This window comes from Buteo buteo, chromosome 9 (genome assembly GCF_964188355.1).
Source record: "Buteo buteo chromosome 9, bButBut1.hap1.1, whole genome shotgun sequence".
NCBI classification, from domain to species: Eukaryota; Metazoa; Chordata; class Aves; order Accipitriformes; family Accipitridae; genus Buteo; species Buteo buteo.
Genome location: NC_134179.1, coordinates 934098 through 1078276, shown reverse-complemented (window position 1 = coordinate 1078276; position 144179 = coordinate 934098). Strand labels below are relative to the sequence as shown.

Sequence of the window (144179 nt, the reverse complement as noted above, 5' to 3'; positions counted from 1 at the left end):
GGATTTTCAGTGCAGCATGTCTTCTGTTAAAATGATAGTGCATCGGCATTTCACTCCCCTTCACCGGACTTCATTCAGGCAGTGGGTAGAGGCTGTCCTGCTGGCTGTAATGGGAGCTTAGCAGCACTCACCAGGTCCAGTTCTTTCTTAAGGTCTTCTGCCTTCTTTTTTTTATTGTTGCCTTTTAAGTCTTTGTACTTCTCCTCTTCATCTCCAGTCTCTGTTTTTTCTAGATCTTTTGTCCCATAGATCTCAACCGAGTAAACATTGGACTTTTTCTGTAAAAGAAATAAGGTTTTGGCATTGCTGAGAACATCTGCTGGGACTTGAAGGAAGCAGTAAAAAAATGCCACAAACAAGTCAAACTCTGACAAATCTACTTTTTTTAGACAAGCTACAAATTGCTACTGTCTCTTTCTCCTGGCATCTTAGAGTGCTAGTTCCTGTCTTACCCTGAGATCTCTCCAGCGTGTGTTACAGTAATCATGGTCAGGTCTTCAGCAAATGTAAATTACAGTGATTCCTTTAGAGATGTGCAACACTTTTAGTAGTTTATGGTCTAATACAAAGTGTAGGAATACTGCCCTGGATCTCAGCACTGATAGTGAAAAGCATTAAGTCATTTATCAGCTCCAAGAAGAGATCAGTGTAAAAGCAAAAGATTTTTAAAAGGAAAGGGGAGGGGAAAAAATATTCATTGATAACTTGGCTGTTCCTGGAGCTTTTTAGATACATGACTTCAAGATGTCAATTTTAATTGAAAAAGAAATTTACACATTTATATTTATGCATTTACACTTGATCACGTAGTGAGAAATGGAGGCAAACACCATACTGGCAGCCAAGGAGAAGCAAGTCTGTCTTTCCACATAGAGCTCAGAACTGGCAGGGAGTTACCAAACTCTTCACTCTTTTTTGCCTATCTACTATCAGATACAGGAAACTGTTAACATAGGGAGGCTGCCAAACCTCTGACAGTGTTTTGCTTTTATTGATAACTTGGGGGTTGTGCTGTTTCCTAACTTTAAGTTAATACTGTAGTCTGAAGGGCAAACTTCCTGTGTTGCTAATTTACCAGCTTCTATAATCATAACGTTCCAGATACTAATTATCTTGTAAACTATGTGCCATGCCTTGGAAGAGCTATTGGTTGACCCCATTTCACAGGCTTCCTTACAGATTAACCATCAGAGCTTTATGAGAGTCATACTGGATCTTATCTGATGGTGTGCTTTACTAGTGGGCCAGACGAACTTGGCTGCTGCTGCTGCTGTCTGTCTAATGAGTACATACATACTCTGCAGGGCATTTGTCAGTGTTTGGCCTCCTGCAGAGGTAATATTTCAGATGAGTTGAGAGTAGAGATCTTAATTACATACAGACTAAACCAGAGAGCTCAAGTAATGGAAACAAGGGAAAAAAAAAAAAAAAGATTGGAACATTTTATTACTTAATATTTTTCTGAACTCAAAAGTGGCATCTTATCCTCAGATGCCCTTTAATTAGAGGAATGTTGAAGTCTTGACATTGTATCTTGACAAAGGGAAAAGCTAAGAGCTGGCGAGTAGTTTGGGGGGAGCTAAAAGTCTGAAATCCTTTTCCTAAAGCACTTGAATTTCCTTGGTGATACATATCCCAGATAAAGGACGTGTCTGTTACAAGAAGTTCTATTTTTTCTACCTTGCCAAAGATGCACAATCTGGTTTATTGGGATTTTTCCTTCACTTTCCTCCTTCTCCTCCTCCTCCTGTCTTTAACTATCCCACTCAAAAATCTGTTCAGCTTCTCAAATCCCCAAAAAGTAGAGAGACAAGGAGAGAAAGAAAACTGCTATCTATTGTGAGAACTTAGCAGATGGAGGAGAATAATGAAGAAAATTAATGAAGTTAGTAAAATCTGTTGGTCACTTCTATTATCATCTATGTTTACCCTTTAACCTGCAAATTTTCATAAAATCTCAGATTTTGGCATTTGCAAAAGGGATAGTGTTCATGAAACTGTTGATTATGAAGCTGGCCAGTCCTAGAAGTCTTCCCTATCCAACCTGATCTCTTTGCTTTTTAGGATTAGAGGTGCGTACCTATCTACATAGTGAAAATTTTAGTTATTACACTGGATGCCCAACAGTGTCTAGTATTAGTTCCCTTTTTCACTTAGCTCATATTTATAATCTATATATGCATATTAAAACTTAAATTAATGCTTGTTCTTAAGAAGAAACACGTACATCAGCAATTCCACAAACAGTGTACTCACCTTTACCATCTTGGTGAGTTTATTCTTTTCCTGATGGAGTGAAACAGCCAAGCTAAAGTCTCTGGATGAAAAGCAAAAGCCCAACTGGAGAATGAAGTGGCTCAGAGCAGTTTTGGCTGTTGGAGTGCCAAAGCTCACAGAGGTAGTTCCCTCTCAGCTGGCAAGCAGACATTAGCTGGAACCCTGCTTGCACTTTGGCATCCTTCAGGCAGGATGAGTTTGTTGTCCAAAGCCTGTGGAGAAGGAGGACTGTTTGCCAGTGCTTTATAAATCAGCATCTTGTGCTGCTACTCCACCCCTCCCCTTCCAGGTCCAGCCCATCTTCTGTTTCACCTGTAGTAGGTGGAAAAATACCACAGTAATGGGCATGTGGGTTTCAGGTCAGATAGTTTCTAATTATTCCTTTGTAGTGTTTGCTCACAACTAGGGAACAGGTATATTACTCATCTTGCTGCAAGCAAAGAGTTTCTTTCAGAGACTTTCCAGCACTCAACTCCCCTTATAATTTCCAGCTCTTGTGGGGCAACGTACAGTGTGGTAGAGGAAGTCTGTGCACATTTTGTCTTGCCCGTTTACATGATGTTCTGTTTGCCTGCCTAGGGTCCCTAAAAGTCAGATTCCTGCCCTGTTTAGGTATTAATAGGGATTTAGTGGAGTGGTGCTCCTTCAAGGCTCTTAGCTTGGACTTCACTTTCAATTCTTGCATTGCATTTGTTGTGTTTCTAACCTTCAATTCCTGGTGCATTTTCAGCAAGAGCACTTAGCTGAACATCCAAAAAACTAAGTCAAATGTGGTGAAAGATTTTTCTAAACTTTAACATTATTGGGGGGAAGACCGTCTTTCATCTGTCTGACAGAACTGGTCTCACTGAACAACATAGCGTTTCAGCAGTTGGTTTTCTACATTATATAATTCGTGAGCTTCAAATTGCATCATTTGAGGTGCTGTGAGGTACCAGAGTCGCTAGCAGATGACTCAAATTGTGGTGAGAGATACAACATGTTAATGGAGATAACTAATGGTAAGCGTTTCAAGCCATATGTATAAGCTCTTACTGTAGGGAAGACAACCAAGAAACATCCTTTACTACTTCAACAGGAGCACGAATAAATTCATGTTCAAATCACAGACAGATTTTGAGCGATTCGAGTAGCATAGCTCTTAAACTATACCTATATTAAAAAGCGAAGCTGTTTCCACTTCTCAGTTTATGTGTATTGGTCTTTTTCCATGGTATTCTTTAATCTTAGAATATTATGCAAGATACAGAAGTGTATCTGGAAAGGTTTCATGTTCAGTTTCTGCTCTTGGTTGTATTGAGAACTGCGTTGTGTCCTGGGGCTTGAATATAAACCTTTTTGTATGTATATAATTATTGGAGATTTCACACTATGTGTCATGTGCAAGAGCAGTAATATATTGACTGTATGTGTCAAGTGAATCTGCCTGTGTCATGTGTTGCCCATTACTTTCTGTTGCTGGAAAGGATACGAGAGCAAGACAATCAAGAGGTACAGTGAGCGTACTCGACATGAAACTAGACTGCTGAGGCTGGAAGTGGGGGGATATGTGAAAGGAAACATGGACTTGGAAATAGGGAAATGCCTTCCAGGAATGCAGTTGCATTGTCCATCAGATCTGTTGGTAGAGACAGTGAGCTGCAAAATGTGAAAACAGGGCTAGCGTACCTTATCTTGTTCATTTACAGTTTTTAACTGAGAACTGAGATTTCTAATCCAGTAGCAAGGAGTAGCTGGTAGATGGAAAACAGGAATGTGTATCATTATATCCTGCTATTCACAGATTTGTAAAAACGACTACCTGTACTTTTTAGTTATGGTTTGTGATTTAGAATGTTAGCTGGGTCATTTGGGCAGTTCTTGCGTTTGTCTTCTGTAAATCATGGCTACTATTGCCTGGGGACAAATGTTAGAAATGCAAATTAGAAAAGTGTTTGGCAACAAAGTACCCCATACACCCTGGTTTACATGCAGTATTTACACTGACACATCTGTCGTCTTAGGGGTATGTTTTGTAGCAAATTAATTAAACTGGGAAAGCCCTATAGACAGTAAATATAACATTTGTAATATTTACAAATTATTGAGCCGGTTTCACTGCTGGCAAACAATGTGTATTGAGCTGCCAAGTTCAAAGTGCAAAATTGATGGTTAAAAAGTTCTGTGGTAGAAATTTCATTAATTTTGTCCACCGGACAGATTGTTTTCCTGTGACTTACAAAGGAAAGATAAGCTGCAGTTCTGGACAAGTGCTTGTACACAACTGAATCTTGCCAGTGAAGCACTTGTGCCTTGGTTTGGCAAGACACGGCGTGTATAGAGAGGAATATACTTGAGTCTGTGCCAGAGAGCTGTAATTGTCACATGTGTTTCCAGCATGTCTCAACAGCCAGAGCTGAGCCCTGTTTAGAAGGTAACATGAATGAATATTGTTCTGATTTCTGAATATCAGTCTAGAAAAATAACGTGCCCCTTCTGAATCCTATTCTAAGTTTCTATGTCTGTATGCAAGGCCTGTAAAAAGACAGCCAGGAGAATGCTTTGCTGTTATTTAACACATAGAGACCACATTTCTTAACTTGTAGTGTGTGAAGACTGCAGGTTGCTGATACGTGTGCTTGGATTCTCCAATTCATTCAGGTTGTGGAGCAAAGGTGTAAATTTTTGTAAGGGCTTTTGGAGTAAGGAGAACATAATGCATTTGCCTGCAACTTGTCTGTTGAACTTTGCTGTGTTATTTATAGGCCTCCTATCTTGTATGAAGTGGAGCCTGCATTAGCAAAAATGGCAGCATACAGCTTTAGAAGTACCTGCAGACACAGGAGTGGGTGGTAGATCTATACTTAAATTTGCTTTTACGAGGCATGGTGCAGGCTTGCTGTCTTTCCTCAGGGAGAGTCCAGCAGAGGGAGCACAGCAGCCTCTGTGCTCAGCACTTTTCTTGTTCATTCATTGCTTTCACACCAGCAAAAATAAGATTTCAGAGAACAGAGTGTGTGTCTGTCTTGGTGTCCTAGTACAGGCCTGTCTCCAGTGACAGAGAAGTGTTTTGGTTTTTTTTCCTTCAAGGCCAAGGGTAAAACAAAACCTGAACTTCAGTTGATAGTTTTGTGGTGCTGAAATCATCTTTCAAAGGTGGGATAGAACTGCGGATGAGCTAGACATGTACTGGCAGGTATGTACATAAGCTGTGTGATTTCCTTGTCCTTTAAGTAGCCTTTAAAACATGGCTTTGCAGCCAGCTATCTCCAGTAGCAGGCAACCTGTTAGGAAGGCAAGTAAAAGCAGCTGAGAATGTACTCTGGGTCCATCCATTAGCAAAGGTAGGAATTTTTGAGGATTCCTTGTTTCCTTATGCAGTGGAGAGAAGAAACTCCTCTCTCAGCAGAGGAAAAAGCTAGTGCTAAGTCTTACCTATTTTTCCTTCTTAATTTAACCCAAAGATGTTAAACTGCAATTCACAGGCCATAAGTGATGAACTTCTATAGAGCTCTCAGGAGCCAAATTAAAACAAAAGCTTAGGTGGTATTTTGACACTGATAATTTAGGCATTGGTTGTAAACCACTCCTTGTCTGAGTGTCTACAGCATTCATCTTCCTGTGATGGGGAATTGCACATTCTGTTTTACATAGTACTATACAGAGTTCATGGAAAGGTATATTTCTGTGCTTTTTTTTCTAATTTTCCTTTCTTATTAATCAAAGATGCGTAGGAAATTGTGAGGAGCAATAGGCTTAATTCCCAGCTTTTAAGATGGCATTTTAAATGGTGAACTATAGTGTGCCTCACTATAAATACTATGCTGACTTGATATCCTTAGGGACTTGGCACAGCCACCACAGCTGTAATCTGTTTCAGGGAAAGTTTTATCTCAATTTTACAACAGTATTTGGCCTACCCTCACCCTTTTGAAGCTAGTATACTGCTGAGGTGAGTTTCATATATCCACAAAGAGATAGATGAAATGTATCATTTCATATATATATATTTTTCAATATATCATTTATTTCTTCACATCATCTGAAGAAGAGCTAGTTAGGCGTGGGGAAGTGACTGGTCTTTTCATCTCTAGTCCTTGTTTACAGAGTTTCTACTTAGATTTCTACAACAATACAGTCATTTGTATTCTGTCACTTTCTGATATAGAGAACTGCTCATTCAAAACATTTTTACATGGGTCATCAAGAAGCTGTGTTTGTCTCTCATATATCTAAAGTAATCCTGGGTTACTTGAAGTAGCGAGCTACAGAAGTGTGTCTGTCAGAGCATACTATCAACTGCTGTGCTAGCTGCTCCCTGCCTAAAGAAAGTTCAAGAACGTAAGAAGTAAAAATTGCACATTTCTTGTGAAAGGGATGGGGGGTGAGGGGATGGTACTTAGAAGCAATTTTCTGTTGAAATTTTCTGTCTCTGAGAAAGAAAATAGAAGCCACAAGTGAGTCACAGTATCTAGGACTTTCTTATCCTTCTTGATATTTTATCTTCCTGCTTCCTAGTGCTATTAATATGAACTATTACTGAATTCATATTGAATGTGGTATAAAAACAGTAGGGAAAATTGATCTTCTTCCTCTTTGCAACTTCCTGGGGCTGTGCAAAGGTCTGGACGTTGGTGTGGATACACAGTATAACTTTCTTCTTCGAACGTGGTGATATTTTCAACATTTCATTTGCAATCATAAATGATTTATAGGGATTTGTAAATTCTAGTCTTTCTTTCAAAAACCTGCTGTCTTGATGCTTTCATCATTCTCAGGCAAAACAATATATTTTTCTTTTTAAAATGTGATCTGATGTGCTTGTTAATGTGCCAAACCTTGCATCTAAACTTGCAGAGCCCACCTGTAGTTTGCAGTCTGAATCTACTCCTCTAGAGCAACACACCCAACCTCATTCCTGACAGATATAACAGCCTGTCAAGTGGCAGAGGCAAGCTAACTCTTCAGGATGAAGATGGGGTGAAAAAGGGACAGTTAAGAGAGGGATGCGAGTATGGGCCTATGTGTAGCTAAAGCTGGACACATGGGAAGAGAAAATGGATAGTAATGTAGAGGTATGTTTACCCCAAAGCACCTATGCAAATGTAGGTAAGGAAACTTTGGAGTAGACTCGCTTGTAAAATACATGGTATGTACACTATATGTTTGTAAGTAATGCTGTCTAGAAACAGCAGTCTGTGGTCACCAAAGGTTTCCATATACAGCCTCTGGAAGGGTGTTGTCCATTATTTGTCAAAAGTCACTTTGAATGGGCAAGAATTATTTCCTAATTTCATGTGGAAACAAAGTAAGTGTTATTTGGCAAAGATGCCCTTTTGCTTAGAAAATTTTGGTCCTATGGCTTTGGTTTGTTGTTGTTTTTTTTTAAGATGAAAAGCAGGTCATTGCACTAATGTGACTGCACAAGTAATTGATAACTGATACAACGGGACAAGATGTTGACTGGCAAGATAATTCTCATTGGAAGATGGCTGAGGTGCCACAGCCAGATGTTTACTGTCTGGATGACCTCTATTGGAAAGTGATTAAAAATGAGTCAGTTGGTTGAATGTGGGTCGTTCAAACAGATGATCCTTTTTTTTACCCTGTGATGTCCTTGCATTGCTGCCATGTCACCCAAGAGTTCTGCTAACTGAAAATGACAGTTTGTGAGCACAGGAGTGGTGAGTGTTTCAACTGAGAATGCCAAGATGCTGGCTCACAGCTTGCAACAGCTGCTAGCAGAGCAAGTCAGGATCTTTAGTCACAGCTTGCAAAGCCGAAGGCTGAGACTGACAAAGTGATGGCTCATGGCTTACAAGAGCTGACAGCCAGCGACCATTGCTCTGATACAGATTGACCTCTCCGGTATTCCCATCTGTAACAATGCTAGCAGATTTGCAGGCAGGAAGAGAAGTTTAAATGGCCAATAGTTGAAAAGGATACTGAAAACTGCGGGCTTCAGTGGCTTAGTGGACGAAAAGAGTAAACCATGTTTAAAAATGACTGGTTTTAAACTATTTTTTCTTTTTGCCTTTGTGTTTTTGCATTCCCAGAAAAGTGGATGGATTGTATAGAGCTGCTACCAGAGCAGGCAAGGTGATAAACATCTGTTGAAGCGTTTAATAGAGAATGCTGCGTCCACCTCTTCCTCCATTTTTCTTTTATTTCATTAACATGCAATATCATTGTGGTGGAATTCTGTTGGCTGCTTTAAAAGGTGGGGAGGGAGGGAGAGTATTCTCTACTCAATTCGTCATACCTTCTGAGATATTTCAGAGAATCTGTATGTATTTTGTTTTTCATTTGTATTTCCTTCTGAAACTCTGTCCTCTAGCAATAATGGTCACGTTTGTGTCCTTGAGTAAAATTCAGAGAAGGCTTTCTGGGGTGAGAGAGAGAAAATGGTCTTGAAATAGTTCAGGGCGTTACACAACTGGGATGCTTGACCTGTGATATGAAGTTGCAAACAGCATTTTACCTGTGGAATTTGGAAATCACATGGGTTTGTACGCAGCCCAGAGCAGTGTGAAATCTTACCCATACAGACCTTGCACTCAGCCTTGTACGGAAAATATTTAGGGTCAAGAAAAACTTGTTTCATATTTGTCAAAGTCACGTGAAAGGGCTTGGCCAAGTCTCCATGCCCTTACCACCAGTGCCTCTGCTCTGGTCCCACAGCATCCTTTGTACGTGTAACCCAGTGTCTGACTTCAAGGTCATGCAGGCAGTCTGAGGTGTTGCAGGTGGGAGATGAGCAACTTGAAAGGTGAAGTGCAGAACTAGAGAAACTGTTGGTGCCGTGATGTAGGGCCTTTGCATGACGAGCAAAAGAAATTCAGTGCCAATTCTCACCAGTTTCTAAAAGGCCAGCTATTTCGGTTGTGCACTGCTAATGTAAGTTACTTGTGCTTCTGCTGTGATACAGAAAATCTCGATGAAAAAAATTCCCTGCCACTGAGCTCTGTCTAGAGAAAGGGGAAGTTTTACATGCTGTAGGTCTGTACGTGTGGAGTGGTGGCCTTGAAGGGAGCAATGGCCGTAAAGAGAGGAAGGAGCCTTTGTGCTCTCTTCAGAGCCTTCCACGAAGCTGGCCTGAGCGAGGCACTCTGCCTCTGCCTGCACCGTTGCCGTCACCTCCCCATACACCAACGCTGAGCGTGTCCCTGTACGTGGGCAGAGTTTCACCTTGCGCTTTCAGTCTTGGGGCAGTAAATGCTGTAGGAAAATCCAGCCTTACCTTTCACCTACTTTCCTCTTGGGAAAATGCCCTTGACTTTGATTTACACTGGATATTGTTTGACTGCTGCTGAGAACCAGTCCAACCGCTCGTTCAATGCAAATTAGAATAAAATCAGTTAAGAAAGAAATATAGAAAGTTATAGGATTGGGGCTTGGCTAGCAATGAGTTCACTCATTTTCACAGTCTGTTTGACTTTGGAAGTGGCTCAGGATAGCATGGTTAATGTTTTGAAAAGCTATTCTATCCACAAAGAATGCAAAGTTTTGTTAGACGCAAGATGTACTTAAGTGTTTTATAGTCTTGTTTTAGTGAGGCATTTGTATTTAACAGTTCTGAAATGTTATCTCAAATAGAAAATGTTAGTTGAGTTTAGATTTTTCCCTGTAGGTCTTTTCCTTTATAACTTTTATAAGTTGTTGTCTGTGGTATCTGTTTTTTCTGTGCTTAGCTTGAGGAATGTCTCAGGACTGGGTCTTTTTAGTATCATACTTAAGGGCATTTGTAAAATGCCCCTAGTTAGTGAGTAGTAACACCTATGTGCTAGGGTTGAAATTTTTCATCAGTAGATCTAATAATAATTGGCAAAGGAGGTCAGGAGCATCATCTCCACTTTACAGATGGAGAAACTGAGTCACGGAGAGGCGGTGACTTGTATAAGATTAACCAGTGAACCTGGGGTCCTAGCTGAGTATCGTGTCAACTTGGTACGGTGTCACAGCCCCCTGCCAAGTGTTTTTGCCTAGTCTGTTTTCTGACTGCCACCTCAAGCACTGATGGAATAGGGTGGACTCGTAGCATTATTATGTGGAGTAGAGAGGACCACTGATTGCTGGGGGTATCAGGGCTTTTACAGCTGGCAGTCCCCACAATCTGGATGCTTCCATAGTAAAATCAATAGCAGTAGTAGGGTCCCAGTGAAGGGATGAGACCTGAGTTTTCTGCTCACTTGATTTGTGTGTGTCCCTTCGCCAATATATAATTTGCCTTGATAGCTGCAAAACATAATAAGATCTCCTAGTACAAAATTGCCTGGGATGAGATACAGCTCACCTAATTTAACTCTGAGGCTACACTAGTCACTCAGGTTGTCTTCATAGCCAAAAGGAAGAAAGAAGCACCTCCAGACAGCAATTCGTCTCATTTGTGTTAGGCGTATACGAGATAATAATTACCCTGTAGAGGCATGCTGTTCTCTGCCTGAATAAAGGAGCAGCCTTGAAGAATACTTCAGATGAAATACCTAGCTTTTAGGGGAGATTAATTCTGTCCTTAGGAACAAATGCATATAGATGAGTCCAGATGACGTGGTTTAAATATTAAAACAAGCATTTCCTAAGCTTGCACTGTTTGGATTTGGCTTTTGTGTACAGATATGTCTGAACTAGTCACAGATGTGAGCGTGCATAGTCCTTGGGCTCTCTTTTAACACATTTTGCTAGGAGTTGGGCTTCAGTCGGTTGCATGGATTTGCCACGGAGAAATATTTGCTGCTAATGCTGATTTTTTACCAAAAGAGGATCTTGCAAGTCCCATCAAGTTCTGCTTCAAGAGTCAATTATTTTGAATGTGTCTGGGGTGAGATGATGTGCAAAAAAGCTAACTATGAATGAAAGGCTCCCTATGTCACCAAATCCGTGTTCGCTTATCCAAAGTTTTGTGATGAGTAAGTAGGTGGTGACTGAGGTCTGTTGTGAATTACAAGCAGGTAAGCACAATTTTAGTATAAGCAAGCAAATAAGCCAAAATAGAACACAGTTATAGGAGATGCTCTGAATTTAATAAAGCAAAGGACTGTGAAGTGCAACATATGCTCGTGTTCTTGATAAGCCTGTGAAAAGATGGACAAAGCAGGGGATAACTGGGACATCCTGTCAAATGAGCTTTATTACTTCTTCCTTGCTGCTGTGTGGCCTGCCTGCAGAGCTGTCCTTCCAGCACAAGTATCCGGGGCATGCGAACTGTTGAACCTGAACTTCGTGCTTTGGAAGACAATTTTGATTTACTGTGATACTCATTCCAGGCACTTTCCAGGACAGTGTGAGGGAGATGGGGGTGTCAGAGCATAACTACACCCTGCAACAGGAGGCAGGCAGGGCAGAGACCGCTGGACTGCTGGCAAATGAGCTAACTCCGGAGCTGGAAGCAGCATAATCACATCAGCACTGTGCTTGTGTTAATAAGCTCTGCTGCATCATGGCAGTAATTGGTATTTGCATAGCGCTTTGCAAATACGAAAGCATTGCTTAAATGCAAATGATAAACAGGTTGGCTTCCAGCCTGCCTGTATAGCTTGCCCTCTCAGCTAATTAGGCAGTTAGGCACTTGATATGAATGTAAAATAAAGGATTGAATCAAATATCTCTTTTACAGTTTGGTTCTGACTAGACAGGCTTATTCCTCTTCAAATGTGTAGATGGGCTATGAAACCATCTGAGCTTAGAGAACTGTTAGTAAAGGAATGTGCAGCATTTTGGGATCTTGATTCCACAAGGTGCCCTAAAAGCCATGAAAACAGCCACGCTCTGGTTTATTTAATGTGAGCCACTGTGTGATGAGATTTACTGCACTTAGCGCCATAACGTTAACTTTACTTGGAAGTTTTCATCCTTCCTGGTGTTGATGTGAATTTAGATTTGGGATTGTGCGTAGCTTAGTTACTGGCTCGGGGTTTTATTGGATGCTAGCCATGTGCTTTTTAGCAATAGTAAACTCCGTCTTTGTCTTTTCACGTAATTGTTTTAAATTGTAGTGCAATTTGGGCAGGCAGCACAGTATACACAGATAATGTATTCAGGATGACTAGAAAAGTTCCAAAACATGTATTCTTCCTCTCTCCTATGGAAACTGTAATCATGGCAACTTAAAATACATTAATTTGTATTTTCTTCCTTGGCAGTGAAGTCGGATACTTTGATATTTCACATGCACATGATAATACTTCCTTTTTAGATATTTCAGAACCCTGAAAATGTACACCACTTAGCAAAACGGGGCTTTGTATTCATAGCGTGTAGGAGTTTAAGCTACTGCATCGTTTGGCAATAGCTTACTCTAACATAATGTATTTTAAGATTAATAATTTCAGAAGTTTCTGAGCATCCATTCAAGAGAGCAGCTCCTTGAAACAATGCCTATTTTTATTGGGTTGTTGCACAAAATCAGCATTGTATTCAAGTATTACTGTCTTGCAGTATCGTCATAAAGTGTATTATTGAGCTGCTGAAGTGATACTGCAAAGTGAGTATCATTTTATCACAAAGTGAATGCATGTGAAACCAAACATCAGAAGGAAGGAATTATATGCTGTGCTAGTAGGAAACAAGGACTAAAATACAATAGTGAAACAGTTTTGTAAAGGCCACCAAAGTTCAGAAGGGGAAAACAGCATCATAAAGAAAATCAGTTCTAATAAATTACCAGTCCTGTGGGAATTGTCTTGTACTCTGAAAAGTAGTTCTGTGGTTTCCTTCTCACCAGAATGATTAATGGACTGATTCTGCCAAAGGTAGCATGCTTAAGCAAAACGTAAGCACTAAAAATGAAAGCTTAGTGTTTTTGCAGATGCCCATTGTGAAATTGGGTTCTCTAAGGAAGAGGCAAAAATTAGAATACTTGCAAAGGAAGCTGGACCAATGAAATAAAGCAGTTTAATTTTGATCCATCAGAGGAAACTGAAAGCACATCAGAAACATATACTACCCCCAGATAAGCTCCTTGCTTATGCCCTCTCCCCCCAAATCATCTCGGCTGCCTTAGTCACTTGACTGTGGAATTAAAATTAGGAGCCTTAGCTGCCGTAGGTTTTCCCTCTAAGCAGAGATTTGACCTACTGGACTCAGTCTCCTGCTCTGAATTGCCCTGTCAGTTTTTGTCTTTCTCCATGGGCTCTATGAAACCTAGTATACCAACAAGTAAGGTTCTCTCTCATGGTGGCTTGAAGGTGCTGCTGGTGAGTACCCATTTCCCATTCCTTCTGACAGAAATACTGTCTTTGGACACATCCCTGTTCACTATCAGCTGCCTCACGTGCTTCCATGACAACTTGCTGTATGATTGTGTGCATTGCAAAAAAACCTTTAATCTAGTATAACATCTAGTTTGCCAGCTGGAAACAATTTGTCTTACCCAATATTTGGACATACCGTTTGCCAGTTAAAAATTCTAAAGGCCAATTCCCCTTCGGCATACGTTGGAGCAGCACCGCTAAAATGTTCAGCGTATGAGAGAGGAAAGCCAGGCGTGTGTCCAGAGTTTCTAGGTGAATCAACCCAATTCCCATTAGCTTTGCTGTAGGTAGTGCTTTTAAGTCACAGAGATGCTTTTCAGCACTCCAGCCTCCTGCAGGATGTGTCAGTGATGGCCTTTTGATTTACGCAAGCCCTACTACCCAGGAAGAGCAAGTTGTAAATCAGTACTTGAGAATTACGGAATGAATTAATCCCATTTCTGTTGAAGCAGGTGGCACATAAAGGTCTATCAGGTATATTGTTCTGGATCAACATATGACTTACATGTGCTTGTCTTCCTCACGGAGATGAGTCAGAGGCTAAAGAGTTTCAGTCCAGTGAGGAACTGAGTATCTATTTTAAGTTGCTATACATTCTTGATTTCTCTGAGAGGGAGAGAGCAGGGACTGAACATCTTACCTGATATTACTGATATCTCAAATGATGATCTGTGGGATGGAGAGTATCAGGAGAGTAAAAATCACAAGCCTAAACTGCAGCAAGCCAACCGGATAACAGCTAAACATTGCCCAGTTGCTGGGGGTAGATAGGCTCCGCTTCCCCTGCGCCTGGCACTGTTCCCATCCCTTTGGCGTTCTCTGTACTGCACTCCTGATGTCGTTGCTCTTTTTATATTTCTAGCCTATTAAACACTCTTTAGCTGGAGGTTTTGCTTTGTAAAGTGCTCTGTTCGATCAATGCAATATATTGGTCTATCAGTAGTTATTTACAATCTGAATCTTTGAAACTGCCCATGGTGTGATTTGATTGTCAAAACCGTGGAAGTACTGGCTGTGTAAAACATGTTGCTTGTATATCTGCCTTGGACACGTGAGTGCTGTGACCATACAAAGTTTATTAGGTGGACAGAGATCCTTTTGCAGTCATAGTAAGGATGAGATCCATTTTTCCTGGATTTTTTCCTTTAAGAAAAAACCTGGCTGTAATACTAGCATATTGGGCAGGAGAAGGAGCTTTCACTTTGGGATGTCACATCATTGGTTGTGATTAATTCCTTTGGTTTTGTGAGAGAGTGGGGTGTCATTGCATTAGAAAGCATGTTTATGGAGATAATCCACTTATCAGGCCAAGAACACATTCTCTCTCTACTAGACAACAAACGAGTTCTTTCCTTACCAAGAGAGATAATAAAGGATATCCTAACCCAGAGGAACAGGGGAGGGCATGGCATGAAGCTGACAAGATCAGAAACAAAAGTTGGAAGCCGAAGATGAAAAATACATATATTGAAGAATGGCTGCAAAATACAAGTGATCTACTGCAGCAACTCATTCATCAAGGGAATTTGGCCTTGCCTCACTGTAATCTAAATTGAATCTAATTTAGATTCCAAGCAAGGGATGGGAATCCTTTCCTGAACCAAAACAAGCCTTGCCACCTCCTACCTTTTCATTACTCATTCCTTAATTTGTTTGGGTTTGTTATGTAGGACACTCAGGAAGAATAGCTTAAAGCTGTGTGTGCCTGTGCTAAATCTGATGTTATAATCAGTGCTTTGCTGTACATTGAGTTGATTTTTGATGCAGTTATAGCACCCAGAGCTGGTAGTGTGCCTCTGCCTGGGGCCCCCAGGAACTTAGGCGTGAACATCTTTCTCTTCTTTCCTGACGGCTGAAATACTTGCACTGCTGTTTGACTTAGGCTGGGAGAGTCCACTACAGCCTTGGGCTGGGCTCAAGCAGTTTCTCTGGTTTTTTGTTCTAAAAATCAGCTCTGCTCATGCCTACCTACATGGATCAAAACTGTCCTGGAACAAGAGACTGGAAGATAGTTTTCTTCATTTTTGAGATGTTATGCTTGCTGACCTACTTTTCGTTTTTGCATTCTAAGCTGATAAACAGCAAAACTTGGCCTCCTAGTCTGTGCATGTCTGGGAAGACTAAATGGCATAATTCCTTCCCTGAGGCTTGTCAGGACTCCCAACACCCAAACCGAGGTTCAGACTGTGCTCAGGGCCATGGCAGCAAACAGTCTTTATTCAGTACTCTATTGCTGATTCCCTCTTAAAATGTGCGCTGTATTTTTTTCTGAGACTATTTCCTGAGGAGTGAAAGGAGATGAGATTTGGGCATTGATTCCAGCAGAGACTTCTGTAACGTGGGGCATGTCAGGACGCTGCCTTGTAGTATGTCCCAAACCATCACGCTACCTCATAATTTTCAAATTCCCTGCCTGATTCTTTGACATGTGCTCCTCGGTGTCTCGCCTCCCTTGCTCCCGGAAACCCATCCCAGTTCTGAGGTGTTTGCTTCCCTATGAATATCCTGCTGCCTTACAGAAATCTCCTGTGATCCTGTGGGTGCGTGCTCCATAGTCTGGTCACTCTCTCAGTGTCATAAATCTTGTCATACCTACATATATAGATCCTATACAACTCATTTGTCTCCTACTGATTCTGAACAACATGCCTAGATCTGAAGAAAATGGTGGGTTGAGCAGCTTGTTACTCCCCAAGTGTAAAGAGGTTAGTTGCAAGTTCAGGACATGGACAAAACCTGCCTGCAAGCAGGGGATTTGGGGAATGGGAAAATTGAGTGGCTAAACAGGGATGGTAACGGTGGCTTTGAAGAACTTTGGAGAGAAAGAGAATCAAATGATGCACTTGGCGGGGGGGGGGGGGCGGTATCAGGATGCCTCATGAGAATTTGCTGGCAGAAAAAGCAAGTTATTAATTTCCCTGCAGAACTGAAGGTATGAAAAGGGTTAAACGTTTACACTGAACCAGAGCATATGTAGTTTATATATCTGAGGTCCTAACTGACAGCAAGTTTTCTGCCATCTCTATCTTAATGCTCATCAGGACTGCGCGCCCTATTTTAGTATTGTTTGCCAGTTTGTACTTGCCGGCCTCCTTATGGAAAGTATTCTAAGCCACGTGAGATAGGTGGGTGATAAAATGCTTAGTAGCAGCCAGCTGGTAATGGGAGTAAGGATTGTGGGAATGCTGCTTCCTTCCCACTTCCAAGAACTGCACCAAAAAACAAGAACCTTTATCACATGCGAACTGCACTCTAGACCGCTTCAGGCAAGGGCTGGGAAGCTTTGTTCTGGTTGCAGTAGGAAATTCCAGTCGAAACCAAGACTGGGTTGGCCTCGTTAGAGCAGGACACAGGCAGTAAAACATCTCCTTTCCCAAGATTCCTTTCTCATTGCTGAGGTGAGTATTGGGGTCTGCTATTTAATGCATCCAGCCACTTTTTGTGATCCAATAATTGTGCTATCTTCTCCTACAACCTGCTTTACTGATGCCTTGTACTCTCTTCTGATTTTTCTCTCTGAAGTTTTCTCTCAACTGCTGCTTAGCACTTTGATGCAGTTTAGCACATGCATATCTGATGATACTACTATTTTATTACATTCTGAGCTGAAAAGAATTTGCAGTTTGCTTTTCAGGGAGATTTTTCGGGAATGTAGAGACACCCTGTGAAATACTAGTTGGTGGAATCAAAACTGACTGTTTTTTTCAAATTCTTAATAATTACACTGGGGGGAGACAGCATAAATTTTTATTATTTTTTTAACAAAGTGTTTTAAAAAATAATTTTAACGCAGCTGAAAATAAGAAATTAGCAACTGACAGTCTTAACATGCAGCTGATGAGTTTTTCTGCCTGCTCTGATAAACGGCAGGTAGTGCTTTCCATTGCTAAACTGGGGTTCTGCTTGAGTAGACTGGGCCAGAGAAGGTTGCTGTCTGAGACTGTGTGGGCTCTTCGAAGTGTAAGCTCTTTCATTTTCTGTGATTGTGTTTCCACATGGCTAGGAAATGCTGCTACTCTTAGCGTAAGTAGATCCCTTTGGTGACAATGCCAATACTCAGATCAAAACTAGAACAAGTCAAGGAGATAGCTCTGTCTCGCAGTGGGGCATTTGTCTGTGTTGTATTTTCCAAATGTAATCAGAAGACTTGAACCTTCCAAGCCAGTGTTTTGGCTTTGAGACTAAAATAACACACAAGAAAATTTATATGCTGCTGGAAATGTTCCTGGCTGCATTAGATCTTCCTTATCAATCTAAGCCTGCATTTGGAATTGTGCCATGGATTCCCCGACCTGTGTTCAGTGTTGCTCCATTTCATGCTTGTTTTGAGTGTGGGGCAAGGGATGTCTATCAAGCTGGCTGATGACTATTTTCACCAGAAAACAGTAAATTAGAAGAACATGGAGTCAGTTTCTAGAGAACTGTAGCTATTTGCATAATTAATAATTGCAGATCATTAAATGCAAATGACTTAATGCCCTAAGAAGAAAAAAACATGAAGCATTTCATTCTGAGACATCACCAAGAGGAAAGGTGATTTTGGTTTTTTTAACTGGATTTCAGTCAGTGAAGGACCATCTGAAGTTAAAAGATAAAGGCAAAGGCTTTCAGTACTTCAAACTACTAAAGTGCTTCCTGCTTGCGTGTTGGCACCCATATGTTCCAAAAGCGTGACACAAGATGGGGAAAAGAAGAGGCTGTAAAGCTTTGCCAAGAAAGGGAAATGAGGTGAGAAGGTTTTGCTGAGCAAGATGCATAAGGGAAGGAGAAAGACTGATGTTGCTTAACAAGCCCATGTGCGATCATGGGACAGCAATGAAGGTATGGGGGTCAGTGGTGGGGCGGAGGCTCTGTAACCTGGTCATTAAAAGAGGAAACAGGAAGGTAAGGGCCCTCACCTCAACCCCAGATTTAATCCATAGCCTTGAGCAAATCACTTCACCTTGATCTACCTCTGTTTCCAGTCTTCCTCATGGGAGGGAGGGTTTGACACCTCATGGGTTCAGATGTTAAAAGGCTTAGTTGGTTTATGGATGGACATGTATGCAGCACCCACTGAAATCGGAACTAGGTGCAGAACTGACCCTATTTGTCTTTATTGTCTTTCAAATTCTACATTTACAGACCCCATGGTAGTTGGGAAAAGAATCATACTTAACACTCTGTTACAATTCAGGAGCACTCTGGCATTTTAGAGAAAGCACATTTCTTTCTAAATTGAAACAAGCTTTCAGCTTTTGTTGAGGATGTGTGAAATTTCATTTCTGCCTCAGAAATAGCTTCATGCTTGTGCCTTCAGTACATTGCACTGATGTGCTTTATTTCTTCATTTGTTAGAGAAACAACCAGTGTTGATACTTGTTTGTGTGTTGTTGCTCTTAGATGCTGGGAAAGGGTGGTAATGTCTGTAGTATGTGAGAAAAAAAACTATTTATAGAACAAACATCTCCTTTGTTAGGAAGTGTCATGCCTTGTATGGTTTACATCAGGATGGGTGTAGGAGGAGGAAAGACTATTGTCAAAGCATGGGGAGTTGCCCTCTGAAGTGAGCAATCCAAACCCCACTGAGCACCTTGCACCATGGCTGCCCAGGAGCTTGGAGTAGCTGCAGAGGGAGAACAGTTACATGCAGGAGATGAGAACATAATCCTTGCCAGGCAAATGGAGCACATTTAAGTGCAGCTGACTGAGAACATCTGTCAGGGCTGTTTTATAGTGCACAGCTTGGTTTCTCATGTAATGAAATTTCTGGCATAAAGCTTATGTATTTTATAGAAAAAGTTAATTTTGTCTCTCCCCAAAAGGCTTTGTTCAAAGGCACTTTTGACAAAAAGTGGACACCCCATCATTGTTTGCTCACTATGCGTGAGGGTTCAGAGTGGTCTCTGCTTCCCTCAGCCTCCCAGATGTTGCTCTCCTGATCCTGTACAGAAAAGCCTGTAGACAGACTTGGTAATATAAAATGTCTTGGGGTTTTAGAATGAAAACTGTACTTCCAAAAATGTTTTTAATCAAGGAGTGTTTACGTTGCATGACAAAAGTATTAACTAGCTGCTCTAGATGTACTGTGAGCATCCTGAGTGCATGAATGATCAGAATTTAGTAACTCATGTACTGTTAGGGGCTAGTGGCTGTGTGTAGTGCCATTGGAATGGAAATGATCACGCCGCTGCTTAGTGGGTCACACAAGTAGCCTTTCACCTCATTCTTACTGGGCACTTGTGACCATGCAGATGGCTTCCAACATAACCACTTTTATAAAGAGGAACATATATGTGTCTCTTTAAGTGGAATATATGTGCATAGTGTTCTTTCATACAGTGTTCTCTCTCTGATATGATCAGCGTGACTCCTTATCAAAAATCAATTCTTATCGCTGGATAATTGTACCTGGACAAGGATCCCACGATGCTGAATCTATACAAATATGAAAGAAAAAGAGAGTATAGCCTAAGTGGTTTTCTGTTTTGATTATTCAAATGTATGCATAAGAATAACAAGAAGGAAAATGTTATGTAAGTTGCAGATAAAACTTAGTTCTCTTCAGAACAGCAAGCTTCTCCCTCAAGTATGAGTAATAACAAATACTTTTTTTTTTTTTTTTATATATAGGAAGTGGTACTCATAATAATGGCCTTCTGGAAGCATTGTGCCAACGTTCTATATTTCTGCATGTGTGAGAGTGATCGGGGAGTGTACATAACTTGTTCTTGAGTTCGACAGCCCCATCTCCAGCGCTAGAAGGAAACTGTTTCTATTTCCAAATTAAGTACCATCCAAAAAGTTGGGTTTGGTTTTGTTTAGTTTTGATGGTGGACAGGTGATAATGGCATCTGACCCTTAGGACCAAGAACGCTCTAGGACTCGATTCATCCTCCATACGTTGCTGGCAGTTGGCACTAATTTTTAGTCCTTGTCAAAACACAGACTGGAGCTGATGACCTAGTTTCAGCTGACCTTGAAATAAGCAACCTCTGTGACGTTCAAGCAATTACATCACTTAGGTAGCCGGCTATCCTGTCTGCTGGCTGCGAAGCTAAGGGTGCTTTTGTTATGCTCTGTTCAAGGGCTGCTGGTGGAATTGAATTATTCCCTGTGTCTTCTAGCTTGTCCAATCTCACAGACTTTGTTTGATTTCTTATTTATCTTTAGGAACTGGCTGATACCTGGCAGGAACTCACTAAGATCTGTACCTGATATCAACATGTACAGATTCATTCTTCTCAAAGCACTGGGTTTTTTAATTTTGGCCAAAGCCACTGTTTTATATAGTCTGTAGTTCCTTGTTAAAAGTAGTGACTTGCTGTAATTGGTTACTGCATGCAATACAGTCTATTTTTGTGTAGTGTTCTCTCTGCTCAATGTAAACCACCTGATCTTTAGAGGCACCATGGAGCAAAGACTAAGTGCTCATCAACTGGGCAGTGAGAGGGGACAAGGGCAGGTAAAGCTTGCAGATAATGGTACACAAGTTGGCAAGGCAGAGGCAAAGCAGAATGTAAAGGCTTCTGTGGGAGGGGCGGGAGTTGGGCAGGGCAAAGTGGGCAGTAAGAGGTGAAGAAGGAGGAGTGAGGGAGAGGAGGAAAGCAAGGCAAGCATGTGGAATGGAGCAGAGTCGCTACTGTATTCCAAGGTTCAGTCTGCAGAGGAATTTCTGCATCCCTCTTGCTTTTATCGTGTCACAGAAATCTAATTCTAAAACCAGTATAGAGATTGTGCATCGCTGAAGTCCTTTATGGCCAAATGCTTTTAGAATTTGACAGGCACCAACAGAAGAGCTATTCTGTTGCAGGGATTTCATGGTTTTGCTAAATCCAGAACTTCAGATCTTTGAGGTGAAAGGGGACTATTTGCACTTGCATGCAAAGCGTTAAGTATTGCAGCCGATTCAGTTAGCATGTGTGACTTTTAATGTAGGTTTGTACCCGCATTTTTTCTAAGAGAATTGATGTATTTCTGTAGAGTTTCACAGTAACTGGGGAAAAGGTGTAAGTGATGCAGGCACATCGCCTATTTGTGGATAAATTAAAGAGAGTTTTCATAGAGAAATTATTTTAATCAGTCAGCAGTTGGGACGCTGAAGAACTCACGGTCATTAAATCATGGGACAGAAAGGCTACGCTGAGCTCTTAGTCCAGCATTTGTAAAGCATCTTGTCTGTGATGGGGACTCTCTGAGGTGAATAATTAACAGTAATAACATCAGATGACAAGTGGATGCAGCTAGCAAGATAAGGAAAACGCAGAAGCAGTGACACGGTTTCTCTAGCTGTAAGATCTGTATTGGCTGAAAAATGTCTCCGAATGGAGGAACTTGGCTTTACCTCCAGCACTGCAGAGGGCACAGCGCTATCTGCCGGATCGGCAGGAACGGTGCCGTCAGTCTCCAGGATTGCACAGCACCAGGCATATTTTACCTGCTGCCCCCTGCACACGCTTACGTACATATGTACACACGTGTCTGCGTGCACATATGTGTTTCTCTCTCTCCCCTTCCCGCCTGCCAGCCCCCCCCCTCCCCCTGGATTTCTCCATGTAATCTCTCCTTTCCTGTGCAGTTTTTTTGTCTCTGGATGGAAACCTACAATTACTCTAAATTTGTTTGTTTTTTTCTGGTTGTTTCTTTGTTTGAAGTTCATAAAACAGCTGTTAAAAGTAAGCAAACTGTGGCAGAATACCTAGCCGGGAGAAGGTGCCTGCTTAGATGCTGAAGTGCTAGCAAGGAATTCCCTTTGAAAAATGGTGGGTTTGAAGGAGAAAGTGACATTTTACAGATACAAAGCTCTGTGTAACTTCCACTGTTTTACACAGCACCTTTGAACTTGACCGGGGAGATGTTCCTCACTGTCAGAAGACAAAAGACCTTTCGATTCTGTCACATTGAAGCTGGAAAAACTGTTTCTCCTTTCTCTTGTGTGATGTCTAATGCATTACATACGTGCTTGTCATTTTAGATGAAAGACAATGGCAATTGTGCTAATAGGAGGAGAAAGCTCGAAACCCACAGGTGGAAGGTGCAGAACATAGCCCAAGACCAAAAAAACCTATCTTTCACAATGGGAGACTTGATTCTGCAAGACAATAAGTATATCCGGCCAAACATCTCCAGTACAGAAAGAGTCTCTTGGAATCCTTCATATTTCCTGGACTCCTGTGAAAACAAACCACATTTGAGAAGCAGCCCAGAGCTGTCTTCTAGGGGACTTGGAAATGAACTTACAGGTGTATGCCTGGGTTTATTGACAGCCGGGAGGAGATTTAGCCTTGTTCACCGTTTAAGGAAAAAAGCAGCAGCTAGCACTTCAATCCAGCCGAGGTAAGACAGTAACACTTGCTGAATGAGCTTTTCTTTACAAAACGCAACCATTGCATGGTGCTAAAATAATTGATGCATTTGTGTATTTTACTAGCAGTAAGAATTCAGAAATTAAATGAGCAAATGTGAATGAATATGTGCGGCAATCTGACACGCTAATGGATTTTCATCCACTGCTAAAGTGAATGAGCTGAGGAGAGGCCTAAAAGCATATCTGTGAACGTGCCACCTCATTAGACTCCAGAGTGGTAAAACAGCACTTCAGTTACAGCACACAAAGGCTTGCCTGTGTGCATATGCACTACTTGATTTTATTGGCATTGAGTCCCAGAAAACAATACCCCAAAAGTACCTGGACTGACACCAGGGCTTAGAATTTCCAGGATGTATACAATAACACACCTCTAAATATGGCCTCTATTAAAGGTCTGAAAAAATGTGTTTATTTAGTTGCTGACCACAAAGTGTTAGCAACGTGCAGGAATGTAGCTCAGTGCATTTCTTGGACACAAAGGGGAGACTTTTCAACCCAGCCTTCAGAGCACACCTGCTGCTCAAAGGGATCCAAGTCCCCAGACCCTGCCAGTCCTCTGAGAAATGCGCAGGCTTTGGCTTATGCAAGGCCGTTCTGCGTTTGAGGAAGTATTTCTCTATCAGGGAGCACCACTACAAAAAGCATTAAAGGCTCACAAATGGCTCAGGCAGTCTACTTGCCAGGACAGCTACTTCTTGTTCACAGAAGGGAGGACTTGCTAATATCCAGTCCTTCTCATTCTTAGTCCTGAAATGAAAACAATTCTCAGAGCCAAGGATAAACAGAGGCATGTTGAATGGCCTGGTTTTTCTCTGGGAGATAAGGGTGGCAAAGGGACTGTGCCTTGCGGATTCTCAGCGAAAGCAGAAAGGGAGAGCAGCTGGCGTGAAAGGGTCAGAATATTGCCCATCCAGAACAGAGGCCTTGGAAATCGGTTGGACTCCTCCACAGGCGTGAAGGAAGCTAAGCCAAGCTCAGATAGCAGCAGTAAATTAAGAACATGCGCTATCTGTATATAGTGGAAAGAGGTCCCGCAGCATGTATGTGACAGAAAACAGAGCAGTTGTTCAGTACTGAGTATAGCTTTCAGGAATCATCGGGTTATGCACATGGGGAACCCCACTCCGTTACATTGCATGGGGAAATAGATCTGGCAAAAAATGATGTAGTGCAAATGCAGGCAGGTATTTGTTTAGAGAGTGCATGTAAGATAGCACAGTCGCTCTGGGTACCTGCATCTTAAGAGCGTTAATGGGGGCCTACCTCCTTGAATATTGGGGGTGGGGGGCGTGAGAAGGGCAGGCAACTGGGGCCGGGTGCAGCTGAACGCTGCAAACCTAGTCCCCAGCACTGGGAACTGTGCATCAACTGGAAATGTAGGTCTACAGATGCAAAGATGCGTGAAGAGTACAGCTGGAGTTGTCTGTAGTGTAGAGTATATGATGGGGATCCAGATGTTGGCAGGTACATGGAGAATGCACTTTAAAACTTGAGTGTGAAAAAGAGAAAACTGAATGAGCTTTTATAGCCCTTCAGGCACCCTGTAAAGGCAACTAGAGAAGTCTTCCCTTGCTACATATTTCGGTAGAATGATTTTTAATGTGTGTGGGAAGGATGCCTACATCTATTAAATTCAGTGTTTTTAAATTGGTATGCATTATTCTGTATGACTTTTCTGCAAACCGTTAGTGGTTTCATACCAGCTAGAGGCTGCTCTGTGGGAGCCAGTGTAAAGGGGGCTCTCTTTGGTTTTGTGCTGTTTCTCCCAGCTGTTGTGCATCGGAGGATTGCAGCGCTGTTATTTGGTTGTTGCCCAGCTCTGGTGGCCTTGAGGTTGGGATGGTTGTCTAGGAGCGGTTGATCCCAGTGGTGTGTATGTGTTGGCTCCTGACAGTCAGGAGGGGCTGTGGAAGGAGCAAGCTTTGCTGTTGTTTAGCTGCACAATAAAGAGGACATTTGCACTGAAGCAAGCTGATGTGATTGCGGATGGCAGAGGAAGCTGCTGAGATGGCTGTCACAGGGAGGCCAGACACGCGGGTTTTGTGTTCCCACTCCCATAGCCTGGCTCAGGGACCATAAGAGTGAGGGATTAGTGGGGGCAGGGTGCTGAAATTATTTTTATCTCCTCATCTTGTTGTGCCTGTGCAAAAGTGTCAGTCTTTTTTCTTTTTTCCTTTTTTTTTTTCCCCCTGTGAAGCATTAACTGGGTGGGTTGCCATAGCAACCCCCGCATGTTAAGTTGGGCTGCTTCTTGCAGCATTAAAGATTTCTCTCTTTCAACATTCAGTCCCCTTCACCATTTCCCCTGGAATGCCAAAATGGCTGATGGCTTTGTGGTGCTGAGCATCCTGCGCCCAAAGGGTTAAGCCTGTCCTCCAGCCCGTTTGCTGGAGGCATCAGGGCTCTGTTGGGGCAAGAAGGAGCTGCTGTGCATCCTCGTGTTGGATGAGGTTTGAAGAATGTGTGCTCTCCATCTCTTTCGCAGCACACCAGGGCTGAAAATTGAAACAGGCTTCCAAGGTGGCATCCCGTTTATTTGCAGGTTTTCCTGAAAAGGGCTGCGTGGTGTTTGTTGCCTGTTCAAAACAGGCACATGGAGACATTGGAGTGGTTCCCAGCTAAGCCCAGAGTATAGCAAGAATAAAAGTACCTTATCATTTCATTCTAAAATCATACAGTATCCCTGAATAAGTTGAGAGAATTTTTTCCTTAAAAAACAAAAAAAAAAACAACAAAAAACCCCACAGGTTCTGGCAGTTTAATAAACGGGACTGACTATAAGTACTTATTTCAAATCACATTTGCTTTTGTCTGTAGTACATGAAGCATGGTCTAGGTGAAGAATAAACTTTTCTAGAGCTGTGGGAGAGGGCGTGATCTCCATTTGCTTCCCTGGCCTGTGGCTTTTTGTGTTACCATCTAGCCAAATCCAAGCCCAATTTCACCAGAGATTTTCTTCATCTCTGGATCCCATTTCCCTTCTTTAAATAGCAGCTAGAACACCAGTCTAGCATGAAATGCTTGAGGCCTGTACATGAGGGATTCTGAGGGACAACTCATTACTTTTTTAGGATGTTTGTTTGTCACTAGTTTAAATTGGTTGGCAGGTGAGTTCTGGAGTGCCTGGGGTTAGAGGAGAAAAAGGCTTCTGATTGTACCTGGGGGAGCACCAAGGCACCTGACAGCAGGGCTGTGCTAAGGCAGGAGTAGAAGGGGTTGAAGGGTCAGTCAGTGGCTGCCGACTGAATCAGCGTTGTAGAGCTGCTGCTGTTTCCTCTTAATCCTCTCAGACCCTCTCTCCCCCGCCTGGCAGGATTCTCTGTAATAGATGTAATTAGAGCAGCCATGGCACAAATAGTACAGCTCTGCTGATCAGTGTTCTGTGTTTTCTGGCAGTGCACCTGGCTTCCTGAGAACAGATGTGATTTCCACTGTACTTCATGAAACAGGTGGTAGTCAAATGAGATAGCCGGGAACATTGTCCCGTAGTTCCTGTATCTATAAAAAAAACCCACCATCAGCACTCATCAGCCATGCACGGGCTGGATTGTAACAGAAGAGTTAGGAGCACGTCCTGTGGATTAGCACGCCCTTCCCTTTGTTGAGTTGTTGTGAATATAGCAAGGGGCAATGGGAGGAAAGCAAATGGCTTACTGTAGGAGGTTACATCCTTCCATCATCTCTGGGCATCGTGGCTGCCATTTTGTCTTCCAGTGGAGAAAAGTCAGATTTTAGGATTTGGATATTCATGATGGATGGCTTCTAAGGGGGGAATCGGCAGCGTGTTGCTGGCATCTGCAGGCCACTGACTCGCAAGCTGTTGGTCTCCATAGTCACGCCTGGCTCCTGGAGATACGTGCATTAAACGGGTCTTTTCTTTGAGTAGTTTGCTGGTAGGAGTGCACAGTAACCCAAAGAAGCCCAGGAGCAGAGGGGGGCAGCGAGTGAAGCCTGACGGCCGGCACGTAGGGACTGTTGTGGCTTTGGTCAGTCCCTGCCGTAGTACTTCAGGGCTGCAAAGGTTTCAGGGGTCACAGGCAGACTTGGGCTGGAACAGGGCACAGTAACCTGTCCAGTCAGTAAAATGAAGCAGAACAAGGAATTGGGAAGCTCTCCTTAGCTAGGAATTACTCGGAGTTGTCACAGTAGACTATGAAGGGTGACATGGAGGCAGTTGCTCTGTGTGTGGTTATTGGCAGATGATGAATGCAGCTTGATGATACAAACACGATCAGATGATGTCTGGGAAAAGTGTTGGCTGCCTTTGTTCTGTGCCTGCTTCGCTTAATCAGCGTAAGGACCAGACTGCGTGTGTGCCCCCTTAGCACCAAGCGCCGGGTGCCAGGCCCTGCTGGGAGGCCCCCAGGCCATGGTAGTGACCACAGCCAGCGGCGGCGTGCCCAGCTGAGAGTCCGTGGGCAGCTGAAGGGCTCGAAGCTGATCCTTTCTGATGGCCGCAAATTTCCCTGCTTGGGTGGGTCTCGCTGTCTGCTCTGAGTTTTGGCACTGCACGTTGCTCACGTGCCGTTCTCTGATGGGGTCGGTCAGGTTTAATTCGGTAGATTGTGCTGTTTATTGAGCTGCCATCGGAGCAGATGCTTTAAAAAGAAGGAGCGCATTTAGCAAGCGCTTCATTTCTCCCTCTCTGTCCACTGTGACCTTCAAAGTTGGAGAAGCCCTTCGGGGCACGGTGGCCCCAGTCCAAGCAGAGAAAGCCCAGCCCGCTGCTGGCATTAAACTCCTGGGAATCGGACTAGAACACGAGGAGAGAGGATTTCCCAGTATTTCCAACTGTGACCTTCGGAGAGCTGTGCGAACGGTCGTATTAAACTGATCAGAGGCGGAGGCCTTTCCGTGACCCCGCATGGATAACTCTCCCCCCGCTCCCCCCCCCTCTCCCCGCCTCGGCTTTGTGCCAGAGGCCGGACGAAGGGCGCCGACTCTCCGGTCCCTCTCGCCAAGCTCGCCCCCCTCCGGCGAGGAAGGATGCCCCCGGAGCTTACCCCGAAGGGGCCGAGCCCCCCGGCGGGGACAGCCGAGCCCCCCGGCGGGGACAGCCGAGCCCCCCGGCGGGGACAGCCGAGCCCCCCGGCGGGGACAGCCGAGCCCCCCGGCGGGGACAGCCGAGCCCCCCGGCGGGGACAGCCGAGCCCCCCGGGCTCCTTCGCCGCCGCCGGGAGGGAGGGAGGGAGGGAGGAAGGAGCCCGCGGGGCCGGGGCCGGGGCGGGGGGGAGGCGCCCGCGCATGCCTGCCGCCGGCCGTGCCCCCCGCCCGGGCTAGGCTGGGCTCCGCGCAGCCGTTGCACGGCCGCGGCGGGCAGGGAGGCTGCGCCCCCGCGCAGCGATGCGCTCTCCCCGCGGCGGGAGCGGAGAACAAAGCAGCGCCGGCCGCCGCCCGCCGCCAGCCGCGGGCCGAGCCGCGCCGTTCCCCGCGGCCACCTGCTGCCGCCGCGGCTCCGCGCCCCGCCGGAGCCCGGCGCCTCCCCGCGCCGAGCGGCGGCCGCGGTAGCCGGGGAGGGAGCGGGGGCGGAGCGGGGCGGCGGAGCTGTCCGGGGCCGCGGGGCCCTGTCCGTGGTGCTGCCGCCGGGAAGCCGGCCCAGCCCTCGCGTGGATCCCGTGGCGCTGGGGCGGGGGGGGAAGGGGCAGCCTCGGATCCGAGCCAGCCCCGCCGCGGCTGCCGCGCCCGGCTCCGGAGCGACGGGCGCGGCGCGGCCCCGAGGCATCCTGTTGCGCCGGGTCCAAGGCGAGGAGGGGAGAGAAGCGCCGTCTTCCGACAGAGCCTCTTCCCCGGGCGGAGGTTCCCTCCCGGCTCGGAACAATGGCTGCTGCGCTGCCGAGGCTGGTTTGTGCGTCTTCGGTCGCGTTGGTGGTCTGGGGTAGGTGCTGCCGTTCCGTCTTGCCTTCAGCCAGGTTCTCCGCCAAACCCGGTGCTCGCCTCTTGCAGGGTGCTGCTTCAAAGCACCGCTTTTCCTAGCGAGGCTCCCTTAACGCTCTTGCGAAGACCAGCCTTCGAAGTGGCTTTTTTTTGTTTGCAAGAGGAGAAGGAAATTACGTTCCCGCGGAGTTAGTATCGATGTAACGGAGTTAATACGAGCAGAGAAAATACATTACCGCTAAGTAGACTTACGGCACAAAGCGTGTGCTTTAATACGCGTGCAAGTTTTTTGCTGTTTCCTGTTCGCTGCCGTTCTGACATTTGCAATGTAATTTAACATTTAGTTGTCTCGGGGAGGATGTGCAAACCGTTGAGCAGTGCATGTTAGTGCTAGTTTTCCATGCAGTCTGTATAACCCGGAGTAAATCATTTTATTGCGATTACGGTTTTTCTTCTGCAGCCAAGAAAAGGTTGGTTGGTTTTGCCAACACGGCTACATTTCATGTGCACGTATACCTACAGCTCTGTGGGGGGGTGCGTGTTGGCGTGTGCATATCTGACTTATCCAGAGTAAAGCATGATCCCGTAGCTGCTTCCTTATTGCTCCCAAAAAGCTGGTGCTACCCATGGAGCCGCTAGTACGGGAGAATTGGAATCTGGCTATTTCCAGGATCGGTCCCGGGGTAATACAGTGCTCCAGAGAGCAGGTTAATGGTATCTCAGAGGCTGGGGAGGAGGGAGCAGCCAGCAAAGTCAGCATCTTCAGTGAGCTAAACTCTAGGCTTTGGAGACAGATTTGGACAGACAGAACCCAGTATTGTTTAGCCTAGGGGACAAATGTCAGCAGCAATTTAGTCTGAGATGTCGTGCTGAAGCATTCCTATTCTTATCAAGTATTTAGCTTCACAGACAATGATTTTTGTCTTATTTGGGAGAGCAGTGTTTTATAGTTGCCAGTGTTAGCACAAATCCGATTGGAAGCATTTTGAACAGGAATGCATGTAAAATCAATAACTCCTCCTGCTGCCAAATTTACTCGAGTCTGAGCCCCTTGGTTCCCAGTACTGCTTATGAAACCTAGAAACAGGAAGGCTGGCGAATCCGCCCAGTTTGGTTTGAACACGTTGCCGGATTAAAACATTCAGATCTTTTAACTTAGCACAAGAGCAAGCTGTTCCTCCACGCTTGAATTCTGGGCTTTCTCTCATACCAGACTGTAACTGCTACTGTAACAGGAGCATGCTCAGCATGCATGGGAGAGAACAAACAATGCCTCTGAAGTGGCATTAATTACTACGGGAAAAATTAAAGTTGTGGCAAAGCAGATGCTGGAGAGGTGGATCTGCATGAAGTGATCACCCTCTGATAATTATGAATTATTTATATCTCAGAGAAGAAAGCTTGGTAAAATTTGACATTTCAGACTTATCTGTTGTCAGAGGGTGCTAGTAATGAATCAAACTGTTTTCCATTGGGGATGATGTGATGATGAATGCTGAGATGTGGATAACTGATGTCTCTCTAATGCCATCTTATGCTTCTTCTCTGCTGCTCCTTTTCCCTAGCTGGTTTTTGTTCTGCAGTATGTGTTGAAGTTCCATCAGAGACAGAGGCTGTCCAAGGAACACACATGAAGCTACTCTGCATCTCCTGCATGAAGAGGGAAGAGGTCACAGCCAGCACGATGGTGGAATGGTTCTACAGGCCAGACGGTGGAAAAGATGAACCTGTATGTATGTTTGGTAGCTGAGCCCTTGTTTTCATAGGTCTTTCTGTGAAACACAGTCCAGTGAACTCATGTTGGGAGAAGCCATAAGGTATTTATGAGAGCGTAAGTTTGTCCTGCAGCAGGATCCCTAAGGAAGACCGTATAAAGGAAGGAGAAAGACCCAAATACGAACCAAAGCTTTCTGCCGGACTCTTATTCAAAGTCTATAGAAATGCCCGGCAGCCTGCTTTCATGTCATGGAGGAGAGACGAGCCTAGAGTTCAGCTCCAAGCTGCAGATCTTCACAATTTTTGCAGCGTTTTCACCTGGAGGTACCACAGCACCAATTTTAAGCAGTAACTAAAGTGTCTTTTCCTCGCTTAGCTGATTTCCAAACTTAGGCACAGCATGAACACGTGGCAGGAAAAGCTAGAACCTATTGCTGAGTTCAAACATTTGGGGTCGTACATACGTGAATGTCAATTTCTAGCTCCATTACTTGAAGACATAAAGTTTAGCATGTAAGGAAATCAAGAAGGGAAACAGAAGTATGGAGTGACACCTGGTACCCTTGGCCAAGTCTCCCTTCTTAGGACACTTCTGAATCCCAAAGCTGTTCTTTGAAGGTTAAATTGGGCTCTAACAAATCTGCAGGACAGGATTTACTACTTTTTGCCTCAGAGAAAGCAGCGGTATTCTGACTGTGGGAGGATCTCTGTGAGTTGTTTTGGATCCCTGTCAGGAAAAGGTAAAATTCATTTTCAGGGTGAATCAAAATGGGAATCGTACGGACACAGGGCAACTGGAATTCAAGAAAGAATGGTAAAATGGAGAGTAAGATAAAGGCTGAGTGCACACGTTTCTAGCTATTTTATCTGAGTATGAAGCATTAGATCGGTAGTTGCATTTCATCGCAATTGAGCAGGGCCCGGCAAGATGACAAATACTCTCCTACTGTCTGAGAACTAAAGGGACCGCGCTAAGGAATGAGATGGGAATTCACTGTCAGTGATCTGCGTGATACGTTTGCCAGTGGCAACCCAAAGAATGCTAACAAAGTGAGCCGGGGCGGGCGGTTTAATGATGGGGACTGGGGTCAGCCAGAAACTTGCAAGAGATTAGGTCCACGAGAGCCACCCAAGCTCTGTTCTTCTGATGTACCGTTTTCACACTGTCATATTTATTCTGCAACATCTCTGTTTCAGCTGAATATCCCAGGGCTTACCAAAAATGACTGTTTGTCTTTGCTGTATTTATTCTGTGGGTCCTTCTTAAGATGATCTTACGTGCAGTGACCGAAGGCTGCAGGATCCTGGTTTTTAGTTCCATTGCTGTTCTTTTGTGTCTTTGTCCACATGTGTGTCTGCTTTTCTGTGCCTTAGTTTTTCTACCTCTGTGATGGAGATAATTCCGTTTTCTGTCTTTTGTAAAGCAGTCTGAGATTTTGAGGTAAAGGATGATAGAATGTGAGTAGCTGCTGTTACTAAGGAAGCCATAGCCCAGAACATACATGTGCGCAGCTAGAGGATGATGACGTTGTTCCTTGCATATGCTGTGTTGTTGTCTGAGATACAAGTCAGTGATTAATCAGAATACCCTTTCACATTTCCTCACAGATCTACAAGTACGAGAAAAAGATCCATGAGTTTCCAAGCCGCTTCAGTGGTCGGTTACAGTGGAATGGGAGTAAAGACATGCAAGATGTATCCATTACTGTCCTAAATGTGACCTTGAACGATTCGGGTATCTACACTTGTAACATTACCCGGGAGTTTGAGTTTGAGATTCACCGGCCTCTCTTCACAAGCTCCAGAGAGATCCACCTCACCGTGGTGGAGGAGGGTATGAAGGATTGGCAGAACGCGTGTTGTGCCGTAACTCACCATGGGTGTCGTCATCCAGGGATATAGCTTTTCATTGCATTGCAGGAGAGGGGAGGCTGAGCTGCCGGATAATTGTGTCTGTCTTTGCCACCAACAAACACTACACAGGGTCCAGGAGGAAAGATCTGCATTTTGCTTGCCAGCTGCAGGCTCTTTTTAGGCTCAGAGTGGTTGTGTGTGAATGTGGGAAGGTATAATGAGCTGGGCGGGCTGGGACAACAGCTGGGCAGGCACAAGAAGCAAGCAAAGGTTTCTAGTTTCTCTGCTCAGAACCCTCGATTCTCCCCTGGTGGCTCTAGGATGCTAGAGCACAGCCTGTGCCAGGCTACCCGTAGTGTCTGCTTCCTTGCTTCCGCCCCCTCCCTCTTGGAACAACTCATTCTCCATTTTGATATCAGTCTTTGCTTCCACCCTCTCCCAATCCCTCCTTCCCTTTGCAGTGCTCCTGAGTCTTTTTGTTCCTCTTTGTCTTGCTCAGTTCAGTGCTGAAATCCTGGCTTCTTAGAAATCAGTGGGAATTCTGCTCTTCTCTCCAGGGAGGGACGAGAGCTTTTAGCCCTCATCTTGTGCTGTGTCTTCCCTTCCCTTCTTCCCCACAAGCATCTCAGTGTTTTGATCTCTTTCAAATCACCGGCGGCACAATACAGTCAAGTAACACCAGCGAGTAGGACGTGCAAAGGAAACAGAGTGTGAAGATGAGATAGGCTAACGGTGAGCAATCCATGTGAATGTGTGGGTGGCAGAGAATGCAAGACACATGCAAGCCTGTGCGGTGTTCGATTCCGCTGGAAACACACAGTGGGATTGCTGCTGGCATATCCTGTTGGCGGCCTCGCCTGTTCCCTCTCTTTTGTCCCCTCGCAGTGTAGTGGCACCTGGGTATCTCTGGCAAGGGGGCTTAGGAAGGATTACAAGGGTGGAAAGTGTCAGTGGGGCTGCTCTGCTCCGATAGCTGCATATAAATGATCAGAGATAATATCATTTTCTTAACAGCTGGAGAAGACTTCACCTCGGTCATCTCTGAAATTATGATGTATATTCTGCTGGTCTTCCTCACCTTATGGCTACTGATAGAAATGGTCTATTGCTACAGGAAAGTCTCTAAGGCAGAGGAGGCTGCCCAGGAAAATGCGTAAGTGTGAAATCTCTCCAGATTCGAGCTGTTCTGCGAGGGTTCTTCGGATGTCTCAGTCCAGATCAGACTGCAGGAAGACTGAGCTTTGCTATTGCACATTTCTAGCTGATGTTTGCTATGTCTGAAATCATTGCAGTGTCTAGGAGTACCAAAAGAGACAGTGCACCAGGTAGGGAGCGTGGCCACAGTGCACGGTATTGTGAAATGGCCCGGTTTGAATTGCGCAGAGATGCTCTCCTGCAAGGCCTCCTTTCAGAGATCTGACTCACAGATGGAGTTCACACAGCAGAGATGTTCCGATTTTTATGCTGGCCCGTTCCCACCTTTCTACGTACTTGGCTTGGATAAGGGCGCTCTTTGTACGCTGTAGGAAGGCTGTGTGCGTAGGATTTTACAGTAGGGAAGACTCAGTGTCTGCTCCTGATTATGTTGAGGAGAGTTTCCCACCGCAAGTTATCTTCTACAGGTGATGTTTGTTACCTTAGAGATACTTATAGGCATTCAGTGTCTCTCTAAGGGTGAATGGACCCAAACTGGTTTTTGCACTGTAGCACTTGAGGTTATGCTTTCCTCCTTCTCTCCAACTACAGGACAGACTATCTTGCGATTCCATCAGAAAACAAGGAAAACTGTGCCGTGCCTGTGGAGGAATAGCAGAGAGGAGTCAGCAGAACAAATGGCACCAAGGTAGGTGATGAGGAAACAGTCAATCACTGCTTGTGTCTGTCAATCTTTCAGCCTTGCTATAGTGGGTTAGGTGTGCATGGGGCTGGAGAAAAGGCGGACGGGAGACTCCTGAAGTCTGGCTGTGTTCCTTCTCTGGAGCTTCCCCAGTGACCTTAGGAGCAATATAGGTATCTTTAGGTGGTGGGTGTACTAATATTATTTTAAAGCCCTAACAAACACATAGGTTTGCTTTCAGGCCATGGTGTAATTACTCCTCCTTTGCCTGTTCCTGTGGATTTGGGAATAGTCACTGTCCCCTGCAGATGGGGAGCTGCGCTCAGGAGGAATATAAGGGCACGATTTCCAAAGGAAGCATCTGCTAGGAAGGACTTTGCGTGCAAAAGACCAAAATCTAGATCTTTTAAAGTCTTGTTCATGTCCCGTCAGTTATCATGCTAATTATATCACGATCCTCGCTTCAGTAAAGTCAAATGACTCGTGCTCCAAGAGGAATTCTCTCACTTGCAGGGGCTCTGAAGACAGAAGGACCGCGTCATGCCAGCCAGGTTTGAGGGGGAGCTCTGCGCCGTCAGGAGGAAATACGGGGAAGTGTAAATTCTCTTCCGTTTGCCTTGGACTCTGTACAGCCTTGACTTTGGCCTCATGACTCCATTCTGAGCTGCCAGCCCATTTGCTAAAGGACTCCTCCTCTTCTTTTGAAGCATGCTGAGCAAAGGGCACAGGGGTGCGGGCAGCACGGCTCCTTCCCAAGTTTCAGTCCCATCATCACGTTAATGGCTTTGTAAATGTTAAGTGTCATTTCTTAGCTGCTGTCACCACCTTTATTTGCTAAATATGCTATTTCTCCATTGCAGAGGTAAAGGGTATGTATTTCATGTTACTCTGACCTGCAGGACTGGGAATGAGGTCATCTTAGGGTGATGTTCCACCATATGTTACAGCCCGAGCAGTCTTATCAGTGTTAAAACAGGAAGAATTTAGTTGGTTGTTGCTTGGTAAGTCGCTCTGGACTTTGGGCTGCCCATGCACAGGCAGAGTAGGATGAGGACTGTGATGCATTAGAATTGTTGAAAATGTGTAGTAGGAAGGATGAGTCCCTGTGCCATGTTCACACTTGCTTCTGAAGGAGGGAACTGAGAATATAGATCCTGAAGCACTCCTACTTTGGGAGGCAGTATGACGTAAGTATAAGAATCCCCTGTACCCCCCCACCCCCTTTCACTTAGCAAGTGTCAAAATTCTTAGTTCCTTCCATTTGCCTTGCATAGCAGGTTTACTCCTCAAGTATGCAGAGACACAGTGATAGGAATAACCTGCGGAGCCACGTTCTGCAACAGGCAAGCCAGTAGGACAAGGTATGCAGTTCACCTATTTCTGGGGAAAGCCCCGAAAGGAAGACAGTCTGATGCAAGTAGGCAAGGAAAGTAAATAGGATGCACAGCCCTCACAGGAAAAGGACGGACAGCTTTGTAAAATGGTAGTACTTTTTGTAACTGTGATAGTCTTCTCATACTAGTGTAGCACCACCTAGAGGAATCGATAGAAAACGCTTATTTTTTCCTAGTTAATAGTACCTCTTTCTTGTGATAGTCACTGGTTTGAATAGTCAGCATTCGTTGTAAGTGATCTGCTGCTGCACAGGAATCATGCTGTAAATTCAGTGTTTCCCATGCAAACTTACCTTTTCAATTGTAGTGGATTAAGCAGAGTAAAATTTGTTTTCTAGCCTCAAGTGTAGATCAGTTGAGCTCAACAACTAGGATTACAAGGAGGAAAAAAAGGCAGAAACATTGGCCAGGGTGGAATTGTACCTTAAGAAAAATGGGGAAAGGTTTGTATTTTTCATATAACAGATGTTGTTACATCCCTGCTGCAATGGAGCCTGTACTGCTTGCAAGAGTTGACAAATTTTGCTACACTGACTGCTTTTAAATAGTTACAAAGTGCTTGTGAATCAAGGCATGCTTCCCACCTATGGAACTTCCTCTGCTTTGTTCTGCTGCTTTTTATGTGTTGCTAAAATCACAGAAATTACTCCATTTGTAAGTCAGTCCCAGGCCAGATTTCAAACTGGCAGTTGTTCAAAACTCCTTTTTTTAGAGTGGGTGTCAACTTTAGTAAACTACTACAATCCAGAGCCGAGTCTGGCAACTTGAGCGCATTTTCCAGATGAAGCACACTTGTAGTCTGGGCATTGGTTCCTTAAAACTTAATACCCAAAAGGGGAAAAGCAGCTCCTCTTCTAATTCAGCTGGATGTCTTCATTTTCCCTAGGCCAACTTGCCTGGCCTCGGGGCAATTTTGGGCATAATCCTAACTCTAAACCCACAGAAACAGAGGAGGGACTAGATTGTAACTCCAGTGTTTCCGTCACTGACCGTGGCATTGATGCCCACAGTGATTTTTAGGTAAGGTCACGTAACCTCTCTCCCACTTCAGTTTGGCTCCTCAGTCCCAGTGAAGCATTGATAACTATCTGCTGTCATAATGTTAAGTCAAAAAAGGAGTAAACTGAGAACTTCTCGAGAGCTACCTCAGGTGGTAGAGAAGGGCCATCCTCTAGTCCTGCACCTTCCGGTATCTTACACGCATCTTTTTAAGATGCTTCTTTTGGACATAATCTTTCACTTTTCCAGTTCCTGCAGACAGATATGACTATTGTCCTCTGTTGTTCTCGGCAGGAGAAAATGGTGTCTGAATTTTGCTCGAGATTCTCATAGAAAAAAAAACCCAAAAATAACCAAAAAAAAAAAAAGGGGGGATTTTTCAAGGGTGGTCTTAAAGGCAGGCTGTGTCCTGGAAGAGATGGTCCTGGTTGGTCTCTGAAAAGACTCTCTCTGTATTTGGAAATGACAGAAGAGACTTTAGAATAGGCAGGATAATAAAAAGAACAAAGCACTCACGAGTCATGCTGTTTGTTTGATAATTTTTTTTTTAATTTATACCGTACTTCCATTGTACTAGCTACTTTACATTAAGTTTTGGCTGCATAGCCTTTACAATTCCTAGGTTCTAGCAGGTAAGTTTCATTATCGTTTTATCGCATTTTGCGCACAGCGCAAAGTTTGTGACAGTTAGACAACTCCTAAAACAAAACCACGGTTCCTCCCCCACCCCACCCTAGAGTTCACGTTAGCGCTACCGGCGCAGTGGCCTTGGCCAACAGCCACCTGCTTCCCGGGATCCGGGGTGAAATCCAGAAGGGACGCACACGCCTACGGGTGATTGTACGACCCACTCCCATTCCTTGCTGACATGAGGTGATCCTCATTAATTTGCAGTTACGCACAGCAACGGGCGTTTGCAGGATCCAGGGCCTCAGGTGGGGAGAACATGCTCCAGGTTTTTAGCAGCTTTATCCAGCCCTGGAGCACATGGTGGGAGATGAACTGCTCTGAGAAGGGTAACGTCCCAGAGGTGCCGCAGCCACACGATGCCAGTCCTGGCGGCTCTAACACTGCAACGGTTCTGCTGCTCTTCCCTCCCCCTGACCTCGTCAGGCCAAGAGCCAGGTTAGTGCTTCCGTATCTGTTAAGTGCTATTACAAGGGAGGTGGGTTTGCGAAGGTGGGGAACGACAGGCATGTGGCGCAGGCTCCACCTTTTTGCTGTATAAAGTTGCCATTTTGCAACAGCCGCTCTCCCAAATCCTAATGCCGCTGGGGCAGATTGGGCCGAAACTGAGACACGACCGAATGGCTCTAGAACCTGAGCTGCACGTTGGTTTTGTTCCCTAACTATTCTCAGAGTTTGGGTTGGGGAAGGTGGCCGTTTAATGTTAGCAATGGAATTGGCCTAAATGAGTGAGGTAACAGAAACGGCCAGAGGAGGTACCTCCCTGAGCCATGTGCAAATATAATTCCTTCAGCAGAAGGAAGTCCTTTTCCCTACTGAAAAAAATAAAACACATTCACTTAAAGAGCATACAGACTGCGGCAAGGAAAGGCAAGCAGGGACAGCACCAGGTCGGTCCATCTATGACAGGGAGTGATTGTCCAGCAGTGAAGGTGTGAGGGGAGAGGGAAAAGCCATAGCAAGCACTGCACAACGTGGGTGGGAGAGGAGGGCGTGCCACCCCACGGATCCATGCTAAGAGATAAGCCCATGCTGTCTGGCTAGATCAGGAAATAATCTCAATCGGCAGTCGATCAAGACACGAGGAGCTTATTTGGCCAGTGTGCACATCTAGAAAAAGAAAGGTATTATGGCACAGAGAGACTTGAGCTGTAGAGACTGCAAAGCATAGAGATCGGAGCATGCCGGGCAGGGGGAATGGGCCAGGAAGTCAGCACAGTGGTGTCTTGGAAACTACGCTGACGCAGATGTTCTGTGAGCCACTTACCTCAGATGCTTTGGTTTAAGAGCCTCTGTTTCGAGTATTGTTTTAAGCAAGCCCCTGCCGGATGTTTTAACGAGTGCCGAGACTGTCTGAAAAGACTTAAGCTAGAGTCCACATGACTGCGCCATGAAACGTATTAGTGGCAGCAAGCCTGGCAGAGATCCTGCTGGAAAGATCACTTTGGAGTTCAGCAGGTAGCGCAGAAAGCCACTGGACTGTCAAGAGCTGTAGGAGGGCAGCAGCTGCCTTGACACACATGACAGAACTGCCTCCCCTGAGCCAGGCACCGTTGCTCTGAAGCGTTTGTTACTAACTGTGCTTTTCCGCAGACTGTGGAACCAGAAAGTCCCACCTCTAAATTAGGAAGTGGTTCGCTTCCATCCTCGTTGGGAAAAGCAGATGCTGACTGACAGAGCGCTACCTGGTTAAAATGGCTGGTTAGTACACATCACAGACACACTGTAAGGACATTCTGTGCAGAAGTCCTCTCGGGAGCGCAGCATCTCCGCACCGATGGCAGAGGAGTACTCATACATATTTGCCTCATGCTATGACTGAGCCCCACTGTGGACAGAGCCTCTTCCTAGATCAGTGCACTAGGCTAGAGACCGGCTACACCTGGGTACTACCTTTCACAGATTGTTTTTTCATAGACATTAACTCCCCTGCTGGCTTTATGCTAACTGTGCTCTTGTAAATAAACCCAAGAGGAAAGAGGAGTCCTAAATGTCTTTCCACTCCTAGTAGCACAGAAAGACCCATCTAACTAGCCCAGGAGCCATTCACTCCCCCAAAACATCTGCCACTAACCTCCGTTTTGCAGCTCATTCTGCGCAAGCAGTGCTGGTCTTTTTAGGGTTGGAGACTATCTCCACCACTCTGTCCTAGTGCTGGATGGTGTGAAAGTTGCAGGCTGCCCTCTGTCCCCTCTATTTAGGTGCCCTGGGATTGCTCAAAGACGATGAAAGGCAAAGCTGCCAGGAAAGGGAGAGGTATTAAGGCCACATGACCATACAAGCACTGTATTCACCAAAACCTGCATGTACGCACATCCTTCTGGTTAGCACTTCTGACATGTGGAAAGCCAAAGCGTGAGGTTTGCAAGTGTGTCTTTCAGCCTTGGTGTATCGCAGGCGCCTTCCCATCGCCTTTGTATCTGCACAAAAATGACTGTAGCACATATTCAAAAGGTCTCATTTCAAGTACCCAGACCAAAAGTGTCTTCAGCTACTATTTGGAAAACAAATTTCTACCTTCTTGTATAAAGGCAGGAAAAAGCATCTACGTAGGCTACATGGTTTAGTGCTGAGGAGACAAGCAGGCTAAAAAGTCTGTCCCCATCTACATCCAGGTGAGCTTCTGAAACTAACAGGGTCTGTCTGATAAGAACACAGATTAAGCATGCTAGGCTTTCTGAGAGGGGATATGGCAACACAGGCATCATTATTTCACAGGTGGTTTTGCGCCAGGGCTTTAAATCCAGCAAAGCATTGTGCTTTGAAACCTTGCCTCTTTCAATATAGGGTTATATTTATAATAAAGGCATGCTGCATATCTCTTAGGTTTCCCTTTATTAGATCTAAAGCAGACAAGTGGGATCAGGTGGTCAAATGGCAGACTGCTGCCCTGGACTGGTACAGCACTCTATAAGCTGTGTGTAAGTGCATACTCTATGTCAGCAGCATAACTGAGCAAAGTTATGTGACCTTTCTTCTCTTTTCCCAAAGGACTTAAGGGAGCCAGAAAGGATTTATGCAGAAGTTAGTTTCAGTTCATATCAATTAATATCAATGTTTTCTGACTGAAGTGTGTCTTGGATTTCGGTTAATTGTTGAGCACCCAAAAAGCATGGTTATCCAGTTAACTCATAGCTGACTCCTATTCTTACCGTTCCAGGTACCTTTCTCTTTTTCAAGTGGAACGTATGCTTCTCATCTTACCCCCTGGAATAACCTGTGTCTTTTGGTCCTTTGTAGACTTTACGTGCAGGTGCTGCACTAGATACGTTTGGTATCTACTTTATGAATGCACGATTGCATAGCAAAAGGATAGGATTGCATTGCATAGGATCTATGTCAAACGCGTTAAACCCGGCTTAAAGTAGTGAGTGGGCAGAATGAGTATTAGTGCTTGAGATTGTTATAGCTGCCTCTGCGTGGCCTTGCGTTAATTTAACAGAGCTTGTGCAATTCTGTCTCTAGCCCGAGGAAGCTGTGTCAGCGGGAACATCCAGAACCTAACGCAACGGCAGTCTGGAAGAATGCTTCAGAGGAAGAAGGATGCACGGATGAGCAAATGATTTCTTGCCTCCGTCACTAGCAAGAGAATGTGAAATTGGTAAGAAGTCAACTTTGATCACTAGCATTTATTTCCAACCCTCTCAGACATGTGGGTTTCTCTGCCTCTCAATGGGTTATGTCCATCTATGTACAAAAACCCTCACAGCCAGGTGGCAGAGACCCCACGTTCCAAGTTTCTCAAGATGTGGCCTTTTTCTTTTCTGGCATGGGCAAGGTGGCAATCACAGGGCTTCCTCTCTGTCTTCTTTCTTGGTGCTTGGAATGAAATTCTAGAAAAGGGGTAGATGGGCAGCAGGGTATTTTTCTGTGCTTAGTAATTGTGGGAGTGACTAATGGGGAAATGGGACTCTTGGCCAGTGTGACAAGTTACAGCAGGGAGTCGGGGCCCTCCTGTCCCAAGATGAGCCACAGAATGCCCTTCCCAGGCACTAGCACCTCAGTTTCATTGTACAGTAACTGTTTCAGCAGCCTCCCTGGAAAAAAGTCAGGGAGCAGTACAGTAGTCAGCAGCATTAAATTAAATAAATAGTCATAAATACACATTATTCTGTAGTTGCTGAGGCATGCTTTTCCCAATTGTACCTTGCTTTCACACTCTTAAATGTCTTTTTGAAAACCCGTCTTCATCTACGCTCCTTCAAATGTGAGTCGTCTTCCTTGGGACATGTTGTGTTTAGCACTTGGTCATGAAAATTGTAGGTAGGTTGGAAGATATCAGCGGGTTACTTCTACATACATTACCTTTCCCTAATTAGATGCACAAGCAGGAGCTTGTGAGGTTTTTCCTTAGATTCCACTTTGTCACCCAGCTGTGCGGATGAACGTTTCTGGTACAGAGATACAAAGACTGGTTACTCACCCTTATGTCCCCTGCTCTTTCAGCACCCGTTGGAGCCAGAGACAACGGATGAGCTAGAACTGCACCGCTTGCTTATGGGGAATATGTAGCTGAGTCCCTCCTGCCATTCAGAAGGTGGAAAAATCCTCCTGTTGAACAAGGTGGAGATTGAGGGCCTCGCATATCACCTAATCTACCTGGCTAGGTAAGATGAGAAAGCATTTATTAAACATTCAGACAAGCATCCTGCATCCCAACCAGTCACAGAGGTGTTTGGTACACCACACAGCACAGCCTGGCTGCTCCTCTTCCTCGTTTGGCTGCTAATGGGAGTCCGGAATTATCCCCCAGCACAAGCAAAAATGCATTATTGTCTTTATAATGCAGCTCTACTGCCTGACTTTTTTACAGAGCAAATGCTTCACTATCCAGCTTATGAGAGAGACCAGTCAGATGCCTCACACCATGGATGCCTTTCCCGATCTATCCTGCCACCCACTGACAGTCCCTTTTTTATTTTCATTTCTTTCCTTTTTCAGTCTTTGTGACCCTTCCTAACTTCTCGTGGACTTTCAGAGGTCTTGTTGCTATATAGATGCAGTCATGTAAATATCCAGAGTGAGGGTTGTTGCTATGTAGCTGCAGTCATGTAAATATCCCAGTGAAGGAAAGGAAGTTGTTCTTTTTCTCCCTAATGTTTTCCTGCAGAGTTTGTCAGACAAGGTAAGGGCTAGGTGGTATGAGCAAAATGGTCCCACAGACCAGGGGCAGGAGTGAAATTTGCTGAGCAGGGTAGCGGGAGCGTTTCCAAATAAATACAATTTTGGTTTTCTTTTTAAGTTGGGGTACTCCCCCTGTTGCAGGAAGTCGCATAGGTAGTCGCCCTTTCAGCACTGATGTAGCTCTTCAGCACAGGGATGGCTTAATGGCAGGGGCCCAAGCACATAGAAAGCAGAGAACTACAGAAAATGTAAAGGGGACACTGTCAAAGGGAAGGAAAGTGTGCTTTCTGCAGTGTGGCTCTCTTCCATCCATGTACCTTGCAGGCAGCAACTCCCCTCCCCACCATCTCCTTAGCTATTAACGCAGTATCAGTAAGAGGAGGCGGCAAACTAGCGTTTGGAGAAAGCGTTTCAGCACGTCTACATTCTGTGCTTTGCTCTCTGAACTAGGCTGGCCAGCATGACAGCAAATTGTATTTCTGTTCCAAGTAGTATAGAAGGTGACTGCCAGTGAGATCTGCTCACTACAGACCTACAGCAATTCTTCCAGCGGCCTCCTCTCCAAATGCAGAATAATTTTCTAAGGGATTGATGGCGATTGCCAAAACCTCTGCCCTGAAGCCAGCAAGCTAAGAAAGTTGACAGTGTCCCCTTTGTTACATATAGATAAATATAGTCAATCAGGGACCTTCATGCGCAGGGAAGGAGGGGGGGGGGAGGGGGGGGGCACTCACTCTGATGCTTCCCTTTGAAACAACAAAACCAAAACAGACAGACAGACAGACAAACAGCCAGGAATATTACAGAATAGTGGTGCACAGGCCCAGGGGAGCACGCTTAGGCATGCCCCTAAGCGCACCTCAGTGCTGGGAGAGCACAGCCCTCCCACACACGCACACACCACGCTACCACCGAGACGCTCCATTTCAGCCAGTGTTGGAGGTCAATCCTTCTCTCAATACATAGGCTTTTTTTTTCTCTTAAAATCTGTATATAATATATATATTTATATTCTGTGTATATATATATTTATATATATATATTTATATATCCTATTTACACATATTGCACACCGTCCTCTGGCCTCCTGCATTCCTGCCTGTTAGTGGAAACGTTTCCGTTTCTCCTCTGGATCTGACCCGAAGTCCCGGGACCCGATGCCATTCTGAAGATTTATTAGTGAATCCTTCATCTGCAAGACAAGAAATTTCTCCACTGTGATGCTACCCTACAGCTGAGAGTGCTTCAGGATTTCCTTCCTCATTGGTGCCTCCTCCATCCACGTAAAGTATCAATACCAGGATCATCTGGTTTTTGGGAATGGCGCGTCAGGGCTTGGATGTACAAATGGGGACTGAGGCAACGGGAGCCTGTGAGAGACCGTTCCCCAACAGAGAAGGGGCAAGCAGAATGAGGTACAGGGCGAGTGGCTCTCTCCATAGGGGAGAGCAGCTTTCATTTATGAACCCTGTTCCTAGCAGCTTGGTGTACAAGCAGCTCTTCAGGCAGCGGATACCGAAACCCCTGGCTTTGTGCTATTAAGGACCCACGCAGAGCACGTCCCCCGCTTCATCCGTGCAAGCTATGTATGAATCCAGGGTTGAGGTAAAAAAAGTTTGTTTTTCCAAAGTGGGATCCTAGAGACTAGATATAAGATGTGCTAATATAAGGTTTTTGGCCCTGTAGAATTCTATCCTTGACATGTGCAGACCCCTATGAGGTGACGGAGAAGCTGTGGTATCCTGCAAATAACCCTTGGGACCTGCTGCCCACCGCTACGTCAGAAGATGGATCTAGAGGGAGGCGGTAGCGGAGGTGATGCACCTGAGCGACTACAGTGGAACCAGGTAAGGCTGATGGATTGCAAGTGGGTGGCTGGGAGGACATGGTGACCCTCTAGTTGTGGCACTAACTAGTCATGCAGTCTCACCTGGTCTAGAAGCATCACTGAGGATTTGATGATCTCACGCCATTTTTGTAGCTCTGAGTCATGATACTTCTGCTGAGATTCTAGTAACTGGGCCCACTCTGTCTGAGATTGGGGTAACCTGTCAAGGCAAAATATGAGCAAGAGTGAATATAGGGAAACTGAAGTCAAGGGGCAGCAAAGTAGATTGGGGGAGGATGTAGATTCTATCAGTTTCTGTCTAATCTTTCCACCCTAAAGGGGCAGGTTTTCTTGAGCAAAAGTGCATTTAAATGTGCTTAGTATTTTCCTAAATTGGATACCAATGTTACTCTGTCTTAACCATAGTAATTAACGGCAAAGGTGCACCTTTTGCAGAAGTTGTAGCATGGGTGGAACTGAAGGCCCGTTTGCTAGGATAATTTGAGGACAGAAGCCAGCATGCTCTCATTGCTTGGAAGACATCTATACTGTAAGATGGCACCGTGGCCATTGATGAGGAATAATGCAATGCAATGCAATGTTGTGGGACAGGTAGCCCTGTACAGTTTCTGTGTTTTGTTTTTTCTAGACATGCTGTGTCAGTCTTCATTTAGTACAAGGCTTTCTCTTTATTATAATAGCAGTACTGGCTCTCTTTTTAATGCCAGGGAAGTGTAGCTATCAAACCCCTCCCTTCAGGCCCAATTAGCCCTCCAGGACAGGCTGGAGGCTGCTGAGTGGAGCAGAACCAGGGCAGATGCAAGCACTCAAGGCCCTGATGGGAGGATGACCAGGCCTGGCTGCCCAGAGCTGCCACTCAGGGCCATGTGATGGGCCCTGGGCAGGTACCAGCCATGAGCCTGGTGAGGAGGTGGAGCTCGGCTGGGCCAAGGCAAGGATAAATCTCAGTCGAGGAGAGCAACGCAAGGAGCATAGCGATGAGGAGCAGAATCAAGGCAGTTAGCAGTGGCAAGAAGGCACGGCAGCAGCACCCCGCTCTGCCCGTTTCTCTTGAAAGGTATGGCTCTTTACTTTTGCATGCCCCCCATTAAGATAGCTAAGTCATGTTACCTTCTAACATAGCTTCCAACTTACCTCTTTGGACTCGGCTGGTTTCTAACACAACTGAAAGTCTTTCCTACTTTGTCTTCTGCTTACCTCTTTAGGCTTTGCTACTTTCTAACATAGCTGAATCCCTCCTCTCAGGCTACAGTAGAGATTTTCAAGCCTCCGTGTTAGTGAGAGTTCCTCTGCAGCCACAACTTCCTTCTTGGGTATGTTCCTCCTTTCTCCTCCCTGGCAATAGTCTAACTTGTTCCCCTCTTACCTTAGCAAACAGGCAGAGTAGGGTGCTGCGCCTTTCTGCTGATGCCAACTGCTGCACTAACTGCCTTGACTCTGCTCCTTGTGTCACTCTCCTCGACTGAGATTTATCCTTGCCTTGGGCCAGCCAAGTTTCACCTCCTCACCAGGCTCATGGCTGGTACCCGCCCAGGGCCCATCACATGGCCCTGAGTGGCAGCTCTGGGCAGCCAGGCCTGGTCATCCTCCCATCAGGGCCTTGAGTGCTTGCATCTGCCCTGTTCAGCTGGCTCCACACCTGGAGATAAAACAAAGAAATGGTAACTAAGTGTGACAATTAAAAAAGCAACACAAGTAAAAACATGGACCCACTTCCCATGGTCAATAACCTTCGTCTCTAACAAGTAACACTCTACTACTACTAAAGACTGTGTTCCTTGTCTGAGTGGAGAGGCAACAGACTTGGGACTGGTACACTTAGTTTGGGGGACTGCTGACTGCCCCTGCCCACAGCGAACTTAAGCCGGAGTAGAACCAGATTATGGAAAAAAATGTCTTCGGAGCCTCAACCTGAACGCTTCTGAGCATGCCTGGCCTTTGACCCAGCAGATGGGTTGTCCACTTCTGCAGCAATCATGGTTCCAACACAATGGAGGTACCTGTGCAAGGGGGTGGGGAATAGAGCTACCCATGTAATTCCAGTACATGCACATTACAAGCAGCATACTTACAGTCTGTTTGTAAGTCTTATACTTAAATACTATAATGTAGTGCTTCAAATAAATACCAAGACTGCCCGAGGAAGATAAAGCAGACAAAATCACTTAATGTATCTATCCCTGGGAAAGTAGCAGGGCTATTATTACAGGGAAGATAATAATTCCCTTCCCAAATGAGGAGAAATGAGAAAGCCCATACCGTGAGACAAATCATGAAAAAAAGTCATCACAACCGTAGCACATGGCTAGGCATGCTTAAAGTCAAACCCAACTTAGCAAGGGAACCACTGTGACCGCACAAAAGTACAGCCAGAAAGGGGACGACACCACCTTAGCGAAGTGGAGCTGGGATATTCTCAACCTCTGAAAATGGAGAAAAGACTAATGAGGCAGAATACCCAGCACACACACCTGTGTACATAAAAAAGCATTCACTTAAAAATGCCAGAAGGAGTTCAAAACACAAAATTGCTGGCTATGGTTATAAACAAACAACTATGGTACACTAGGTCAGCACTGTAAATGCCATCTTACAGAAAGGTGATCTGAGCACATCCTGGGAAATGCAGACTGGCAGCTCTGCCTTTGACCCTAGACAAGATGGGGGAGTCCATATAAAGACTGATGATGCCAACAATAAATTCAGTCTGGTTGGAAGCCATCACACCCTGCTTTCTGCAAAAGGAAATGGGGAAACGCTGCCATAGAGCCTAGAGCTCTATGCATCTCAGCACACACCAAGTGGACACCACACAGAAATAGGACGTCCACAAAGCCTTGGAGAAGGTTCCACACTACCTATTATTAAAGAAACTAAAAGTCAACCTGCAATCACTCTTCACTGCTTACCATCTAGTATTGCCAGGGAACACTTAGGTCGTTAAGAAGCATCCTGTGTCCTCCTAGTGATATCTCTCTTCCTCCCATGGTCTAACAACTTGCTGATATCTGGACCCACACCTTTCAGAACACTTACCTAACAGTTGATTGTGTGTCACAGGCCCAAATTCTCCTCTGAGTACAACGGGTTCTTTCTAAGACACTGCTTTTCATACAGAGGGAAGTTTAGCCATTAAAGGAGGGGAGGTGACAACCTTGGCCCAAGATTGCAAAACATTTATTTGTAGAGCATCCTCTGTTACATGGGATACTGGGAAGAAGCAGTGGTTGCCTTAACTCGCTGTCTTCTACTGCAACTGTTCCGCAGTTCCAGATCTGGAAATGCTGATGGCCCCACACCTTCAGCTAACTACCTGCTTCATCTGGTTTACACAAAAGGGAAGCAATCTACATGAGAGCCCAGAGCTTTGGTGTTCTGGGAAAGCCTCTAACATCCACAGGAAGCATGCAAGGAGAGGCAGAGACAGCAAGTGTGACAGTACCTTTCCTGTAGCCGCAAGCCCTGCCATGCCGTGAGCGTCTGCGTAGTATATTCCAACATCCAGAGTTTGTAGAACAGCATCATATTGAGAATGACCAGCAGCACCAGACTGGAAATAAAGAAAACAGTCTTCTAGGAGTGCTTCATAGCCCACTGCTTGCCAATCACACCTGGGAAAACGCCCAAGGCTTTAAGAAGGTGTCTGGGACCCAGGTCCACGCTGCATGTGAGTGGGAATTTAATCTGAGGAAGGGCCAGGTGATCAGAACCCAAAACTTCACCTCGTGGGAGAAATGTGTGAGCAAGGAGGACAGGCAGACAGAAAGACAGGATACGGATCAGATAGAACAGGTTAGATGAGTGGAAGGGCTGAATGCAGAAAAAGGGAGGGAAAGGGGAGAGTAAAGAGGTAAAAAAAGAGAGAGACAGTACCTGAAACAGATCCTAGTGGGAGCAGGGAAGAGAAAAGACGGAGTAGCTGCAGGTTAGAAACAGACTGACACAGAACAGGAGAAACTGGGCTGAGCAGAGAAGGCTCAACAGACAGTGCAGAAGATATATGGGAGGAGAGGAGGGAAGAAGGGAACAGTGGGAAGAGAGGCAAGAAGGACAGGCAAATAACCATGTGCCTGCAATTAATGGTGAAATTTGCTCAGCAAAAGATGAGCTGTGTGCGGCTCCTGCAGACAAGCCCAAAGCGCACCCATGCAGGGCACTGTCTGATGCAGATATGCATGTTGCAGCCTGGGTGCATCCAGCCTTGCCCACTCCCACCGCACCCAGCAATAGGAACACCACTACAGGCCAGTGCTTTGAGCAGATACTGTACCACTCCTCTCGTCAGCCACACTCGGAGAACAGATTCCAAAATAACATGCTCGTGCCTGTCTCTGAATAGTGCAGCTGTTTTGCTGGAAGAATAGCCCACTATCACCCAATTCAGTCAGGCGGATGGCAACTGGCCAGAAGAGTATTCTGAAAACATTACGGAGGGCTCTCTGACCACTCTAAGATAAGCTAGCAGCCTGTCAGGAGAGACTATCATAAAGCTTCTGTGCCTTCCTACCCAAAGTTTTAATTGCATCTCACCCCTCTAGACGCAGAAAGTAGCACAAGACTCTCTTCTCACCATTACATTACTTGACGTTACCTTACTCATTTTTACAGCAACTAGCTGGGTTGCTGCTGCAAACCTCTGCAGTCTTTATCCCCCCAGGAAAAGGAAATGCAAAAAGGAGCTCAGCTTGAAAAGTAACCTCAGTCTGCAAATCTCAGCTTCTTCCGGCCTGACTGAAAGGTGGGTGGAGCTTAAGAAAAGAATGAGCCCAAGTTCTGCTGTTCCTCCGGGGCTAACAAACAGCATGCTTCCATTTCCCTAAGTAATGAAAGAACGCGCCGTATCTAGATTGCTCCTTTAGACTGTACTGCTTCACAGCACCTGCCCAGCAACTGCTGCAGCACTAACTCATGAAAGCTACCGTCAGCCCAAGAGGCAGAGAAACAGTAAATACACCTGGGTTTAGGCATAAAGGCTGAGCCAGAGGGATACGAGGGGCCCATACCCAGCTCACTTTGAGCACACATCCAGCCAAGTCCAAGCAACTGTGAAAGGTGGTGGCAGAAAAGGGACCCAAACCAAGCGTAATCCTTGCTGCTGAACTAGTGAAATTGTGCTAATCTCTCTCACTTTATGTGTTTCTACCCTTATTCTGCAGAAATCGTCTCTAAATGGTCCAGCTTCTTTCTGAGATGGTATCTCTCATCAAAAGCGCCACCCAGGACCAGACCTGAATAGGTTTTGCCAGACCAGAGGAAAGAAGTGACAGACTTCTCACATACACTGAGCCCTGTTGTGATAGCACAGTAACTCCCAGCGAGCTTTGCGTGGTCATCTTTCATGATAACAGCTAGTTTGTTGGCAGATTACGTTAAATGACTTATTTTAAATTAAAAGACCCCTACAGTTCCTAGAAACCTCTAAACTGAGTGCCTGAAATAAAAAAGACTCTCTCTACTTGTTGGGTTTCTTCTCTTTTAGGTATTGACTCCCTCTCCTTGCACACCTGCCCCTTGCCCTGCTTGCCACTATCAAGGTTGCCTGTGTCCCAGACAGCATAGCTCACCTGCATTTAGAACTCCCAGAAACACGCAGGTCTGCAGAGCCTGTGTTTGGTTAAAACAAGGTCAAAACTGAGGGGAAAGGAGAGACTTTGATAAAATAAGATCCAGAACCTACAGAGCCAGATCAGTGGGGCTAGCTAAGTACTGGCAAAAGCTGGGATCAAGCCAGACAAAACAAGCAATGGGGCATTTGGGGGAAATTTTAATTAATTCTTTTCTGCCTGTCATTGCTTTTCTCTCCTCTGTACCACACAAAGTTTGGGACCAGAGAGGGAAAAAGTTAAAACTGGCATAGGGGAGCACCGAACACCATAAACATGAAAGGACCGAAGTTGTTAAAGGCCAACTGTGAAGGAAAGCAAAAAACTCACTTACACAAAACTGATGACAAGGAGCAGCTTGGAGACACTCTGCAGGTGGAAGCCACTGGGGCTGTCCTCAGGGATGTGCCGTGTCTGAGTGGAACCTGAGGAGACAGATGTGTTTAGGCTAGGAAATGCTGTCCCATGGGGAGGGCAACCCTCTTCCCTCTACCCACCCCTCCATCTCACTCAAACAATCATAACACATCCTCCCTGCCCTGGCCCCTCTTCCCTTTAACCCTCCACCAGCAAAGCTCCAGTGTTTCTCTAGAGGTATCGAGCAATCCATCCCCAAGCATGAGGGGTCTGCAGTTCCTTACCTGCCACATGCTTGATTCGATGTGCAACCTCCTCATCCGTGGGGGTGGTGACGGGACTCAGCACCTCCTCCAGGTGTGGCACCCGCAGATGGGCATGTGCCCGTTTCCTCCGGCGCACAGTCGATTGCTTGCTCACCTTCTCTTTGGGGGATTGTCTGTGGACCTCAGCCAGGTACGTGCTCTCGGTTTTGGTCAGTTCACTCTCTGCAGAGACAGCACAGGAAAGCATTTAATAGAAGCAGCACTGGCCTTGCAGAGATGCAGACTTAAGCACTCTAATGGCACACAGCTGCTGGGCCAAAGAAGTTGGCAGAGTCTCAGAGGCCCATGCCAGAAGACACACTACACATCCCCTACACAAACTCTGACCCCAAACTGCTTGCGCTCCTGCCAGAGAGCAGGATTTGATGACCTCATTAATTCCAGCAAGTGCTACCAATGCTGTGGCAATAACTTTGTCTGGCCCCTTTTACAAGCCACTCTGAGGTCTGATCCCCAGCAGGCTGGCAGCAGGTATTACACTGGCATGCTGCCCGCTTGCAAGGAGGCATGCATAAACTACGGAAGGTGCCACTGTTTGTGGGTCATTACTGCAGCTCCAGTCACTGCCACTCTTACCCAAATGACGGAAATAATCTTCTAAGCCGCTCCAAAAATTCTTCTCAATGAAGGATTTCACCAGCCCCCAAGGCTGTTTCCTGTAACGTAACTCTGTGGAAACCCTATGTGAAGAAAGGGAAGTCATTCTCCCCATTTTGCTTCCTGGAAGCAATATCAATTCGCAATCCTTTGTCAATGTAAATATGAGACATAATCACACACACTTTCTGTTATTTCTGGAATGGTCTCAGCCCTTTGTGTTTCTCGAGGAGAAACACTGCATGAAATGTCCTTCCAAAGGCAGTGGCAGGAAGGCCTCAAGCGAGTCTCCCCCAGGAGGACTCCCGAGACCTTCAGCCATGTGGCAGGCAGACAGTCGGGTTACTTATTCAAGTCAAACACAAAAGCCTATAGCTTTCCTCTGCTTGTCCCCCCAAGTGCGTCTCAGAGGCGCAGTCCCTGGAAGTATGTCCTGTTGCTTATTGCATGTAGTTGATTGCGTGTGGCAACTGGCCCCGTTAACCACTGCTTCCAAGAAGGGGGCAAGAGAAGTCTGTAAATCCTCTCCCTGACTCAGCTGTAACCCCTCTGCATTGGGTCTATTGTCTGCTCAGTGTTACCACAGTAGGCAGCTGCCCCTACGGTAACTCCTCGTGATAGGAGTGTTCCGGCAACAGGACAGAGAAATAAGGCTAAGTTCTCCCCGACCCCTTCTAACGCACCAAACAGCAGAACTCCTACCCAAAGGCGACTTTTGGTCATCAGTAAAGCTCTTTATCCCACAAGAAGCGTACCTGAGTCGGCTTTTGTTTCTGGCAACACGAGTCAACGTGTAGCGGTTAATGGTGTAGAAATAATCATGGTAGGGGACGTCGTGAGTTAGCACCTCTGCATCTATGACATAGCACTCGCTTTCTTGGCTGGCTTTGTACATTGTCTGCATAAAAGACAGCATGCAAGGCAACTATTAGTCTGGTTAGAACATGGCTTTGATAGATTGGCACTTCCACTTAGCGCTTTACAAAAACAGCTCTACCACAAATAGGAGACCACACCCATGCCCAAGCCCCATCTCTGCATTTTTCCGTGAACAGCTCGCCTTTAAGGGAAGGCAATACTCGAGGAAACCAAGCGTTTCACTCAGATATTTCCCAAGGGCATATTTCCAAAGGGGCGTGCAGTTCCAGCAGCTCAACCTCCAGCATTTTGTGTCAGAGATGTAATTACATATACCGCCACATGAGGACCAGTTCTTTGGGACCTTTGCAAGTGTTACCTCTTCTCATTAAAAGGATGTCTGCCTTGTCAGGGAGCAACCTGATCTAAAATCAGAGGTGGCCCTGCTTTGAGCAGAGGTTCTTCCTAGCGTAAATTATTCTGTGATTCTAAACACCATAAAACCATGACAATTACTACTTTTAAACGCTTCTGATCTGCTTCTTTCTTTGCCCCAGAACAAACCTCACAAAGGGGACAGACACAGTTAACTGCAAATCCATACGCAGAAGTGGGGCTTTTCTTACAGACTATTTCCACTTACCTCTGCAGCAAGGACACAGAAAAGTGCGCCTCAGTGGTTGACCCCAAAATCAGAATATAATAGGCCACGTCCTTGCTTGCCTGAAAGCATACTCTTCTCTTTCCCCATAATTTTGCTCTCCCCTTTTCTTTCTCATATCTTCCCTGCACACAGTCTTTGCTTCTGAACACCTTGCTTCATCCCATCCTTACAAGGCACGCCTTGCCACTGGGATTCTCCTCTCCCTGAAATGTCATGCTCAGACACTCCATCTTTTCTTGGCTCCCTCTTAGTATTCCCTCAGTACTTAACTTTGGCCACTTGAACATACATACCTCTGGACGTGGAAGGAGGCTTTTCCTCCCTCCCTAGCTGCAGCCCCTACTAGATACAGCTAGCCTGGCTCTTCCCAGTGCATTGCAGATGCTCCCTTTTTTTTCCTTTTTGAACAGGTGATCTAATTGTCCTCACCAGTAATAAAAAAGCCTGGACATCTCTATGCAGAGCTGTGAGAAGGACTGGCCAGACAGTGTATGACTTTCTTGTGCCCTGCTCATGAATAACATCTGCTGGACTGACCACAGCTCAAAAAACACCAGCACGGGTGACAAACACAGTTGTTAGAATGTGCTGGCTTGTTTACAAACTCATCTGCTTTTGCTGGAAAATTTATGGTCCTTTCCTTGCAATGCAATCCAGTGCGAGTGTCAGATTAGCTATTCACATTCACAGTGATACTGGGTAGCAAGTTAATACAAGAAAAATGTGTAAAGGAAAATGGATAGGGAGAATGAAAACATGCAAAGCAGCATGCCCAAGACAAGAAAATAAATCACAGATCTGTTTCTACAAAGCATAACACCCCTGCTCCCCTTTCACATACCTGCGTCTCAGTGACAGTGGCAGTTTTGGGGGCCAGAGGGTTGGTGAGGGTAATGGTATACAAGATCACTCTGGTCTGATTGCCATTTTCTTCCTTCTTCCAGGGATGAAAGATAATATCTGAGAGGACAAAACAATATTCCATTCAAGTAATTGGAGAGGGATTGTGGGTCAGTTCCCTAGGGAAAGGCATAACCATATAACCAAGCTCAGGATGGTATTTCCTTCCTCTTGGAGAGCTTGGCTGCAGAAGCACTACAGCTCAACCAAGTGTGAAAGAAAGGCCTCCTGTACTAAATGTGAATATTTTCCCCTCTTTCAAGTGCAGGGAAAGGGGAGAGGCTGGAGACATACCTCCTTCAGCAAAACTACAGTTACAGGGAAAGGAGGACTACAGCATGCCACGGGACACTCTCTTTGCACTGTCAACTGCACAGTCTGTCCCAATGTCTGGTGTGGAAGTAGAAGAGCTTTTTCCCCACACTGTTAAGCCTTGACCACAGGATCAGGCCTTAGCTGATGTTAAAAAATGAAAGAGCCTGCTTATTCCATAAACTGAGACCTGGCTCTTAGAAAATAGAACTAGATAGCCAAACGAGGCTGATTCTACCTGCTTTTGATTACTGACAATACAGACTACAGCTATCCCAAGGTCTGCTCAGAACTTTACCCAATCCTTCTATCATCAGGCAAAGTTACACCTCCAAAGCATGTGCCAAAACCTTCCTTCTGTACAGGCTTCTGCACCTCGCAGCGTCCATCAGTGACCAGGCTTTGCTACCAGCCGCTTACCAGAGAACCGGCGCTGTTCCATGAAGTCCCTCTGGAACTGGGAGTCCGTGAAAAGCAAGTCGTACAGTTTGTCCACGCTGAAGTTGAACACTTCATTCACATACTGACGGCCGTTCAGATCCTCGTAAAAGGCTTGGACTTCCCCTGTGGGGAAACAGGCCCGCAAGCCCCAGCCATGATCCTTCGTGCCAATATCAGAGGCTGTGCTTTCACAGTACCAGGACCTTCATATTTTACTTTGCAAAGAAGGAACCCAAAGGAGGTACTTCTAACCCTTTTCCTCAACTGATCCCAGGACAATAGTTGGAATGGGTAATTAACTACATAGGTAATTTTAGGGACAGCCTTCCAAACACCCCAACACATTTGCCTTCTGTGGCCCAGAATGGGAATTCTTTCCATCTTCTGAACGCTTAGGGTCCAGAAAAGGAATGCAGTATTTGCCACTCCAGTCCCTCACTGGAAAGGTCAGGAGAAGGCTGAAAACATCACCAATGGAACGGCCCTTCCCAGCATACCTTCATCATGGGTCTCTGACGAGTCACTGAGCTCAGTGGGAATGTCTTCGTTGTCGTTGAAGTCTAGGGAAGGGGAGTTCACAGGGCCAATGATCTCTATCTTCTCTCCCATGATATTTGCAATGCCAAGGTCTTTCTCCACAGGACTCTCCGCCACTGCCTCCTCCTCTTCTGGTAGCACTCCATCAAACTGCAGCAAGGAGAGAGCATAATGAGGGCAAGATCAGCACCTGGAAATTGGGGGTTATTTCTGAAAACTTTACATCTATGGGCCAATCTTCATATCTTTGAACATTTGGCCTCAACATGTCTGGAAATTAAATAATAGAGAGAGGAGGAAGGTTGCCATACGGTGTTTGTAAAACACATGGACTTATTAGATCACCTCCTCTCAAAGAACCACATACAGGTCAAGCCTGGGACATACACAAGGCTTTCTGTTTGTTCAGACAAGCACACAATACCGGTTTTGCTCCCAAACAAGCCCTGTACAGCTAGGAAAGTCTGAGGTTTTATCTAAACAAGGTCTCCTCTGCCGTAACGCTATGAGGGCACACACTGTTTTCTAGGGAACAACCTAAGGCAGAGAAGAAATCATAACTCTTTTATCTCTAACACTCCACTTCTTTTCATCTAAAAGTATAGAAAGGACAATGCACTTGCTGCCGAGTCCCCGTCTACTGGCCTTTAGGACAGGTACGCTTTGCTCCCTTTTTCTTGGCCCAATGCCATGCTCACAGATATCACTGACTCGAGGACTGAGGTCAGCTGCAGTGGAAGAGGAGCTGCAGGGTTAACAGTTACCTCATACATTCAAGGACTACCAGCTGGATCCCAGAGAAAAGGATTACTGCTCCCACTGCAACAGAGGAAGAAGAACACTTACCGAGGCTGGCGCTTCACTGCTTCCCGTAGATGTCAATGTGCTGGCAGTGACAGATTTCTTTGGCAGCTGAGGGCTAGCTTCTGGCTTGGCCTCCATGCTGCTTTTTGAGGAGCTGTCATTGACTTCATTCTCTTCCACGGGGATTTCTTCACAGTAGCTGAGACGCCACAGAGAACACAGGTTTTTATGTTTACCCCTCTCAGTACAGCTACAACTGGACACACAGAGCAAGTAAGAATACTTCATAGAAGTTTCCAGTCTGACCGGAAGCAGAAACAGCTCAGCGCAGGGAAGATCAAGCCCAAACTTTTCCAGTGTTTATAACAGACTGACAAGCATCAGCACTTTCTGGCCATGTAACACGCTGACTGGCCTTGTGACTGGGATGCTTTGGCACTTACAAAATTGCTCATCTAGCTCAGCAAGTAGAGAGGCAGGCATTTCAGTCCCTACCGACTTCCCTGAGGAAATGGTACGCTTTCAGGTTTTTAGACATTGCACGTTTAAGGGCAAACGTTTGGCCAGAACCCAGAATCTCTCACCAGGGACAATCAGCAGTTTAAGGTATGCAACATATCAGGACTCCTGCTCTCCTGAGGCCATCTTTTCTTCATCACAGGCAGATTTTACTCCTCCTCACTCACCCCATTGTGTTGAAGTCATCATCAGGAGGCACGTAGTCTTCATCATCACTGGTCAGACCCAGCTCATTCCCATAACACTGGTGGACAAAGTGCCAGAGCTCCTTTGGACAGAGAGGCTAAAAGAGGGAACAGAGAACAGCATACATTTTCACCTGAGAATACTAAAATATAATGAATTTTTGGAACTACCATTGTCAGGAGTATTACATTCCTTGCCCTGAAAGAAGCGAGAGATTCTGACACAGCCTCTGGTGGGAGGCGAGAGCCTTCCGGCAGGCTTACCTCTTCTGAATTCCAGTGATGCTACAAGGTGGATTGTTTGTGTTACTAGCAGGCTGGCCCAGCTCCACACTGGCTAAGGGCTGCGGGAGTACGAATCCCTATATTGTCAGGCCAAGCTGCCTTAGAGATTGCACCCATCAAGCAATAAGAGGCCCTTTCGCCAAGTAAGCCTTCACCGTCAGCCCAGATTCTGCCCTAAAATCTGACTTGGGTTATTTTTCCATGCCACAATCTCGTGTTACTTAAGACTATCAGAAAGCCAACATGAGGCTACACCCAGAGCAGCACACAAAATAAGATTTCCCGCTTACTACAATGCTATGCATGTAATAATGTAAGCACAGTAAACCTGCACTTCCCTTCACACATTTTCCCCGCCTCTTCTGCTGTGCCTTCATTTAATGTCTCCTACTACACCAAACCCCAATGCCTTATGGTTCCCCCCCCCCCCAAGTTTGTTTAAATTAAAGCTGCCTAAAGAATTACAGCTGCAGGAAAAACAATCTAAAACAGCAACTAAGAAAAACATTTCCTGTTGCAGTTTAAAATCAAAAAGACTTTGTCTCACCAGATACTACTGTGAAAAGCTTGTATATACCTCCAGTTAGAAAGACAAAATTAATTATCAAGACCATTCACAAAAGCCCAGCATTTTAGGGATGCAGGTCAGTTGATTACCATATGACTGCATTCTGAGGTTCTTAAGAAATGGGGCAGGAGAACTTGTGATTTAAATATGTGGTACAGGGATGAAAGGGGATGGATTTTTACCCATGAGAAATTTATGACTGATGACAAAGATTTCTTGGTAATGAGGGAAAACAAATCTAGTGAACTTTTTCTGAGTTGCTGGCTTGAACTTTTTCCCATAGTTACTGCACAGGATAATGCAGGAAATTTTTAATCTAGCTTCCAAAAGTAGCAATCAAAAGCATGGGAAAAATACCTCAAATGAGAAACTTTTATCCAGAAAAATGTCTAACTCTGTTTCACCTTCTTCCCACGTGCACTCCAATTCACATGTCTTATCAGGAAAAATGGACTAGGTTCTTTCTCCCTCTCTCTTGCCAGGCATGGATCCTACCTACATTTGGAAAAAGAGCTCTGGAAGTGTTTTCCGTCTTTATCACTCCACCTCTCAGTTCCAATTTGCTTTGACCTTGAAACCAAGGGCACTGAATTTTGTTAGGAACTTCAAAAGGCTGATCAAATTACAGCATATGGTAGCAACACAAGCTGCCCAATGCAAAGTGATCCTTTTGCATACTAAATACTACCCCCGTTTTCAGGAGAGGGTATTCTGGGTGCTTGATTACTTAAGCTTTCCAGCATGGTACGAACTCAAGCCAGAACATCTCGAAATGCTGGTAGCACTGTAACATCAGTTCATGTGTCTTACTCCTGCAGTGAGGCCAGAAATACTCAATGGACTGTGGAACAGATCAAATATAGGATATATGGGGCCTCTGGCGTAGCAGGTGCACATCCCTGCTTTATTTTAGAATCCAACCCACTGAGTCCTTATCCAGTGCACCCCACACCCACCATTGTTCTTGTTTGGTTTTGGGATGCCCTGAACACATGCTCTTTTTCTGTCCTTATCTTGAACTCTACGCTTCCGAAGCACAGAGTTACTAAAAGCTTTGCCTGTGCAGTGAGCTATTTCTGTTGCATTTGGAACTGCTTTCTTCTGGGCTGTTTCACTTGAATTACAGACCTCAAAAAAACTCCTTCCTGAGATGCGCGCTTCCACACCTTCACCAGAGGCAAAGTGGCATCTACTGTGTGTGCAAGACATGTCTGTACGTAGACAGAATTCCACGCCAAAAGAGAGAACTGCACCTGCAGTTATGTACCTGCTCTGACTAAACACATGTGCTTACTGTCCCTGTGTCTTTTTATGCATATATATTAGTCACAGGTATTATGCTTCTGCATATATGCATCATCTCCCTTTCATCCCACCCCAACACTGAGGAGCTGGTCTCTGTACCTTGTCAAGGAGAGCATTCTGCCAGAGTCTGAACATCATCATGTACGTCCTGTCTCGAGCCCCAAAGGAAGTAAAAAAGTGCTGAATGGGAAGAGATGGAGACAAAAATCAGTTCAGAAAAGGCCCCCAAAAAGGGAAGAAGAAGAGACAAGGCTGTTTGGATCACTTTCTAGCTACAGTTCACAGAAGGACTGAGCAAGCCATTACAGCACAGCTGCTCAGTTCTTGGGCACGGACTGAAGCTCACGGAGAGGCCGAGTGCCTCCCACCCAGGGAACGAATCTGAGCACAGAAACAGTTCCGTTGGAGATGTGCTACTATATAAGCCGGATATTCTACCTGGCCCCACACCCCACGTCCAAGCTACGCGTGTTCCAGACTTGGCCCAAGGTCTACAGAAGCTCTGCACCCTGCCCTTTTCCCTTGGTGCTTCCTCCGAGGCCCCAGGTAGCACAAGCAGTCAGTTTGGAAAAATCCCGCAACACACATATTCCCCTGCTCCTGCCAGCCATAAGGGGTGGCCCCAGAGGCAGAGGCTTCAGGGATGTACCTTTTCAGTGTCAGTGCAAACTTGGATGGCATTAGGAATGAGCCGTGCTGTTTTTTCCTTGGTCATCGAGCAGATATCCTTCAAGCGAACTGTCAGCTACAGTCAGAGCCATGCAGAAAGGGGAAGGCAGAAAAAGAACACAGGTAAAGAGAGACACTGATGAGAAAGACAACGGAAAGAGTGCTCTTAAAGCAGTGTCAGCAAATACGCTGACATAAAACACATGCTCAATGCAGCAGTCTGACAGCCTTACCAGTGTCTCCCAACGGAAGATGTTGCTGTAAAAGCAGATCCAGTTTTCAGAGAGGTAGAGGCGGCCCTGCAGGAGAATGTCTCTTTGTAGCGCACATGAGTAATCTGTGGGTGGACAACAGATGATAATTTAGGAGCACCAAAACCAGAAGACAGGACAGCCTAAAGGTGACAATAAGCAGCAGCATCAAGAGAAGAAGCTACTCGACACAATCCTGCAGAAAGTCAAAGGCAGAGCCAGAAGGAACTGAGCCACAGCTGCTGCTCTGTCCACTAGGTTATGATTCCTCCCAAGGACACGTCACAGACAGTCTCTCTTACTGACTGACGATCTTGCCTTATTAGCCGGTCATTCTGCAGCACCCTATGTACTATTTTCCAGATTTTAATCTGTCTCTTCCTTTTCGCCTTCCAGTGCCATTGTTCATTTTCTCCCAGTTTAAGCACCCTAAACAATTTCTATTCCTCTGCTAGGATGTGCGTCTTTCAACAGGATGAGACCTGGCATGAGACAACCAGTTACGTAAGATAAAAGAACAGATGCAGCACTAGGCAGTCACTAATCAGCTGCAAGGCCAAAGCCTAAATGGATATGGGAAGGGCAGTCATGTGTAAATAGGGAGCATCGGGGATGTTAGAAAAAAGGGAAGCTCAGTATGCATGTTGAGACATGCAACCCTGCCCAAAGGAGGAAAGAGCTCAACCACTAACACACCGTCAGGTTTGGGGGAGCACTGCAGACGAAAACATGCTCCTCAAATCACAAGCGAACAGAGCCATAGCTGATGCAAGTCAGCATTGCTCTCCCTGAAGCAAAACAAATGAAACCCATTAGAAATGGTGAGAAGGGGTTCCGTCTGTGCACAAGAAAGACACAATGGGCTTGTTCCTTGGTGGCAACCTCTTTGAAGAAGAAAAATGCTGCATGCACACATGCTGGATTTCCTCCCTAAACCATGGGCCAGCACAACAGAGCACTGCACCAAGGGGCTGACCTTACCTACGATGAGGCGCTCCGTGTCAGGAAGCTGTTTGAAGAGTTTCCTGAAATCTTCATTCCGCTGTTTGTATGTCGGACTCAACACCTGCAAATAACAGAGTGCCTGTTAAAGAGAGGGGCGGGCATGAGTACAGAGAAATGGGAGTGGGAAAACAGGACCACCTTGGTAAGGAGAAGGGGGATCAGATGCACTTACAAAGCATGAGGCTAGGAGCTCCCATCACAGCAGACACACAGACGGGAGGATTTGGGATTTAGTGCATTAAGTGAGAAGAAGAGGAGACTTGGAAGAGCAAGTACAGAGTAGAAGGGCTACACCCACATCTGCTAGGCAGCAAAACAGAACTGCATGGAAGCTGGGGCTGCAGGAGAAAATTCTTTTCCTGGAATCCTAGACTGTACAAGGCATGACACACGCTCCGTTTGCAATGCATCAGTTAGCCACCAATCCCCAGCTCTCCCAGGAACAGTGCAGCAACCCCAGAAAATAGGCACTTTTAGTACAGCTGCAGCCTTGCCAGAGGAACTTGAATGATTGCTGTCATGAAGAGCTCGGGAATAATGCAGTCATCCCCGTTCCTCTCCCCATCGAGTGCTCCACCTGGCAGTCAGTGAACACACAACTGCCCACTGGTATAGTGAGAATGCTTTTGTGGGCCTCAGAGGAGGCTCTCGCAGGGACTCAGCCATGTTTTGCACTTATTCTGCAGACACCTGGCCTCATGGAAGGCCTCAGAGAAAACAGTGCTGTTGGCTAGAGGGAGACCAGGAGCTGGCTTCTCTCTCGTGTTTACTAAACTATAACATGACTCTGTCAGCGTTAAGACCACCTCCTACACACCATGCCCATGCTGACAGCTGCTTCCAACAGCCAGAACATCTATGAAGGCATAGTTGACCAAAACAGAGGCAGGTACAAATTCAGGAGGACCGCATCTCCCATCAAATCTATCATGTTCTTTCTCCCACAAATGTAGGGAAGGCAAAGCAACTTGGAATACCACCTCTTCCCTATCTCCGATTCCTCTCAACAGGCCTCTCCTATCTCTTCCAGCTGCACAATACAAATCTCCCAAAGCAGAAAGGTGGGCACACCCCAGAGCCTCCCAGCAAGGGCTCCAAAAATCAAAGCGATTACAGAAGGTGGCTCCTGTTTGAGAATGGCGTTGGTGGGGTTGCAGAAGTGGGAGGAATATGAAGTTTATTCAGCATTAGCCTTACAAAATTGTCAAGTGCTGTCAAATCCAAGCAGGAAACACAGACAACCCCCCATCCTCCAAAAGCATTCCCTCTTCCTCACACCAATTCAATGAACTAGAAACAGTATTTTTTTAACATCAACTCAGCACTTCAGATATTTGCTCCAGTCCTGTGGGCCCAAAGGAAAGTATCTTACTTCTGAATAAAATCTCCTAACCAGCAGATGACAGAAATACAAATTTTACTTACCAAACTTCTAGCCTGAACATCTGGAAAAGATCTTGGTCAGAGACGGGCTCCAGCAAGAGCCCAAGCCCAAGATATCCTGGGACAAGCAGACAGGATGGGAAAGGAGGGGGAATAGAGATTATAATCAGCCCTGAGCTTTGGGTTCAATGTATTACAGCAACCCAACTTAGCAGTAGAGTTTCCACGTGGAGGGGTGCTCCCTTCCCTTCCCCACAGTAAGGGATGTTCTGACCTGTCTAAAACCTGTACTACAACAGACACTTCTGCTTAGCACCAGAACTTCTGTTAGAGTAACACACAGTTCAGTTTAGAGACACTCACAGCTGGAATTTCATCTGATCCACAGCTGACGTTTTCTTGCGATAAGTCGACAAGCTCCTCCAGGTCCCACAGCAGACATGGCAGTTCTTGATCCAGCACAAGATCCCAGAGAGCTCCACACTCCAGCAAGGAATCCATAGCGTTCCCTCAACACTTGCACAGCTCCCCGTGTTCTCAGTCAAACTCCGCTTCTCCTGTTCCTGCTGTCACCGCTTCTTGTTTAGATTCAAAGTCGAAAGAGATACAGCAGCTTGGCAGAAGTTTACGTACCTTCCCCTACTGCCCTGCTTACATTCAGGTTGTCTGCCCTAGCAGTCTCTGTAGATCGGAGAGAGGATTTGCCCTCCGGAGGACTTTGAAAAAGTGGCTCATTAGGGTAAGTGTGCTGGCTGGCAACCTTTGTGCTCTTCTGCTCCGGTCTCACCAGCTTCTTGTTGTGGACATCCCTTAAAGAAGCACTGCAAAAGTGCCGACAGCCTGAGCAGTCCCAGGCAGGTCTGTGCAAGGCATCTGCAAGTCCCGACTGAGGCCTGATGCCCAGGACTGCAAGAGACAGCAACTGAAATAGCTCCGACCGACAGGACCCCACCGGACCAGCTGTAATTCACAGATCTAGCTGCGGTTTCCAGGACTGAACAGGACGGTAAACAGCTCAGAGACTTCAGCTGCTTTTTTTTTTTTTTTCCTCCCCTTTGAAACCAGAAAAGCAGTTGTTCTTATTCCTTCAGTGTCTGCCTCAGGCTCTCCTCTCTGGTCCCTCTCTGCTCTGAAAGGCAGCTTCAGTCTTTGCTAACGTTTCTCATGGAAGGAGCGGGTGGGGGAAGATACCAAAATGACTCGCACATGCTTTAAGTTACTGTAGCTGGGTAATTCCGCCGGCCAATGCCCTGCAGTAACCCAGCTCAGCCCTGCCTCCCAGCAGATGTTTCCTGTAATGGAAAGTTGCTGGACAGAGCGTCGTGCTGGGGGAGGCGCGAGGGGCGTAAGGAGAGACCAGTCTAAAGCATATAGCTATGAGAAATCAGCCATGTGAGACCCACAGAGTTAGAAATCTTAAGGGCTCCGCTACTCCTCTACCTATCTCTGAGCCCTGCCAGAAAGCATGTCTTTCTAGGTTTCATTCATCGGTCAGGTCATTTTGGAAATGAAGGACAAGGGCTTCCTTCAGGCTCCAGCAAATTAACTCCCTGCAGGTCCCAGGAAGATTGCCTGGAGCACTGGAGCTCCCTGTATTGCTCCGCCCTTAGTCCCCAGCCTCTCCATCTCTCTGCTCAAGTGTTGAAATGCACAGGTAAACATTCACACCATGACACCAGTGCTGCTCAGCCACAATGCTGAGTCTGTGGAAACAAGTACACTGAAGTAAAATCCTCGTTCTTCCTAACAAACCGGGCACACATCTCAAAAAAACAAAACCAAAAAAACCCCAACCAAGCAACCAACAAAGCCTCTGCAAAGCCACTGTTTCATTCGAGGGCCAGTGACTGCAGCTTGCTCACTGACAGTAAGAACTGACAACCGCTCTGTCTGCTCAGATGCACCACAAAAGCACTACTGGTGCCAGACAGCACACAGGTCTCTCTCCGTTTAGCCCTGTCAGAAGGAAGCAGAACATCCATCTGCCACCCCAAGATGAGGGAACAATAAACAAAACTTCTATAGCCTGGGAAGGACAAAGAATTAAGATTACAGACAGCTGCGAGGTACCTGCATTGCTTTACTGAATGGCCCTCTTTGCTGGAAAATGCTTTTGGAATTATTTCCAAAAAAAACCCCAAAACAACCCACCAAGATGCTTCTGTCTACATACCCACCCACCTCCCTTTGCAGACATGAATGGCACAAGTGATCAGAAGAGCTAACCTGGAGGTGGAGACAGCAAACATTAACTCTACCGCAAACAGAGAGAGATGGGACAGGATGGCACTGCGAAGGGTGGAGAGAAGAGGCTCGGTGGGGGAAAATGGAGAGGAAAAGGGTGAGTCCCCATGGTAAGATCTCCCTGTTAATACACAAACAAATCCTCCAACAGGAAATTCAAAGCAACTGTTGCTGGGGGACAGGACAGGGAAGTCTGACAACAGAAGAACCAAGAAAGGTATAGGCCTGTACAGCACACGTCACAGAAAACAGGTAAGGAGGAGAGAAGGCAAGAGGCAGAGAGAAAAGGGGGAAGGAAAATCCTATCCGATTTGCATGACTGATGGAATTGCTCTTAACTCTTCAGGGAAGATTTACATTGCTTCTGGACAGAACAGGAAAACTACTGGAAAAGAACAGAACACATTCCCTGCTTGTGTGGGAGAGTTTAGACCCCACTGACAGCCCGACTGCTCTGCTGATTTATGCCAGCAAAGAAACTGGCCACCTGTCGCGCAGCACTTCTTCCAAACCCAGTCTGGTCCTGGGTATTTTTCCTTTCTTTTTTTTTTTTCTTTTCCCTTTTAAAAGTGAATGAATAGCAGAGGAAGAAGCTTCAGAGTAATCACTGGCCATTTGAGGTGGAAAGTGGATTTGAGTTCATCATCACACGAGCTTGCACCGAAAGCTCGCTTCTAATTTAGTGCCTCTGCACCACAGTAACTGTGCCAGCACTGGCAATCTGTATACCTAAAATCACGGAAAGTCTGAAGGGATGAAAAATACCTGAAAGACAATGAGTTAACGTTGCTCCAGAAATAGTTTGACAAAATGGTTACTGCAACTTAAAGATGATTGCACTGATTTACAGAGAAAAAGTCTGTTGGTTCAACACCTTGCTAACTCATCATCGGGCCTGGATTTTTGCAATAAAGCCTGTTTACACGATTGCTGTTGCTGAGTCAGACTCAGGCTGCCACCCATCGGAAAGCTATTTCTGATGTTTTCCCTAAAATGATGCATGATTTCTCTCTCTTTGTTTCTATAGGGAACACTTTACGCTTCCCAACAGCTGAGTTTCCCCCTCCACTTTGGCACCTATGAGGTCTCCAAGAGAATACTGCAAGAAAAAAAAACAGACAGCACACCGAGACCAGCAAAGGCTGATGTCTTAGGGTATTTAGTCTTGTGAACAATTGACATCGTTCTTAAGAAGCTGCAAGCGCTGCTCAAAGGTGTCTACAAAGAAAAGCCCTTCACAGCATCACAGTCCACCACGGATTCTCAACCACCTCCTAACTCCTACTGCACAGGCTTTTGCAGCAGTTTTCCCAGAGGAAAACCTAAGGCTCTATCCTTTACGTGGCTACCTGTTTGCATTTGACTGGATTTATTTTTGAGACTTTCACCTCTGGTAAGCCAAGCTGAAAGTTGCCCTGTGTGCACAGCATTTGTTTGCAGAACTGCAGGTGCAGGGCTCCTGTCCCACTCTGTGCAATCCTCAGTGCAGACTTTGCTCTCCAAAACCAAGTAGGTAGCACTGCGCTCCTGTTGATCTTTCCAGACTTACTACGAGAGCAAATGTTTCTAGCAGTATTTCACAACACCTGAAAGAGACAATTAGCGTCTTTTCACTGTAATTTTTTTTCCCCTCCACTAACCACTGTGGGGCTATGCTACACATAGGTGGAGAGGGGGTGGTTCAGGTCAGTTATAGGGAGAAACTATGGGAAGAAAAAAATTCAAGCATGGTTGCAAAAGAGAAGGCAGGTGAAAGGAACGTGCATAGATAAACACAAAGGAAAGGAGTAACAGCGTAGGGCAGACCTTGGGATCTAAATAGCAAAATGAAAATCTCGTGGACAAATGTAAATCTCACCTCTTCCCTGGTGTCAACTGTGTTTGCTCTAACTTTTCAAGATCATCTTATTCTCTTTTCTGGGAGTATGCTCTGTAGATTCTCCTAATGCCTGGTGTTTACCAGCACAGGGACTACAGGAGGCAATTTATAGAAGCAAGCCTTGCTATAGAGTAGCAGCTAGAAATGCTGCAGAAAATTGGAGACATACACCCTAATTTAGGAACAGTCAGGGAAGTAGAAGGATCGACAGTCCAACTGAGAGAGAAGTAGGCAGAAAAAAACATGGCAGACTTGCTAGGCTCAGTGCCTCAGCTGTACACTGACCTCACGACACAAAAACTGAGAGCTCCTCCATGCTCAAAAACAGGACCCTTCACCCAAAGCCCAGAGAGAAGGAAAAGAACAAAGGAGATAGCTTCTACCCTTGGCAGCAAAATATCTCCAGTCTGTCTCTAATTTTGATGACGTCTGCTGGGTGACAAATTTCTTCTACCAACTTGTGGAGTTCCTGCCGCCCCCACAGCCAGTGGGACCTCCTGCTTCGTGTCATCGGGGAAGCAAAACACCAATTTCCCACCTCTCTGAGCACATCAGGTCTACAGAGTAAGTCACATCTCTGTTTCAATAAACAAAATTACGGAGACAGTTTCTTTTTGACGTCTTTTTTTTATATATATATTTTAAAAATAATAAATCAATTAACAATAATTCAACGCGCAGACAGGTTAAGTCCAAAGCAGACACATGCAACTGCATCCTGATGGCTAAGCATAGATGGGTGGGGCCTAAACCACAGCTGACCAACAAACTGAGTTTTACTCTGTAAGAATAACGGTTCTTCTAAACCAGAGTCTCCATATCTACGGTTCCTCAGTAAAGGCATGAGAAACATCTCGGGGACTGCTAGTGAACTCAGCCAGCCCACTGATGGTCTGGTCTTCCACCACGAGGACATGAACACAAAGCAAACCCTGTAAGGTTGAATATATTTATTCTCAAACGGGTGTTCTTTTCTAAACTTCATAGTGCACCTGGACCAGTTTGCATTTGTCCTCTGGAAAGCAAAGTGGAGAAAGCACACCAAGACCAAGAAAGGGCAGGTCTGACAAAGCAATCCATGACCTTGGTTCAACCCTTTTCTCCCACTTCTCAATCTGGTAGGGATGTCAGTCCCAAAAAGCACTGGTAGGATCGAAAGGAGAGCACACAAGGCAAGACAAGTTGGTAGCATCTTAAGGAAAAAGTAGAGAAAAAGGAATCCAGGAAAGGGAAAAGGAAGGGTTCCAACTGGCAAAGAGGGATACAGTGCTACAAGGACAAAAAGACCAGTTAAAAGCAGCAAAAACTGAAGCCATGTTAGAAAACTGGCATTCTGACCACCGATGCTCTGGGGATCTTTGAGGACCGTGTGCTCTTTGAGGCAAGGACTGTATTTTTGGTTTGTGTTTGTACAGTGCCTGGCACCCAGGGCTGCTGAACTGGCACAAAGAACAATGTGGAGGGTGTTTGCTCCGAGCATAGTGAAATTTATGTAAAATGAAAGTGGGGGAAAGTGAGTAAAGGAAATTGTAAGGCTTTGTGAACGGGTAGCCCCCACAAATTCATTTCTAGAGCTGCTCTGAGTGGGGAAAGGAACAGAATAATCAGAATGGTCCAAATGCCAGAAAAATCCTGCCTGGAAGGAGTTGGCAAAGAAGGGAAACTATATCAAGGAGATGTATTAGCAAATTTTGAATGGTAATAATACTGCCAAGCAGGATTGACTGCCTTCCTGGAGTTTGTGGCTCATCTGTATTTCCACACTGCTGCTTTTATCTGGCCAGAATGTCTCTACTATCTAGAATATGGCTTGGTTTGGTTTTGTTTTGTTTTCTAAAGGAAAATAGTTGGGGGGGGAAACCACAAAAAAATGCAGCCAGTGCTTACTCTCCGGATGTACTGTCTCTCATGCTGAAAATGTATGGAGGAAAAACAAGAGAACAGAAAGATAATATAGAGAGGACATGAAAACACAGGAGACCCACAGAAGCAGACCACAGCAAAGCATCATGCAGCAGGGTACGGATCTCAGCAGCTACAGTCAGAAGCAGCTCTTGCGTAATAGCAAAAGCCACCTTTAGCCATGCCACAGATCCACATTTTTACAGCAGCCTGGTTGGGCCTATACATCTGCCCAAACTGCCTCACTCCACGTTCCTTTATCTGCCAGTTCTCCACCAGTTTGGCCTGCCATGGTTTGTACTTCATTCTTAATGTCATTGCCTCTATGCTTCTCTCTGCTTCCGAGATCATGTCTTTTTCCATCCTTGCTACTCTCCTGGTGCTGATTATATACAGCAAGTAAATAAATCTGCCTCTCATGCCTCTGTCAAATCTGACCGCATCGTATCGGCCAAAATCACTGGTTCTAACGTCTTAGGCTGCAAGAAGGTAGGAACTGTTGTTGAACATGGAATGGCTGCTGCATTTGCCTACAAAATCATGGTACTGCTGGTATCTACTTCAGAGCGCTCAAGGGGTGGGGGTTCAACCGTGCAAACGTGACACCGACTGCGGAAATTTGCACACCACTAGCTTTGTACCGAAAACGCTGCCACTCGTGCTTGCAGAACAAAAATAAGATCAAGGCAGAAGCAAAGGATGATTGTGTTTCTGTGAGGGCAAAAGAAAATAATTCCTCTCTCGCCCCGCACCACCCTGAGGGATGCAAAGGGTTTGCGCAGCGGCAGCTCTGTTTGTCACCACATCGAGACCAGCTCTGCTGGGAAACCAGAAGGTTCAGGATGTGGAGATCATCAGAAGAGCGACTGAAAAGACAAAGCTTTTGCTCTCTCTCTCTCTGGCATCCCTTCCCTCAGGATGTCAGTCCTCCTTTGCCAGTTCTGAGCCATTTCCACCTCCTCTTTTTGGAAATGGTCAGTGTGCCCCAGTGCCACTGCAAAGCCCCTTTGCACCTTCCCCCCCACCCAGGCACCCAGCCCATATTCACCCAGGGACAAGAGAAACTGGAGTACTTACATTATACCAACTCTGGCTTTTCTGTAAGGACAAAATAAAAGAGAAGCATTAGTTAGCACAGAGATCTTAGGATCAAAAAGAAGATGGACAGAGAAACTAGGTCCAATCTGGTTTGTATAATTAGTGAAGTGAAAGGGGGATTAAACGGAAGATTTCAATGGATTTCACAGTGTGGTCTAAGACAGTTATTTCCAGTTACAGGAACAAAGAACAAATCCAGAAGCACGAGTCCATAATAGGAAACAATTCAGGCTAATGTGTGCATGTCCACATGCACGCACACACACACAAACTCGCACACGCATGCTGTAATCATTTTTGCAGAACAGCAGCGCCCACTAGCAACAGAAGAGCTAATCATAATCATTGCCAGCCATTTCTTTTAGAGGCTTCATTCTTCCACGTCTGCAGGCTAGGTTGCAAAAATCACATTGCGTTGAACGGACCCTGTGCAAATAAGCCCTCAAAGAACTACCAGGAGGCAAGGATGCAATTTAACTCACAAAAGCCATCAGGCAACACTTTCGATAGTATTTTAAATTTTAAAGAGAGACTCATACAGAGCCAGGAAAACTGCTGAAGAAAATGACTAGAAAAGCTAAGCACAAAAAAAAAAAAAAAAAAAAAAAAGGCTGGGGAATTTTTTTTTCCCCCCCAGAATTTCAGTGCACAGTGTTTTGCATCATCTGCACATGTGATTTTTTTTGTCCTTATCATGGCATTTCAGATGGTTTGAGAGGACAGGCCACATGTCACACTGGAGCGTATGAAAAAGCTAGCTCAGCTTGGAAAGTCACACTTGGCAATTTTCAGATGGAGGTGAGATTTATCTGCACAGAGGGAGGAAGAAATAAGCTTCACACTCCCACTCCAGTCAGGCTGGCTTTCCAATGTCAGGACACTGAGCAGAACTGACAGAAAGTATAGGCATCCCCCTTTTGAGGGTGGATTTACCCCAGGGCAATGAAGCTTGGGGCCACTGTAGCCTTTCACCACTAACGGTGGTCATCTACAGTGCATATTGCTGGCACATTGTGTGCCAGCAGCCACACAGCTGTGCCCGTCCCCCTCTCCCAACAAGCAATGGCATGTCTACATTACACCTGGGGGAGCTGAGTCTAATAGACAAGGACAGAAGCAGTATTTCACTGCATTTCTTTCTTTGAAGTCATCTTGCTTCTGACCTTGGACTGGGAGTATTTTTCACAGCTTTATACTCAGTCTGGAATATGAAGGAAAACATCCTGGCCTCCGACTTGTGACAGAGCCTGTGGAAGTTTCACTCAGAGAGTTAAGTTCATATTCACAGAAGCACAGAAACCACCTGCACTGGGATAGTCCACAACAGGACCAGTGACATACAGGATGTTTACCGTAGGAAAGTAAGCGCAAAGGGTTAATGAGATCAGATTGGACCAGAGATTTCTATGAGGACATGGGGTTGCTTACACTGTGCTTTCCCTAGACCTCCCTGCTTTCAGTTTCCTATGCTGCCTATATGCCACTCCAGCAAACAACCTCACTGGCATCTGGATCTCATTCACCGAGCCAGCATTTCCAAAGGATCCCTTGCAACCTTGGGCATTTCTGCCTGTTTCACTGCCCTGATCTCTAATGAAAAACCCCACAGTAACATAGTATATGTCACAGGCCAAAATACAAAAGTTTGACGTTAAAAAGTGAACGCCCCTAAGGCCTTTCCCCAAATCCTGGGGAAAGGATATGAACTGAAGAACTGAATACACAGTATGGCTCGTCAACTAACCAGAGGAATTTCCTCTTACTTCCTACGCTTTTCCATACTTGGCCATACCCTCCATTCATAAAGGGTCTGGCTGAAGTCATCCTTTTCTGCAAGTAGGACATGGAAAAAGGTCTTATGCAATTCAGCCTATACTAAAAAAAAAATCAGGGGAATTAATCTTAAACCATGCACACACCATCTCATCCTCAGCAGCACAGGGATGGAGCAATTTTCCTGCAGGTTTGTTTTGCCATCTGTCTGCCTTAATGAGCAAAAGGGATAACTGAGAAATCTCTGGGGAAAAAAATTCATAATCAAACTATAATTGGCATAGACAAAACAGAGACACTGCTGTCACTGTGTCTTCTAAATCAGGGTGCACATGTTGTGGTGTCAGCACACTGCAACAGGATTTCATTCCCCTCTTCTGCATTAACCGCAGTAACTCTTTCTTCGCCCTCACATTTGAATTTCCCCAAACTGTGGCTCCTCTATAAAGAAGCTCTCCAGCTCCGTTCTTAAGCTCTTCCGCACAATTATACTGACATCCTCATCTTTTGCCTCCACCAAGTGTTCTAAACATGAGGAGATTCCTTCCCCCGACCACTGTTTTGCAGGCAGAACGAACTACAGGAAGTCCAAAGAGAAGGGAGACTATCTGAGTCCTTAAATCTATCTTCAATTTTATTTACCTTTTATTTTAATTCACTGAGAGTCAGAATATAGGGGGATTTGAACCGTGAAAATCAAGAGACAGTATAATGGAGGGGAAAAAGAAAGAAAAAGGAAAAACATATTCTTACTTTGAGCAGGTTAAGTCTGTCATACTGGAAAAAGAAACCATAAGCATTAGAACTGAAAAAAGAAAATAAGTAAGTAACAGAGGAATGGAGTTGCACACAGAAGTGGAAAAGATGTAACTGATTTGCAGAGATGATGCTATAGGAGCAGCTGATACCAGAGTTCATAGTTACATGGTGGCTGTAACCAGGAAGAACTTAGGAGAACTTAAGAAAGGCGAAAAATTGGGTGTTTTCTCTAAGGCTTTAATTAATATAGCACTGCCTCTAAATCTTCATGGGTTAATGATCTCATATTTGCATACACTGCTATGGAAGATTACAGCATTACAGTGCAGATGGGAAGCAGTGGATCCCGCATAGGAATTTCAGGCTGCTAACTTGATGCCAACAGAAGTTTCCACCTTTCAGCATTACTGGGAGCAGGATCACAACACACTCCTACACGCCATTGCTTCCAGGGGAATGGAAACCTTTTGCCAAGTGAATGTCATGCCATATTGCTCTAGAAGTATCCTTAAGTCCATTTTACAACTGGGGAAACAGAGGCACAGAACCAGGGTGACGGCAGAGCTCAGAACGGATTCCAGAGCCCTTTCTCCTGATCTGTGTACTTCCAAAACCTAAGCTAGTCACCTGGCTTCTAAATGCCCATGGCCAAGTAACTCAAAGAAATTGATGAAATTTATTCCCAAATCCCTCAACCCCAGCCCAAAATGACCAGAATTTCATGACCTACTATCTAAAGGGGTATTATACCACCTGAAGGGAGAGGTAAATGAGAAGACACAGCCAAACTCTTCTCATAATCGCACACTGAAAGCACAAGGTGCAACAGTCATAAGCTGCAGTAAAGGAAATTCTGTTCAGATGGAAGGAAAAAGCCTGTTCACAACAAGAGTCGTTAAGCACTGGAGCAGGGGCCCGATGAGGCTGTGGGATCTCCAGCCTTGGAGGTTTGCAAAACGTGGCTGGCCAAGACTTTAGACCAACCTGATCTAACCACATCAGCCCTGCTTTGAGCAGGGGCTTGGACTAGAGACCTTCTGAGATCCCTTCCAACCTAAACTGTTCTACAATCTCCAGGGCCTACATCAAAATTCATGTCTTCCCCTAACCTGATATTTATCCTCAGCATTAGCTATAGACAGTGGGAAGAATCTGAAGGATTTGCAATGGAGAGAAAATCACTTTTATCCTTGGGCAAGAGCAAAAGAGTTAAAAGTATGTACTTCATTGCTGGCTGCTAGCAAAAAGGGCTTTTTGCTGAGTTCAGAAAGCGGTTACAGAAGCAGCAGTGTTTGCCAGTAAAAGCCTAAGGCTGACGCAGACCTATGGGTGGTTTGGTCCATGCCACACTGGTGGACAGCATGGAAAAGCAAGCTCCAGGAAAAATTTCCTACAGATGTAGTCCAGTGCTTAAAAACTCCCGGTGAAGCGCTCCCTCTGATGGCAACACTGCAGCACGACAATTAACACAACAGACAAAAGAGGGCAAGGGACTTCAAGCAGATCTGTCAGCAACTGTATAAACACAGCATCAAACTCATGGGCTCAAGCTGTTTCATTTCATTAGCGAGACAGGTTGGAAAATCAGACCATTCTTCTTGTAGAAGATGGGTGGGGAGAGGAGAAGAGGCTGAGAAAGGAGATTTTAAAATCTTTGTCCTTAAGTTCTTTGTTCCTGACCTCTTCCTATCTTGAACAGATACCACCATCATCTGTGTGGGGAGAATCAGGGGGCTTATTGTGCCTGAGATTCCTCACTTGTACCAGAGAAAGCCACGTTGCGAAGCACAGAAAAGAGATTCAGCCTTCACGCAGGCTAGTGGAGGTCATGCCCGGGATGCCCTTCTCTCTGTGCATCAGCTTCTTCGCACTGGAACTCATCTGAGGTCCGCCTACCTCTTGTTTCTCCAATTGTCTTAAAATTGTTGGTTTTTTTCCTCTCAGAAAAGCAAGGGGCTGGCTGCAAGCACATCATAGTACCACTACGCGTACTTTTTACGCGTACATCGCTCTCCACCAATGTTCTTCCCACCAGTCCCTCTCCTGACAAACCTCTCCATAGCTTAGGCAAAGTGCCTCCAGCCTACCATAGCCTAGCCATGACCTGTCCTGACCCACACACCTCTACTCACCAGCAATCCTTTCAGGACTCTCTGCTACTCCAGATCTGCTTTTTCCACAGACCTTCTTTCACACCTCACCTGAGACACTAGTCCCACAGTCCTCCTTTATAGTTATCCAAGCTACAGTTACCAAGCACAAGACAATCTGTCTAAAAAAAGACATAAAGAAGCTTCCAGCAGACACCAGCAATCACGCAAGGTCAGGCTGGCTACGAGAGGTATTATGACCAAGGAAAAACAGTAAGCCAGCACTGTAGACTGCACTAGTCTCTAAGAACTTGCCTAGAATGAAATCTATGGCATCAGCTGGGGAAAGGCCAAGGCATTGGTTTTGTGGATTATGAAGCCATCCAAGCCATTCTGGTTTTAACTTTACTTGTATACACGTGGAAATGCCAACAGCCTGGCACTTTGTCCAATAAGCATCCCATCTGCGTTTCTGATTTTTACACTCTTCTGAGGGTAGCATAGAGATGCGAGATCAAATCTCAAACGAGCTTATCTCCAATTCAAGCACCCACAGAGGGATCTTCCACTTATTACCTTTCAGAGCAAGCCCATGAATTCTCACAATTCATTTGGGACAGGTCTGTTCTAACAGGTTTAAGCTGGATTCATTTGAAATCACTGATCTTTAATATTTACATCACACAGGAAAGCGTGCAAGGGCAGTAAGCTGAGATCACTGGCCACAAAACTACTATTCCTCATAAAAAGCAGGCAAGAAGTTATGGAGATCAACTCTTGTTTCTGAAAGGCATAAAGTAAGAAGAGAGGAAAGGGAAGGGATTATAGTACTGTTCAGCCTACCAAAGCCAGTGGATTTCTCCCTGGCAAAGACAGCAGTTCACTTCAAGGGAGAGGGAAAGCAAACCTTAAAACAAAGGCTAAAATTACTTGGAAGTAATTGAAGGAGTGTGATGAACAGGCCAGTTCTCACACCATGTGAGCAAATATTAATGAGATCCCAGTGATATAAGTGAAACCAGCTTCTCAGCTACAGGCATCGGGCTGAGCTCTTGCTGACATTCTCACAGCCGCACCAGGAGAATGCCTTACTGGGGTCACCGCTCAGTACCACGGGGAGGGTTTCTGAGTGATAAGACAATTCTACAGTGGGGGACAGGAGAGAAAAAAGAAGGCTTACTTTGGAGAGGCGCTTGTGTGACTTAATCGGAGAGAAAGCATGCAGGAATGAAAAGAGAGAAATTATGAAAAGAAGAAAAATTACCTCGCAAATCAAGAGAAGGAAAACCCACAAACCCAACAGAAAGCATTATATCCCCCCTGCTTCCTTGTGAAAAGCACCACGAATTAAAAGTCAAGCTTTAGTAGTCACCGTGTTAGTAAAAATTGCACTCCCATGGCCTTAAATCACAGCACTTTATGGGCCAGGGCAATGAAACTCATCTCTGTAATTCCCCCTTACCAAGGACGCCATTTCCCTGACAAAGCATCCCCCAGTGTGGCTAAAAACATAGCAAGCCCCGCATCCTGCCTGCCTCCCATCTGCATGGCTTTCTTTTGGGGACAGACTGCTGGCACCATAACGCACGAGGGTGTCATCCGGTCCTGGCGCAGTGTTTGTAGGTCACTGCGTGCACAGGAAGCAAGCCTGACCTCAAGGGCGACCTCAGAACCAACAGGTCTCAAATGATTCATCTTGAAAAAACCCTTTGCCCCCCCTTTTGAATTCACATATTCCCCCCTTAGTGGCAAGCGATCAGTTCAGGCCAGTGAATCCTGTTTCCTCTGCTGACAGTGACCACAAAGGGGAGTAGATGAAGACTTTTTGTGTGCATGACACAATCCAGCAATACATCGGGCAAGGATCTGACAACGCATTTGACACAAGCCATCAGAGTTATGCCTGTGACACCGTGAAGTTATTCAGGCTGAAATACTTTACTTCAAAAATCTGGAAAAAGAAAAGACAAGTGCTCTTGACAGCTATCTATCTTATAATATGCCATTGACATTGGGATTATAATCAAAGGTTATGTTTGGGTCCCAAGGCCCTTGTGTGTGTTTCACCAGGTCCCACTGCTCACAGAAAAATCACGAGTCACCAGACCTGAAACCCTCTTCCTTGGTACAGCAAATACAAAGTTGTTTCTAACATGGTCAAAAGACACAATACCTTTCCAGGGAAAATATCATCTACCCTGGCCAAGACAGTCATAACACTGCACCGATGGTAGGCAATGTGCAGAGGATTGGCAAACTGATTCTGTGCAACTTGAACCTCATCTCAATGCAGGGCTTAGACAGGACTGGAGAAATGCATGGGCCCTTCACAGGCTGTCTGCACAGAGGAACCTTCATTTGTTCCATGACCCTTCATGACCCAGATGATAAAAAGTAATTGCAACAGCTGATTTTCAAGGTCTTTCTCAAAACCACAGAGCCTCCCAAGGAAACAGGGCCCTGACTGCAAAAACGTTAGCCTACATCAGCCATTATGGAACCACAGTATAAGCCATCAGCAACTCATGGACTCGGGTCGCTGAAAGGATGACAGAGTTGTGCTGAAGTCCGACCTACACAAACGGCTCCCAGTTAGGAGAATTTTCAGAAGTATGATGGGGGAAGAAGGAGGAAAGTTAGCCAGAGGAAAAAAGGCACAGGACAAAGCCAGTGTACCGCATGAGAGAGTTTAGAACTGGGGACACGTGCACATCTGGGCCAAAGTCATTTGCTCGCTTCTCACCTTGGAGTTCTTGGCCCCACTGCGGCCTGACTGAGAGGAACAGCTACGCTGTACACCCTGCTCCGGCGTGGAAGGGGATTTGTCTGACGAGTGGTCTGAGCCTTTTTCCACCATGGCGTCTCCTTGGGAGTCCTGCGGTGTCGGGGACCGGGAGCGTTTGCGCAGGATTGGGGAGCAGGCAGGCGTGCTGCGGTTTGAGTTACTGGCAGTACTGCAGAAAGAAAGAAAGAGCAGGGTTAATAATCTTCAGCTCAAACAGAAAGCAACTGCACGCATGCCTTGAGGTGAAGCATTACCCACAGATTTCTCTGCTAGCACAGCAGACAAATCTGGCTTCCTGAAGCGATGCACCCAATGCCATACTTAGGACTTACGTCCCCAGTAAAATTAGGCTGTACACAGTTATCATTTACCGGTGGCAGAGGGAACTGCAACGGCCTGCCAGTGTCCTTCTCCACCCACTCTTCAATTCATCTGACCACAGGTGAATGCCTGTGAGAATGAACTCATTCTCTCCTGTCGGCTCTGAGAGTTTAAAATGATGATCTGAGCTTAGAAAACTTAAACTTGCACTCAAGAACGAGGGAGACATCAGTGTGTTCTCGATAGTCCCACTCTGTCCCTCCTTTCTTTTATTTCAGCAGGTGTAACTATTCTCAACAGGATACACAAAAATGGATTCCTATCTTTTAGAAAACACTCCATTAAAGATCATAAAAAACAATTGGGCACTGGGAGGGGAGTCATGATGACAGACAATGCAGTCATGATTTCCTGTATCACATCATTCTTTCCCACACCAGTTAGAGTTGGGCATGAAAATGTTTTGCTATGATATAAAAGCTTTCATGATTCTTAAAAAAAAAAAATAAAAAAAAAATCCCATCTTATAATAGGGAAAAGCAAGACTTTTCAGAGTAGTTTCATGGAAATTATGAAACTTTTAGGGGAATGGAACTTCTCATCCGATATCTTCAGCAAATACCCTAACACGTAAATCAGAAAGCCAGTTACATATTTATACAGAACAGGAAAACTCAGATTTCCTCACTGTTCCTTCTCTTTTGATGCCTCTTCTTCCTGCCAGACTCTTCAAAATACCCCACGCTACATCCATTTTTCCCTACGTAACTCATTTCCTTCAGCAGTCAAATCTATTTATGACCGGCCCAAACATCTCTGAGGCCTTTCCAGCTGGTACTGTTCAACTCGGCAGCCTGCAGGTTACAGTGGAACCTGGGCTGATCCAAGGATGAACTTTCTGCTAACTCTGCCATGCTGACTTGTTATGGTACCCTGTTATCTTCTGAGCGTTAGAGAGCAGGCCACATCTGAGTGACAGAAGAGCAGGCAACAGAAAAAAGGATGAGAGAATTAAAACTGTAAGGGATTGAATTAAAGAAGCTAGTGCAATCAAACTCTTAAGGGCTATAATTTAAGCCCAATTATATATAGCAAACCGAAGTTTGCTTCTCACAATGGGACATACAGTGAGGTAGTTACAATGGATCATTTCCTTTCTGAGAATCTAGAAAAGCTGAATACATGCTGTAGGTTTCATTAATTCTCAGATAAAAATCATATCTACCTCCTACATCTGAAGATGCCAAAAACATTTTACAAACGTTAGTTAGCAGATACAGGTAGATAATTTAATACACTCCTCCAGTGGTTACCAGTTTTAGTTTGGTTTGGTTTAGTACTAGATGAACTGGTCTCATAAATTATCCTCTATTTGCTCACTGCTTGTGTTAACACAGGAGTGATGACACTTTCCCTAAACAATTTGCAGAAAGCATGCAACAAAGTTGCTTATGCAAACATTAACAGAATCAAATTTCACACTCGTACACACAACGAGCTTGCAATTGGCAAGAACAGGAGCACAGCACTTCACAGAAAACCCTTAGAAGATATTTTCAAGAATATAAAGTGTGAAAGTTCATATACATAATGAACAGGCTAGAGAAAATGGGTTTGCAAAATGTTCTGTAAATAGGAAGAAAGGTGGATTAAATTACAGACTCCACTCTGTTACCTATTTCTACTTACTAGACTGAGCATCATATAGATATAGAATTATAAAAAGCTGCTTGTTCAAATGCCACCTGAACCCCAAGTTAGCTCCAGCGTGAAGACCGGCAGAGTAATTCCCCCCCTCGGCTTGTTTCTTCACAGTTCACACCTGACAATGGCATACCTCATCAGTGAAATACGCCAACGGCGTACCATGTCCTCCCTTTTTCTGGTCAAGACACAGGAATACTGAATACTAACTACGCGTACAGCACAACTGTAGCAATATTCAAGCTTTAATCCCTCCAAATCATATTTGAAACAAAACAAAAGATTGAGCAAAAGATGATCTGGACCATTCTTGCAGCAGCATTGCCTGCAACAGTTTCTGTATATCATGAAGTAAAATTATCAGGGTTTTTTCATCTTATTGAAATGTACAAAAGTATCAGGTTTCTTCACAGGCTTTCAGCTGATCCAGTTAAAATGGGCGTTTCACCTTTTCTGTCTTCCTGTTAATTCTCCTGGCTAAACTCAAGATGTACACACTTTTTTAACAACCCAGCATAATTGCATCTAGTGTACCAATTGCAATCAGCAACTATGTGTACATGCAGAAGGTGTTGTGCAAATGGTACTAAGACTTGAAGTTCATCAGCAATGTTTCCAGAGAAGGAAATGGTTTTGAATTGCCATTCCTATGGTTAAGAACTCTAAATTCTAAGGCTGTATTGCTCATGCTGTTATTGCTTATCTGGCATTATACCAAATTTCCTAAATTTTGCCCCCAGCATGCTTGATTCAACATAAACTGGTTTATGTGAGAGGTCCCCAGAAATACAAGGCAAGAATTTGAAGCCAATGCTCCCGAGTCACATATCACTGCACTCCATTTGTTTGAACAGACGTACTCCTTTTTCTTCTACAGCTCTACAAAACCTGAGTTTATCATGCACAACCTCCTTCTCATTTTCAGTTCGAGTTCATACTCACAAGTTTCACTTTGAGTTTCAGCTTCAAGCAACTCTATAAAGGGCAGGCCAAATTCAGTCAAGGTTCTGCTTGCTTTCAGGTTACAGTTATGAAGGAGCACTACATTTTTACTGCTTCTAAAGTAAAGCACAAAATAACCAGTTCAAAACCAGGGTGCAGCTGCACCATGTGCATGTGAAACTCAGACAATACCTGCTAAAAACTTCAGTAGTCTTTTACTCAAATTGTAGTGAAATGAGAAATGAGACAAATTTTGCCTTTTGTGGACTGCAATAAATACATTAATGCTAGCTCCAGTACACGCTTACTCACACACAGGCATGGAAGATACATTCTCAGCTTTCTCCACTCTAAGCACAGGCATGCTCCAAAACTGGCTTACACCTAGCCCAGATACAGCTAAGCAGTGTGCAGCTATGGAGGCCAACTCAAGCTAATCACCCATGGTCTGACAAAGCTCCTCAGGTGGGTTTTTCTGTCATGGCTGAGTAACCCACGCTGCCGCAGCTACATAGGAGCAGCATCAGCACTAACTACCTTAAAGCTAGCGTATATACGTTTGTCCCGGGTCAGTTCACACTACCGTAGCCATATGTTTTGGTGCCAGCTCTGCCAAGCACAACCTCAGGCAGACTCTGGCCTCCATGTTCGTTTTCCAGTCACTTAGCATCGCTGGCATGCTTTAAAAGACTAAATCCACACGTACATTTTGTGTCAGGTATGTATGGATTACCGCCTTTGCAGAGATAGGGGAAAAAAGATAGCTTCAAGGGCACCTCCTCAGGCTGTCCCTTAAGTCAGTGGTGGAGAGCTGATCAAACTCAGGAGGTATGAATCCACCTCATACTGTCTGATGACTGGGCAACGCAGAATATTTCTCACATGAAGGACTCCAGAGGTGTGCACACAATGAAGAACACAAAGAGCCTGTTAATTCAGCCTTTCGTCTTTACCACAGCGAGGATGGGCACAAAACCCACAAGCCTGCAGCTCCGTCCCGCTCGCCTCCCCCTGCCCTGAGCCCCTCAACACTCTCGCTGCTCCTGCTCAGTCCCTGAAGTTTGAATCCAACCCAAGGCACAGCCATGACGAACGCTTTCTGCAGTTGCCATAGTGACCGAGGCCTGCAATTGAACCAGGAATCAACGCCTGAAATGCCAAAACGGCTTGACCCACTTTGAAAAAAAATAATAGTAATAAATAATGCTTTACAGACCTAATTGACCAGAGCGCATTCAGGGCCTCACATACCCCTGCAGTGTAGCCTTTAGCAGATGCAACAGATTAAGTCAGGGACAGAACACAAACAAGCCCACCTAAGCAGCAGCCCCTTGCTCCTAGGTGAAACCTCTGCATGGGGTATATGAAAGCACAAAAGGCAGAGTACATCTTCTTGGTTTACGTTTATACTGTGCCTAAGAGAAACACCTCGTCTTATGATTAGAGCTGCAGTAAAAACACCACGAGCAAGTATGACACGGTTAGGAAGAGGCCAAACTCTGTTCAGTCACATGCAGGACAAGCCTTGATATCTGGAGCAGCATAGCGAAGAACTGAGCTTTTCTTTAAGTGGTGGGAAAAGAACGAACATTTGGCAATGCACAAACAAGCCACCTGGTCACGCCCTATCCTGGAAGCTCCGCAAAGCGAGGACACAAGGCAAGACACAAAAAGGCCAAACTTCCTCCTCCAACAGTGTATTTCCTGTAAAGATTTGGACCAGCCGGTGAATAGAGAGTTCAGCCAGGAGTAGCTTTTGGGAAAGGCTACAGTCTGTACTCCACAAGCTAAGCTTGGGATTCTTACAGCTATAAAGGAACCCTGAGGACTCTTTGCAATGTTCTAATGGAATATTCAGCAAGAAACCTGACTTTGTTCCAAGTCTGTTAAATAAATTCTGCATGAATGACATTCATCCAGTCCTGAATTGACATGAAAAGTCTGTCCATCCTACCAGATCTTCTGAAATAAATCACTCTGCCTGCCACTACAACATAGCCATCCCTGGGCTTCAGACAAGCACCCTGCAACAGTTCTTTCCCAAATCACGCGTGCCCAAACAGTCAGCAGCCACCCTCCAGGCACGACAGTTTGCAGAAGAGCACTGTCGCAGCATCTGTGGCTGCACTGTACAATAGCGGCTTGTTGGTTCTCCCCTCAGGTAGTGAGCGATACGTACCGATTAAGACAACACACCCCAAATCTATTTGAATCTGCCAGTTGCAGGATGTGAATTAGAATTTAGCCAGAAGTAATCACTGTGTTACAAAGAGTACCAAAGGGTTTGTAACAACAAGGGCAGCTCATCTGAACAAGGGGCGGCTACAGGCACACAGTGCTCCCCCTACCTTCGTTGTGATCACCAGCTTCTCAGACAGCAGAAACAGGTCATCGACACCATTTCCTGCAGTATATTTCTAAACCCCTTGGACTTCCTCAAGAAACTCCTGATCTGGAAAGCTAACCGTCAGTCTCCAAGTCTGCCACAGTTCCCAAAAGAACTTGCTTTACAAGAGTAAAGATGAGCTGAAGATGCTCACATCTCCCTGCAGTCCATAGCACCTACCTAATAGTAAGCTCTTCAAGGCCCAAAACTGCGGTTATCAACCGCATTACAAATCTTGGGCTTAATTCTGGAAGGTGCTGAGCGCTATGTCCCCAAACCAGCAAAGAACTTAAGCACATATTTAACTCTGTATGTCTGAAGTCTATGGGCTGTGCAAACAAAGTCAAGCTTGTGCTTACATGCTTTCCTAAACAAGAACGAAGGAGATCCTCAGGCATAAAACAGACCTCTACTGATGAAGTCTTGAAAAGAGCACAAAAAGCTACAAGGTCAAGAAGGCACCTCAAGCCCAGCTATAGTACAAAAAGAGTTAATTCTCCTCAGAAACAGCTAGTAAGGGGGTTAATTAGACGCCTACAAAGATACTTTTCTGTGATACAGTCTGACATCAGTGGAAAAAGATGAGATTCAGAAACTCATTATGCAGTCTACCAAACAGCAAGCAGATGGTAACAACTTTTGATCATCACCAACCTACACTCACTTCAAATTGATAATCCAAGAACAAAAACCTCCATATATCCTCCAGCAATTCCCTGGGCCTGCCATTGCTCTACAAGCAATAACAAAATGCTATACTTATATTGCATCTCCCCGTTAAAAAGACTAAAAAGAAAGCATTAAATTAATGCAATTACTATGCTCCAGGGGATTAGCAAATCACTGCAAGCATTAGGAGGGAATTCGCCTTCTGCCCATATACAGCACTGCAAGGTTGGTCAAATGTATTATTAATGATGTCATTGTCTTTCTCTGAATCATCTGATACTGGTTACCAGTAGAGACAGACTATCAGCTCTGATAGACAAACGGTCTGACATCTTACAGAAACTCCCACTGTGCTGTGTTCGAAACAATCCCTCCACCACTCCCTTCCTACTTGGAGTTATTGCAAAAATCTCAAGAAAAAGTTGGAAAATGTTTTCGAAATAGAACAAGACAGATCTTAATAATACTGTTGAGTAATTTAGAGAGGATCGTTAATCTGCAGAGAACCCACATGTATTATAAATCATACACTAAACCCTTCCATCACTCACAAATTAATATAATTCCATTTGCTCCAAAGGAAGACAAACCACATGGAACAAAGTATGATGGAAAATACAATGAAATCTGGGAAGCAATAAAGGGGAAATAATGCAAAATAAGAATTTCACATCCCTCAGAAGTCGACGGCATGTCTGTTTCAGACACAGCCCCAACATGGTCACCTGCAGGTCACTCAATCTACGGCTGTACTTCCCAAAGAGGAACACATAAGGGCTTTGTTTCCTCTCCTCCCCACCATAATGCCAACGGATCTTGTAATTAAAAGCAAGCATTGTAATACCTGATGCTGTCTTCAAAATCTCGGAGCCTGGATTTTGGGACAGAACAGAGCTCGCAAGTTTTGCTTAAAAAATAAATATAATAATGAACATCGTTAAGCCACCCCTGATGTGAAGAAAGGTTTGAAAACTTGACAGCTCAAAGAATAAAAAATAAAATTAAAATAAACCCAAGCATGCTTATTTTAAACCTCGTTATTTCCAAGCTAACATCAAAATCTTTCAATGGTTTGGAGACGCAATGTCGCTGTCATACATCAATCCACGTGTCTTGTTTCAAGGGAGAGTGAGAAAAATGCAATATAAAACTAAAAAGCTAGCGACAAGATCCATGCTCACTTTTGGGTGAGGACGTAAGTGTGGTACAACTTTTAGATTATGTCAAGAAGAGCACAAGCACTCTTCCTTTCTGCTCATCTCCTGCTATAACTTCAGCAAGGCTATGAGCATCCCAGGACTTCGTCCCCAGCACAGGTAGCATCCACCTGAACACATTCTAATCCTGTGGCAGGGGTTTTATAAACCACAGATTAAACGTCTAATGAAGCCTCACACCATATCTTATCAGCGACAAAGCAGGGGTGGAGAGGGATATTGTATATGCCAGGAGTAGAAGACAAAGCTCGAGCTTTACATCTTCCCACTCAGTCCTGCTGCTCATCAGCTTTTGTAAGTTAATGGAAGGCACTATGATCTTCAAAGCTGAGATCAAATCAGTTTCTTTTGCTCACCCCTTCATGTTTCATTCCTTTACCCTTCTGAAAACAACGACGCAACAATTTCGCGTCCCCTCACCCTGATATCCTCCATGCAATCTCTCCCCTTTGCTCTAACCATGCAGCAGCATTGCCCAGCTGAAAGTTAAAAATAGAGAGGGTCAAGGGCTGCAGACGATACTGGGAAGAGTCAGACACCCTCAGTGCAAAAGTCACACACAGTCCTTCGTCCTGAGGACCTGGTTTGGGCTTGTTCCCCCACATGACATATTCTCGCTTGCCTTATCCAGGATTCTGGTTTTCAGTGGCACAAGCAGTTAGGGGCTTCCCTTGGCAGAACGTTGGGCATCCAAAGTTATTGCACTGATGTGAAGTATCTCTCTGAGATTCAGCTTGAAGTTCTCTTCCATCCTACTGAGCCAAAATCACAAGCTCCATCCTAAATCTACCAGTTTCAAAAGGAGTTCTCCTGCAGATACATGTGACTTAATGGAGCAAGGCAACAGGAACATATCCTCTGTACCGAATCAGTCATTTCCATGATGGACAGGACAATGCTAGTCACCAGTAATCTAAGAAAAAGCAATTTTTTAGTGAATGGGGATTCATTAGATTCTCATTGCCTATAGACACACACAGTGCAACGAACCCTTGTTTCCTACTGCTCTCCCCTGCCAAAAAAAAAAAAAAGCCACCTGTATAGACTCTGGAGGACAGCCTGAAAAAGCAGACCAAAACAAATTCTGTCCCTCCCCGTCACTGCAAATATATAAACACAGAGGGGAAAGCAAAGCAGAACCAAGACAGCAGTGTGCATGCTCCGAGCCCTTTTAGGAGCGAGGGAGCACATGGGCAAACAAATACACCATATTTCTGCAGCAGCTCCAGCTGCCCTCCTGTGACGCATCGCCAGTTCATCCAACTTCAACCCCCTTCTGCCTCTCTCCATATCCCCAGATGTTATGAGAGTAATAAGTGCCCCTTCGGGGGTGGGGGATGGGGGAGACAGTAGGCGTAAAGGGAAAAGGAGGAGGGGTGAGGGGAACGAAAGCTGGGAAAAAAAAAAAACAAACAACAATCAGATTAGCTCATCGGTTGTTTCAAACAATCGAAAAGGCTGCTTTAGCAATTCTGCTGCAGGAGAGGCAGGGCGCGTGCATGGGGGAGAATAAGGGAAAAAAAGGAATCAGCCCGTGGAAGGGGAAAGAAACGAAGCATCTCTGCAACATGATGTCACGCTGCCTGCTCTCAAGTCCCCCAAACAGAAAGGAGCAGCAGCAGCAACCAACATGGACTCCAGATTTAATCTGCCTCGAAAGCGGACGTCTCGGGCGGCAGATCTGCTCGGCGGACCCGCGCTGGGCACAGCGCACGCAAGCCCTTCGCCTCCGCCTTCCACACGCATCCGTGCATCCACGCACACGCGTGCACACGCTTACAGAGACGGCAGACAGCACACGTACACACACACACACACGCACCCCCCGCGAGGGGAGAGGAAGAGCGGCATCAGCAGAAGGAACGGAACGGGAGAGCAAGCACTAACCTGGTAGCCATTAGGGACCGTGGCGCGGCGCGGAGCGGCTACAGGAACTCATTCATTCATGCACTTGTGCGGGGGGGGGGGAGAGCGCGGGTGGGCCGGCGGTGAGGTGGGAGGGGGCTCACCTCCCGCACCATCCCCGAGCCCTCCCCGAGGGGAAGAGGGACCACGGGGGGGGGTGCCCGGGGGTCCTCACGGGCACCCACAGCCCCCTCTCTCAGCTCCCTCGCATGCTGCTCGGGCTCCTGCCATGGCTCTGCCCCTCTGCCCGCCCCCCCCGGCTTTGTGATTACGATCGAGCTCTGCGCGCGCCTCTCCCCCACCCCCCGCGCTTTCACACACGCACACGCACACACGCACACGCAGCCTGTGGGCTGCCGGCTTTCCGGAACGCAACCCCCTTAACGCCTTCGTGATTCGTGGCTGCCGGGGGGTGGAAAGGGGGAGCTCCTGCCATTCCCCCCCCCCCCGAGGCCCCCCCCTCATTATTCCTGTCGCTTTTAGATGCTGTTTATAAAGTTTGGGCAAAGCCTCCAGGTTAAGATCCCGCAGGTTGAAAAAAAAAAGTCAACATTTGTCTTCCCTGTGTAGACAACTAGACCGTTCACAGGTGTGGGAGCAAGTTTTGAAACCCGTAAGCTTGTCAATGCAAGAACAGTCAGGAAAATTAAACCCTAATTAACTGGTAGCGTGCATAATCTAAACTGCATTAAATACTGTGAGGACACACTCATTTAGAATTAAGGTGACCTCAGCTCAATTTAGCTTACTTCATCTAGGAAGCTAAGTTGGTTTCATTTTTCATGCCCATCCATGTGTAAACTGGCCCGGGATTTTTAAAGAAACGGTATCAAGCGAAGTTTACAACTCTACAGCAGCATTAGTACATGGCTGGACTTTACTTTGGGGGACGTACACAGCGCTGTATCCCTACACACCCGCTCATGGACATCTTCACGCCAGAATAAGGAGAAGGGTTTCAGTCCCTCCACGACATAAATTACATACGCTGAAGGATGAAAAAGAAGAGAGCAAAACAACCAACTACCTTGCATTTCTCCTTCCAGTATTGAAACAAGACCTTGTCTGTGCAAGTAAATCATGTAGAACTGATCTGGAACAGCTTCCTGTACTCACACCCTCAATTTGAAGCACTAGTGACCACGTGTGAAAGTACTCTGGGTTATTTTAGGGCTTTAAATGTGAAATAACTTTCCAGCATAGATGAGCCTTAAAGAGTACCCAGAGAAGGTCCTTGTACCGGTGTGGCTACAGTACTTTAAAAATTTACACCTTACATCACTTCTGTTCCTCACCAGTCTCCTCCAGTCTACATTCGCATCACCCACCTTAGATGTTTCTTTTCAGAGTTCCCTGTGTTATCAACTGAGCCAGGCAAGCAAGTCCAGAGTATAATTTAGAGTACCTTAGTCAGGAGTCTGACTACAGCCAAATTTAGATGCTGCGAATGACCCCCTCGGGGACTTACTGCTCCCCACTGTTAACAGAAGGAGCTGTGCCTTAAATGATGTACATACTCATCGCTCTGCCCTTTGCTTTCTTTTGTTGCATCCTACGCATTCCATCCACGGGGTTGACCATTTTCTCTTCCCTTTAGAATCAGTCAGCCTTCAGTACTAACGTCCCAAAAGAGCATCCTTCCAAAAGGCTGATTATCCATCATTTCACTGTAATCAAAATCAGTGGGAGCAGGAGGTGCTCTGCTCTTAAGAATCAGTGTTCCAGCAGACTCATGCCACTACACAATTCAAATGCTGCACATGATTTTAAGTTGAAAACGCTACACCATACACGTCTTTATCTGGATAGTATGACAGTGCCATCGATTTTTTCATATTACTCAAAGAACACGCATGGGTTCACTGTGTATATGCCGCTATTTTAACAAATGCATTGCCCCATTAAGAGATCCACCAGCTTGATGTCAATTTTGTGCTGTCCTTCCTGTGACCAAGCTTCTTCACCTCCTCTGTTTACTGTGCTGCCATCACAAGCATCTAAAACACATCAACTTTCACTCCAAACATTAACTTGGCGCACAAAATCTAATTTCATAAAAGCAATCCCGGTTTTTATTCCTCTAATTCCATTAGCACACATTTGTTCAGGTTGTGTTCTCAAGGTTTTCTCTGCAGTCATGGGAGAAACTTTGGTTAAAATGAGAAAGCTTCTCATATCATTACACATTTACAAGTGTTGGCGATATACAAAGAGGACCAAACAAAACGAATCAATAACACAATCACAAGAGCTGACAACAGTATTTGTCACTTCACCCAGTAACATCTGAATTTAGGCTTTAGATCTGCAAGTCCCCATAAGGATGGAGCTTTCCACCTATGTGGAAATGCACTGTCTCCAACAGGAGAAGTTGGTAAAGCTAAGTAACAACTGGCAATGAAGAATTAGGGCCAAGTCCCACACCATCTTGTCCTCACACACACTGACCTTCTGCCAACACAGAACTCTCTCTTAATTTTGCAATGCCTTCTTCTCAAGACTTTAGTCTTCAATTCATTTGACCATGTTTCACAGTGTTTATGGGTAAACCTGGTGTGTTTTGCAACTGGAGAAATCCACACGCAGTAGTCTTGTGGTCCTCACCAAAAACATTAAAGTATTTCTCCAACACAAACCTAAGCACGAACCAGAGTACAACAAAATCTCATTATCCCGTCTGAAAAACCAACGAGATCAGCTGAGCCACTACAACTTGCACTTTGACTTTTCATTTTCATATGTGCCCATTACAAGTTTCAAATGCTTACAAAAGTTTGTGAATTGGTCAATTTACAAACACATTTAAAGAAAATGGCATGTAACATACAAACTTTCCTATTCCCTGTGTCCAATGCAATGGCACCTCCATAACCGAGGACAGCATAATTCCCACTGAAGCGCTACGTCCAGGGCCGTATCTAGTTTCAACAGGTGAACAATGTGGATAAACTGGACAGGGTTCAGATAAGAGCAGCGAATGATAAAGGCAGTAGCAGTGAATCCATTCAACGCAGACTGGAGGTCTAGGAAATGACAAGCTTTAAATGATCACCTGGAACACAAGTCTGATAAATACTGCATAACAGATGAAAGTGCAACAGTACCAAGTGCTGAAAGCTAAAGCTAGACAAATTCTGACTAGAGAGATGTATTTTTGGAAGTAAACAAAACTAACCACTGTAACTAATTCCAGGCTCGATTATCCATCTGTGGCAAACAACATTACGCAAGGTTTTGTGTTTTCCTAAATACTGTTCTGTACCTCAAGCCAGAATCAATTCAGGCAAGCCTTATACCTTGCATTCGACAGGACTTAGGAGAGATATCTGAATGGTCCCATTTCATTTTACAGTCTATGAATCTTTCAGTGTTTGTTTTTTTTTTTTTTCTCATGGCTTCCAAAGATGTATGAAAATGGTTGGAAGTGTGATTCTCAGCCTCTACAAATTTTAGCATGTTTTGTCTAAATGACTGTTAAGGTTTGAACAAGATATTATTTTTCAACAGTCACACAAGAGCTACACTGACCCAAAGGCTCTGATGAAATTCAGTATAATGGCTGCTTCAGATCTGGAACCATGGAAAACACACAAAGGCTCAAAGAGCAGGTCATGAAGTGGTAGGATAGATTCAATACATGAGTTTAAGACCTACCCACTCTTCAGACAGTCAAGAGAGAAGATGAATCAAACGGAAGTTCTGCATTCAAAAGCTCTGTAAGAGCAGTAGTAAAAATGCAAGACTTACTTAGAGAGAAAAGCTTCTTAGGCTTATCTGGGATGGCGTGCAAAAGGCAAAGTTATAGGCAATTTGAAAAATCACGCGACACCTCAAATGCTTTACAAAACTTTATCAGATCTGCAAAATTCAATCCAGAACTCTTGGAAGGACAAATACTCTTGTTACATTTCTGGGTCTCTGCAGCACCATTTGTGTCACTATGAAGACAGCTTATTTCATGGTGATACTTCGATAATACTGCACTGAGAAAAGGATCTTCAGGGGCCTTTAAGGAAGCTCTTCTGAACGTAAAGCTACCAGTTCCTGTTTTGTTCAAGAGCTGCAGAACCCATTTTATGTCGACTGGGTTTATTTGCACATATGTCTCTCAGCCCTTGCCCTGGTACTGGTGTTAAAGAATCAAGACAAGCACTAGGGCATTATTTCATGTGCAAAGGACAGCTTTAGGAGGGCTTGACTGCTGAGCTATTCATGGCATGACATGATCACACACCACAGCCCAAGTACTGTGGGACAAATAGGACTACCAAGCCCTAGAGAAAGGTGAAAAGTCATACATTGGGAGCGCTCCCTCCAAGGATGCTCTAATTCAGAGCATGCCTATCTGCGGCAGGCTCTTCAGTGTTCAATGCAGACAGCATGAGCTGTACCTTTACCGCTTGCTGGACTGAATGGCAGGGCTGGTTTCTGCTCTACTGTCTCAGACCCAGCTGTAACACAAGCAGGCTCATACATATTGCATCTCTCAGGTGAGAGGAAATGATGCACTGTCCAAGTAATTAAAGCCCGGGGCTGAGGATACATACATGTGAGACAGTCCAGTGCCTGAACATCCAGGCCTACAGAGCAACGAGTGGGTTTCAGATAAACTCTATATCCAGCTAGAGCGATCTTACCCTCCCTGTAAGCCACACCAGCAATACGGAAACAAACAGCAGCCTTTAAAAGTCTGTCTGCAAAATGTCTGGGAACAACGAGCACCTGGATTTGAAAACACGTAACGTTTCTTTCTCATTTCCCCTTCCCCAGTAATTCTTTGCCTACTTTTAATACGATCTATTTTGAAAACTTAAAGCCATTGAGACAGTTATTCCCCAACATCTCTACTTTTCCACTGAGTTCAGAACAGAACCAGGGGACACTCACACCTCCATAGTACTTCTGGCCTTGTCTTCAAAAAGACCTATCAGAAATGTCAAGAAAGCATGTCCTCAGGGAAAACTCAGTGTAGTGCTACAACCTCAAGATCTGCAAGTAGGATTAACATTAGTGGGTAACTGATGCATCTGGGTGGTAATGAATATTTTGCACATTTAATTTTTTTGCTCATACCACTGTTGGAACACAGAAGCTGCTTTTCTCCCGGACACCCTCTTTAACTATGAATGTATGGACTCTGCTTTTGAATGCACAGCATTGTACGGGGTGAGTTCTCTGACTAGGACATGCGGTCCTGTTTGCTAGCTCCTGCTCAGAGCATGGAACATTCTTCCAGGCTCCAGCATGTAAAATGGGTGCTACTCTTCAAACCCCACAGTATTCTCACCCTATTAAGCAATAAGAAGCATTGCCAAGAGTCTTCCATCTCCCTTGCAGAAAATGGGCTCCTAGACAGGTACCAGATCAAGCAAAAATCTTTTTAGAGTACACTGAACCGACAATGGCATTTTCATGGAGCAAGACACAGTGGCTGCTAAGAGCGCATGGATTCCTACAGTAGTGGGGGATGGAGGAGGCAGGCAATCATGTGCTCAAAGGCATGGGGAGGAAGAGGGGGAGGAGGAGAACAAGGAGAGAGAGAGAGAACAAAGTGTCAACGTCTTAACTGGGACACACAAAGAGCCAGTTCTTAGTAAGAACTTAATCCAGGATTAACAAGAGGTCAGCTACCTCTGCAAGGAGACTGCACTAAAAGGAGCTAATTAGCTCTCCTTAATTGCACAAAAGAAACCACACAGAATTAAAGACATTCACAAGTAGCAGATCCCACCTCACCTAGGAAACAGAGCCCTACCTGTTGTCCTCAACACCATGCTCAAACAATCAGCACGTGGAAAGCCAAAAGCAGGAAAGGTGAAATGATGTTAGGAAAGAGGCTGCGGGGAGTTAGGCTCAGCATCAACAAGCCAAGTGTTGGAGTGGGAGCTGGAGCCTACATCGCACAGGACAAGCATTTTTAGCATGGCCAGTATCTTTATCTAGACAGTTTCTTCAGCAACCACTGCCATCACATGTGGAACTGCCCAAGATCCCTACAGTAACTACAGCTACGACTTTCATAAACAGTATTACCCATGGGGATATTTAACACAGTTTTAGGCCTCTTTAATTCAATGTGATCTCTGAAAATGATGAGGAAGGACAGCACAAGGGCAACCAGTCAATTTTGCTGTGTAGGCCCAGCTCTGCCCAGTAGGTTGAGACTGACAGAATCACATCCCAACATAGGTAGGCATTGCATCCTGGTCAGGATAAATGGAGAACACAAAGCAAATGCATCACAGATCATGGACAGGCCTGGAAACCACCAGTTCGGGATGATGCAGTAGAAAGGCTGGCTGAGCTGACCTCCCACAAATTCTCTGTCCTGAATTTCTAATCGTATATTATAAAGACACTTACATATCCTTAAGTCTCCTGCCAACTTCCACTCAATACCAAATCCATCTCTTTCTTCCTCTGAAACCATTATATGTTCTGTTGTAGCGCACTGATGATAAGCTGGTGCATATTTCACCCCAGAAGCACTTGCTTATCCACTGACATATAATTCATACAACAGTCAGTGTACTTGAAAATGAAGATTAACAAGCACATCAATAACGCTAACAGATGTCTCTGAGATCGAGCACTAATAAAAGTAACTCCCATATTTATTTGTTTATAGCACCGTGCTGAGGGCTGGGCAGATTGCATACAGAAAGGGCCCTCACCCTGAGGAGCTCATGGTGCAAGACTTCAACCGTGCAGTGAAAGGCATGAAGACGAGAGGCCACACTGATTTCAAACCCTACTGCAGTCAAGGGAGCCATCTTAGACCACCAGGGTCCGAGTGCATCCCAGCTGCAAGATCAGTGCCCAGGTTAAGAGAGGATGAAGAGAAAAAAGCAAAACAACAGGTTGGCCAGGGGAAGACTATCATGCACACAAAGAAAAATAACAACAGAAACAGGAGATCACCCATTAATTACAGGTCCCTATGGAATCATTAGAGTACTGCCTCCATTATCTATGTATCCTTCTTTTCTTATCCCTTCAGAGCAGAGTTAAGTATCATGCCATCGTACTTTCAAGTTCCATCGAGACAGTAGCCACCAGGGGACAAGCAGCAGCAAAATTTCACCTCAAACCCAACCCAAACAATTCACATTATTCGGATACCACTCTGAATATGAGAAAGCCACATCCCCCCCCTGCTTCCAGTAACTGGGCAGCAACGCTCATAAATGCTGTTCCTACGCAAGCTCAGCACAAAGAGAGAATTCCCTAACATCTGGATAAAGCTTCAATAGCTGCCATTGGAGAGAGCAAAATGCACGTCGGCTGTTCTGTGCCAGGGGCTGGGCTACACCCGGTCTCCTGGTACAGACAGGCCCCACTCCCTCAATCCTCTCTACCACCACCACTCCTCCGCTCCCTATTCCACACGGAACAGCTCAGACCTGTGAGGAGATTTATGAAGAGAAGGAAGAGGAAAAGGGTGCTAATAGACTCCGATCTCTTTCTTCAGCACTGGCTGGTGCAGTGTGTGCTTCTATGTCGTATAATTCAGTTACAGTTATGCCAGCTTCTCCATTGCTCCACACTGTTCCAATCTGTTTCTCCCAACCAAAATCAGCTTCCTAAAGCCTTCCCCCAGAGCACTACCCCAGTCTCTACCTTCAGACTCCTCCTGAGCCACCTCTGATTTTCAATCCCAATACCCATTCATACACATGGGATTCATCCCCGCTCTCACCGATTGACTTTCTTAACCTTGCTTGACCCTTTCTTCCAGGATGGTCTCAGATTCCTGCAACCTTCTGCTGGGCTCACCCAGAAACTCACGTAACAACACTAAACAGCTACTCAGTCCAGCCCCCACTCCCAAGAAGACAGAACGTTGCTCTGCAAGAGTCTTGCTTGGCATCTCTCCCCACACCCCCATCCCTTCCACCTCGACTTAGATTTCTCAGTCAAACCCTCCATATCTCCGTCCCAGCCCTGCACTGCGTCAGGGCATCCTTTTTCCTGAGGAACCGCCTGACCTCACAACACACGCACAAACACAAAGGAACCTGCATCCACAGGAAGGAGTCCTCCTGCCTGCCTGGGAGATGAAAAAGGACGAGCTCAATGATTGCATCGCCACCTGTTACCACATCACATTTCCCGGGGCGCAGCTGCGTGTCCTCCCCGCTCCTCTGCTCTCCGATTCTGAAACCACCATTTAAGCTGCGGACAGAAGCAATTCTGCTGGGGGAGAGATCGTTAAACCATTCAGGAATCTTACTGCTCCGATGCATTTTATGCTCTCAGAAGTGGTTGACAAAAAGATTCCCCACTCTGATAACGGCTTGGCATGGCTGAAACAAAGCCTTCTTTGCAACTTGCTGCCCAGCTCTGGCATCTGAACTGGCTGCTGCCCACTAGAAAGAAAAGCACCCACTGTCTCTTTAAGAATGCCCTGCAGCCCACATCACTAGAGCTCGGTTAACCCTGGCTGCTCCTCGCTCCATCCACTGATGACAGCTATGAAATTTCAGGACGTCCTCTCTTCTCTGGCTCTTACCTACCTGTTCTGCTGCCCTGGTACAGCTTCTCCATGTTGTCACACATCCCTGGCATCCCAAACATTTTTGCAAGGGCACTTTAGCAGAGCTCTATTAAATATCCCTGTACTCCCCGCTATAAAAACAACCAGTGAATACTTCTGTGACAACAAAGGAGCAGAGCAGTCAGCATGGACCTAAGCATCCCAATTACCTCTGAAGTCAACTTCCGTACTCCCACAAAGCACTCTTCTCTGACTACTTCGTCACTGCTACAGACATCCCGACTCTTCGTCTTGCTCAGCTAGAGGGACTACGCACACTTCTCTAAACCTTAGCAGACACCACACAAACCATCTACTTCCCCGATACAACAGCAGGCAGCACAGCCAGCAACAGGCGAAATATTTGTCTTCAACACATGGGTATTTCCAAATATAAACTCTTTGAAAGGCCATCGTCTACAGAGAGGTTATAAAATGCAGAAGGTAACAATGTGACTCATACTGGAAGTGTATATAAACACACATACAAAAACCTGTGTCGCAAGAAAAACAAGAGACTGTGACTGATTCTCTTCCGGGCAAAGCATGAAGAACGCTACCCTACCCCTTTGTCCTTGATTTTGTACCTACTCCAAACAGGCTAATGGAGGAAATAGAAGGTCATGTCCAGCAATTCAAAGAATTGAGAAAGCAAGAAAGCAGCGCAGCTCAACAGTGCGCAGGGTGAACACAAAGCAAATTAGACACGTTCTTGCAACACGATACAGGAGCAGGGAAGACTAATGTCATTCAGAGTTGCATAGTGTGATCAATCATATCTCATAGAAGCTGATGAAATATTTGCTCTGTATGATCCGTTAATCTCCACCAGGAACTTTATTATAAAGGTGCCATATAACTAGAAAGATGTTATTATAGAACACAGAGTTCAAAGGAAAGCAACAAAAACATCACAATATTCATGAGGCTCACTTATGAAAAGAAACTTGAAGGGTAAACAAAGTGAAGTGGTCAACAAATATTTGAAGAACATAAATACCAAAAAGAAAGAGAAGCCCTATTGAAAGGTTTTATAACAACAAGCAATAGGATTATATTGAGGGAAAAAAACTAGGCTGAAGTCAAATCCTTGCAGTCAAGAGCATGAGACAAGTGGTATAAACCCATTCACTTGTCATGTTTATAAACAGCATTAGGTAACCGTTAATGAAGACAAAGCAGGGAACTGTCCCACATTGTCAGGAGCATGGATCAATGCCTCAATTCCATCAAGTTTTTTTCTGTCTCTAGTTCTGCTTTCCATAATTTTCCTGATAAGCAGCAGCCCAGCCCGAGGACTTCTTGGTTACTGCTGTTTGCTAGCAATGCAAGACTCTTCAAAAGGTTTGTATTTGGTTGGTGTTACAGGTGTTCGAGCGTTACAATATAAAGAATTGTTGTGACTTGCTGTGGTTTTGTTCCCAAAACCTCCAAGTGAAACATATCCATGTGATTTTGAGTTTCACGTGGGAAATCTTGCAAAGCGATACCTAAATCATCTGAAGTTCTTAATCTGGGCTGTGATCCTTGAAAGAACAATTGTCCTTACGACAACTATGGCATTTCCAAATACGAGCAAGACATAGGTTGCTTTGGGGCAATTATATGGATTCAGTTTGTGACTTTGGACAAGTCACCTATGAGAAGTGCAGGGGATATGGCTGGCCAGTTTGCATTTCTGATACTAGCTCTTACATCAATATAGTTTGTTCTCTTTAAAGAACTGTTTTAAACAACAATAACGGTTTTTTGCTCACCTAAGCCAAGCTTCCAGTAGGGAAGTTTTCTAGTACACCTCTATCAATTAACATGTTAAAAGTAAAAACGCCTTTAATCTCTGTGTGCCTCATCTGCAAACCAAGGTTAATACCACTTCCTTTCTTCTACCCTTTGTCCATCTTGACTTTTTAGGATGTAAGCTCTTCAGGACACAAACTGTAGCTGGAGTTGTGCATGAAAATCTCCTAGCACAGCAAGGCCCTTCTTTTAAGGGCCTCTCTCTCTGTAAAACAACACAATCTTAGAAACAGATCCATTTCCAAAATCAGTTGTGCTATCACCTGTCTTTGAAACAGAAACTCGAAAGAATCAATGGGAAACCTATTGTTCCTGTTGGAAAGGTTGGAAAAATAATAACATGGGCATTTGAAGCAATGATGTAGTTTTACTGCCTTGAACCAGCTGCTGAATTTTGCTCCAATTCTCTAAGCTCCAACCCCTAGACACATACCTTCTTTCATGGCCTACAGCTAAGCAACAGTTCGCCTCCCAAACCTCATTCCTAAAACGTACATCAGATTGAAGGCCACCACATGAGTACACCATTTCTTAATAGTTGACAGCTCTGAAAAAAATAAATTCCAGTTTTGAGGCCTGCACAGCCACAACCCAATCTCCTCATGAGCAGAGGGCACTTCTTTCAGACCTCTATAGCTGCTTTATTTCTACTCCTACAGGGTCAGAAATACACCAAAATTATAGCTTTAACTTTCCACCAACTTTCTGAAATGCCTCTGTCTCCAGTGCAAACCCTTTAACTCACAGCACTTCATGTGTCATCGCTACACAAGTAAGGGATGAGACCTTGCAAATTATTTCTCTGGAATCCTCAGACCTTGCCATCTCTTCCTCCTGCCATTTAAACACAGGCTTGCTTGCTTAGTATTTCATTAAAGGAACGATTCTGGTTTAAGAGACCTGTTCTTACACTAAAGATATACAAGTCATCCTCCCTCCCTGCTCCGCTCCCTGCTAATTTGGTGTCTTATATTATGTGCATATGTGGACTTTTTTTTATGTTACCAAATCTTTGCCACTCCTGAATATATACCTCCTTCTTCCCCACCAAGTCTTTTTCATTCAACTAATTTTCTCCTCCATTTTCCTCCTTCCAGTTCCAAGGCCTGAAATTAGGTCTGGGCAAGCCACATTCTTCCAAACCTGGTATTCCAAGTGGTTTGAAAATGATTCAAAACATATCCCCCAAATATATATCTCCCCCTCCCACCAAAAAAAATCCCAAATTCCTCTTTCTCCACTCCTTTGCCATATGCATAGAGCAGCTGTGACATTGTCAAATGAGAATGGCAACATTTTACTTCTTGCGTTAGTTGAAAAAGCAAGCCAGAGCATCTATCCCCAGGTCACTTGGCTGTGACCACACAGAACATTCTGCCCAGGAAAAATGGTTACGGAGAGTAAACCACTGGAAAATGTAAAATATAATCAACAGTACAGACCCAAAGCTGGCCAAATGGAAAACTTTAGTAAAGGAGAAGCTCAGATGACATTCCACCATCTTGTATTCAGCATATGGCTCTGCAAGAGCATACAGAAGTTACAAAAGGAAAAGCTACTGATTTATGTGCAACATTTGTTTTGGTGTCTCCATTTCCTGAACTTAGGTATTTTATACCTGGATACTTTTATTGCTATTATATCTCAATTTATATAATTTACTTTCACCAGACTCAAAGTACTGAAATTAGCAGTTGCCATTCATTGCAAGTATCAGTTATAATAATAATGGTAGTCTGCCATTAAGATGCACTTTCTAACCACTTTTCTAACTGAAATCAGAGGCATGCAAGAGAAGATTCAAGCATAAACACAGAAGCTGCTTAATCAACCAAAGGAATACCACTAACTAGTTTAGAATAGAGAGCAAAGAAGAGCCCTGTTCCCAAGGGGAATTTCAGTTGGCAAATATGATTAAGCAAAAGAGATCCTGACCAGGACACAGCGATTCTTGCAGAATGTGCCACAAGAGCTTCGATGGCTCTTTCGGACCTTGAGCATGCCCACTTGCTGAGCAGAACAGCCCTGATCGAGCAGAAATTTTAAGTATGTGAGTGTTTCCATTTAGTTCAACAGAACTATTAACACACACAGGGCGAATAACATGCTTACAAATTATGGAACACTATTCAACATACCCCTTCTAGCACTTGTCACGTGTAAATATCAAACTGCTTCAGTGAGAGGGAGCACAAGGGGGACCGGAAGAGACAAATGGTGTGCCTCATTTTGCCGACAGGGAAACCGGAGCAGAGGCAAGATCATGATCTGACTGGTCAACAACAGATCCAGGTATAAAACTGGCCTCTTATGAATTCCAGCTCCAACAGCCAGAACCTCACTTCTCATCTGAAGGGACCAAGCAGTTCAACAGCACACAATGGTCTCAGCTCCGCACTTCGGCTTTGAGAGAGAAAAACAGTATCTGCTTAATTTTATCTACAGCCTCTTCTTGGCTGAATTTGGCTCCTTCCGTGCTTTTTCCTCCTGCATATGGGAGGAAAAGAATCTCTGGACAAGCCTCACTGCAGCCTCATTCATCTCAACTCAAGGCCCTGAGCAAGCAATGGCTGCAGAATTCCACAACAGTTCCAAGCAGTTTGCCCTTCACTTGACATTTATGAGGCTGCTGAAGGACTAGAGAGAGAGCGCAAGGTGATTTTACCATCTGATAAGCAGGAAAAGCAATTTTAGAGCAAAACAAATGATTAGGATTCAATTAGCCAAAATAATTGGCAGCCCAAGGAGAGATCTGAAGGAGAGATTCTAGGTGTTGGCAGCAAACTCTGCAAAGCGCAGCATCTTCATGGTGCAAGTCAAAGAACTCTTCTGTCTAGTTGCCCTCAGAGGGGTTTCAATAAGCACATATATATATATTAGATAATAAAATGATGGACGTTTACCCAACTTTAAATCAAAAACTGATGCCAGAGGCATACCACATAACAAACAAAAAACACTAAAGGGGTACTTGTGCCAGTCTATCATCACACAGAGCTACAGCAAACCAAATCTCAGATCAAGGGCTTCATAATGACTGAGTCAGTTTTTCTTCAAATAGTCTCCTTCCAATGTAATTTTGAGGTTTTTTGGTTTGGGGTTGTTGGGGTTTTTTTGTTACTCAAATAGTCACTTCATTTGTACTTTATACCATATTACCATTGAAGGTATTAATTCAGTGTGGCAGTGTGCAGTCCAGGACAAAAACCGGTAATGAGCTGATCTTGGTTCTATTTCTGGCTCAGTTAGTGACTACAAGTACTGTCTGGCCAAGTGAACTGCATGCAAGATTTTTCCTTGACATTAGTGCACTTGGGTTAGGCTCCTAACTGCTTACTATCAATTCCCACTACTGAAAAGCTCAGATAAATTAGCACAGCTACTAACCACTTTGTTGTACTATGAAACCCTTTACAAAATAAATCTACCAATACTGCTCAAAGTTGTTCTTCAGGTCATCTTATGCAACACCATAACGTTTCTTCCTGTTCAAAGAGAAAGGTTAAAAACTGTACTTTATGGACAGAGGTTCAGTCAAAGCGTTCAGAATATTCTGGATGCAGGGAGAGATGAGTGACCTATTAATACCATTTCCTCTTCCTACCGCATCGACAGCAAATGGGAACATTCTGATTCGTAAGATCCATTTGCAGAATTTTTAAGGAGTGAAAGCCTCTTCCTTCTAAAATGTTAGAACCATATTTATATGTATGTGGGTCATCTTTGATGGTTTTTAGCGGAGGATTATCAGCACCTATTTCCTCCTTTTGAATAAAGAGCACAAAGAAGAAAGAGGTAGACGCAGAAGAATCGATGAAGACAGAGAAGAAAAGAACACTGAAATGTAACATTTTAACCTGTAACACGAAGGTCGAACAGCACGATATGCACAACAGCACAATTATGTAACTTCAACAGAACTACTTTGCTAGCCTTTTCCAAAACATTGAGGAATACTTGATTTGGAAACTTATCTTTCATTTGCATCAGAACATTAGAACAAAATTCATTTTCACTGCACACATTAGCTCTTTAAGTCTCTGCAGTATCTATATGAAATTGAAAACTACTGAAATGGCTTCATTGTTTCACTACGTAATTAAGGAGGCAAGAATCCCAAACACCCACATTTGTCACCTTTCTGTATTACAGCAAGTGCTAATTCTCTACAGCTGAGGGCAGAACACATCCCTCCTGTCCCTTTTTCACTAACCTGTTATTTTAGGCTTCAAAGAAGTTGCAAGACTGAACTGCAAGGACAGAGCTATGTAGGACTAGTGTGATAACTTATGAACTCCCCTCCCTCCCCTCTTACATACTGGTGGCCCTGAGACACTGACAAATCAATTAAAAGGGCAGGTGTTGTTAGCCTGGTCTAGATACAAAGAGCTCCTGAAGTCGCAGCCCTACAGCATGCATAACTGAAACTGTCTAATGTTAATCTTCGCTGCTCCCTGACATCAAACAACTAATTTTAGCTCTGCTGTTCTGTAACCCTACCTAGTTCCCATCCCACCCCCACAACTATATAATAGATCCTTCCTTCAGATAAGTAGGGTGTTGGAACATTGAGAGTTTTTTTCTCACCCACAGGCACTAGCAAAAAAATGAATTACAGATTTATTTTAGGTAGAGCCTTTGGGCCTTATTTTCTCTGCGGGTTCCATATAGCAGGTTCTGTGGCTCAGAAACATTCCAGTCAACAAATCAGCATAAGCAACGCAGAAGTAACCACGAAAGGAAGGAAAATCAGATGAGCAGAGTTTTGTTCAGTATCCCGTTTATGGGACATTAAGCTCAGCTACCCACTTGCTTTTGTGCCTGCAAGACTCTTCAGTCATTTGATTCTCATTTTTAATAAAGGTCCAAATTAGTATCCATCTAGGCTGGATTATGAGCTCCCCACAACTCCTAACAAGGAAAAATGCCAACAGCAAGCAGTACTACCCAAGATTTGAGGGGAGGGAAAGCCTGCCTGCCCTGCTGCTGTAGTTTCTGGCTTTCTGCAATTTAAAGCTCAGGGCCTGGCTCATTATAGTCCCTAAGGATCTCTGAGATAACGGTGATGTAAGACTGGAAGCAAAAGTTCTCTCTCGTAATACCGTGTCACAACATGAAGACATCTACAACGGTATTAAAATATTACACCGTGACATGAAGATGACCTATTAAACCAAGATACTAGGCCCCGTAATGAGACAAACGTATGTTGTCATATGACAATAACAACGTACTAGGGGACTGCAGTATCACTTCTGATACCAGAATGTTGTACCAGAACAATATGATACTGCACTAGTACATCAGGACCTTGCATCATGATACAATACAGTTATGTTTTGATGTCATAAAGCTATGATGGTTATACATCAGCATTCTGCTTTACTGCAGCGTACTGTGACCACCTAATGACTCCACGGTATGCAGCTATGCTATGATACGATACCAGATGGTGATGAGATCATTTTGGGCAGAATTAGGTGGCGTACTGCAAAAACGCATGACATCGTATTAGAGATCAGCACGTTATCTTGTGCCAAAACAAGCTTGCACCAAGACTCAGAGATGGCCAGAGTTCCCCAATAAAACACACTACATTATTTTGTGCAATCTAACAGCATGAAATGAACGGGTGCTCTAAAAACAGGCGAGAGCAAGTCCTCTTCCTAACGGTCAGAGTGGACTGCTCCTGCTGACAGCATTCTGTCCCTGTACTACTGCCCTTCCTGGTACAGAAAGAAATCATGTGTCTTTCTGAGAACGGCTCCATAAGGAAATTTGCATTAACCCCAGCAGTGCCATCTAGAACTGGAATCACCAATTCTACAGCAAGGACCAAAAGATCTGTTTGTATGCCATACGTTTGATGTGGTTTTTTTCTTTAGACAAATACTAACCCTGTAAAGCCATTTCATTGCAAATATTGGAGGCTGCACAACCCACATTAAAGTACCCTAACAGAGTTTGACAAAGAGCAGGGAACTCTGTATTCCATACTTAGATCTATGCTCCTCTAGAACCATGCCAATCAGTGCAGTAGCAACAAACACATAGACTTAGATGAAACAGGACTTGAAATAACATCCTTAACTCACCCTTCTGTGCCTGGATGTTGCAGCACAACCAAATAAATAAAACCACCTGTAAACATCCTAGAGGGAGAACAGTAACTACTGCAAAGATCCAAAATACTGTATATTTTTATTAAATAAGGTAAGTGATCAGAATATTTGACTTGTTTCTCTTTGGGATTCAGAGGAAGATGAAGGGGGGATGCTGAAGAGGTAGCTCAAGCAGGGCTTAGTTAGCACTCTTCAAGCGTTTCGGGAAGAGCCAGGGGAGCCGATCAGGACCTTTACTGCACTCCCCACCAGAACACACTCACCCAGGACAGCACAGTGCCCCTAGGACCCTGCCAGGAGCCTGAGACAGAAAAAACTCAGAGGGAAGAGCGTCACCTACTGAAACACTGCTAGCATTTCATCCAGCACATGAGTAATCTTCTTATGTCCCCCATCCAGCTCCTGTATCTACCAGCCTTGCTTGATTAGCTCTGAAGTCTGACAAAATTAACAGACTGGCTTCAACCTTAATTGTTATAAATGCTGTGATAGGACTGGGCGCGCAAAAGCTCTCCAATTACACGATTAACAAAAACGTCCGGTGCTGCTCATGGATAGGTACAGAAACGAATGCAGTGGGGTGCCATGTTATTGCAGATACACATGATCACAGCATTTATAACACATGCTTCACTCTCCTGGTAGTACGCTAAGCTATTATGCAACTCATCAGCCCAATAGCATACCACATAAAGCAGCAAATCAGTACAAGAGTTGGGCTTTTTTTTTAATTAAAAAAGGGGGGGGGAGAGAAAAAAATTGTGTAAGATTTTCAAATGCTAACGGCCATATCGCTTGTACAGTCTGTGTTACACATGGCCATGTACACGTCGGAAAATTTCAAAGGCTCTCAGTATAATTAAAGAAAAGACAAAATTAGAGAAATTAGAAAAAGAGATGACCTATTGAGTCATCCCTGGCTCTAGTCCGTCCCCTGGGGCCCAGTACAAGATGCTTCCTAGTGCTGTGCTACAGTGCGTTTATTTTTTTACACAGAAAAAAAATAGTGATAATAAATAAAACAACCAATGAAAAATAACTTCACTGTTTTCTCACACTTTACAGGCAAGGATCTCAAAGCACTAAATTCATACTGATACAAAACAGCAGACTTGAGAGGGAAGCTGTTATTTCTATGATTACTTCCTTTTTCATTACAGAGAAAAAGGATTAAAAAAAAAAAAAAAAAAACAGGCCTGCACATTGCTCTTGTCATCCACTTTGCAATTTCAATCCAAAGTCACATTCCACTATTAACTATGGAACCGTTCCCATCTGATAAAGTTCCGATTAAATCAATTTCATCACAATAATTCAAAGACTATTTACTCCAACTAAGTAGTTTTGACATAGTAGAGGTTTAAAATAGTTTTGATACACTCAAGACTTCATATAAATCATTGCTGGCCAAGTTTATATTAGAGATACATATATCTGCATCCCTGTGTGTTACATACATACACGTTTACCTACCCATATAAAATACAAACTTGACCAACAAAAACATTTACGTGCCAACATTTTAGATACGCACACAGCTTTGTTGACCGACTTTTCACCCACACAACGTTTTCTTTCACTGCCCACTTGTCCAAACCTGGAGAGTTTTCCCCCAGGCACGATCAAAAAATTAAGGAGCACTTCAGTACCTTCCAGGAAGCTGTCAGTTCCCTCGACTCCCAACTCTAATACGTTATTACAGAAACATGCCAGTGAGGTGCATCCCCAAAAGCAGCTACTTAAAGGACAAGCCGAGCAGGAACCACTCCACGCACGCAGGATTCAAAACGTTTTCTCCGCCTTTCTTCGGAAGAAACCGCACATGCTTATTTTCTCTGTACGCAAATAGGTACCGAGTCCAGGCGCTCAGGTGTGCGGGTGCTATGTGCGTGCATGCACAGATGCAGATTCATGCACAGCCATCGCGAAAGCCGGGAAGAGGAAGAGGAGGAGAAGGGGTGGCGGCAGCAGGGAGGAAGATGCAGCCAGACCAGAGGGAGGCTCACGGCAGCGCACAGTCCTGATGCGGAGATGCCCGGACAGGAACGACCCGTCGTCGCATCTATTCCCGCCGACCCCCCCGGCGGCTCCCTCCTCCCAGCCGCAGCCCGGCTCTGCCCCCGGCGGCCAGCACACACGGAGATGTCCCCCTCGGCGGCGGTGCTGCAGCGGCCCGAGCTTTGCGGCGCAGGCACCGGCCAACTTAGCGGAGCGCATCCCTTCCCTCCGCCGGCTCCGCCGCCCCCCCCCGCCGCTGCGGCGCGCCGCGGGGCTGGGAAGGAGGAAGATTTCGGGAGAGTGGGTGCCCGCATCGCCCCCTTTCCCCAGCCCTCCGCTTACCAGGCGAGCTTGAACCCTTTCATTAGTACAGTCACGATAATCCGATGCCCGTGCCCTTGTCTGCCCACTGACAGCTCCAGAGGTCCCAGGACATATTGGAGGAGACCCGGCCGCCGAGCGTCCCCCGGGGAGCGCCGAGCCCCATGCGCAGAACCCCCCGCGCCGGGGCACGGCCGCCTCCCGCCCTCGGCCGCCCCCCCCCCCCAGACCCCCGCCGAGAGGCAGAGGGCTCCCCGCACTAGCAGCGCCAGGGGCTGAGAGCCGCCCCGCTCGCTGCTGAGCATGTGCAGCGCCGGCAGGACAGCGCGGCGCGCAGCATGCCATGGCAGCCGGGCCGCGCCGCCCCCCCCGCCCCGGGGGGGGGGGGGGGGGGGAGAAGGCGGCACTCGATCCCCGCCCGCCCGCCCTGCGGCGGAGCTCCCACCCGCGGCCGCGGCTCCCTTGGGGGGGGAGTTCGGAAAAGGGGAACGCGCCTTCCCGGCCTCTCGGCCCTGCCGGGGGTCGGGGAGGCAGAGTGGCCCCCGTCCTCGTCCTTTGCGTGGGGATTAACTAAGCCGCCGCTCCGACTGCAGGCTGCGTAACAACCGCTCCGGAAAGCGAAGGGAGTGCTTAACTGAGAGGGAGATTTGCAGAGAGGCAGGAGCCAAGTTCCTGCGCTGAAATGGAAGTGTGTGGGTGGGGGGGGTATCTTACCCTCACGACACCCACCGCCAAGCATGCGCCCAAACAACAACAGTCAGTGGCACAGCATCGCTTATCGCAGCAGAGTCAGGACCTCTCCCCCCACACCATGCAATAAGGATCTTTGGCACCGCAGCACACAGAGGGCTGGGCACCCTGGGCAAGGCCTGACCAAAAGGGGGAAGAAGGGCCAGTTATTACATCACCCCCTCCTTTCCTGCAATACACTACACTTTCCCTGGGAATTCTTCTGTTTATCTTGCAGGATCTAAACATAGCCTACTGCTCCACTGCCCAGGCACACAAATTGTTAGGGAAAAGGGCAGTATCTCTCAAATAACCTATAGTTTAACTATTGCTTAGTAAAGGATCATCGAAAGAACTTCGAAGAGTGAAGCTTGGGAGTGTCCAAGGGTGAACACACACCCATAGTCCCCACACCGCACATCTTTCATCTAGGGAAAGAAACAGACTCTTGCTTATGAACCTAGGAATTCAGCAGTTTCAGGGATGGTAAAGACTGCGGTCAGTTATGTGAAAATAAAGAGATTCTACTATCCTGAAGGAGTTTTTTTAAGGCTGTTTGTCATTCTTTTGCACCCAAACTCAAGGTCTGCACCTACTCGCACACACACACACCCATGCCAATAAGTGCAGCTGATGTCTCCATAGTGAATGATACAAAATCTTGACCTTTAAAATCACCACCTCCATTCTGTTCACCCTACAGTGGAGAGGGGAGTACCAGGGGTACTAGATCAAAGTCTGTTCTCTTTCACAAAGCTTTCTGTGAAATTTGTCCTTATGGCCTGAGGAAACATTGAGATCGTGATGCCTACGTCCCCTTTGGCAAGTAACCAACACATGCTTCTCCACTTCCATATTTTGCTTAATAAAGGCACCCGATCTTTTTACTCATTCTCTCAAGTCCTGAACAGATGGACAAAAGCAAAGTTCCAGTTCTGAATATAGCAGAAAGTCACTTCTGTAGGGCTTTGGTCATGCCAGGGCAGGTGAAGGGAGACAGGATCATGGCAGTGGGGCTGAAGTTTCAGAAACTGTGCAAGTAACATTGAAATGTCTTTCTGGGGAGGTTAGTCGCAAAGGGACAGCTCTACTCAGTGCTAACTCCCTCCAAATAGCTTCCCAAACACTCGTGACATTGCACTGTTTGCTTCATTATTGAATACCATCATGCTTGGTGTGACTGCTGCAGAAGGAAGCAACTAGTATGAAACCACATCTTGCATAGAACTGTCTTCCAGACTGTTCATGGAAGAAAGTGATGGACAGTACCTTGCAGGAGAGCCCCACACAGGGCCGAGAGATTTGAAACACCTGCTTTGAGAATTATTTCCAACACGAACTTTATGACATGCCTTTTTGTTTATTTCTAGACAAAAAGCATTAACTTAGCCTGAAAGCTGGGCACATGCATTTCCACATGACAAACAGCATGGGAAAAAACACATTCAAATCTCACCCCACACAATCCCAGATTCAGCCCTCATTAGGTCCAACCTATGTTGGATGCCTGGCTTGGACTCTGCTTTTCTCCATGAGATGCTTTGCATCTGTGGCCTGCAGGTTGTCAAGCAGGGAAGCAAATCACAATGCTGTAAAATAGGTCAGGAGACCTGCAAGCTCGGCAAATCTGGGACAGACTAATGCTGCAGAGTCACATGTTTAGAAATCAAAGCTCAGGCAAGAAAGGTATTAAGAGATAAGCAGTCATGTACTTTTTTTTTTTTTAAATAACATGAGAGTTTGGAAATTATCAAAGGAGACAGACCACTTAGAAGAAAGTATCTGTTTAAGCATATGGCTTGCAGGTACAACCACCTCTGCCACAATCCAGCTGGGATCTGCTTTCTCAAATCCTCGCAGCAGGAGCGTTGGTGAAGGGGCTGTGGGTCACCCACCATCTTCAGAGAACCCCAAGCAGATGACCCCGCTTGTCACTGCTATTTACAGTCTCAATTCCACATTCACTAGACTGGTCCACCTGTGTGAGCTAATGCTGCATGGGCAAGCCCTTTCCTTTTTCTCCATCCTTTGCACATAACCACTCCGAGGCGGGGGGGGAGGATATTAAAATTTAAGTAAGGTTACAAAAGAGCATATGTAGGTATCAAGAGAGATAGGTTATGCACAGCCACCCTGTCCACCTCCGCAGTGCTAAGAATACTTAGAAGGCATACGCAAGTTGAATTCCAGATAAATTATCTACCTACTCCATCCCGAGCATCCATCCCACAAAACAGGAAAATGGGAAAGCAGAAAAAAGCATATTCAGAACCGTGGCTTGAAAGATCCAAACCCATTTCCAGCTCTGCTACAGAACTCTGTTTTGAAAATGGGTAAATCCTATAATCCATGTCTTTTCACTCACCTGTGGAACTACAAGTTGTAAGGAGACACTCCTTACATGGTTGTAATAAGCATCAATGATACATCGTTTTGGATCGTATAAATGTCAATATAAGTGACAAATCTTTGATGACTATGTTTTGCATGCAAAAGACCTTTCCCAAGCCTTTGTTATTTTGGTAAAAATTCTTTATTTTTCCATATGAAGAGTAAAAAATAGCAAAAATAGTAATAAAAGCATAAACATTGTTTTTCCTTTTAGTTTGTTTTCATGTTTCATGAAAACAAGCATAATGGTTGAAAACAGTGAAAAATTTCTGAAAGCGGGTATCTTTTTGGCCAACATTAGCTATGACAAAATCCTGAAAACACCACAACAACCTTGTCTCCTTTATGTCTCACCTACCATGGCCTCTCCTCCCTTGCCTAACCAAAATCTCTGAATTCAACAGCAGCTCTGAAACACACAGAGGTGCCCTTCACTTCTGCCGAGAAAGGCAGTAGTCCCCAAAGTACAAATGCTTAACTAGAGCACCAGGATCATCAAACAAGTTGAGCGCCTGCAACTTCTGTAACCCACCTCTCATCAGCCCCGGTTCTTCCTCCCTCACCCACACGTCTCCCTCTCTACAGGTAGATGCTTGCAGTTGTGCCTCTCATGGCCCTCTGTTGACTGGCACCTCTGTGCTCATATCAAAACTGCATCTTTTGCCTCCTGCTAAACACCACCCTTCTCTACACCTGCTCCTACTTCCTTCTCCTCTCGTTTCCTTCTTTATTTTCTATCCCTCCTCCATCAGCTATTTCATAACATTTTTGACTGCCTTCACATCTTTGTGTTGTGTTCTCTTCTCAGCTCCCTTTCATATCTAAAGTCATCAGATCACCTTCTTCCCTTGCCTCAACCCAAGTTTTTCATGATTTCTTCCCATACCAATCTCCTTCTTTGTACTCGTTTGTATTTGACCTATTTACAAAGCCACATGTATATTTTCACCAGTGACCGCCCTTCATACAGGATGTTAGATTGAATGTTCATAATTTTCCATTCTAGCCATAAAATCTGTAAGTCAAAGAATTTGCTTATTGCAATACAATTTTGATTGTTTGGGAAAGGGGTCTCCTTTTTTAATTACAAAATATTAGCTGCATCATTTGCTAAGCATAAACAGTAAATAACAGTAAGACAAGTTTACATGGTGTCTGTTGTCCTGCCTCATCCCCTGTCCCTTCCCCCAGGCAAAATTCTCAAACTTCAGAAAGGATTAGACAAGATAATTTGGATCTTGGCCTACTGCCAGTAACATTTTGAGTACTTCTGGTCCAGAGCAAGAATACCATGAATACAGCCTCCCTTGTGGCTTCTGGTTGCTTCCACCGCCAGTCAGGATGAGGAAGTCAAACAGCACACACAAACACTAAAAACAGCAACAGAGTAAAAAGCATGCAGAACTTTCTCAAACTGAAGACAGACTTGGAGATTATGAGTAGCAGAAAAAAGGAGTTAGAAAAAAGAATGGATGCTTTCCTGACCTGTAACTATCAAGGCGCCATGAATGAAAAAAAAAAAGTTAGGGCTGTAATATACAAAACCCGAGTTACTTTTTTTTCCTGACCTCCAGCTTGGAGGAAAGAAATACTAAATGGTACTGTCCAGATGAGACAGTGCTTTACATGCCCTCTGCACAGGCAAGAACATCTGTACAAAGTGACAGGCAGTAATGAATTAGGTCTTGGTGTTCTCTTGCATTCTGGTCAGATGGCAAGAAACAGGCAATTTGTACGCAGCATTTATGTTGCCTCCCTCATCAGGGCCTGGATGAAAGCTGGAAGCAGAGAGGCAACTACAGAAATTAAGAGTCATACAACAGTATTTAACAATTAGCACTTTTATTCACATACCAGCTGTTTTGCATTACCCTATCATCCTTTTCCCCTTACACATACTTCTCCAAGCAATTCCAGCCTGAGCAACTGCTATCTAATAAAAGCCAAGGAAATAATCTCTAAGCAAAAGCTTTGCAGGACTGTAAAATAGGCATCTTGTCTGGCTTCGCTCATCATTCCCATTACAGCTCATAAGAGGAATACATTTCCTTCAAGATGGAACAAGTAAACCAGGTGCTTAAATATCTCCCCCCACCCCACCCTAAAAAGTCTGAGGACTTCCCATGTATGTACTTGCAGTACAAGGAACAAGAACCTTTCAGCGTCAGGGCAATGAAAGGCAGCTCACTGATTTATGTTCCTCATTTCCAGTAGCTGATTACCTGGAAAGTGATTCATGCTTTCCCAGGAAGCATTCTAGCTTCACAGTGGCCTGATTTTTTTTTCCCCTCTTTAACAGGTTAACTACTTTTCCCATTGGTACTCAGCAGGGAGCAGGGACAAAACAATCACGGTTCCTACTTTTAGCAGGGCACCATATAAGCAAAGCTGCGAGGTGACATGACACCATGTGACAATCCCAAAGCAAGGTGCCCCACAGCATAGAAGGGACAAAGTTTTCTGATTCCACTAACAGTTCTGAAAAGCCTCAAGATGAGGATGAATGATTGATTACCCTGGGATTAAAACCACAGGCTACAAAAGAGTAAAAGCTGCACTCCTCTATTTTTAATGCACTAAATATGGTACCATTCTTCAGCATGTCAGGAAATGCCAGTTCTTGAGATACCCTGAAAGGTGCCCCAGCAGAAAAGGAAGTGACAGTGCAACACAATGGAGAGCAGCCGTGGAAGTAACATCCTGATATTACATCCCATGGCCTCTTTTGGCATCATGTCAGACTGAGAAAACAAATCTGTTAAACCTTCTCAGAAGTTCTTTGCTAGCCCAGGGCCCAGGCTAACCCCAGCAGAAATTAAGCAAAATGAATAGCACTGCTCAGAGGCTCCAAAGCAACTGTAACAGAGGTAACAGACACAAACTCAGAAAAGAAAACAGACCATGGAAAAACATTTGGGTTTCAACACAGAATAGGGGACTAAACATTAGCACTTGCCATAGTGTAAGTCCAAATAAACCTGTACACATTCCAGTAATATTTCCATCATAACTAATTTCCAAGACATATCTGTTCTAGAAGGTTCAAATTAGATTCAGTTTTTCGCTCAAGATACATTTTCCCAAAAACATTTTTTCAGGGATTTTTTTTTTTTTTTTCCAGTTTTCAGTACATTCACACTAAGATGGTGCCTTAACACTGTAGATCATGTCTTCCTTTAATTAAAACCAAGAAACTATAAAAAAACCAGGTACAGACAAAAAGTATTTTAAAGTGACTTTGTTGGTTTTGTCTTTGAAAATGTCTGGGTTTCAACATAGAAAAGCTGGTGTCCCTCAAAATGCCACAACAGCTGCAATTGAAATGGAGTGTCATTTTCAATTGGCTCCAATGCCACTGGCCCTTCAGCATTCTCAGTGGTAATTTTTTTTCCAAGTACTACAACTGTAAGTGGGTTTGTAGTGACAAGCCGTTGAAACTTGAGCAAACATGATAGCGAGGATGACTTCACCTTTATAAAGCAACATTTATCCAGAAGTACTTCACACCATTTATTGACAGACACTAAAAACCTCAAAACCTGCACTGACATGCAACCCAGTCCCAGGGCAAAACAGGGCGGCTGTTCACCATTGTCACCCAGGCTTCTGGAAAACGGAACTGAAAAGTGTACAGTATTTAGAAAAGTCTACAGTATTTAGCAGAAACAAACGTGAAAAAGGAAAACTCAAACTCAACTTGAATTCTAGCCAAGACATAAGAATAAGCCCTACAATCTGTAAACAGCACCACGGGGCGGGGGGGGGGGGTAACCATGGACTTCTAACCCCCAGGTAGAGCAGTTGCCTCCTGGAACACAGCATGCTATATTGCCATGCTAGAGCATCCAGTTCAGCGCAAGCTCAAAAGCAGGAGTTTTATAACTAGTAATGCCATTTCCCACTCTTTCCAAGCTACGGCTCTTTTCAACCATGCTTAATTTCAGAACCTGCTGAGATAAAAGCACAAGATACATTTTGCAGACACATTCCCTGCACTTTAACCTTGTTCTGATGCCAAGCGAAGTCACATTAGTGGCAGGCTCATACTAGAAAACAAACCGTATGCTATGGCGACATAACCAGTGGTCCCTGCCACAAGATACAACCAGTCAATGGTGAGGCAGCCTTGTGCTTCCCAGGTCTCACGTGGGCTTCATGCTGAAGCCATGCATGGTATACATCTCCTATTTCCACCTCACAAACCCATCTCAATCCATCCAGTTCCATTCCTACAGATTTCCAGTCTGCCAGCCCACAGGAAAGGAAAACCTACAACCTGGTAAAAAGCAAGCAGCACAGGCAACAGAGAAACCTCACAGAGAAGGGCGGATGCATCTATAAACTCGAATTACTTTCTCACTCGGCACTCAGCCGAGATCCTTTAAAAAAAAAAAAAAAAAAAAAAAGGAAAGAAAGACGACTGCCAAAAGGCATTTCTACTCACACATCATCCCCGGGTGTGGGAATCCTGCCCCTAAAGCACCCTCTAGTGTCCCTTTCTCATACAGCAACAAAGCAGGCTTCTAACAGCATCCCCACTCCCTTCTTGGCTTCATGGACAAACTGCCACTGACAGTAATGCAGACTCCTGTATTTCTCTCCCACCCACGACCTTCGCCTAGAACATCAACATTTCAAGATTTTCTCAAATCTTACAAGAAAAGCAACAAACAGAGACTGTGGCCACAATGTAACTTCCTCCCAGAAGTTGAATCCCATCATCAACCCCAGCACTAGTACCACTCCCAGCATCAGGGAAAAGGGTCAGGAGAAAGTAAATTTGTTGATAGACAAAGTAAGAAGTTGCCAAGCGAAACCACTTACGCACAGTGAGGCCGGCAGCATTTCCATCCTACCTTTGCTGTCGCCATATCAGATGTCTCCATGTTTTCTGCTTGGCCTATTAGTAAACAAGAGCATTGAAGGAGAAGGGAGGGGAGAGAAAGGTAAAGTCAAAAGAGGATGAAGAAGAGAAGACAAACAACTTGACAGGAGGATGAGAACACTAAGAAAATTACTTAAGAGCTAGTCCCAAGTTTTCCCTCCTGCCCCCAGAGATGGGCAGAAAAAGCATCTCAAGCAGATGATCCCGATTTAGACACTTGACTGGAGTCTGGCACATGACCTCAGTCATTGCCACCACCACCCCCCGCCCCAACTCCTCCCCCCTGCCACCACCCAAAGGTCTAGTAGGATGCTGAGTAACAGAAGGGACCCTCCTCCCAGCTTCCTTTTGAAGTCTGAGCTTCTGCAGGGAGCAGGCAAGTCACCCATCTTCCAGACGTGCTGCTCTTTCTCCCTCTGGCTCTATGGGAAGGGAGAGTGACACAACCAACCCCCCAAGTGGGTACTTAAGGAATCAGGAGAAAGGAAGAAAGCAAGTGGGTTCTGGGCAGTGCACAGGTAAAGGAGGAGCGATCAGACATGAGGAAGATGGAAGTAGGGAAGGAAGAGGCAGCTTCTGAAAGGAAAGAGTGGAAGGGCTCAGCCAGACAGGTAGAGAAGCAATGGTGCAAAATAAGCATACCAGAGACAGACCATTTAAAGAGAGAGATTTGCACGTGCAGAGAAAAAAAACGCAAGGTGGAGGCTAGTTATCTGCACCCTACTGAGAACACTCACCTCAGAGTAACACTCAGAAATGATTGGGCCTAAACTAGGAACTCTTTGGTGCACACTCTCAGCTCAGACTGAAAATATCAAATCATCACCTAAGGTAAAATTTGTCCCAGCATCCAGAGGCATCCGTAGCTGCCGGGGCCCTGCCTGGCTGAGGCGGTCCCGGATTGGCGGAGTAGAGTGACTTCACGCCGCCCCGTTCATCACCCAGCTTCTCCCTCCCCAGTCCTGCAGGCTCCTCCTGGCCTACTTTACTACAGTAAATCAGTCTGGAGCCTATTAGCTAGCCAGCCCAGGAACCGTTGTACGCAGCTCCTCAGAGCTCTCTGGCACTAGCAAACCAGACAGACGTGAGCAATCCTGGCTGGAAGGGAGGTAAAAAAAACACCGCAGAGCTCAGTCAAATTAAGAGCCTGTGAGGGCTCGAAACATCACTGCTTGAAAGTGCTTATTCATACAACACTGCAGCACGCTGTGCTCAGGCACACAGCAGGCAGCACAGTATAGTACACAAAGACGAGGGGCACCGGCAAATGATTTACAACACACTGAACTGTTTACACACGTTGAAGGGCAGCTATGTAGTCTCTGCAAAACCATACCCCTACTATTCCCTTGCGCACAGGCATACACACATGCACATACATCCCCAGAGCAGACCCACTGCATTTTATTATAGTAAGTATTTTGCAGTCCTGCCATTAGTACGCACTGGAATCTATGTAACAGATGTCACTATCATGCAGATGTGCAACGGAAACAGTAAAGAGGGCCCAGCAATCCACAGACAGACAACATTACTTAGCACTTAAACCACCTCTAACAAGGGCCATCAGTATACAACATACACAGAGAACTCTCCCACCGAGTCCTGTCTTGGCATACAGGGAACATGTAATTCTGGAATATGTTTCTGTTGTGATGCATTCATGCAGTCACCTGCTTATACAAGTCAAGGGTGGCACACTTCACCCTTTTACGCAGCATATTCAAATACACCAACCTCATGCTTGTCAGGAATATGAAGCCCATCTTATGAGCACATACATATTTCTCTATCTCCATCCCAAGCATTACTGTGGATATAATGCAGCTTCAACATACCTGATCCAATGCCACGTAGGAAAAATACTACCACGCCACCAGAGTTAGTTACACTCACTAGGATAAGGATTGTCTTCCTTGTTGTGCACTAGGTGAATTTCCAAAATACCTCCTATGCTATACCATTGATGACAGTAGTCCAAAAAGTAACCATAAGACATCCAGTGGTTACAGAGATACACAAACAGCAAATGCTCACACTGTGGACAATCTACTCCCCAACCCCTCTTTCATGGGGCCACTGAAGTCCCTTAATGGCAGCCTCCTCATTTGTGTGCATTTTGCTACAAGTATTCCCAGCAGCATGGGGGGAAAAAAACCCCAAACCAACAGCCTCATGAAGGACCTTCAGCAAATCATAAGCTGGAGAACCAGTAAAGCCTCACTTTGCAATTCAGAAAAAGCTGAATTTCCATGTTGCAGTCTTTTTACAGCAGAGGCTATCTGTAGTTCCAGCAGGGTGCAATAGCTCATGAACTTAAGAGCAAACAGGAAACATCTCCTGAGGAAGTCCACTTCTCGGAAGGGTACAACCCACTATGACACACTTGAGGTCTGGGTAAGAATTCAAAGCTCTATAAATAGCTACAACAATAGCCATGTTAGCTCTGGGTTTGAGCTTGTAATTACTTCCAAAAAGGTATCTTACAAATAAGAAAACATTGCTTGACACTGCACTACCTGCAAGTGTCACCGTCCCTTCAAACAGTCAAAAACTGTCACAACTCACAGCCATTAGGGCATCCTCTGTATAGATACATCATTGTGGCTTGACTACTGCCCATCATTACAGTTCTAGCTTTGCTCTAACCAGAGCAGAGTCACCTCTGAAAGATCCATGTTAACAGAAAAATTTACTTTAAGTACCCACACAGTGGAAACAAGGGGCTTAGAAGGCTCAGACAGATTAGTTCCCTAGAAAAGGTGCATCACCTGCAGGCACAGAATGCAACATGCTACCTGTGAAGCGCCACTTCAGCTACTATTTGATTCTCCCATATGGCGAGAAAGGAAAGTCTGCAGGATTTGGGGGAGCAGTTAAAAAAAAAAAAAAAAGAAAAGAAAACCCGAAAAAAAAAAAACCCCAAACAAACAACCCTGTGCCTCTGTGAAACATGCATGCAAAACCTGTTAGTAACAGAACTAGCAGGAGGGAAACCTAGAAGCAGATCAGGAAACATTACGGGGAGAGAAAAAGAGCTGCTACAAAGAATGCAAGGAAGAGATAGTTTAACTGTTATGCACCTTAGTGTACAGGTGTACAGATCCCCAGGAAAATGTGCCAGATGGATAAACTCCTGAATCCTTTCCCAAGTCAGTGTTCTGCAGCTCTACAGCCTCTGCTGTCAGAGAAAATCATATGCAATCACAGCATCTACAAGCTAGGGCACACCTCCATTTCCCTGGGGGGAGGAAAAAAAAAATCAGAAGGACTCCTTTGCTGCAGCAGCTGGGAAGTCACATGAGACTTCATTTCCAGAAAGAAAATATGCATTTCGCACTCTTGGCATTATGGGAGCTGTAGTCAAACTGTACACAGAACAGAAAGTGCCTGTAAGCCATTTCTTTCTAAGCTATGTGAATACAGTGTTTGTCATAGTATGCAAGTTAGAACTTAGGGTCTTGGAAAGGACAGCAATGTAGAACAGCACCACAGCAGAAGCACTGTACCTTCAGCTACCCTGGAAGAAGAGAATGGAGAAAAGATCCCCTCCATCAAAAGGTGAAGAAAAATAATTCCCTATAGAGACTTTGGAGAAGGAAAAATACTATTGTGTAAGGAAAAAGAGGGTCAGTATCAGGAGGGTAGAAACTGGGATGATTCAGATTGCTACTGCTGCTCTCTTGAGCAAGAGGGCTGCTGCTTTCACAGAGTCTTTTGGCTCTTTTTCCCTTCATTGTCTTGCACGTTTTGAACTCTTGCCTTCCATTTGCTTGAGATGGCACAATAACCTCTCCCACCCCAGAAGAGACTCCTTCACTCTGAAAGGGGCAGGCTAACAACAGAATACTTGATGACTCATGGCATGCTTCATAGAGAAATTCCTCCTTGATGTGAATTCGACAGGAAATGAAAAGCCATCTTCTAGTTTTTACTTGCCTTTGCAAATAACTTGCAGCCACTGGTGAAAAGGCAGTAACACTTCATTACCTTGGGCAGAAGAATTATGGCCTGATCATCTCCCTTTTCATTTAGGTCAAGTTATTCTGAAATAACTCACAGCATGAAAGAAGTCACATCACGTCACACCACAGCCCAAGACCTTAACAGAACACCATTTTCACTCAGAATAATGCTAAACATCTTGTCTTGACAAATCAGAGTATTTTACAGTACCTAACAGCCAAGACATTTCAGATCCTTTGTAACTTAGGTCTTCCAAAAGTACGTCAAGCTAAATCTTTATATGGAGTCCAACAACCTTCAGTCTTTGGGCTGACACTGCCCAAGGGATAATCCATAGACACACATAGGTAGCACACCAAAGAAACAAAGCCTTCTATAGTCATCTGGACCCATGGGGCATCTAATGCAATATCCTATCCTGGGCAAAAAACTAACCTCGTGTATTTCAGATAAATGGGTGAAAACCTTGTAGCAAGAACATACAACACAATATTTTGGCTTTATGAATAAAAACCCTAGAGGAATGGCTGCAAATTCTTACGAGGAGGAGAAAGGTCCTGGATACTTCATTTTTGAAACCTGAGACAGAAGAAAGTAGCTAAAGCAGAGGCTCCAGACCCAGGTCTTAAACACAAGCTTCCAATTGGCAGACAGAGAAGTACTTCACATCAGCATTGAAAGCCTCCTAGGGCCCAAGACACTCACTACCCCTTGCATGTTCAAGGGGTCTTCCAGTAGCAGTGGCATCAGCAACAGGGCAGAACCAAGGATGCCAGGCTGCAAATACAGAAGATGCCTGTTTTCCCACAGTGTCACATACCACAAAGCTACACTCCATTGGGGAACCCAGAATAAAGATCCCTAGTTTCTGAGGGGACTGACGCATGGCAGGTGCTGCACAAAGCAACAGCCTGCTCAAGCTCACATAAAGAAGTCAGAGTGCTTACATCTCTAAGCCTGAAGCAAAGATTCTTTTTCAGAGTAAAGAAATAACAAAATCTTACAATGCTGAAAACTTTGATAGACCCATATCCCTCAAGCAGGCCCATATTACATATGGCCTACCATGTAAACAAGCGAAAGGGGTTAGGGAGAGAAAGAGAAAGCACATAACAGAGCATACTACAACCAAGGATTTGGCACAGGGTACTTCAGAAGAAAGGGAAAACAAGCAGCAGAAAAGACTTAAGGAAAAGTATTAGGTCAAACTTGCAGGAGAACAGGGGGGAAACAAACAAAAAAAAAAAAGCAGAGGGTCTCAAGGACTGACCTTGGCTAGTACCATTACAATGCCTGACCTTGTTATGATGCATGGTGCAGTGGGGAGATGCATGCTGCCATCTTATCACCAAAACGCACAACAAATACTCTGCAAAGGCCAAGAAAGAAATGGGTGGGAGGAAAAACAAGGAAAGAGGAGAAGGAAAAGAAATGCGGAGGTCAGTGAGCACTCACACGGTTACAGTCATCTGCAGAAATGGGGAAGTCTGTCCAAGTGCCAATGTGCTCCCCAGCACCCTGAGGAAGCGTCACTTCAGCAGCAAGGGAGCAAAACACTGTTGAATTGAAAGAGATTAGAATCCCAGCTTGTTTACACACGCACAGTAGTTTTGGGGGAAAAGTGGCACAGAGCAGTGACCTCAGAATCCACCGTGGAAAGATGTAATTCCACCACTGAGACAGTTCTAGGACCGCTTTTGCTGATATTATTGTAGCCACTGCAGTTGGCCTCAGAGGAAAGGAGCAGTGACTAGGCTGATGAGAAGGCAGAGCTATGGAGAGATCTCCAAAGAGCTTGATCTGCGCAAGAGGCACTGGTCTTCCTCTGCTCTCAGATTTCCTCCATCACAGGCAATTCAATTTTAAAGGCACAGCTGCCTTTAAGTCTCTGCCAGATATGCTGCTGCTATGAGATAAGACACAATTAAGAATTCTCTATAGAAACAAAAAGAATTTGAGGTTAATTACCAGAAAGAAATTCTCAAGGCCAGAATTTACCAGCTACCATTTTTCTTGAACTAGGCTGTCCATTACCAGGTGGAAGCTAACACAGCTTTTCCCAAGTCTCCTGAAACAGGGGGAGAATAACTGGTTTGAGCATCAACATCACCACCGGTTTTCTTCTTGGTAAAAAGCATGAGTGCTTAGCTCAGAAGGAAGCCAGAGTATGGCTTGCAGAGATAGAGTCCATAAAAGCATGTTCCGAGCCCAGCTTGACCCATTACAAGGAACTTTTTCTGCTCTTTGCCTTTTCTGCCAGGACTCTCTGATCCACTAGTAAATAGAGCAGCCTGTGCAGCTCAGTCTGAGCTATCAGGTCACTATAGGGGAACTTGTGTACTTTATGCCTGATGATTCATCAGGTGCCTCCGGTGTCTCCCACCAACAAACCAGCACCAATTAACACTTCTTCCCAGGGACACACAGATGAGCTCCTCTTAGTGAGTCCAGTGCTCTGCTAAATGGGCTTCATCTCAGTGTGGAAAGAAGTATGTAAATAGAGGCAGTCAAAATACAAAGTTACAGGGATCTCTTTGTAAAGTATGTAACATTTAACTACCTCTTACTTTAAGGAGCTCTTCTTCGTGCAGTGCATTTCCAAATAGCATCTCATTTCCTATGGTCATGGAATGCAGCAAGAATTAAGAACTTACTTACCATCACCACCTAATTCCCCTCCTCCCCACCCCATATTGTTTGTTTATTTTGTATTACAACTCATTTTGAATGCTTGCTATTTCCCCATTTAGACAGCCAACTATAAAGCGTAAAGACGCACTTATTTTCCAAGGTAACCATTGCAAATACTTGCACGCACCAAAGATACGTAGCACTAAAAGCATGGAAGAGACTACGATAAAGTGTTTATGTACTGACTAGAAAGTTAGGAAAAAGCTGATTTGTTCAGGGACTCACATTGAGAGCAACCTGTACAACAGATAGCAGCTATCTTACAAGAGTAAGAGGATGTTTCACCAAGCAGATCCAAAATAATTTAATTTCCCAGTTCAGACAAGTGCCCTCAGATTTTGGGGAAATTTTTCTGTCCCTACAGAAAAGTAAGAAGAAATATCCTGCACTCAGCAGCTGGGTTTCAGAAACAGCTGATGACTGCACTGTAAACAAGGGCCTGTAAAGGTCTCTGTAAGGGCAGAAGCACATGCATTCAAGCTGAAAAAAAGCTATTCCCAGATTCCCTTCCACCACTCATATAACCTGCCAGAGTCTCAAGGGAAGCTGAGGCAGCAGCAGCAGCATGGGTCAACAGCACTTTCTCCTCCAGCTGCAGTCTGAAGCTTAGGCAGAATGATCAGCCTCCCTCTGGGCATACAGCTTCCCTAAGCAATCAGCTAGAAAGCCAGGGCTGTAAACAGTAATGCCAGTTCTGATTTAGACATATACTATGGTCCCAGATTCTCAAAAAACTGAAGTAGGAGAGCTAAAAAAAAAAAAAGCCTTCAGTTTCTGCCCTTCAACATAGGCCAGTCCTGTCTATCAATTTATTGGCTCAACAAGTACGTTTTAACTGGCTTATCCCTGCAATACTCCCCCCTACCTAGTCACTTGAGCATTTATCTTCTTTTCTGTGCCCCCTGTGTGTCAAAAAAGTCACTATAAATTAGGAGATTTTGCTCCATCTCATCTCCAGGATTGTTAGGTAAAGCTTGAAAGCTTTGAGCTCTTATTAACAATTGAGGCAGATTAAAGCCATAGCAACTCAAGCAGATACTGCCTTGAGACACCCTTCTCACTCCACTGCCTGGTATTACAAACCCCTGTACTAAGGATGGCAAAAGAGATGCTATGTACTCCTTACAGACACTGCCATCAGCATCTCAGTCTGCTAACTTGAGTAGTTAACAGCAGCATAAGCTGAGACACTGTATGATCCCCTCTTCAGCTGGGATGTCTGTTTGGCATCACATTTTAGTCTTTTATTGGTGATTACTAAGTGGATACACAGGCCTCATTTCTACCTCCCAGGCAGTATTCTGAAGAGAGAAACGCCCCTTTCAAACTCGCTTTTTGGCTTCATAGGCCACAGAGAAGCTAAAGGACAAGTTCTGTTACCTGCATTCTCCCATACTATTTGTCTGCTCCATCAACTGACTGTTGGCTTAGATTTCCAGTTTGAGTTCTGTGCAGATAAGATCACCTTTTGCTTCCACTTAAATAGCACACCAGGTCCCAGACTACAACCAGGGATCCTAGGCATTGCTGTATGCAAATAATATTAACAAAACATTTCAGTAACACATGGCGGCCTAGATTTGCAGCTATTCTATCTGGGGGGAAAGAGAGGAAGAGACCTGGTTAAAGACCAAAGAAGAAACACAGAACTCCAGAATGATATTTTGAGATGTGCTTTTTTGCTGTTCGCCCAGAGGCTTCCCTAAATATCCCCGTCCCTTCACATCGAAAAGGGATTAGAAAAAGGGGACTTGAAGAGCTGTACACCGTCCCATCACATTTTCTCTTAATACCACCTTTGTTTTACTGCACTGTATTAATCAGTCACATCACATGAGATGGAAGCAACAAACAACGTACTTTCAGAGCTTTTCTTTGCAGTGGAAGCGCCAGGCACATTCACGACATGACTCATAGGTACATCTTGGTTTCTAATGACATCTTGGTTAAAATGTTCCCAGGATGAAGAAAGGTGGGTTTCTCTGACAGGGAGACAAAGAGGCATTGCCTACATGATGCTCTTTTTGAGGAAACCCTGCACTGATTTCTAGCATCCATTCATTTCTACAAGTGTTATCAAGAAGGGGAGAGATCACTGGTACAGTTAAAATTCCCAGACCCTTCAGTTTGGGCACATGCAATAAAATTGGAAGGACAGTTATAGCCCCTGGATGTGTCCCAGGACACACCCCAGCTTAAGAAGGCACCCCCATCATGTGTTCTACACTTTGGGAAACTCTGGCCTAGAGATTTAAAGTAGAAGTCTGCAATACAGGTTCTATAGCAGTCACTCCCTGCATCACTGCGTAAACCTGGTCACGCACTAACAGAATTAAGCATCAGGCTCCCTAGAAACCCCCTTACTTCTCTGCATCTTTGAAGCCCCTAGCTCTGGCTGCAGGAGGCTGAAATCAGTTAAGTTCTGAGACTCTGTGATGGCTAATTTTACAGCAGGGTTGAAGTTTTAGTGCTGCAACAGAAGGCCACAATGGCCTTGTCTGTCTTTATTGATCTTGCCCTTTGTCTGAAAACGGTCCAATTGTTGACCAAATAATCTCAAAAGGCCCTAAAACAGGCTTAATGCCAAGACTCTTCCTCTCAGAATGCCCTCCTTCTCCACATCTGGTTTAAAATGGAAGGAGGTGCAAGCAGAACAAATCTAAGTTAGTCTTCTGAACAACCGGCCTTGCTCTCAACAGCCAGTTGGCATCTCACAGCAATGACTACTTAAAAAGAAGTCCTGGGTAGAACATGCAAGCAGAGGAACAAAGCTGGAAGTGCAATACATTCTGCACCACAGCCACAGCTCGACTGTAACACTCATTGGTAGAGTTGAGGCAGCAAAACCTGGGCACTTCGAAGCATGTTATTTACACCAAGAAACCCCGTCCAAGGAGTACAAGGAAATATCTTTGAGTAGCTCACACCAAGCTGTAGATACCAGCATGCTCTTCAGCATCCAGCTGGTAGCCTCACTCCCTCAGACCTGCTGTTAGCAACACAGGGAAGGCTCCGAGGCACAAGTGAATGCTTTGTTGCAAGGTGAAACCATGCTAACTGCTCAGCAGCTGACAGCGTACTTCACAAAAAAGCCTGCTAACAAGGGCCAAGGAGGCTTACATACAGAACTGGAGACCGATGAAAGGGGATGGTTAATTATAATGCATCCCTTCTCTGCCACTTCTCCACATGCTTCGAGACAGCTGCCATAATATTCTGAGAATCACAGTACTCCCAGAGGATACAGAGCTGATGGGGTGACCGTTACTTAAGGTCTGCAAGTGAAGTACACTTACAGAACTGAAACTTCTGCTCTTGGGAACAGGAAGGAAGGGTAAGGAGTCTGCCCAGTGTCTCAGGGAAAAAGGACATTAAAACGCCTCTTCACCACCTCCTCATGTTCCTGAGCATCACGAGCTAGTGACGCAGCCATGTGAGGTCTGTCAGACCTCCTCTGCATTCAGTGATATGCAAGGCACATTAGGGTTTATCTAATCTTAACTAACACTAGGCCAATAGAGTCAGAACTGATCAGGAAATGGAGGAGCAAGATCCAAATCCTGGTTTGTCCTACTGTCATATCTAGTGTAAGATCATGCTTTTTCTTGTGAAGTTACATTACTGATCTGCATATGCAGCTTCTCACACTACAAGCTCTGAGAGCTAACTGTTTTCAGAAGGGAAATAGGCAGGTATCATTTTGCCATGATAGCTTAGAACAGAAGGCCAAATTTTAAAAGTTATTTCTTTTTAGTGATGGTGGGGATTCACACAATCTATTTCACCTATTGTCTGCACAAAACCTATCCATGATATCAATAAAACTGTCTCAAGAGTGGCAATCAGCTAATACCCAGAGATATGATATTTGACTATGTTACTCTAGATAGCATAAAACTACCCAGTTCTCAAGTTTGCTCTGAACTCTTCAAAGCTCCAGGCTCCCATGCGCTGAGCAACAACCACCACCAGTACAGGAAAAGGCACAAGGAAGCCAATTAATCCTGCAAGGTCTCCTCCACATCTGTGGCCCCAGTAAGACACACAAAGGAGAGGTATCTGTCCTTCCATACCCCTCACAGTCACAGAGGAGGGAACAACAGGAACTATCCCCAATTTGCTTCAAATCAAAGTGCTCTCAATTCAGTTTCCTTAAAATAAAAGGAGAACAGGAATGAAAGAGAGTGCAAACGTAGCACAATTTGATGAATTAAATCCAATACTGATTTTCTACAAAAAAACCAGCCTTACCTCCACTGACAGCAGACCATAGACATACTCTGCAATTAACAACAGTCCATCTTTAAAACAAAAAACAATGTCGGCATATGAGGAACAGAGAGCAGGTCATGCTTCCATTCAGGCTAGCTCTGCTGACAGTAGCCAATCTTGTGATCCAAGTGTACGAGAGCTGATCTTAAGCTGCTCTTGTCTTCTACAGCAGAGAATCAATGCTGGGGCTCAGGAAGCAGCAGCAACCAGAAGGTGAAAAGGGAAAAAGGGTACTAGCTCTGAATCTAAATATTAACCATCTTTCCTACGTGACAAAGGAGACTTGTACCATTCTGGTTAAACTTTCTATTTAATATTAAGTCCAACTGACTTGGAGTTTGGAGCTAGATCTAAATCCAAAGTCACCCTAAAGTTATTGCAAGAGCACCAGGGTTCTGGTCTGGGACCCTCTGAGAGCTCATTAGCTTGCAAGTCTTCTCCACAAAGTCTTTAGCACCACTTTTGAAAACCTCCCTAAAGGCATCCATCTGTGACGGTTAAAAGTTACTCAGGGATTTAACTAGCATTAGGATCCTTCCTATCAAGGACTTGAAATTCAGGCATCCCTTACAGCTAGCACGGTTGGAAAGACCAGTGAGCTAGTCCCCCCGTATTTTACGCTCTTACTAGAAAGCAGCAGCTGGCTTCTACTTAATCCTCACCTTTAAAACAGCAGCCATTCCCTTTTACTCCTGTAAGCTCTTCTCCTTCATAATGCAGGAGGCCTGCACCATGCTGTGTGGGTTGGCATAGCCCAGGTGACAGAGAGCTCCTGCACTCTGTTCCTTGCAAAATCATCACATCCAGACACACAAACAAGGCTCTGTTAGCCCCTGCCCACCCCCCCTTTCAAGGACAGACCCAGCATGCATGGGCACCTTTTGCTCTCAGTTCTCACCTGTCTATCTGCAGCTACCCCAACCAATAGAAAAAACCTTCTACTATCCCTGAAGCTACAGAGGTAGCAATCTTTGCTGTGCCTCCACTTGCAGGCACACAGGGGCATGGTACGTTAGTGCCAACTTCTTTGTATCAAGGGTAAAGGGACACAGGCTAGGAACATGCAGCATAAGCAAGCCCCGGGTACATATATAAAATACGGAATTTATCCTGACCTCTTACACACACCCCAAGGATGTAATTTTGGCACATTTTCAAAGTTTGACCTCTTTTCTGATCTTTACAGAACTTCCTGGGAATCCAAGCAACCGACAGAATTTCTTAAGCTGTCATAAGTCTATGACATAAGTCTATAATGTAAGTCTTAAGACATAAGCTTATGTCTTAAGCTGTTCCCTAATCTCCTTGCAAGCTCTCTTTCGTGAATTTTGATCCATTATTTGAGAAACCCTTACTAGCTTACACAAAGGAAAAAGAAGCCCCACAGCCCTGGAACTAGCAGAATAAGGTACTGCACAGTTTAAGTTTAGAGGGCTAATTAAGCTGCAGCCAAGACGTAGAACATATCAGACTGAGACATCTTAAAAACTAACTGCTCTTCCCTATCTCCTGCATTTTGATATGACCTCTAATGTAAATAATTTTGATTTACATTTAGTTTTTTGTGTAAATAATTTTTATATGATCTCATGTAAACTGCCACTCGCTTCTCTCCCCCATTTCCCCTCTGCCTATTGCTTTTCATCCTTGTACTTTCCATGTCCTCTTCTCTTAACAGTTAGCCTCTTCCTTAGACTGAGTATGAGTCTAAGGACGGATTCTTCCTCTGGTTCAGTAGCTTAACTTTTACTATTAATTAAAACATAGTCTGCATCCTAAACCTGATGGGTGCCCCTTCTGTTGTATCACGACAAAAAACAAATCCTTGGATCAAACAGAAGCAGGCTCATGAACTTGGACTTAATCTAGATGAAAGCTCAAGGTAATTCATACATACTCTTGTCTTGTTACAGCGATTATGGAGTCTGTTGTGTGAGACACATCTCATCAAAGTCTCTGGCTGTCTCCATCCCAACCTCACCCACCCTTTGAATTACTTTAAGAAAAGCTGCTATTGTGAGCACAATTACTTGGACACTCAGTAACTCAGCTCTGCCTATCTTTGTACTTACACAGTTGTGGTGTTTCAGCATCTGAGCAACTCATACTCAATTCACCACCTCTATTTTCCTGTGAGGTAAAGAAAGGAATTATCCTTATTTCATTAATAGCAACATGAAATGACTCACCCAGGCAGAGAGCAAGGAACTGAGCCCTAAATTCATACAAAACCTGACTCTTTCTAGCCTGTCCGACTAACCTCTCCCTTCTGAGGCTCTAAAAATACTCATAAAACACATAGTTACCCCAAAACAAAATAAAATCTATATAGGCCCCCTCTCAGCATAAAGCAGGCATGACAGACACTTGACAACTTACATGACTTTGCAGAAGGAAAGCTTTTTCCTCAGTGAAGACACATGCAGATGGCAGACCTGCTTCACTGCTGTCCTGCAGGATGCCTTTTCAGGGTATGGGTTCTGGACCATGGCAGTACTTCACAATGCACAAGCCAACAGCAGCACTCACACCTCAAGAAAAAGAATTGCTAGAGAACACAGAATGCATCTGCCAGCAGCAGGACAAAATTCTCAGTCTTCTCTGAAAAGACCTGAGGGTTGGAGCATAGTCCTTGGAAATCCATCACTGAGAAGCTTAACTCCACTAGCAGCACCCCCTGGTACCATCTTGTACAGTAAGAGCAGGCATGCAGTTAAAATCTTTGCTATACCTAGTCCAGATTTCAGCCATCCTCAGTTATGTATTCCGCTCCATTTTTTTTATCCCAGAGTCAACTTAGCAACTCAGCATCCCTTTACTTTTGGCTGGAGTAGCTTCTTTCAGCACTTCGCCAGATGTACTGAGGTTGTTACAGATTCTCACTTGCTCTCTCCTCTAATCCTTCAAGTGCAGCAGAGGCTCCTTCTGCCTGTGATAGCAGAGGCAGCATGCCAAGAGAAGGTGCACCTTCCAGTACATACCACATGGTTTCTTGCTCTCCCCTCTTCTGCCCTACTCCGCTCAGCTTTTGTCACAATTTACAGGCCTGCTGAAACCCTGGGTGGTTGTGGTTTTGTTTAGGTTTTTGGGGGATTTAAGAGCTGCTGTACAATAGTCAATTGATCAAGTGAACAGAACTGCCTGTAGTTCTTTGTAACAGAAGCAGAGAGCTCCATAACTGTGGGTGGAGGACTTCTTGTTAGCGGTCAAATATATCACCATAAGATCAGCAAGAAAGACCCTCCTAATTCAATTTTCAAGAGTCTAGCAGATTCAAGATGCCTCAGAAACAACCTTCAACTTTGTTAATAGGAATAGTAAATAACAAGTTCTCAAACGTTTTGTTAGCCTTCTCACTAATTCCTGTCCAGCTTCACAGCTTACATGAAACTCAAAATGTGTTTGAGTTGGTTTTTTGGTTAAGTTTCATGAGCACAAGCTACTGGTATCCAAAGGAAGACTATACCAGTGGAGCCTCATGCAATTACATTGGCAAAGAAGGGAAAAAAAACCCCAAAGTGGCAAAGGCAATTTACTAGCCCTTGTATGGATTATTTAAGGATCAGTATCCTCCATGAAAACAGAACTTCTGTAATTTGTAATTAAGTCTAGGCAGCAGGAATATTGCAGGTCCCCAATAAGAGAGGTCAGAAGGTTCACCATCACCCCAGCTCTGCATAAATAGGCCTGAGATCTGATTGTGCTGTACCTAAAACACATCAGTTCCAGACAGGAAGATATTCTTAGCACCAGTCTAGAGGCTCCAGTTTAATCTAGATCTGAAACAGGCAGCCCTTCCAAATGACTCCCCTTCTCGCTATGCCTAGAAATCCCCCATCTGAGTATTAACGAAGCCTAACCCTGTTTAACCTATGAAATCCCAGACCAAATGGTATAACAGCATACATGAAATAGAGGAAGCCCAGGTATCCCCTAAGTACCCATCTGCTTTGCTGTCAGATTCTTTATTTCCTGGTTGGAAACACCGATCCCCACTAGTCAATTATGCCAGGCTCCGCAGCACCAGAGACTGGTAATTGGAGTGAAACATATGGAGGAAAAGGTTAGCTACAACTACCAAGTGCTAATTCTGAGCCAAACTCTGTTGGGATATTAATTAGCTCTTCAGGGTCAGGAGGTTCTCTCAAGTGAGTCAATTCCTCAGATATCTACTCAGCTGCTACTCAGTTCTTACTCAATCCATTGGCCTTTGACATCACAGTGGGGAGTCTGAGTTCAGTAAGCATTTGCCCTACTATAAAGTTTGTAAGAAAGACCTCTGACCTCAGAGACAGCTTATGTGGAGTAACTGAGTAACAGACCTGAAATAATGCTCTTGTGAGGGACCATGCCCAGATACAAGCATGCAGCGTGGAAGACACCACATTCAGATGCTTCTTGTAACCCACTACGCAGCAGCACAAAGCAAGCCGTTCCCAAATCTCAGCATATGCCCCCTCCTGTGGGCTCACCATGACCCCCAGTCACGAGATCAGCCAAGTAAAATGCAACATAACTCCACCGTGCAATGCAGTAACAAAACAATGGGAATTTCAGAAACCAAAGTCCCAATGCAACACTGGTCCCAAGGATATTAGCAGGGAAACAGGCCTGCAGGAGCTGGCCTGGGATAGAAAGGCAGTAGTAGCTCAGGGCTCATAGTTCATGCACGGCAGAAAAAATTAAGTAGATTCAGGCTCAAAAGATGAACTACAAGATACAACAAAACTTAATCATACAACTCTGAGCAAGGCAACAGTAAATCATGCACAAAAATAAGCATTCATATTTCAACAGCTTTTGTGCCAATGCTGCAATTTGAAGCAGTCATTAATCAACCTAAAGAAGAAGAAATTTAGGCTTCTTCTGGAACTGCATAGCAGTTCTCACCCAGCTGTTACACAGGAGCTCTAGATACCTTAGGACTGTCACAACACATCAAAAGTAAAATACAGCAGCCAAGGTCAACATTGTCTTTGCTGAGGACAAGAACCACATACAAAATTTCACTTCTGTATTTTTAAAGATCAGAGCTGCTAATCAATAGACAGCAAGTTTGATGAAGCTATCCACACCAGCTACAGTTTTGGGGAATGTGCCTCAAAAGAAAATGCAGGGTACTTGAGGAGTTGGATGCATTTGTCCCACAAGTTCTACTTTTCAGTAGGCAAAAAATGCATCTTTTTAGACATTGATAAGACCAATGTAAATCACATTTCTTGTTAAATAACTCTGAGAAATATAGGGAAAATAAATAAGGACCTCAACCAGCCCAGCCCATGTAATTTCACTGAGCGGTTCCAGGCGTTCCCCCAATTCAGCTGTGACCAGGCTTACCTGTCCTCACACATATGAGGGCTCAAGAACCGGGATGATTCATCATCGTGGCTGCTTTGCTGGCTGCTCTGCTGGCTGCTGCAGTATGAGACAGGAAAACAGAAGCAATTAGACAGATTTGTATAAGTCCCTACAAACCACCCTGGTTTAAAGCCAGAACAAGAAAAAAACCCACTAGGTTCATATTTGGGAGTGCAAAGAGAAAATAACAGAATACATTAAATTCATATCTGATTTACAACAGGCATGACTGGTTTGAAGCCTCTTAACCTCACTTAATGACACTTACTTAAGAACTTTCTGAAATACAAAAGTGGCCTTACACATTGCCTGTATGCAGTTTCATCATGCCATCCCAGAACAGCTTCTTACAGCTTAACATTCAAATACCTAACTGCTGCATGTTCATATACCCCTCACTTCTCGGCAGCAGGACAAAACAGTTAAAATGAACTCTTACTAAGGACGAAGCGGACAACACTAAATTTCTGGTGGAGAGTTGCATGCTGAGTCCACAAGATGTCACTCTGCCCCTTTAAATAGGTGTTTTGGCGGCGATTTTTTTTCTGTGTACATCTACTGTATAGATTTCGCCTTATTCCCTTCTAGCAGCCTCCGCCTGCTCCAGGAACTCATCAGGGTTCCTGCATCTCATTTCTATTAGCTTCATTTCTTTGCAAGAGTTTTCCTTCTGAGCAGTAGGTAGCTCTGATTCTGCCTTCAGGTAACAGACCGCAGCGCAAAGAGCAGATGTTCCTGGACTAGCTTCAACCTACTTCGCCAGGGTACCACTGGCTATGGAGTCATGGCAACACAGCTTTAACACAAACTGCACAGTCCCACCTGGGGCACTCAGTACACTTGCCTGCACACACAGGCTGTGCTGACAATGCTGTGGCTTCACTGTTGGTAGGACCTAAACCATTCAAATAAAGCTAGTTCGGGTATGCATACGCATGCTTGCAATCACAGCTTCTACTGCATTGTCAACAGATCTGCACAGCACATTGCCCAAAAGCCACAGAAATGCAACTACCGTATCAAAATGGACTAAATTGTACCTTTTCATTCTTAAGAGCAATAATTCTCAGCTAGTTATATCTATTTTGGGGGGAAAACATAGTACCCAAAACACTGCGATAGGATTTTTCCATGAAGTCTACTTGTCCATTGGGGTTTTTTTTTTTCACCTGGCCTTGACCTTCTTAACCACTATAAGGAGGATCCTATCTCTTGGAAGAAAACACTTGCTTCTGCTGTGCAATAAAACCATTCCGTAACTTCTCCTTCCATTTCAGCAATACTCCCTGTCCCTCTTTAAACCCATTTCTCAAAAAAATCAACAGAAATTTTTTTTCTTCTCTAGATGTACTCTATGCTTACATAAAGAAATTATGGCTATTCTTACTGACACCTACTTACGCTTTACAACTCAACTACAGAAAGGATACTTCAAAAGGTAGCAAGTATATTGACTTGAGTAAATTAAGTCCCATGCAAAAAAAGGATTACTTTTACCATTGCAGAATATTAACAGAGAAAATACTTGAAAAGGTTAGGAGTTTATCTATAATCTTGCCTTCATACTTCCAAGGAATGACAAAATACAGCCAAGCAGGCAGGGGAGGAACTAGAACCATCAAGTTCCTCAGTGACATGATGAGAACTACACACTCTGGTACTAAACAGCATTTCTTCAGCAAATCTGTATAAATAAATGGCTCTAACAAGCCTCCATGTTCACTTTTTAGGGATCCAAACTCCGAAGATGCCTGTTCTTCCCACAAAGTATTCTTCTAATTTAGTTTTTCCTGGACGACTGTTCACAAGTTTTAAGGTGAGCATATCACAGTCCTTTAACATGACCATTTTTCTTTATTACTCTTAAAAAAATAAGTGAGAGATAAGGGGAGGGACTTTCTCTTCCCCCTTGAGATTAGAGTTTTTGCCAAAGAGGTTTGCAGTTTCATCTGAAAAGAAAAAAGCCAGCCAGTCATTTACATTTATTTATTATTTTCATCAACCACCTTGATTTTAACCAGCTGCTTCTCCGAGATCTTCAAGAACTCCATCTTACTGAACATATCCTTTCTGAAAAACACAATAGCTGTCTTGGGGACCCACTTAGCATTTGAGACACCACGCACACCTGGCACTGTCCACTATTTTTGCTGCCTGTTCAGAACATGAGGCAGAAATCTTGCTGTTAAGATAAAAAGGGGAGCAGCCTGAAGCTTTCAGAAGAAACTAATTAGTGATTGATATTTACAAAATCCTCAAATAATATAGAAACTAGCCTTTGAGGTTAGCATACAAAACTGCAAGAATCACATAATATTTATGACTTTCAGCTACACATTTAAAGTACATGCGTTGCACAGAAGTCATAGGCATGCATCTTGTGCAGGCACATACACGCAATCTCATAGAGCATACTTCGCTTGTTTTCCCCATTGCACAGTATAGAGTTTTACCATCAGAGCCAAGACAGGTAAGTATTTTTGCAAAAGCCTCTCAGCAAAGGGACAGATTCAATTTTCTGCTCCCACACCCACATACTTAGTCATTCTTAAGTGTCTCATTGTAGAAAGGACGATTAGAGAACAAGAATTCTATATTGGCTTCAAGCTATAAATCAACAGCTGGGTAAGAGCAATATAACTCAAAAAGCAAATAAACATCTTTCCTGTACTGCTGAGCTTAATTAAGGCCCAGTGAACTGGTTTGGAAAGAGCTCAAGAGGAACCACATTTTCCCTCCTAATTCAAAGCAATTATATCACTCTTCTGATAGGAGAAAGCATGGCAGGAACTATTTCTATAACTACTTGTTTCTTCATAAAAAACCCTCCCACAAAACTTTGCCATATCAATTCAGATCAAGCAGATATATCAAAACTTACCAAAGGAGAAATCCCAGTATATCACAACCTAATAATAGCATCTGCAATGCTGGTAACCCCATGCAAAAGTTTACTTTTGGACAGCTATACAAGACGAACCTTATACCTTTTCACGCTCACCCACCCATCATTAAAACTCTCGTTCAGGAAGCCCTCCAAATCAAGGTTTAAAGTTTAAAGGAATCCAGATATTGCAACACATTGCAATACAACACCTTAGCCCCTTGTCACATATGAACACCAGATTACAAGCAATGAAAACAAACTCAGACCAGGAGAGAGAAATTAGTTTTAACCCACTTGCCTATTTGATGGTATTCAACATGAGCTATGTTTCACTACAACAGTGTTTTGCATGGAAGCTTTGCAAAAGTTTGTGAGCTTTTCACACAAAGAAAATCATTGCAACATTCTGAATATTAGAGAGTGCAGCTGTTCAATTCCCTAAAATGTACAGAGCAGTTGAATGCAAAACCTATTGTTTTATTACACTTTTCAGTCCATTTTAAGTTCACCTGCTTTTAAGATGACAGTGTTCCTTTGAGATGGCGTAACAAGAAGTTACTGTTGTTATACTGGAGATAACATAAGGAGGTAAGAAAGGTATGATTTGTACTGAAGAGTAATGGGGGAAGATTTTAGATAGTCATGTCAGTTTTGTATCTACAGAGAAGGCCAAAAGCTGGTTAAAAAAAAAAATCTCAGGAAATCAGCAAAACAAGCTTATCTCATTTCAAATCTCACCAATAATAAACTTGATTTTGGACAAGGCTTAAATTTTAGGGTACAGAGGCCCAGTGTGTCCCTTTCTCACTTATAATTTCAAAGACACTAAACATAACTTTGAGGCTTATACCCTGTAGTTTTCCCTCAATTCTCATGCAAACACTCAGACTCATAACATTACTTACTACTTCAGAAACTAATGAAGAGTTTCAAATACAGATTAACCATGCCTTTTAACAATTACATCTTTGAAGAGTTTTACTTCCACCGCTCCTCCATCTCACTGCTCCCAAATACAAAAGAAACATTTTTCTACTGACTGAAAAACAGGTGTTCTGATCACACGCCACTTTGTTCGAATCTGGAGATGAAAAAAACAAAAATCAATTTTGCACTATTTGCAAGACTTCTGTATAATGAAGAAAAATAAGAGTCAATTTTGCAGTGAAAGAAGCTCTATACAGTTTGAACAGCAGCAGTGTATCTTGATAGGTGTATAAAGGAAAACAGATCCTCAAACATCTTCAAAATCAAATTTGTGTTGTGTTCTATTTCTTATTTTTTTAATCGTATCAGCTCAGTTGCCAGTTCATCTTTCCACCACATCAGAAGACCCAACCACCACTCTTCTACAGAAAAAACACATTCCTAAGAATGCTTGTTCTGTTACCTTTCTTTTCCACCATCTGTAATTTGTTACAAGTCTTAAACAGTTTTTATTGACTTCATGACCCACACACACACGCATACTTAGATGAACAGTCACAAAACAGTTACACAAAAGAATCATCTTTTCCAAATCTTGCCAGAAGTGAATGTGAACAGACTGCTGGCACTAAAAAAAAAAAGTTCAAAACATGCTTTTGTGTCTTAAATATTTAAAGATTTCTCTCGCACTTGTTCTTGAGAAGTTATGAGCTATAAACTATATTTTATACTATTCTTAACCTCCTGCCTTTTTTTTTTTAATAAGTCTCATTTTATTCTGAGATTTCACAGACTCTGAATGGTAAGACTGAGCCAAGATCTCTTATTTTATGCATGAACAGGCTTTTCAAGCTAAGCAGGCCTTCTACTAGAAGATATTTGTCCAGATTTCACAAAGTTCAGACACTTGGGCCAATGTTTGCACACTAGGAGCTTTCTGGGACTTCTATACCCTCCAGATGTGGGTGATAAGTCCACCATACTTTTCTTTCTGCGGGTGTGCTTGGCAGTTCTTTATTCAGAGAAAATTTTTTCAACAATGGGGCAAGCAAAGAAATAGGAAAGAAATGGCTGTATCCTCGAAGATAGAATCAGTTAATGAGTTTGGAGAATTATTCATAAAACTCTGTGGCCTTCAGAAGACTATTGTTATCCACAGCTATTAGCAAAACTTTCAGGTCTGAATACAGATGAATATTTTGTATTCATTTTGCTTAATTAATCACTGTATTCATAAGGCTTTGGGTTCAAGTATTAACCATTTCAAAAAGGAAAATAATAGACATTGACAATCAGGTATACTTATATTCTTCAATTGCTTTCAGCAACTGTGGCAACAGTTTTCGGAACTAAAAGCTACTACTTACGAAATCTCACAATACATGAATGTTGTCATCAACATAGATTTGGGAACTAAAAGATATGCAGATAATCAATAGAACAGTGGACTTGCATCAAGGTTTCTGTTCAAATTTACAAAGCTTTTCAACTATTTGAACTAAAGGGTTCTTTCCATTCTCACAGCTACAAACATAAAGACTTGAATCTACCTGTGTTAAAATATATCACAAAATAATTAGGATGTCTGAAGAACTGCCACCAGAAAGAGTATAGCAGTACCAATATCTGGTGTGGGTTATGGTTACTTCCAAGCTGGCAAAGAAATTAAATACATCATACCTTTTAAGGTATTTTTATATTGTCAAAATCCATATTATTTTAAGCCCAAACTTTTTTAATTAAGTCTAAAAGATTCGTGATGAAAATGGAGTATTTAAACAGTGAATTCCATGATATGCAGTCTTGAACTGAAAACTCTTCTGATATATGTGCTTGCCCATCCTTCCTTGGCAACGTAAACACAGGATAATAAAACTAGATTGAACTTCAAGCCTCAAGTGTCAGAAGAAGAGGTCCCTTTGAGTGTTTTCCCACAGGGGGCATTAGCAACCCATCAAAGACAAAACAACAATTTTATCTTTCAATTTCACCTTCCTGCTCTGTCCATCCTTCCCAGAATGTAGCCCCCCTCACGCTTCTCAAGAAACAGCAGAAATAGACGTCCCAGTTGCCTAACAACACCTCATTGTCCTTGGCAAATTAAATTCCTGTCATCAAAAGCACTGTGTTACTATGGTTGCATGGATACGTAAATGACTGTGCCATTACAAATGTCAAGGAACTGCCAGGTGGAGGGGAAGGAGAAAGCAGCATAAGGGACATACATCGGAAATCACTGACCTAAGTTCCAAGGGATAGTAGTTTCCCTCATCAAGAAGGGCTGTCCTTTGATAGTTCTAAAACTTACAGTCTGTGAATTAAGAGCCAAAGCACCCTCAGTGATACAGCTTTCCCACAGGTGCTCCAAATTCCCACTCTCAGCATACAGCTGTAAACAACTGTAAAGTTTTCAGGGGAAACATTTCCTTAACACTGAAGGCAGCAAACCAACATCAGGCTTTTTTAATAAAGTAAGGAAGATCCATGCTCAGCAAACTAACTGCTGAACTGATACCAAGCCCTCTGGGAGGCAGGTACCACAACATTTCTAAATCACAGCACCCTTTCTGTTTACACAGCCCTGCTCCATCTAAGGACCGACTCTGAAGGAGTTTCTTCAAAGAAATAGGAGGCAAGCACCCTATTTCTGTGCACATTTCACTGAAGCTGAAACATGGATATGCAGAGGCAAGAGGAAAATTAGTACCCAAGCTCAAGCAGCAAATCAGTGCAACAAATGGAAGGCAGAGCTGGAAGATGAAGTTTCAAGTGCCTTTTTTAATCTAAACTTAGAGTATGCACTACCTGGAGCCTAACATATTGCCAGCATTCCCAAGAACCAAAGGGGCACTTACTACTCCAGACATTCATATATTTTTAATAACTCAGTTTCATTGATGGGAGGGATGTAAAACAATGTTTACAGTCTAAACCCATAATTAATCATCAAAAAAAGTAAGGGACAGTTGCATATATCATATAGACCATCATCAAATTAGTAATAATTGTGTCCTTTTCAGTCACATTCAGAGTTGGAGAGACAGAGTGTGAATCCGTAGCAGAATCATCTTCCCTCCTTGCTGGAAAGGGTTACAAGGGGCAGGATGGGCAAGTTTCTTCTTCTCACGGCATTCATTTCATCAACATCATGTTCAACACGAACAACAGACATCTTGAATTTCAAAATAGAATCCAGTGGAAAACAACTGTGTTAATGAACACGATGATTAATTGTTTAATACCATCAACAGGCACAGTGCTGTGTAAGACATGAAATTCAGTCAGTACAATGGTAAATATTTGCTGACTAGATAAGATCAACAGCATTTAAGTTCCAGGCTGTTTGTAAACCAGTTAATTTTGACACTCTTGTGTGACTGGTCATCCTAAACCACACAAACACTGAAAAGCAAATATTTAAAAAGAAAACCACAAAGGCAGTAAGATTCAGCCAAAAAAAAAAAAAAAATAATAAGCTGGTGAGATTCACAGCCACTTAGCACACATTATGATAAACAAATGACAAAAACCTGCAGTCACAGCAAACAGTACATCAGTACTCTTGATAAGAAATAAGCATGCATCAGTTTAAAAAAAAATTCAGTTCACTGGAAGCATAAATTAGGTCTCAGTTGAACTTGCAGGGTCATAAAGGAAAGAGACTACATTAACAGCCGAGTTGCACATTACATTAATAGCCATCATTCGTGCACTCTCACATTTCAGATTAGAAGAGATACCACATAAATGGAAGTTTGTGCTTACGGACTTTCCAAAGCTACCAAAGGCAGAGAAGATGGGCCGTTTACTACAGAGATCTAAAGTCCAAAAAACCCCACAGCTTGTGCCATTTTTGCTTTGAAGACGCAAGAGTAACAATACTAGCTAAATACTAAACTATGTATTCAAGTCCCAAATTCAATCCATAGGATATTCACACGTCACTCACATTGTTTTCTGGAGAAAACAGAAGCAAAGTTTTACATACAGTTTAAAGGATTAACAAGGAGAGATGTATTCCAAAAACTTGGGACAATATTAAAACATGTTAAAAAATAATTTGTCAACACCTCTCTACACGTCAAAACACACCATGTCTGACATTTGTCGTCCCGAAAACCTCAATTAACGAACTCCAGCTACAAGCAGAACATGAAAAAAGGAAACTCATTTGCCTGTTCCGTTAGGAAATCCCTACAGAGCTATCAGTTCCTCACACAAATCAGATTTCGACAAGAATTTTGTCAAAACTTGAAAAAGCAAAAGTGCGCTCATAACCCCAGTACACACACATCTACCACTTCCTGCAGCAGCTTGCTGTATTTCTACCAAAGGAGAAGCCCCACTTCTCCTCTGACTTAAACCTGAAACATGGAAATTCATGAAAGCCAGAGAAACGGAGAACTACAGAATTTACAGTTACTCATTTTGGATCTTCTTTGAATTGCGTGGCATGAAGTGAACAAAACCTTAGTCCACCAAGCCTTCCTAGTCTTCTCTAATCATCAGCCACACAGGACTTTAACAGTTTTCTCTTCATCCAGTACTTTTTCCAAGGTTAGTAAATACTGCCACTAATATTATCTAAAGACAGTAGTCTTCTTGGATTGCATTTCCGTAATGTGAGAGGGTCTATAGCCTTGACTCTTGCAGCTTTTTGTTTTGTTTTTTTTTTATTTTTCACATTTAGCAGTTACTTAAGGGAGAAAAATCACATCACTGTCTCAGGTTTTCATGAGAGCTTTTTCCTCTAGAACACACCACAATATTTTTCCTAGGTGTGGAAGGAAGAAAAAGGTGAATGAAGCATTAATGTATTCCCAGAAACATTCAGAATTAATTTCTATTTTATTAAAGGAAGCAAAAGCATTATGAACTACTTGAAATCAAAGGTTCATTTATTTTTATAAGAAAATTCAAAACAAGACACTTGTGCTAAAAATATTTACACATATGTTCCAACAAATCAGCAGTTCACTGTTAACTGATATATCTCACAAGGGTGACCAAGAGACTTCAGAAATGAACTTTTTTTCTTAAGAAAAAAAAATTGATGTTTTACCTCTTTCTGCCACAGAATGTGAAGAGTAGCAGCCACAGAGCACATAGTTGAACAGTACTAAAGATTTTCCTAATATCATTTGTTTCATACTATCAGATAAGGTATGAAGATTGTCTGTAAAACCTCTATGGTTGTGTGTCCAGCAGCTCAAGAAATCTCTGTCTCCTGAGCACATACCCTTTTCTAAGATGAGATGAGATGGAATGCTTCCAATAATATACTTCATTTTTAACATCTTATGTTAGAGGCATTTTAGGACATAGGCGAGTCTTTCCCTTTAGCTGAACCTATGATTTAGGACTTGAGTAAGTGTCAGTTTCCAGCACAAGACCAAACTGAGTACATTTGTCTTTTGAAATGTCAAGAGCTACAGCACAATCTTTTCCCCACTGACCCAACAAAATCCACAGCAAGTTTTACATTCTTAGGAGCACCAACATTTTGTACTTCATTGTTAACTAGTCTGGATACTGTGACTGACCAAATTTATCTTTAGGACAAACATTAACACAAGACAAACCGGGTGATCTTGGAGAGCTCAAGGGAAAGGGAGCTCTGGGAAGGGACTGCAGGTGTCAGGACACCACAGCTTCCAGAACCTCCTGCAAAAGCAAATTCAGCAAGGAATAATGACGAGTAAAGGATGATTCAAACCTTTTACCATCCTTGGCATTCTGGCTTATTTCTTCTCACAGCAGGGGAGCACATTCAGACTACCACTAGTATGATATTTGCCCAGCGTGAATGTCTCGCAGGAAACTGTTCAAGAACAAAAGAGTTACCATACTTCAACTATTGCCTAATGTAATGTTGTTGAGCATTCACAGAGGAGCCTATGTCAGGCAACAATAGTGCAGGACCCACCTATTTACTCTCAGCTTCTGCCGGTAGCAAGGTGGAAGCACAGGACCTCAGTCCAATACTGATCTTAGGCCAAAAGGAGAGCAGTACTGTAAGCCCAAGTGATCTACCCTCTCAGCAGTTCTCACCTTACACATCAAGAATCACATGCAGTTCTAGAGATTACTAGCAAGGGTGGCTTTAAGAAATAAATAATAAATTAAAGCAGATACACTCTCACATCCCCACATGAATAATGCATGTTCATTACGTGCATAGCAAAATGCCAACAGATTGCATTGACTAGCCTGTGAGGAAAGAAACATCATCGTGCCTTAATAAAAAATCTGTGCACTTGTGTGCAGGGTTCATACTTATAAAGCTGTATGCAGGTATATAACGTCTATCATTACCTGAGTAGCAAATGATGGATGAGGAGTATAGGTAAGAAGCTACCTGCATCCCTTATAAAAATCATCCTATTTATCATCTGTATAGGCCCTCAGAGCACCAAACTTGTAGTTTGGGTCACCATGATTTTGTACAAGTTACAGGTAAACTCCTACCCCCAAAAAACGGCTTTTTCCCGCTTTTTCAACCTTGAACAAAACTGTGTCATCGGCAAGCAAAGCTCTTACATGCCATCTCTGCTGTTTAATGAGAAGAAATAGTCTCTTCTGCTCTCACTACAGCCATCTAACAGCTTTTAGAGCACCAGCAGGTAAACAAACCTTACAATTATCCAGGCTGTTAAAAACTAAGCAGTGATATAGATAAAACACTTTGTAGGCTGGAGTTTCCAGATGAAAAAAGCAGCCAGCCTTCACCAGACCTGGAGCATTACAGACAGCATTTCAAGTCCTAAAAGCATTTGTTTATTCACTTGGATGCTTACTGTATGCTAATGGTCACAGAGCTCTTGCTCTTGCTCAGGGGCATGTGGAAAACACATGCATCATTGGAATAAGTCAGATGGTGCACAGTTTGCTCTCAACTACCAGCTTTCCTGGGAAAACCCTGCCATACAAACAGGCAGATATCAAGCCACATGAAGGGAGTAATGGTTACCGGACTCTAAAAAAGTTCTAACTGCTTGATAACAATTTAACTAGAAAGAGGGAGTGACTGGAAGCAAACTGCATTCATGTCTCTGGTGGGAACCTCATGCTGATGGCTGCCTCCTTTACCAGGTGAAATTTGGGAACCTGCATACTTGATAGGCACCTGCACTCCTAGCAGAGGTATGGCACACTGACCACATCGGGAATCCCTGTTACAATTAACCAGCTGGATGGTTCAAGCATCATCACTGTAGCTCAAACCCCAAGACAAGGCTTGGTGGAGAAACCGCTGGACAAAATATTTCAGCCTTTACTCCAGCATGGTAGTCCCTGTTGCATTTAAACAAGTGACTAGTACAGTAAATGACATTACTAGCATCTGTTACAAACAGCAACAACATAATAAAGCAGCAGCAAGAAAGAGCCAGTGCTCTAGGTGACCCAGCCTAAAGTAGAGAAAGGTAAACAGGCAGTATCTACCTGCTTTCAGAAAGCCAGCTTCCTGCCCTGCTATTTTAGAACAGGGTTTCACATACAATATCTTTGGGGCACAGGAATGTTTACCCCACAGCACTAGCTGCTAGTCTCTTGCAAATTAACGCCACAAAATCCTTTAGGGTTCATCACTCTTTCTATGACTAACTCCCACAGATTCTACTTTCTCCGTGTTGTTTCCATGCCTGCTGAGTTTTGAAAGCCCAGTGATGATCTTTGCATTCTGCAAGCCCAGAGGCTCAGCACAAAGTGACTGGCAAACTGTATTTTGTGTCCCCCCACCCCCTCTGGACTAGAAAGGAAAAATTCCATTGGAAAACATCATGTTTCCCATTGCAAAATGGATAAGATTTGGAGCCTGCTACATATGAAGAAAGGAGGTGCCATGCTGGCTTTGGTATGCTAATGCCACTTAATCCATCAACCACATGAACTTTTTTCCACTCACTGCTTCAAAAACATAACCAGGGTTAAGGCAGAAATGTCTTAGTGATGAATAAGCAGAAAGCTATCAGCATAGCCATGGAGATATCACGTGTACAAGAATGAACCAAGTTCTCTACACATTTTCAGCTGAAAAGCCATCCTCTGTTGAACTTCATACACTAACATTGTGATTCTGACACTTCAGCATATGCCCTGTGCATTATCTTTCTCCTGTTTTCTATAACTGAATCACTACTTGTATCACCACAGTTAAGTGAAAATCAGTAACATTTCTGAACCAGAGATGTTGTTCAATGGTAACTTTTTAAGAGAGGGATTATCAAATCCTTGATGGCATGCATTTATTGATGAAACTTCCTCAAAACTTAAAATCAAAGACTGACCTTGCTAAAGGGACCTCATGTGAGAAGTTACCACATAATCAGAGTGAATATTAGTAGAAAAAAAAGCTCTGTCCTATAAACACTCAAGCAACACAGCAGTCAGTGAGTCAATCCAGTATGTTGGGTGCAGAAACATATGGAAGTACAGTACATACTTTCGGGCATAAACCCACACAGAAGGCTGCATGGGAGTCGCAAAGCAACAAAAGAAAAATTGGCCCACACTAAGTTAGTATAAGGATTTATAATGTGCTAATTTCTCAGAGAAACCTCTGAAGTGTCTTGTATATTTTGGGCCTTCAGGAAAGATAGATTATTCCACTCTCCCATTAAAGGTAAACTACACTGCCTGTTGTAGACCCTGATTACCTAAGGTATAGCTTTTTCTTCATGTGGCCACACAATAACTCCCTGGGCATTAATTTTCCTGTGTTGACAAGCTCTCGGGGGTCTTTATGAATTATTTGCCCCCTTTTGAGCCAAAGGACTGAATGACTCCCAAGTCTGTAAAGCAGCTAAGAGCTGAACCCAGACATCTTGACATGCAGACCCACGTACTAGCCACAAGGCTAACTTGTTTCTCTATTGTCCTCACATTCTCCTAATATCAGGAGAGGATTTCAGAGAACATCTCAGTGGTAGGAATGAACATCACAAAAAAAACCACTGACAAAGATTTGGCATCATCACTCCCTGTCCTGGTAATCCCAGCAGAGAAGTCACCTCCTCTCTCTCAAGGGTCTCTGCAGGACATCTTAATGAAGTTAAGTCTGATCACGCACTCTTTCAGGACAGCCTCCCTCACTCAGAAGCAAGTTCTTTTCACTGGCTCTGTATTACCTGTAGGAGGTACGCAGAGAACCATGAGCAAGGACAGATCCTAGCGCTGCCGTTTACTAACGTGCCTACTGTTTGCACATAAGGATTAGGCCATCTGGTCTGGCATCAGCAAGTCCAATCAACTTACATTACCCCTTCCAGCCAATAGGCGAGGACAAAGTCCCAGGGAAAAGCACGCCAAGATTACTAGGGGAACAACAGACCCTACCTACCTATTGTGAACAGGCTCTTCTTGGAAGCAGGGGAGGGTGAGCGGCCAAAAAACATACCTGCTCTCACTGTATTCCTTCTTCTCTCTCACACGCAGCCACTTCCGAAGGAGGAAGCGCTTGCGCCGCGGGGAGGCACTGGGTGTGGAGCAGTTGGACCAGGGAGTGTCCTCATCACTGGAAGGGGTGATTTCAATGGATGGGAGCTGCAGGTATTCCTTGCTGGAGGAAGGAGAATCCTGATACCTGCTGGCCTCCAGGCTCTGCTCCTGCACTTTCTTCATCCGCCTCATCTTGAAGCGCTTCCTGCGCAGGGTTGGGGTGGACGAACTGGACCAGGCACGGCCACCTTCCACCACCTGCTGCTCTGGGACTTGCAGTGCTGGGAGCTGCAGGGTTTCTGTCATATTGGCAGCTGGCATCAGATGCCCTTTCTCTTTCTGCTCCCACCCCCAGGCACACTAGGCTCTGATCTCGGTGTAAACCACACCACAAAACCACAACTTGCCTTCCTCCTTCCTCACCCAGTCCAGTACTGCCCTCCCTCTCAAGCAGGCAACCTCATGTTCTTCACGTGCTTTCATTTAACAAACAGCAGGGTGGGGAGAGGATGTTCAGGACACAGACAAGCCACAAGGGAAGCCAGTTTCAAGTTTCTTTTCTCCTTCTCCTCTCAACAAAACAAAGTCCCTCCCCTGCCTGGTCTCTCTCAAAGCAGTAGGTTTAGCACCGAGACAAGGGTTGCCAGCAACAGCTTGGCTCACTTTCAGCTTCCTCCCCACCTCCCCTTTGCCTTCTGTCCTTTTTGCCTAATGTTGGCTCAGGAAAGAAAAATCTCCTGGGGCTGTGCTAGGAAACTCAGCCGTGGTCTTCTCAAGAGACGAAGCAAGTATGGAGTGGAGCGGCGTGGAGCTGTGAGGAGGTCAGAGAGAGAAACAAAGAGAGGGAGGGAAGCAACAATACTAGATAAAAATCAGGAGAAAGAGTAGGAGGAGCAGCATGTTCTTTTTCTGTAGCGGGTAAGACATACGCAGGCAGCTGTTGCAAGTGTAACTGCACTCTTAATCCCAAGAGACAGGGTTTATATTACCAAATATGCTGCCGCTACAAATCAACCGAATGAAAAAAGGTAAGAAGGGGTAATAGCCTTCTGTAGAAGCCAATTGGACAGGCTTTCCCGTTGTCCCACCTTCCTGGTCAGCCAGCCCACCCCACGGAAGGAGGGAGAGCGCAAACTTGGACTTACAGCCTTCTTTCACAAATAGATTTTTTTTTTTTTGTCCCCATTGACTGAGTGCTCACAGAGAAGGCAAAGAAGGAGAGGGACTGAGGAATAGGCAAAAAGGCAGTAGCAGCAGGTGGCATCAGAACTGGGAGGCTGGTTGTTTTTTTAGCTCAGGTTCACATGAGTGAAAGCTGATAAAAGTTCTTAGAGGGCAGCACTGCTTCCAAAATGACAGTGGATGATGGATGGTCTCAGGTCCAGGAACCAACAAACACACCACATAAAGACAATTAGACATGCAGAACAGATTTTAGACCAGGAAAGACACATGCTACATGGAAGATTCCCAGGCATTTAACACACTAAGAAAGCTCTACCAATGGTCAAGCACTGGGAGAACAGCAGCCTCGGGACAAGCGTTGCAAAATTCTGGCAAAGAAACCAAACGAGGAAAAACAGTGTGACATTCTCTATCAAGATCCCCTGAATTTCACTGAATGCTCCTGAATGAAGCTGTATTTTCAGGTGGAAAAATGACAGAAAACTTAAAGAATTTAAGGGAGTAACTACAATTCAGCTGTGCAAATTTCAAGTGTGCTGTAAAAAAAACCCTCTAAACCAACCTTACACAGCTTTAGTTTTCATTGTTCAACAGCCTGAACCTTTAAAAATATTTGTTTCAAGTTAGAAAATATTTGTCAACCCAAATCAAAATAGTTTCTTGCATGGACTGCCTCTGTTTTGTTTTAAAATAAACTTCACAAGAACTTTGAACATCAAAAAACTGTCATCTAGGACATAGATAACTAAACATGTCAGAAAAGGAAGATTTATAACAGCAAGAGCAAAGGGGAAGGAAACATTTTCATATGTTATGTTTTGGTTTGGTTTTAAATCCTCAGTTGCTATATTCTACTTTGTTGTACTGTCCTTTTTGCTCTGGTCATCCTGTAAGTTAATAGCTTGAGCAACTCTTCAAATCAATTTCTGGAGCTCCTGTTCACCTTGGTATCTATGCATCAGGTGTGCATAATCAGAATGCCTTCTACAAACAGCCAATTAAATGAAAAAGTCAAATAAAAGTTTTTTTTCAAGTCCAAGAAACAAAAATCTACACATTAGCCAAAACACCAATATTCCATATTTGAAGACTTGGACAGATAGCTGTGCATCCTCTCTGCCTCTCAAGGTCTGATACCTTTTCTTCCTCCTCCTCCTCCAGAATATGGAGAAACCTGAACCTGAGTACTTCAGCCACCTGTTGCCATGATTTCTATCACATCACCACACATTCCGAAGCCACCTG

The 144179-nt window shown here is 44.5% G+C and overlaps 3 protein-coding genes and 1 long non-coding RNA gene across 17 annotated transcripts in view; 2 read left to right on the top strand and 2 right to left on the bottom strand.

Moving 5' to 3' along the window:
• ATP12A (ATPase H+/K+ transporting non-gastric alpha2 subunit) overlaps positions 1–2497 on the bottom strand; it is a 20751-nt gene extending 18254 nt beyond the window's left edge. The window contains exons 1-2 of the mRNA XM_075036705.1: positions 2257–2497; positions 132–278 (exon numbers count right to left, since the gene is read on the bottom strand). Coding sequence (XP_074892806.1) covers positions 132–278; positions 2257–2265 — 156 coding nt within the window. The 5' untranslated portion in view covers positions 2266–2497. The remainder of the gene's footprint in view (positions 1–131; positions 279–2256) is intronic.
• Positions 2498–22750: 20253 nt separating this feature from the next.
• On the top strand, positions 22751–36474 carry SCN3B (sodium voltage-gated channel beta subunit 3). Of its 2 annotated transcripts, none has more exons than XM_075034838.1 (6): positions 22751–22820; positions 30294–30457; positions 32053–32278; positions 33313–33451; positions 34045–34141; positions 34649–36474. In XM_075034838.1, exons 2-5 carry the CDS (start codon positions 30359–30361, stop codon positions 34106–34108), a joined length of 528 nt encoding a protein of 175 aa, XP_074890939.1. In that variant the 5' UTR covers positions 22751–22820; positions 30294–30358; the 3' UTR covers positions 34109–34141; positions 34649–36474. The 2 variants fall into 2 exon arrangements, with proteins under 2 accessions (XP_074890939.1, XP_074890938.1); XM_075034837.1 differs by lacking the exon at positions 22751–22820 and adding an exon at positions 28605–28729.
• Positions 36475–38805: 2331 nt separating this feature from the next.
• Positions 38806–41796, top strand: LOC142034138 (uncharacterized). Its single transcript, XR_012651471.1, has 3 exons — positions 38806–38916; positions 40681–40816; positions 41662–41796. It is a non-coding gene; the product is annotated as an uncharacterized LOC142034138 (long non-coding RNA).
• Positions 38910–142640, bottom strand: GRAMD1B (GRAM domain containing 1B). 13 transcript variants are annotated; one of them, XR_012651470.1, is made up of 22 exons: positions 141709–142576; positions 128477–128554; positions 76246–76456; positions 68860–68880; positions 60351–60435; positions 59352–59455; positions 59099–59194; positions 58549–58629; positions 56274–56389; positions 55630–55786; positions 54744–54933; positions 54226–54369; positions 53435–53553; positions 51827–51969; positions 51051–51154; positions 50433–50636; positions 50126–50216; positions 47631–47738; positions 44270–44387; positions 43400–43531; positions 41639–41766; positions 38910–41048 (listed from the first exon to the last, which is right to left on the bottom strand). XR_012651470.1 is itself a non-coding variant. In XM_075034827.1 (21 exons), the coding sequence occupies exons 1-20, from the start codon at positions 142068–142070 to the stop codon at positions 43442–43444; spliced, it is 2622 nt and encodes an 873-aa protein (XP_074890928.1). In that variant the 5' UTR covers positions 142071–142576; the 3' UTR covers positions 38910–41766; positions 43400–43441. The 13 variants fall into 13 exon arrangements, 10 of the variants coding, with proteins under 10 accessions (XP_074890928.1, XP_074890927.1, XP_074890929.1 ...); XR_012651468.1 differs by having other exon boundaries at positions 38910–41252; positions 41362–43531; positions 141709–142575; XR_012651469.1 differs by having other exon boundaries at positions 41639–43531; positions 141709–142575.
• Positions 142641–144179: the final 1539 nt, after the last annotated feature.

What these genes read in the sequence shown, in the direction of transcription:
- SCN3B (XM_075034837.1), top strand. Translation starts at nt 28,672, where the DNA reads ATGGCTGCTGCGCTGCCGAGGCTGGTTTGTGCGTCTTCGGTCGCGTTG. An exon ending in ACGGTGGAAAAGATGAACCT is followed by an intron (nt 30,458 to 32,052) that starts GTATGTATGTTT and finishes ATTTCCTCACAG; the next exon opens with ATCTACAAGTACGAGAAAAA. An exon ending in CCTCACCGTGGTGGAGGAGG is followed by an intron (nt 32,279 to 33,312) that starts GTATGAAGGATT and finishes TTTTCTTAACAG; the next exon opens with CTGGAGAAGACTTCACCTCG.
- GRAMD1B (XM_075034827.1), bottom strand. Translation starts at nt 142,070, where the DNA reads ATGCCAGCTGCCAATATGACAGAAACCCTGCAGCTCCCAGCACTGCAA. An exon ending in TCTTCCGTTGGGAGACACTG is followed by an intron (nt 59,195 to 59,351) that starts GTAAGGCTGTCA and finishes CTCTGACTGTAG; the next exon opens with CTGACAGTTCGCTTGAAGGA. An exon ending in TTTGCACTGACACTGAAAAG is followed by an intron (nt 58,630 to 59,098) that starts GTACATCCCTGA and finishes CTTCCCATTCAG; the next exon opens with CACTTTTTTACTTCCTTTGG.